Below are 102,796 nucleotides of genomic sequence, written 5' to 3' on the forward strand. Positions count from 1 at the left end.
ATACCTTCTGATGTTCATTCATGTGTATTTCATGCTGTAACTAGCAGGAAGTGATCAATTCACATTTGAACCACTTGAACATCTGATAATCTCTTCCTCTTTACTACTAGTTAAAGCATGAAATAAACATGAACGAACATTAGAGTTATGCTATCTCAACCACGGAAAGACGTCAATACAACATGTTCCACTGACATTAATCTAACTCTCCTGTTTGAGTTGTTTGTCAGACAAAATGGCAGATTCGGCATTATGATTGGTCAAATCGCTTGTCTATCAAACTCTCAGCGAAGGGTGAAATAACACCCTACATTCCAAAAGCCATCACAGTAGGGAAGAAAAGACTATTGCAACTTCCGTTTCATGCCGACTTTAAGTATCTTGGAGACGTTAGCACAGTTGTTTTGGATTTAGTCTGTCTCAGCTTCTCTCTCTCTCTCTATTTATATATATATATATATATATATATATATATATATATATATATATTAGGGGTGTTATGGGACATGTATTCATACCGAACCGTCAAAATACAGGCATCACAGTTCAGATCATGCAGTCAGACAATACAGTCAGTTATAGGCAATCAGTCCAGAAGGGGGCGTATGGTAATGCAATGCTAGCTGTCACAACAGAAAAGAGCAGAAGAAGAGGCGATCTACATGCCAACATAAGACAAGGGCTGCATCCAAAAACTTAGGCAGTTGACTTGCTGCCTCGCTGCCGTATCAGGCAATGACTTTGCAGGCAGCGTTTTTGCACGAAGGCACCTCATGAAACTGATTTTGGACAGGCTTCTTAGGCAGAGTAACGGCAAAATATAGAGAGCTTTGGCGATAACTAAGTGGATATTTCATTACTGCAATATTAATTTCTCACTAGAAATGACATAAAAAGTGGAAAACTTTCTCAGGAGACAGGAACTGAAACTAACATTGAATTCGGACGTGTCTTGATGCTTTCCTACCTTGGAATGCATCCTCCGAAGGCAGCATTTTTCAGTTTTCGGATACAGCCACCTTCAGATGGCACGCAAAGGCTAGAAGAACCACCTGCTTGTTTTAAATCAGCAGTGTGGGAAAGTTTCAGGTTCTAAAGATAGACTGGTCAAACGGCTATAAATCTGAACCAGTTTTTAGTTTTATTTTGCCCAATCTCTATTCAGGAATTGCACACAAACGGCATTGCAATCATTTCCAAAGATGTAATTTGTGTGGAATTTTTATAAAGTCTATAAAGAGGAGAAAATACTGTATCAGGCAGATCAAGCTCACTGTTCGCGATACTCAAAATATAGGAAGACAAATATGCGGGGGTTTATATGAATATATTTCTGAGAGGGACTGACCGTCTTCAGAAATGTTTCGATGGCATTTTCTTTTTTTCTACCCCCATAAAATACATATTGAAGTAGTGTTTATAAGCCAAGTTGCTTTATTTAAAGCAGTAACCAAGAAAAACTCAATATCGCTGCTGTTCCATAAGCACCACCTGCTGTCAGAGAATAAATTACATTTTCATTCAATCCATAAATCTAAAGTCATACTGTTCTGATTTACATTAAAATAATACAAAAAAAATAAAGAAAAAATACTGTTCTTTTTTTTCTTTGTGTGTGTGTGTGTGTGTGTGTGTAAAAACAACTGCTCATGCAAAATGAGTCTGTAGCACTCCTGTCTGTTCAAAATAAATTAAAAAAGTAATTTCTTGTTGTACCGAACCCCGGAACCGAGGTACACATCTAACCATGAATTCTGTGTAACCTTACACCCCTAATACATTTATAAAACACACATATATATGGGTGTGTGTCTGTGTGTGTGTATGTGTGTGTGTGTGTGTGTGTGTGTGTGTGTGTGTGTGTGTGTAAATGTTGGAAATATTTTCAAGATCAGCATAGCAAATCTTCTCTTCCAGCAAGCCTGAGCTCAAGCCTCTTTGAACCATTTGCATACATGGAAACTGTTTCCATGAAGATCTGTTGACTTAGGACTACAAAACTAGAGCTGAACTGCAGTGTAATGAACTTTTTTGTTCTCCGTGGTTCCACAGGCCGAGACCAATTCTGTCAGGTCAGCGTCGGAGCTGTATAAACCCTACTATTTATGGGACAGGCTGTAAAGGGAGTCAAGATTTTTGAACTTCCCCCATCCCATGAAGCTTTGTATCAGGAGGTTTGCGAAAGATAGGCAAAGAGACTAGGTGACGTATGTTCGTATGCATGCATGCTTGTGAGGCAGCCATTCTATGGAACAGAAGAGTCAGCCATTCACAGCAAGCTGTTCATCCACTCATCTTTCATCAATTGATCCTTGCTGAAATGTGATACAACAGGAATGCGGGCCAGTCTGTCCCATCCAATCACAGAAAGGCAAATGTAATGGAGCACCATCAATGATGAGGAAGGTCTCATTCATCAGGTCTCTGCTCATTCATCCCTGAGTCAAACGGACCTTACACAGAGTTACAGAAAGATGGTCCGACCTCCCAAAAAGTGACATCCACTGAGATCATCTGAAAGCACTTACCTGGGCTGCATTTCCCAAAAGCTTCGTAAGCCTAAGAAGTTCGTAAAAACGATCGTATCACTGATCTTAATATAACGGTTGGTTTCCCAAAAGCATCGTAACTTAAGTAGCACTTGAAAATCATCGTAGATCTGAAGTAATCATAAAGCCCTAAGAAGATCGTAAGAAGACAGATTTATGCGGACACCTGCAGGACAATCGGTAAATAATATTATACTTTACATAATAATATATAATAATAATAATTATTATTATATTATTATGTAAAGTATAATATTATACACTATAATATAATATAATATAATTGTTATTATATCTGAGTTGTCTGGAACTCAGCATTAGGTTAACATTTTAATAAACGAGAATTTACTACAATTACGAGCCATTCTATTAGGTGACATTTCAGCACTTGACAAACGGATAGTGACTCTTAAGTAGCACTTAAAGCATGGCTACGTGCGATTGCGTTAAGTGCATTCTTGGGAAACGCACATGAAACAATAACGATCATAAAATGACTCATAGAAAATGCTCTTAAGCTCTAAGATCAATCGTTTTCGAGAAACAAAGCTCTGGATGATTAAGGAAGATTAGTTAATACACATAAATTACCATTCAAAAGTTGGTAAGATTTTTTTGTTTTTGAAAGAAGTCTCTTATTCACCAAAGCTGCAATTATTTGATAATCAAAATCTTTAATTTTTTTGGCACAGGGTTTGGAACATCCCCTTAGTGTAGCGGCCATGACTGTTCTCACTACGAAGTGCCCTTCATAGGCCAATTTATGCCATTTGGAAAACAGCACGAGAGAGCGATCGGGGTCATGCTGCTAGTGATGGGTAGTTTGGATAATTTTACCAACTCGGATCTTTGAATTTCATTCTTCAAAATGAACAAATCTTTTTTCAAGTCATCTCATTCATTTCAGCGGAATATAATTCAAATGTTACAAGCTAATAGCCAAATTGTACAACACATTTACTTACGCGACATTTTAAATAAGAAAAAAAAACTATAATGCAACCAAGGCCAAATTATGAGAAACAGAAACGATTAATTCATTGTTTCAGGTTATGCAGTCGATTCGTTTCCCGGCTCTGAGTCATTCATTCATTTGTCATGTCACATCCCCATAAACTGAAGCTATGCAGTCTGTTCTGTAAACAGAATTAATTAGTTCACCTCTCGAGTCTTTGGGGGTTGGGGCAAGAAGGGATACAGCTATGGCCAGATTGTACTACCATGGCTTACTGGGTATGCGCACATCAATTTTGCTTAATTTTTTTCATGCTGAACAACAATTAATTACTGTATTTGCATTATTGTAAGGGTAGGTTTAGGGCTGCGGTAGGTGTAGATGTTAATAAAGCACAATCTGATAGGTAGCAAATTAAATTTATTGTTATTTAATGGCAAGATTTTGCATCACTTCTGGCCGTAGCTGTATCCCTTCTAGATACAACCACCTTCGAGTTTGAGTCATTCGTACATCCCGTCACAGCCTCATAGGCTATGCAGAATTGATTAGTTCATCTCTTCAGTCTTTGGGTTTGAGTCGTTCATTCTTTTGTTACGTGCCCGCTTCTCAGATCAATATCTTACAACAAACACAAACATTACATATTATTAACTGTATGTTGTTATTATATAGGTATATTTGCTTTATCAAAGTGATTTTTCTTCATTATATGGATAGGGTTAAAGCCTTTACCAACTATTTATTATCACATTCAATATTATCCATCATGACAGAAATTTACAAATGTATAAATTGTAAGAAATAATAAAAAAAGCTACAATTTGAGGCCAGAAATGCATCACATAACTGTAAATGTGTTTGTAAGGAAGGCTGGGAACTGCAGTGGGAATTATTAACTAATTTCTGTATCCAGTACTGCTGTCATGTCACGTGACAAAAGAATGAATGACTCAGACCCAAAAACTCAGGAAGGGAACTAATAATTTCTCTTTCCAGTACAGAATAGACTAGAATAGACCTCTAGACTATAGGGCTGTCACAGGATGAACAAACGACTCGAACCAAAAGACTTGAGAGGTGAACCAATCATTTCTGTTCCTGTAAAGAACCAATAGGATGTTGCACATGCATGGGCAACATGAAATAAACAAATTCCTCTCTGAGACAGCTCGATTGCAGAGCTAACTCATAAAGATTCATTCAAATTGAACGACACATCACTACACGCCACACACACGCACACAGACACTTTCAGGAGCACAGAAATTTTTTGACGATGTTGCATAACTTTTATTAATAAAATAGCTTCACAACTGAATCTCTACGTTTTACGTATTTCTCAGCAATGAGGGGGTAACATTGCTGTTTTTTATGTAATTAAACTCTTTACTGTTAGTAGAAAGATGCACATAATTCATACACCCACAATCTCTCTCTTTCTCATTAATTCATACAAACAAATGCTATAATTCATCCAAATAAATGTAATTTTACTACGCTACTTCTTACAAGCTGTAACTTAATGTCCTTTTTACCCTTCTTGTCAAATACTGTGCTGCAAACAGAAATAAATAGCTGTAACTAATCAGTGTTGGCAAGTTGGCAAGTACAATAGACTACAATACTTATTAAAAATGACAAAACAATTATTGAAAACAGAAGATGTTTATTATTCATTCAGCCAAAGAGGACTGGTTATCAGCAGATGCTAATAATCTCAAAATTGCTTCTAAGTATCAATATGAACTTTCACTTATGGTTTATTTTTGTAACAGCAAACTGCACATAAATAATCAAACAATTGAAGCATCGATTACCAATTTATCAAATTGCAGTTATCATTTTTAATGTAAAAAAAAAAAAATAATGGTTTATTTGGAATGAAAATCAGTTTGAGAATAGTATTTTAGAGTTGTTAGAATAAGTTGCAGATGTTAAATCAGTTTCAACATCTGTCCAGCTGAATCTTATATATAGATATACAAAACAGAAATGCATGTATTTATGTGGGAAAAATACAGAGCCCTGATGCTGAGTACAGACTAACTCCAAAAACCAAAGCATTCCTTACCCTCTTCCACATCTTTACACCCACTGTGTAAAACCCAGCTGTCCGCAGGCAGCAGCAGATCTTCATCTCTTCACAGCAAAGCAGCATCGTTGACTTTGATGGCAAGGAGCTGTCAGCTCACAGGGGGCAGAGCATGTAGGTCTTTTCCTGAAAAGTTTGGCATTCACTTGTGGCTCCGGTTTCAGGCTTCTATTGAGAGAACGACAGGCTGACTAGCAGCTGTTCTGAAGGTCTGTGAGGAAATGAAGGAGGCAAGTCATCAGTTTATGGGGATGAATGGGCATGACTAAGTGATACTAAAACAGAGCATGTCCATTAATTAGGTTTCTAGAATTTCTACTGTGCTTTAGGGGAAGGAACCTCTAATAACGTCTTTTGTACAGATCTCTCTTGCTTAGATGGAAGAAACCTATACTTTTCAAGATTCAAGATTTTTATTTGTCACATACACGATTATATAGAGCATATATAACCAGCAGTGAAATGTGAGCTTTAGCAGTTAAATCAAGGAAATCAAGGCTTCAGGTCACACTGAGTTCTTACAGGAAATCAGATCGAAGATTAAATGACACCTCACATTAGCACTGCTTCAGTAAATAGAGCTGGAGTGAACACAGCATAATTTTGCTGATAGCTGCAAAACACTATTTGAAGTATTGAAAGCTTTTGTTTCTAAAATTGCCCCACAGCTGTTTCAGCCATTTTCCTCACAGTTTTATTCATCACTGGAGGTTATTTCCTGACACTTACATTGCTTTTTGTGTCTTCTTGCTCCTTTCAAACTTTCTTCAAAATTATGCTGTGTTCACTCCAGCTCTATTTACTGAGGCAGTGCTAATGTGAGGTTTCATATAATCTTTGATCTGGTTTCCTGTAAGAACTCAGTGTGACCTGAAGCCTTGATTTCCTTGATTCAGCTGCTAAAGCTTGAACAGGTTTGTCAGGACTGATGCTCCCGAAGTTTATTAACATCACATTATTATGTATTTAACTTGTTTTAGATGTCAAGAAAATCATGTGATTAAGGTTAAGGATACACTGACCCACTAAGCTCCAGCTTACTAATGACAAGAAAAGAAAATTTATTCTTGGGAAACAGCATGTAATTTACCATGAGAGCTTTAAAGAGTGGGTTAAACTTCAATTAAATGTTCAGTGAGTGAGCCTCACCTTGGAATTTTGAAACAGGTCAACACACGTTGCTATTTCATTCAGTTTTATTCACTTGGCTTTATTCACTCAACAAAGAGCCTGGGAAGATTTTTAGGAAGATGACACACTCCAGTATATATTACTGCTTAGTAATATATGTATTACTAAACTAGGCTTGTGCAGTGTAAACTTAATCACTGTGAAAACAAAACAACTCAAACAAAAACTGAGTTGTCCTACTTCTAGGTGTGCTGCTCTCAGCTGTGTGCGAGTACTGGGACTACAACTGCAAAGACTGCTCATTTAAAATATGTGGAGTCATATATGCAGCTGCGGCCTATAAATTAGTGGTGTTAAACTTGGACAGGCATGTCACACAACAGGTGCATTGCTTGAATAAAGCTATGTTTCTTGGAGTAGTACTGAGATATTCTGGATTATACAGCAACTGCTGTATGGGAATCTGCAGATTCAATAATTCCTATACATACTATATATATGATGACAGGTTGATAGAAGGAAGGAAGGAAGGAAGGAAGGACGAACGGATGAACGGACGGACAGATAGAAAGAAAGAAAACATACAGACAGATACAGCAACACATAAATTAGACAGGCAGATAGAAATCAAACATCAAACCAATGTATATGATTATTGGTTGAGGTATTCCATGTATACTTCTGTATGTGGTGGTCAAGCTGTTCTGTGTGGTTTTACAAGCATTGTTGTGTGGTTGCTGACTGGTCCAAGTCAAAAGAGCCTATAAACACACCTTTCCCCTTACAAAAGTTAGGTGGCAGCTTTGTTTAGTCTGCACAATTACAGTGACAAGTCTATCTAGGACCAGACATACAACTTCCTGTCAGTCTCAGTTCAAGTTAATAGTTTTGGGTGAAAGTGTAACACTGCACCATCAACAGTTCAGACACAAGTGTTCAAGGGCATATCCACAACGTTTAAATTGTACGGTAGTAAAGTATGTAAGTCTACAGTATGTAAAATCTACAGTTGTAGGGAGTAAAGTTTACAGTACTTTCTTTAACCTTTTTCTTGAAAAGAAGAAACTCGCATATAATCTATAGCTGCAGATCTATTTGTTTGTAATGACACAGGAAGTGGGCCCGACACTAATAGCAAGAGCTGCGAGGAGAACATGAAGGACAGGATTCAGAAATGCTTTTGACAAACACATCCACATCCTCTCTTTAATGAATATAATGTGGATGTTATGACACAGTGGCTTATGATGTAGCCTGGAGGAATATTATCACAGAATAACCCTGTTGTCTAAGCAAGAATCTCAGAGAGGTGATCCAGGATCCAAAGGCCATGTCCCATCCATCTGCCCACTAACTAATTGTCTCTTCCGTTCATTACAACGCTTCCTGACATTTATGTCTGATGCAAAAGAGACTTCAATTGAGTTTTCATTATGTACACTATATGGCAAAAGTATGTGAACACTGGACAATCAAATACCATATGAGCTTGGTGAGCAATATTAATAAGTAGTTGGTTCTCTCATACACTGTATATGAGAAAATATTAAAGTGTGAAATTCTAAAGACAATGTTTCAAAATCTAATAACTATAAATTAATACATTATTGTATTGTCATTGGTCTTTCCCACGTTCTATTATATGAAATGTATAAACCTTTAAAATATTAGTAATCAAAAATCTTAGTGTTAAAAATAACACTTTAAATAGAGTAAAATGGTTGTATTAAAAAATAGAGATTAATCTAATGATTACTGACCAGTTTTTAAAAAGTGGAATTAAAAAAATATATATAATAATAAAAAATCTGTAAATGCACAAAAATTTTGTGTAAAAAATATTTTATCAATATCTTAAGCTAACACGCTAACTTTGACAGCCCTAAAATACTTTGTTTTCTCAAATTTCTCTGAAACTTTTCCTGGACCCCCAGGGACCCTAATTTGAAACCCCCCTCCTCTAGAATTTCATTGTATGGTGTTGCAGTTAAATTGGTTTTATCTGCAATTAAGGGATGCCCACATACTTTTGACCATGTAGTGTATAACCAGATTAGCATTTAACAGAATGGAAAAAAAGAAAAGAAACAGGGATGGTGAAATATGGTGAGAACATGCATCATCATTTGTCACGAGTCATGACATCTAATGGTAGCGCAAAATGAATTACAATCCATCTCTTTTAATAAATTTGCAATTGGTGGCACAGTGTTTGAAAACTTCCCTCCATCCTTTGGAGCACATGCCAGTGAGGTGACAAGCCAATGTGATACATTGCAGACGTCATCCTCTGTGACTGGCAGTTGAGTTGATCAGTGTTTCAGTGGGAGCAGCAGATAATGTGCCAGGTAATTTCTCACACCACTGCTTCCTGTCAGGATGTGTTGAGGAGACAAGTACTCTAACATAAATGATCAAACTTCTTGATTAAACTCTCCGGCTTTCCTAATTTAATTTTATGCTAATCATAGCAGGTTCTATTGTGAATGTTAGCAGAAGAGAGAGTTATGATGATATGATATTGTATGCTAAATCTATTTGCACTAATTCATAGCTGTACAGTTTGAGCCAAAGTAAATACATGATGCTCCAACTTTTGCCAGAAACTAAATGAGAGGAAAAGAAAATTTAATTTTACAAATGTTCTGTGCTGTAGAACAATGATGATGTCATTAGGAATGTGTGACTGCTGGTACTATGTCAGTAATGTTTCCTATTGATTGCAGTGTTCCAGTGAAACCAAAGAATTCGATGGTGTCAGAATCCCAAGTCTCAGGTAAAGGTTATTTTTATCCTTATTTATCAGTCGATAGGGAGTGGGGAAAAAAAACTCTGAATTTTTTTTTTTTTTTCCTGTGGAACATTTACAGTATACACATTAGCTCACTATGCCACTGTGTACAGTTATTATCTGATACAAAGCTCTATTCATAATGCCATTTTAACTAATAATGCTTCTTCCAGTGAACTTTCTCCAACACTTGCAGCCTTAAATCCTTCTAATTCCTCCTAAATTCATATTCCACATTCCATTACCATGGTTTCTGGGCACTGTACTATAATGTAATGCACATGAAGTTATTTTGAATTGTAATTATATTTCACAGCATTAATGTATTTTTAACCTACGTACAATGGTAATACTATGGTTGTCTTTGAATTACCTTTGTATACCATATAAAACAAATGTACATGACTATGGTAATCATACAGTACCGTAATAATATACCAAAGTACTATAGTATTGCCATCTAATAACATTACTTTACTAGCAGTACTGCCATAGTATTTGTTGTAACAGATAAAACATGAATATACAAAAGAAACTTTAACATGCAACAGAAAACATGACATTAAATATATAGACAGAATATGAGTAAAAAAAAAAAAAGTGTGACGTGACATCTACTCCTTTAACAATACAGGCAGATACACAGTCAGCCATACAGATACATCTCATTTTCAGAGCAGTGAATAGGACACAGAATTCAGAGATGATGACACTACGAGACCACAGATGCTATGCTTCACTGTAGTTTTGGGATGGGCTGGGACTCAGCGCTCTATTTTAAGTTTGTCCTGACCTCAGAACCTAGTTTGAAAGCACTGTGCAAAATAACATCAGACCAAAGTCTTACAGTGCTAACACGTTTGATTTCTGTCAAAATACCTGAATCTGAAAATCTGAAACTGCCCTCACTTTGCTTCACTTTCTCTTTCAGAATTGAACAAACTGATCACTTCCTCCTACTCATTTTTCACAGTCTTCTTGTTAAGGGTGTGTCAGAAACAAAGAGGTCAGTAGGGTCACTGAGAGTTGTCAGGGCGTTTTGATCAAGCCAAACTGACGGAAAACATGGACACAAAAAAGTCTGCTCATCAATGATATGTTTACTTCTATAGTTAATCGTTATTTTTTTAATTAAATATAATGTGAATACAACTGGATAAATGATCAAAGAATTTTAAGCATTTGGATTTCTCGTTTGTGCACGTATTCCCAACCGTCATTTATCCAGCACTTTTCTCCACTGAGCTTTTGTCTAACTGTCCTGTTTAGAGGTGAGTGCAGAGAAAATGCTTCATTCATTTCTCCTGGAGCCTTTGAACGCTCCCACAAGAGCACTAAATATTTACTTGAGGTGCCTCTGTTTGTTTAAAGTTGGGAGACACACCAGAGAAGCTGAAGGGGCCATATGGGGTGAACTTGGGACAAAACACCTCTTTGCTTATGATGACTGCCAGACCACCAGGATGGTCTCGCCTGTCTTCCTTGGAGCACCATCGCCTCTTTGCCTCCTTTTGAGGGCATGGGGGAGTGTAGATTACAGGCCTGCACTAACACATCTCTCTCTTTTCAAGGTATCCATACTGTTACAATATTCTACTGTTACAATTTTAGCTGGTCTTAAGATTGTAAATTCCACAATCATGGTATGGATTTTAAGAATTGAACAATAAATATTGCATGCATCCAAATGATGTTAGTCATACAGCCAGGAAGCTCTTAAAGTGACTAATTGAGATAATACAAACATTTCTGTAGCTCAAAGAGTAGAACATGGCACTTTGATTCCCAGGGAAATGTGTTACCCGAAATCTATACGAAGAATGTAATTTAAGAACCTTGTATAAAAATGGCTGTCAAGTGCAGTAAAAATGAAGTAAAGGAACGTAAAGGAAAGTGCAGTAATTAATCTGTCTAACACTTTTAGAGCCAGATTTCCTAAACAAGGAAAATTACCATAAGAGCACAATTCCTTAAGAACATCAATGGGAGTGGAAGGTTCTGCGGGTAATCTACTGACAATGCGCAAGTAAGAACACAAACGCAGCCAGCTCATTTCCATAACAACCAACACAATCTACCAAAAGCAGCACAAATTGGCAAAATGGGTTAAGACATGCTTTTTTAATGCGTTATATTATGGCACAAATACTATTAAATTGACTGCCACAAACCATTGTAAATCATGTTGCATCATTTATTCAAATGTTCCCTCCCATTAATTTTGCATCTGAAAGAGAAATTCAGAGACAAAAATGAGACAAAACAAGGAAACCCAATACAAACGAGGTACTGTATTTGTTGCATCCAGTGGGGACATAATTACTGATTATAATGACTTATACTGTCTATTTATGCATTGCGTTGAATCGCGCTGCATAAACATAAAACCATGTCTGCATTTGTGATCGGAAAAAAAAACAAGTGCTACTCTACACTGCTCAAAAAAATCGTGTTTTAATAGTTAGTGGCAAATTCTTTAAATATGAAAACATACTTATAGGCTGTGAGTCAGAACAGCCGGCATTGTAGGCTACTCTCCCATGTTCAGGAAATAGTCCTCCGTAAAATGCGTTGCACACACACAAATATTTGGGTTGAACTGTTCTGGAACAGTGTTGTAAATACAACTTAACCACTGATTTCTAGTTGTTTCCTCTTTTGGAAGACCAAACAAAGTATTTTCACTTTCACAACCAAACACACAGCATCTCCACAACATGGCGGCGGTGGCAGCAACAATACTACAGCATGAATCAAAGTTACACCTTCTTTCTTTGTGTGAACATTTGGGTGGCGTTATGCAAATCTTCCCACACAGTGACGTGGATGTGGGGGTGTGTTTAAATGGCGTTTTATAAGGGCGTGGATGAGTCTTAACTTTTAAATAGAATATCTCTTTGGGTTTGGGCCTTTAGTCTTTGCAACTTTAGGGATCTTGTCTATTCACGCTATTCAGCTTGTAACACTGCAAAGAAAAGGGAAAACTTGAAATCGGATCGTATGACCCCTTTAATACATGTTCTTGGTCTTGTAGATCTTAGAGTAGTGGCATATTTAATTTTTGACAGGATTGAAATTAGGCTGTCTTTCCAAAAAATCAGACAAAAACTTCATAAAACAGTTTTTTTAAAATGTCAGTTTTGAAAATTACATGATCTAGGACCTTATTTACAGACTACAAATCTATCCCTCACAGCCTCATTTTCATCCACATGAAATTCAATATGGCATCCACAGTGACTAAAGTCTATTTGACATGATTCATTGGTGCAAAAACAATGTTTTATTAATCACCAGTCACTCTTATTTTACAGCCTTTTTGATCCAGCCTCATGGCTCCACTATGAAATATCCATTGATGAATAAAATCAATTCCCACCCCCTTTATTTTTCTTTGAATAACCTAATTCATGCAGAAATACTGAATAAAGTGGGTTACAAAGTCCTATTTATATTGACTTTAGGTAAAGTTTAACATTTGCTTTGAGGTACTGAAATATATGTATACATATTTTCATTAAGTAGCGTATTACCAAAAGAATATAATAAATATGAATAAATGATGTCAACATACACAGGACCAAGACTAAGATGTTTTCAACAATGATGTTTTCTAAATCAGCATATTAAAATGACCAACAAAGTAATGTATCACATTATAAAAAAAATATAAAACTAAAATAACACTATAAAAAAAACAATTTTGAATTACATTTTAAAATACATTAGAAAAGAAAACAACTATTTTAAGTAGGTGTATGTAATATTTCACATTATTGTTTTTACTGTATTTTTCAACAAATAAATTCAGCCTTGCTGTGTATAAGAGACAATAAAAAATCACCCAAAACTTTTAAATGGTAGTGTACTTAAGGCCAGTATTTATTTTTTGCTTATCTTCCACAGATTAACTTCCAGAGCAAAGCATGTATAGTACACAGTTATGCAGTTCATGTGTCAATGTTTTCTGCCTGCTTTATCTGGTCCTTCAGACCTTAGCAGTTACAGTTGAGATCACCGCAGTGGGACAGTTAATCAGGGACGGGCATATACAGTGTTTCAGCATCAACTGAAAATGCTTCATCCCTCACTGCTCTCCAATAGTGAGCTCATCAAATATTTCACAAACAACAATAATCTGGTGAACAAAAGAACAAGACGCTTTCCTCAACTGTTTCAGTACTGTTACAGTAATGCACATAGTGCTGTTTACATTACCATACCTTTAATGGGAACACTTAATTTACAGCGATATCGTTGACTTGATTGCAAATGATTGCACAGACACTATTTAAACTTAGCTGAGCTGCATGATGACATCACTGAATTCAATGATGAACTGCCTTTAACTGTCATTTTGCATTATTGACACACTGTTCTCCTAATTAATGTTGTTCAGTTTTTTTGACACAATCTGTTTTGTTTAAAGCGCTATATAAATAAAGGTGATTTTAAAGGGATACTCCACCCCAAAATGAAAATGTTGTCATTAATCACTTACTCCCATGTCGTTCCAAACCCATTAAAGCTTTTTTTCATCTTTGGAACACAATTTAAGATATTCTGGATGAAAACCGGGAGGCTTGTGACTGTCCCATTGACTGCCAAGTAAAATACACTGTCAAGGTCCAGAAAAGTATGAAAGACATCATCAGAATAGTCCATCTCTCATCAGTGGTTCAATCTGAATTTTATGAAGTGACGAGAATATTTTTTGTACACGAAGAAAACAAAAATAATGACTGTGTCTCTCTGCATCACCGTAGCGTCATTTTGGAGAATATGAGCTGAACGCAAGCAGCGTACGCCTTCTGAGTCAGCCACGATGCACGGATGTGCTGTTTTCGTTCAAATTAAAGCGTGAATAAACGTAGAAAATGTATCCTTGTGTTCGCGGCTGACACAGAATAGCGTACACTGATTGCGTTCAGTGGATATTCTCCAAAATGGCGCTATGGTAATGCGGAGATAAAATTCAGATTGAACTACTGATGGCAGATGGACTATTCTGATGATGTCTTTCATACTTTTCTGGACCTTGACAGTGCAATTAACTTGGCAGTCTATGGGACAGTCACAAGCCTCCTGGTTTTCATCCAAAATATCTTAAATTGTGTTCCGAAGATGAAGAAATCTTTTACAGGTGTGGAATGACATGGGGGCAAGTAATTAATGACAAAATTTTCATTTTGGGGTGGAGTAACCCTTTAAGTACCAAGGTACAGTGATGCTAACAGATAGTAATACCATGGTATTTTGATACATACCGTGACACTGAATGACTGCATGCCATATTAATATACCAGGTTATTTACAAAGAATAACATGTTACACAACCAAAAAACACAAATCAATATAGTGTAACCATGATATCATATTTAAAACAATGTGGTAATACTATAGTACTTTAGTGTAATATGCACACTTTTCTTAATTATTTCTGTCCGTCATTATTTATTTTTAGTCTTTATTAGTGAGAACTGCATGTGGTACAATGAAATTTCATATTTAGTGTTACATTTAGTGGAAAAATACCCATCTGTATAGGACAATATAAACACATGATAAAAAGGCTACTCTGTAAAGATAATTGCTTTTACAGTGTCTGCCGACATGTTGTTTCATGGATCAGCAGTTAATTCGATTTGTAGAGCCATTATTGAGGAATGCACTGACTCAATGCATTACAGTATTTGGCCTGAAGATCTGAGAATTACTTACTGACAATGACTTCAATGGAACTGACTTTGCTCTCCTCAGAGCAGCTGACATGAAGTTATTTGCTAAACTGTGTGGTCAAGGCTCCATCTGTATTTTGTGCAAATGAACAGAACAATTGATGTTGACGAGCCAAAAGACAAAAGACAAGACAAAAATTCAGATATGAAAGCCATACAGTTCCTGGTCCCTCTCTTTTTTTTCTGTCCTCCCACTCACCTCCTGTTCGCTCGTACCCATAACACAAAAGCACACGGCTCGATTTCTTTATTGTTCCTCTCACTTTCATCCTTGTGCATAATCTCTCTCACACACTGTCATGCTGAGAAGCTCCAAATGTTTATGTCCCATCAGTCTTTTTCTCTTCTGACCCTGCCGAGCCCCCGCAGAGTGACTTCTGACCTCCCACCTGTTACTTCCTGTCACTGAATTTGAAGAATGGGCTTTGGAAGGATCAAATTAATTAATTAAATACTTATTTCTTGCTTTTAACAATAGATGCTATTTACACTATTTTAGTTACACTAAGTACAAATAGCTATAGATTCTACACTATGTTAAAATTTTACTACTTATTGCAAATAGTGGCAATTATCTGCACCTCAGTATTGTAGTACATTGTAAAAAAGTATACAGTATGAACTTATTGAGTGTAAATTGTCATTTTAATTCAAATTATTAAATGGATATATATATATATATATATATTGTTATATATATATATATATATATAGATATATATATATATATATATATTGTTGATGAAAAAGAATACAAAAAAAAAAAATTATATTAGTTATATAATTATTTATTATTTATCAAGAACTAGATAAGAAGGGTTTAAACAAAAATCTTGAAACCCAAAGCCAAGACATCTGTGAGACCATGTTCAGTCTCCAAAACTTTCCACTGAGCCATCAGAAACAGAACGACCAGCCTCTTAGATATTCATTGATACTATACAGTCTATAAAAGCAAAACTATGCCAGCACTTGACCTGAGAAAAAATGATTTTTCATTGAATTTTAAAAGATTTAAATTAAATTTTTACACTGTTTTCTTTAAATCTTTTTTTTCTTCAGTGAAACATTTTTCACTCAAATATTGAAAGTTTTACTAGGTTTACTAATTTTTTTTTTTTTTTTTTTTTTTTTTTTAGTAAATTTTGACAAAATATGTCACAGAATTGTTTTGTTATCTTCGTAATATAAGAAAGCTTTCCAGGGAAAGCGCTGTTTTTTTTTGCTGGTGTTGTGAGTTCCATAGGACATCTGATAGTCAAAACAAAATACTGCTTGGATTTACCAACATACAGAAGAGCTTACATTTCATTGAAAAATTCACATCAACACTGATTAATAAATCATCAGATTATCTGTAGCTTGACGGTGACCTGGTATTGTATAACATCCAGTCGATGTATTGCCGCTATTCATATTCTATAGGCAGCACAGGCCGAACACTCAATCTGTTTACACTGAGAGCACAGATGTGGCAGTCATGTAAGGATTCAGTCTGCTCTCCGTGAGCTCAACACCAGCAGCTTCTCTGACTTATTCAGGGGGACAGAGAGAGAGAGTTTCTGTAAAAAGAATTTACCAGATTCCTCCCTCAATGGAGTGGAGATAAGACAGACAGCTCTTCTATACAGAGACAAAGAGATTGAGAGTCTAAGTAAGACATAGACAGAAGGAGAAAGACAACAATATGATTCAGCTGAGACCGTCACTTCCTCCATATGGTGGCCGTTCTCCTCAGTGGGACTAATGAATGGGGTAATAAATCCCTCTGTGGAACGGAGAGGAGAGGCAAGCGCTGAAAGAAGCCCTCAGACAGGCACATCAGAATGTGTTTCTCCTCTTCAGATGTTGGGCCTCAGGGAGAAAGAAAGCACTAAACTCAATATGGCCCTGAGAGATTAGAGCCTAATCACATTGAAGTTTCAGTAAAGCACAGGTATTGAACTTACTGTACATTTAAGAAGAACTGGAGCTTTGGAGATACATGAATGTCTTTTTGGGGATTACCACATCAATGTCCAAAATCAAACACGATTAATCTAATAAGGCTTTGCGTCCTCTGTTAGATGTTAAAATGTATTATTTAATCTTTTGTTTTAAACCCTATGAAAGTATTCATGAGGTGAAACAATATTCAAAGACCTACAGCTTCTCAAAAGGTGACAGAAAGACACATGTAAAGACATCAGGGTACATTTTCACTAACATAGCAGTGCTGAAGATGGTTGATTTATGTAATAATCAATCAAATAATCAAAATAGTGTTGGTGCTCAGTTCGAACGATCTGTAGACGTCTCAGAACCAACTCATAAGAGCCAATCAACAATATATCGCTCCCCTTATGAAAAAGACGTTTATTCATGTGTGCTATTAGTATACTTCTTTTAAACTAAAAATAGGAAAGTATGCTTTTAGTTAACTTTTTATGTACTTCTCAGAAATGGGCTTTATGTACTCCTCAGAAATATACTTAAAATGACATTTAAGTATACTTGACTTATACTTACAAAAAGTCTAAATATATTTGAGCTATACTTGTGCTCCTAGAATCCGTTTTTTCATTATTATATGGTAGAGGGCGCTAGTACACATCTTCTGTACAGAATTTCCAAAAAAAAAAAAAATAAGTGAAGAAGAAAAAGAAAGAACAGGTACTAACACGTGTAATCAAACACGATCATCTGATATGAAATAGCATCAAAACGTTATGGAATAAAATGTCGACCGATGAAGAGGTAATAATTACAGTCAAGCTTTGGGGTGTTGATCGACTCCATCTACATTTTGATTATCATTCTGAATCCAATTCGTAGTCTTTTTTTCAGCTTTTTGTTCAAAATGTTATTACTTTTTTTTTTTTTATGAAACTTACCCACATTAAAGTGTTTCAAAAAATAATGCATGAACCTAGAATAAAAATGTTTTTGTTTACAAGCAGATACCCTGTTCTTTCTTTGGATGTTTTGTATGTTCAGATATTCATATAACAAAATATATACAAATTAAAACGTAAATAGGGACATAGTAGTTTACTTAAAGTATGATGTAAAGTTCATTATGAGTATACTTGCAGTATAAATCTACTGAACTAGTAGTTTAATGAGACTATACTTCAAAGTGTACAAAGATTTAATTAGTAAACTATCAGTATACCTATAAGTTCACTTTTAGTATAATTGCAGTACAAACTACAAACATAGAGTTAAGTATAGTTGTGTTACTCAAAGTTTGAACTACTTAAGTTATACTTAAAAATAAGTATACTTCAAAACAAAGATTTAATTAGTAAACTTTTATACCTATAAGTTCACTTCAAGAAAGTGGGCCAATTTAGTCCCAAGGAGTATTGAAACAGTACACTTACAAGTATACTACTACAACACTGATATTTGTATACTTGCTCATACAGTATACTTAAAAATATACTTGAACTTTACTTAAGTATACTGTATACAGTATACAGTTTTGAGTATACTTAAGTATACTTTAGTAAACTCAAAACTGACTTTAATATAACATTCAGACATTTAAACATATTACAAGTAAAATTGATAGCAAATCACAGGATTTGTTTATTGAATTCTATTTTTGCTAAAACCAGCAAACTAAAACAGAAACTATTATAAAATGTTTTTGGTATTTGAAATAAGACTGGATTCAAATAAAATATAAATTAAAATTAGATGAGAAAATGAAAAAACTTAAAAATGATACCTTGACATAAGACATACTGCCTAAATAAGTACTAAAATAACTAAAACTAAAACTGAAAAATATAGCTGCAAGCAGCAATTAAGGGGCCAAGCACAACAGAAGTAAAATGAAGAGCTAAGTAGCTGTCTTTAATTACTCAGTAAAGACCAGGTTCTCCAACCTTGCTCCTGGAGAGCTACCTTCCTGCAGACTTAAGTTACAACCCTGTTTTAACAAACCTGTCTGTTATTAAGTAGCCCTGAACACCTTGATTAGCTGGTTCGGATGTGTTTGATTAGGGTTGAAGCTGAACTTTGCAGTATGGTAGCTCTCCAGGAGCAGGGTTAGAAACCCCTGTACTAAAAACTCTAAATGCCCAACGCCTTACTAAATGCCCAATCCCCAAAAAGGCAGACATAGGAAAATTGGGGTTCGTTTGATTCAGTATGCCGCTCCAAATCTAACAAGATCAATCAAATGACTTTTGGCCCAACTGTTCAGAAGTTATAAGCAGAAATTACATTTTTATTTACTTTTGACCAGTAGGTGCTGCTGTGCTGAAACTACTCATATGCCCTCATGCTTAGTACAACATTTAATAAGTTTGGTCAAAATCTGCTAAAGCATTGCAAAGATATATCCTCATGTCCATTTTCGCATGAATTTCGTCAAATGCGTTAACGCACTTTACATGAACAGTTTGGTTTATCGGAAATATCTTGATAACTTTTTGCCAGCACTGTCTGAAAATGTTCTGAACCAATTTTGGTGATAATCAGACAAACTAGGACAAGTTCATAACAGAACAGCAGAAATTATTGCTAATTTGGCCTATTGGTGGTGCTACAGAGTTTGCTTGGCCCCTAATAAATTAAAGCTAAATATAGCATAAAAAAAACTATTCCTATACTATAAAAGGACAAAAGCCAAAATATTAATAATAATAAATAAATAAAGAAATAAATAAAATATTGAATTAAAAAAGAAAACTAAAAATATAAGCTTAGCTTAAAGGTGCAGTGTGTAAATTTTAGCGGCATCTAGTGGTGAGGTTGCGAATTGCAACCAACGGCTCAGTCCCCCGCTCCCCCCTCCCTTTAGAGAAGCTACGGTGGCCAACACAGATAAAGATGTCGTTGTTAAAGACAGCAGAGAGCAATGAGATAACTTTACAATGGTAAATCAAGGAATTCAATAAATTGATGGTATTGCGAATGTTAATGTACTTGTTCATCATTGTTTCAGTGTTTTATTCGCAAGAACAACAAAGTGACGAAATGCGCTCTGTAGAGCAGTTTGACCGTTAGGGCTACTGTAGAAACATGGTGGCGACTTCCATGTAAGGGGACCCGTGGTGTATGTAGATAGAAATAGCTCAATCTAGGGTAATAAAAACATAACGGTTCATTGAGTAAGGTCTTTATACACCTCTGAAAACATAGTTATGTATATTATATTGCTTTCTGTATATAGATCATTGTAAATATTACACACTGCACCTTTAAAATGGAAAAAAATACTACTTTCAACACAGTAACAAAAACAATAACAAAAGTGATTACTTGTTAAGTCATGAACTGCTCTTAACCATTCAGTCAGTGATGACCAGTGAGTGTTTTTTACAATACATTAAAACGAATTTGCTCTTAAGAGTTATTGGCTCCCATATATAACTGCATTTGTCCCCTGAACACAACTTCCTTTCAGACAGACAGACAAACAGACTGTCATAGTAGAGGAAAGAAATCAGACCTTTCATTATTCACATTTCTTTGTAATTGTCATTCCTGCTCCAGGTCAAATTTCAGAGTCAACTTTCCCAAACAGCCATTATCAGATAGCAGCCCTAAACAAATATAGAACAAACGTTTTATTGTACTGTTGCTTGATCTTTTTGTCACCTTCAAAAGATGTAGGATGTCATGTCAAGACATATTCCTATACACTATGCACACTGAGACAGCACTTTTAAAAAGGAATTCATGCTATTGTCTGCTTTATTATGGTGGCCAGACAAGTCCTGCCCCCTGTGAGTGTGCATCTGCTCCAGTGTGAAAGATTTCTCCTTCACACCCAAACAAACAAATTAAATTGGTCCACTTAATTAACACAGTGAGTTACATGCTGCCTAGGGCTATTGCTTTAATTTCCTCTGATGTTCAGTAAGTTAAGAAAATTAATAATGGTGATTATTGGAGTCTAACTACATGATCAGTGTTAGGTTAGTACCTTGACACCAATTAGCAGGTTGGTTAACATGGGTTACATTCAATCATGCATTAATCAATATTGTTACGCGACTCTGTGGAATACTTGATTCTGATTGGTCAGTCATTCCGAGGTATGTTATCCCTCGATAACAACTGGCAAAACCTAATAACACAGGCTCATCCAGGTAAATGAAGTCGCACTTTAATCTTGTTAGGAACAGTTTTTCTTGGTGAGAGCTGTGCATTTGACTAGCTAATAAAATATTAAAACTCAATTCAATATTATATGTACAATTATTTTATGTCATCCTGGTATCGCAGACTCGCTCTCTCGTTTCATACAAACGCAGCTGCTGCCATTTTGCAATGATTGTTTTGTTCACTGTAATGGATTATAAGATAACTAACAAACTGGTAAGATTTTAAAACAGTTTTGTCTCAAATCAATTTCTTTTATCGTCTTATTTATTTATGTGGTGAAATGTTGTGTAATAAGTGGTATGACTACCATATGTCTGTCTTTGAACTTGCCACTTGCTAGCAACTGCTTTCTTCACGGAAGCTTTGCATTCAAATATCTCAACTCAAATCCATATTTTGCGTCTAATTATTTTATTATGTGGAAATTAGCTGCATCGCTTTGGGGTCTTGATCACACTGTCGGGGGTTATTCTGTGATAACAACCAGCTTGATGTACATTATCCCTTACATAAAGCTTGCACAGAGCTTTATCCTGGGGTTTTAAAACTTTTTAATATCACAAACCTTTAAATACAATTTTTTCCCCTGAACTTTTCTGTGGACCCTTAGTACCCAGTGAAAACAACTAGTTTAAAGATGATCACCAATAGTAGGTCATTTTTCTGCGTGGTTTCTACTAGTTAGTTGTTTTTTCTTTGCCTAAATTAAAGAAGTCAACAATTTAGTGTCAATAATATTCTAGTCTAAAAATAATTTTATTATCTGTAAGACAAATGTCTGTTCGCCTTGAAAAAAAATACAATACGTACCTTTCCTAAGCAAGCTGCACAATGACTCATGTACAAATTATTATGTTTATTGCTTAGTTTTAGGGTATGTTGCAATACATGAGAAATAGTAATAGTAAACACCACAATCTAAAAGTTTATCAGCTGTGAGAAAAGTACACAAAGCATCTGTTACCGTTTCATGTTACATAACCGTCAAACATTATTATTTAAAATAACACCCACTTGTTTAATATCTGATCTTTCCAAATGGATAAATGTTCAGATATCCTGTTAAACAGCCCCTCCTCTTTAGTGTGCTGTAGGATAGTTGGACAGTTTAGATTTGAGTAACTCTTTAGTTTAATATTGCGTGTACATGTTAGTGTGTAGATCTTTGTCCATCAGTGTCTGTTGTCCTGGCATGCGGTGTGCTGGCAGGGAAACAAACACACTGTTTGTAGTAGCAATGACTCACAAATTAACAGAAGCTGGAAAATGGGCCAGTGAGACCAGCCCATCATCTCTCTATGGCTTTTTCAATCCATCTTTTTTCAACCTCTGCAGCTTCTGACTTTCAACTGGTTTGACTCACGATACTGAACTCTTAAAGACGTAAGCAGTGTGATTGTGTGTGCTGAAGATCTACCTGAAAATAACAGGCTATTCATCGCCAATTAATTCAAACTATTCAGCATCTAACCAATATATTTCTGCATCTTCCTTTCTTTCATTACACCTTTTTTCTCAAACTGTTCTTTGTAGTCATCAGAGGCTTATCTGTTTTAACCTTCATTATCATTGCAAATTACATCACTATGACACACCCCTGCTATGGGAACCGATCACCCAATGAGAATTGACCTTAGGCTAAATTCTGTTAACATGAAGGTAAGTGAGAGGAGAAGAGATTAGGAGAGGAGTCTGAACTTGATTTTTTTGTGTGTCAGAGGGTGTGGGAAAGGGCGGGTGTCTGCCTGTGGAAATGTTATACAGTATCACAATTTTAAAGAACAAATTTAAAGAGAAAGAAAGCATCTATAATTCAGTCCACATTCAGAGGGTGTTTTTAAAATGTGGTTTATGAGAATTTTTTTTTTTAAATAAATGTAAAAATTATAAAGGCCATACCACAAACATAAGCAATACATATTTATTTCTGTGGCTGTTAACAATTTACAGAATTCATATTGTTCGCATAGGCTGCAAAAGTAGTTCCCTTTCAGTCAGTCAATTGAACATTGCATCAAAGTTCCAACACTTAGGGGTCACACTTGGGAGCCCAGGCACCTCTGACATCATTGAGAAAAGGCCAATGAAATTTGCAAGCAGATGCAGTGTCTCTCTATGAAAGGCAGCACTTCATTCACTTCTTGTAATCCTTGTCATTGGATTTCTCATTTGGGGCTTGAGAAGAGGATGAGTTTTCAATTGCAGCATTGGAGGGTGGGCTGGAGCCATCAGAAGCAGATGATTCAGCTGAACATGCACCTCCGGGTGCTACATTCCCATCTGAGGCTGACGCTGAGAATGGTGACCGTGCTTATCCGGCAGCTGAGAGCAACTGGCTAGAGTGGACTCCCCCACCCTGCCCTGAGTGCTCTCGACTGGAAGATTGGTTCCAGCCACACTCCACCCCAGTTAAACAGAGGTCCCCCAGGTGAAGAAAGCGATTGCGGTGCATCTTTGCTTGCAAGATGCTGGCACCTGGCGGGCCAACTGAGACACCCGTCCAGGGCATGTAAGTTTACTTTGTCCCTTGTGGTGAAAGCTTACGCTGCCTCTGGACAGGCTTACATCCACCCTGCATGCCAGATCTGTCAAGCCAAGGTGTTGTAAGATCTGCACGAGAGTGGTCCTAACCCAGCGCAGCCTCTGGGGAGGCAATGTCTTCATTAGTACTCTAGGAGCGCCACCTGTGGCTCAACCTGACAGGGATGCAGGATGCAGAGAAAATTCACTTTCTCAACACCCCCATTTCCTAGGTTTGTCTTTTTGGTGACACTGTTGAAGCTTTTTTTTCTGCAATTCTCGAAAGTTAAAAAGCAGACAGAGGCCATTTAACACACTCTGCCTCAGTGTTGGTTGGGTTCTACCCCTGGAACCCTGAAGCAGCAACCTCCACCTGCTCGTCGCCGGGGACAACAGTAAAGCCTGAACAATGGCAAACTGTTCACAGGAAGGTGGCACTGCTAGCTCGTCATCAGGCTACTAAGAACCCTTGGAGGGCTTCAAATCGGACCCGAGACGAGCGACCCAGGGAGGAGGGATTTGCTGACCAGCCTAGCTCCACTTTTAATGGAGGGACGGGAGGTGGATGCTGCATCACTTCGGCTGTCTGCTACTTGGTAGACCACCAAACAGTCAACAAAAGAGCAAAAGGTTCCCACTATTCCCTTTAGGGATCAAGTGGTGATCCTGCAAGCTATCCCTTCTGACAAGGGAGACCCAGACCTGTCTATGTTGTGCCCAATGCAAGCTTTGCACATCTATTTGGAGCACAGACAGAGTTTTAGATTGTCTGATCAGCTCTTTGTCTGCTTTGGAGGACAGTAGAAAGTGAAGGCTTTCTCCAAACAGGGAATCTCCCACTGGATTGTGGATGCGAATCTCACGACTTATCAGTCCAGAGGCTTACCATGCCCCTTGGGAATGAAGGCGCACTCAACCAGGGGTGTTTCTGCTTTGTCAGCTTTGGCAAATGGTGCCTCACTAGCAGACATTTGTATTTGTTAGGGTTAGGGTTAGCATGCAGGTCACATGCAGGTCTTATCAGCATCTGCGCTACCATGGACTCGTAACACAGTTCAGGCAGTTGTGGCGCTTAGTGTAGGGACCCCTAGTGTCTGAACTTTGACACAACATGACTGAAAGGGAATGTCTTGGTTACTTATGGTAACCCTTGTTCGCTGATGGAATGAATTGAGACATTGTGTCCTTAATGGCACAACTTTGAACTGCCACTGAGTTGGTTGAGACACTTTCTCAACTTCTCAATACAAAATGCTGGCCTATTTATAACTGGAGACCTTGGGCCATGGCCAGCTATGAAAATTTAGCTCACCAATTTCATTGGCCTTTTCTCAAAGATGTCAGACTTGCCTGGGCTTCCAAATCTGACCCTAAGTGTTGGAACTTTGACACAACATATCTGTTCCCTCCATCAGGAAACAAGGGTTGCCTTACGTAACTGAGACGTTTTTCGACGCTGAGCCTTATTTTGTCATACATAGCATGTAAAAATCAAAATAACACTGAAAATTCACTATAAGCCCAAACCGATCTCATGAGAAAGCAATATGTTATAAATTTATATTATTTGATTCATACAAAAACATGATTTTTAGAAAAAAGTAAGCATGAAGGTCCACCCATAGATCTAGCCAGCCAAAATTTTTAACTGAGTGGAGCTTGGTGATAAAGGGTGGATCTCAGTGTCTACTCTCAAACTAAAGCACATCATTTTGTGATTCATGAGATAAAAATAGGAAAGTTAATTTCAGCAGCATTATCAGGTTTTGGCTGAAAGACAAACAGGCCAGAAATATGAGCTGAAAATATATGCCTAAACTGAAACTAAAAATGGGACTTTACTTGAAAATGTGATCTGTTAAGCATCATACATAACAGATAGTCTTGCATATCACTGAAAAGTTCTCAACTAGCAGAATACAATAAGCTTAATTGTTTCAGGAGACCAGAAAATACCAAATACATGTAAACAGTATACACATGCAGCTTTGGGCCACATTTTGGTTTGTTGCTTCTAACAAACATTAGTAAACCATAGTACATTATTTAGATCAGATGTTCTCAACTGAGATGAGCTCAAACATAACATGACACATAGATCTAAAGAAATTGTCATAAAATGGCATTGTATGCTGCTTTGCTAAAGCTATAGGACAGGGGTGTCAAAGTCAATTCCTAGAGGGCCGGAGCCTTGCAGAGTTTTGTTCCTAACCCTGCTCCGACACACATACCATGTAGTTTTGAAATAAGCCTAAAGGACTTGATTAGTTGGATCAGGTCTGTTTAATTATGGTTGAATCTAAACTCTGCAGGGCTCTGGCAGTATTTCCAATCTCATTTGAAAATGTTGGGAAGTTCAACCAATCTTAAGTATGAATCTTAAGTATGGTGTGTTGGTATAGTGGGTAGGGGTGATTAGTAAAGACCAATCGGGGAATGCTTTACAGTGGGTGCATACTTAGATTGGATTGATCTGACAGATTTACAGCTCTTGCATTTACCATTCTCTATAGAATAGGGCACAACTGGATGATCAAAACTCACCCACCAGGATCTTATAACTTATTCTTTATATCAGTAGTTCCCAACCCTGGTCCTGGAGAACCCCCAACACCGCAAAATTTTAGACGTCTCCCTAACCAAACACACCTGATTAAACTTATCAGCTCATTAGTAAAGACTCCAAGACCATGTCAAATGTGTGACAGATAAGAGAGACATCAAAAACATGCAGTCAAAACCAGCCATCAATCTGAGTGGACCAGTGCCACCTTGGCCTTTATGTAGCCTTGCCACTGATACTGAAGGAAATACATTATTTTCAGTATAGAGCCACAGTTGTGTTCCGCAGCTGTCAGTGTGAAAGCACAACAGGAGTCTGCTGTTGCAGTTACACTGCCGCTACGCTTACACACTGTTACACACACTCCCTTAGCTGAAACTAATCCCACAGTGCTCACGGTCAGGGCATCCCAGGTCAGGTACTCTACAACCTGCAACATCAGATGCCTGCTTATTCCTCAAACACCAGTTGCTGTTTTTAATATTGAGAGTAACTAGTATAGTGCCCATATATTTAAAATTAACTTTTGTTTAAAATAATTCAAATGCAATCACAAATGAACTTATTTGTCCAATCACTAGGTTGGGTATTTCCTGACCTGATTTCGTATATGTGAATATAACTGTGGAAAATATACTCTGGTACTGACCTCAATGTCCTGACCTAAATGCATCATTCATTCATTCATTCATTCATTCATTGTGTTTTAATTCAATGGGCTGAAGGCACATATAGCTCTTAGAAATTTCCATATTGCCTGGAATTGTTGCATGTGTGGTGTGTTTGAGTCAGTTTGAGCTGCTTACATGCTATCATAAGCGCTAGTCTATACTAAGTCTTTCGCAGCTTACTGTATATTCAACAGTCATCTCTTACACTAAGTTACCTATTACATAAACAAATACCCTTTCATTTAAGGCCGAGACAGACATAAATAGTCTCTACTGTAGAGTACTGACACATCACAGAACACATAGTAGAGAGTACATAACCATAATTCAGTCTATAATTCTGAAAACAAGCTGGTTTTTGGAGTAAAGCTACTAACACAGAGTCTGACATCACAGACTGTTTCCTCAACAGCTGTTTGAGAAGACAAGCATGTGCTTTCGCGCATGTACGTGTCTGCATGTTTGCCTTGGGGAGGTCTGCTTAAATATAAGGTGCCTTATGCTCCCAGACTGTAAATGATCAGGCTTACAGCGGGAGTCCTGAACTTTGGTGGTCCGAACATGTCTCTTTAAGTGTGAAAATCTGGATGGCTTAGTTTTCCAGTGCTGTTTTTTTATGCCTAGAATGCACTCTGTGATCGCCAGCTCTCACACAGCTAACATGGCCAAGAAAAAGCAGAAAGCCTCTTGGCAGGCTGACAGCACAGGGTCAGCAGGTCCAGGCAAAACACAGATGCCGCCACCATCGTCACTGCCGTCTGATGGAAAGAGTGAGAAAAGGGAAATAGAAATCGAGAAAAAGAAAGAGAGAGCATGTTTGCAACTTGATATATGTAAAATGAATTTGCTGGTGACATAAAATTATGCAATTAATGCAAATTAAGTTTCACAAAGAAACTTGCGACTATATTTTTCCAATCATACATTTTCTTGAGACTCAAGCTTTATACTGCTTCTGTGATTAACTTAAGTAACGAATACAGCTATAAAGTTGAAAAGTTCAGTTTATTTCTGAGTCACAGTTCAAACTGTTCATTTCAACAATTCTTTTGCACCATCACTCAAAAATGATCATGTATAGCATTTTTCATATATTAAAATGTCTTATTTAAATATATTTATTATTACTATACAGAATATTATTATTTTGTTGAAAATGTATTTAAATAACTTTTTTTATTTTATTAGAAACCAGCATGTAAATATGCTAGAAAATCTATCATTTTAAATATATATGTTAATTTTACATTAAGCATCTGGAATCTACTTGAGTAAAAGAGTTTGAGTTGTTTGATGACTTTTAAGCCATTTCAGAGTAAATACACAAATATTAAGAACAGCATACACACACACACACACACACACACACACACACACACACACACACATATTATATATATATATATATATATATATATATATATATATATGTGTGTGTATGTATGTATTAAGCAACACTGAAACCTTGAGTAACTGCTGCTGAAAATTCAGCTTTGCATTTGAAAATGTATTAAAATAGAAAACTTTTTTTTTACTTTTTTAAATAAATGTAACATTTTAAATTCTAATATAAACTTTTGAATGTAAATAAGTTTCAAACTTTGGTGAGCATGTAAAAAAAACACAACCACAAACTTTTGAATGTAAATAATGTATATCTATATTGTTTTACTATATTGCTCAGCCTAACATGGAAACATGGAAGCAACAGAAAGAAGACAGAAGAAGAGATCAGAATGTGAATGAATGACTACAAACAGCAGAGAGAGTGTGTGGTAATATGGTTATAGGCAGAGTGAAGAGTGATGTCAGCAGGAAGTGATGTCGTTGTTTACAGGGGCCAGAGTTGGGGTGGGGGGGCGTTAAAGAGGGAGACGGCGAGGACAAAGACAGACAGTCCTGTAGTGTGCTCAGATCTCGCCGCAGTGGCGACCTCCATTCCAAACTGGGGGAGGGATTACATAACACATGGAAAACCATCCAAAGGACGAAAACAGGCTGGCCTCTGTGTTGCCAAAGGAGCTTGTTCCACCCTCTCTCACAGCCTATAACACAGCTGATGGATCCAATTTATGTAAACTGCAGTTCAACAGAGTTCTTAGAGACCACTCTCAGAAGTTACATACCAAAAGTTATACACAGAACAATGTTTAATAGGCTTTGTTCCCTGAAACTGGTGTACTAATAAAGATCAACATAAAGTTCAATGTGAGCAGTTACCCATGCAAAATGAGCCAACACAATGAGACTCAAAAGAGCCCACCATCATGTATAAGAGTCTAATCCTTAAATTTGTCAAATCCATCAGGATCCGGTGTTTTACATGAGGGCAAAAAAAGACAGAGACCCCCAAAAAGGTTTTGCTTGTGTTCAAGTTGATCGGTGTAAGTTTGCTGTGATGACCAGCAAAAAGCTGCTTGGTTTGAAAGTGACTTCTGTGTGAACACTCCTTCATGCATCAATACACTATTGACAATGGACCTTTTTTGCCCGTCAAATTTTGCTCATGTGAACACACCTTATATATACCCAATATATATGTTTTATTTATTCATTCTTCGCTTAGGGGTAAAAATAGGTATGAAATACCTGAGCAACGGTATACTGTTTGTGAACATCTGCTTGGAGCATTACTTAGATGAATATGAAAATGTGTACAACATGCTTTCTCCTCAATAACACAATAAATGCAACAACAAAAATGACAGCAGTGTAGATGTTTTCTGGTCACTTAGCTGGTCATAGCAATGTGGATGTTCGCACCAGCTCTGCAGTTCCAGTCACGTCATGTTTAGTTATATAGCGCTTTATACAATAAATTACTTTAAAGCAAGAAGCTGTACAGTATTAAACATGATAAAACATTGTCACTGTTAAACTAGAATTACAAATTCAGTTTCTGCTATCAAGCAGCTCTTCAGTGTGTTCATGCTTCTATTCAAGTCTGACGATGTCAAAGAAAACGAATTCTCAGAGCACAGCTACAAATTCATCATGGACCAATGATAATTTGAAGATGATTATGAGCCAGAGTGAACTTTTCCATTTAGTTTTCTTTGGAAAGCTGTTTGGAACTCCTGAAATTGTAACAGTCAGTCTGAACAAATAGAATAGTAATGGCACACCTTTCCTCAAGAAGCTACAGGATTCGCGCCATCATTAATGTCCATATAGCCCAAAGCATTTTTTAGTTAGGTTTGTTTAAAGTTTGAAAAAAAAAAATAATAGTGCAAGTACTACTCTTCACTACATAAACAAAGAGAGTTTAAACAAGACAGGAAGATATTCAAGTGACGCACCAATACACTCTAAATGTGCCAAGTAAAGCAGGTCACTTGATAAACAGTGTCTGCCAAGAGGACAAAGTGTAATATCCACTACTTAGAAGGTCTATTAGTGATTACTGGTTTCATTTGTGGGTTGCGATAATTATATAATAATTATATTATAATTATATTAATTATAATATTAGATAATTATATAATAGCTTACTATTTCAGTCCTATACCCTAACCCTAACTGCATCATATACCTTTGTCTAAGACCAACCCTGAAGCCGAGACAGACCTTGACTGTGTGTTAGTGTGTGGTCTACCTCCCTCAGTCAGACTTGTGCTGTCACTGCCAAGGAGCACCATGTGAACCTGGAGAAGGATGGGCCAGGCCAGGGGAACCAATTTATTTTTCTGCTTACATTCAACTGCTTACTTTTACTGTAATAGAATGCTTATGAAAGAGCCTTAAATGTATTAGACATGGTTTTGCTCTTGCAGTCAACTTGCACGTACACACCAGTTGTTTAATATTGCATACATTGAATATTGCATATTAAAATGTGTTGTACATACCAATCTGAGCCGACCTGTGCACCACACCTTAGCAGTGTTAGGCAACTTTGTCTCTGCATACATTTGTCAGGTGACAATACAAATTAAAAATTAAAAAGCTAGCCTGTTCAGTTTCATGCTATATGTTCTGCAGAAATAGTATGCCCTGGGCTGGAGACAAAACATGCTTTGTTAATACCTTATAAGAAATCTGGAATCTATTTACCATTGCAGAATGCTTTCAACCATTTCCTGCAATATTTGTTAGGAAGATTTTTTTTAAGAAATAAAAATGTTAATCAGCCTATTGAGATGCTATTGGAATAATATTTTAAGAAAGGGTGGTCCTATTATATAAAACAATTAAGGTGTATTGGAGCAATGTGGCTGCACACAATCTCTTTGTGAAATACAGACAAAAGGAACCCAGTCTGAGCAAACTCATTGCAGCTGTTTTCTTAAGAACAATGGGTGCATGCATGAATTAAGGCAGTTAAAAGATACAAAAGTACTTTTAACAATCTATAATATAGACCAGATGATATGTAATGAATTATAAATTTAACTCATCAAATAGATGATTAGCAGACATAAGATAACATAAAATGCAAACTAATAAGAGAAACTAAAATTAAAATACTGCTACAAGAAAAACTTATTTTATATTTGGCAGGTGGGAATATAAAATTGTTCTTTGTTTCTATTCAAGCAGATTGACATACATTAGATTAATTACAAGATGCATTCCTAGTTACATATTGTGAATAGGCATTATAAAACCATTAACGTCAGCATAAATTTAATATATCTAATACCATGCACATATGCCCTATTGTTAAAGCATCAATTTTATGCTTCAGTAATAAGATGAACACATGTGTTCTTCTAAAATAAAATCAAAATTATAACGCAAGATAAGGGAAAATAATGTAACACCTACCCCTTTACTCCAGATGTGAATAATTTGTTACTGATATTCCATTTCAGGTTTGTAGTATTTCTTTGGGCACTTCGTCTCGAGCCCTTTTCCATGTGCTCAGAGCACGCGCTCCGCGGCACGCGCTGCGTACAGTCACATACAGTTCATGACGTCATATTGCCCTAATACAGCAGCGTCGGGAAAAATCACAGCTTTGTTTAGTCTGCATGGAAATAGATTCGTGCAAAAGCCAATCAATGCATTTAATCGCGCTCAGCACCGAGCATTTTGAGTAGAGATAAAGCATGCAAAATGTTTAAATGCAAGAATTGTCGTTTGAATTGGCAAAAAAAATCATAATCACTTATCTGTCTATCTATTAAGTTATGCACATATGCATGCCCTATTTTACCATGCACATACTATTTTCAAAGCATCAGTTACAACGCAGGGTAATGTAAAATAATACCAGAATCCGATTTCTGTTCGTGATTTAGGCTAAAGTTTACAAAATGTTAAATACAATAACTGACAATCTAACTTTCGATCTAAAGTCGATCTATTTTTTATTTATTTGTGTATATATATATATATATATATATATATATATATATATATATATATATATATATAGTAATTTATTACATGTGTCGATTAACCAATCGAATTAATCATAAATTAAATTTGGCTGTGAAAATACCCACAAAAGATAATTTAAAGGTATTATTGTGCTAAATGAGAAAGTATCAAGTAGGCATTCAAGATTACACATAAATGTTTAGCCTACAAGATGATACTTACATCTCTGTTCATGCAATGATGTGTGACATTGAATCAAGTGATGTGTGGGGACCCATACTTGGAATTTGTGCTCTGCATTTAACTCATCAAAGTGCGCACACACAGCAGTGAGTAGTGAACACACACACACATTATGAACACACCCAAAGCAGTGGGCAGACCTGCTCAAGGGTCTCAACTCAGTAGTGGTATAGAGGGTGAAAGAAAGTGCTGCTCATTCACTCCACCGATTTCTAACAATTTCTGCTGGACCTGAGACTCGAACCCACAACCTTTGGGTTACAAGTCCGACACTCTAACCATTGTTAGAGTTGTGTGTGCCTCTGTATGGTGCTGTGAAACCAGACATGTCTGCGTTTGGCTTTCCGGCGTTTTGTGGGACTTTCCCCAACAGGTACAATGCAGCGATCATATTTATCCTCACCATGGTTATACTCCCGGGATGTTTTTTGATTCACTCGCGCGAATAAAAACATAGAGCAAGTGATGCTAAAAACATCCCACAAGTAATCTACAGCGAAGGACACTATGGGCATATTCGCCTCACGTTTGGTGTGAACACACCATAAGAGTCGTTCATTCATTCGATTCGTTCAAACGGCTGATTCATTCAGGAATTAAGTAAATGGCTCTCTCAAATGAATGTGACATTGAATCATTGGTTCAGAAGATTTGTTCAAAACGCAAATTCATTCAGAAACTACTGCTGCGTTCCAATGTGCCTACTTTTACTACGCCCTTAAAGTATGTATTTTTTTTGGTGAAGAAAAAGTACACACTTTTGAGTGTATGTTAGGCAAGCTTGCAAGCTTTGGGACATACTATAACGTCATACAGTTTCGTCTTTAACGGACGTTCTGTCGCATAGTTACAGCAACCTGTCACTGTAAACTGGCCTGTCAATCATCTTGTCAGTTAACATCATCCACATTTAATTTCACATACCATATCGGAGAGAAAAGAAGTAGCACGTTGATCTGCGAGCCATGGGTCTTCACGCAGAGAACTCTGCTAATATTTTCTGCATAATGATGCATTTAAAAGTTAACGAACAAACAGATGTTCATAAAAGTTAATTGCTGTTGCAGATGAAATATAACACAGATAACATTAAATAAATATTTTTTACCAGGTTAAATGTTGATTATTAGTAACTCAAACCCCTTTATCTAAATCTCTCTGCTTAACGTCGGTCGCGCGCATCCACCATGTTATGCTTTTTATTCACATTTCTTTTTTTCGAATCATTTGACAAAGCGCAATGGACTGTGGGTAATATTAGCCATTAGAGTGTGCACGGATCCACTCTTCAAAAATCGACCTGAAATAGTAGACCATCCGGGGTCTTTTGGCATACTTTTTTCAACATACTATGCTTTGGGACACACTAATGGACCCTTTTCACAAGACTATGACGCGTTTAACGGTCATCAGCAACATAAATCCCCTGAAGTTTTTCATATTTGTATTATTTTTATAAATTGTATGTACATTTATAACACTATTCTTTGTATTATATTACCTTTGCATCAAATGACAAAAAAACTAGTTTACGCTAATGCGCGGGTGTTTCTAATGCATGCAGCGTCTATGGGAGGGACGATAAATTTGACATTGTTCTCTCTTCTGACTGCTTTTATCAGTCTCTCTCAGTTTTTTCCCTTTTATTGAAAGTCAGGAAAACACTATTGTGGCGTTTTTCTATTGCTTTTTGAGCAAATGGGAATGCAAAAAAATATATTTGTGGTACTCTCCCATTCACCTCTTCAAGTTAACCCAACTATGACGACTTCCTCTGCTGAGAAACAAGAAAATGTGAAAAAAGGTCCATTCACATACTATTTAGTATATATAGTATGAACACTGGGATGCAAGGTAAACACCGCCCACCGTGCTGCTCGTAGATTCAAAACAGGCTTTATAGCTAATATTTTCGTTGACAAAATTGAGCAAAAACAGACAATACTATGTTAACAATATAACACAATATTAACATCTTATTTACTAAACTGTTGTAAAAAATCACATTTAAACTCTTGATATTCAGGACAAATACAGCAGACAGACACGTTGCTCTCGCTGCTCATGTGATATCGCTTATGATACATACATACATATATATATATATATATATATATATATATATATATATATATATATACCTGATGCTGCACTGATTTCTGAGTGATTTGCAGCTAGGTAAACACAACAGATGCTCTATGAGCAACATGAGCCCTGCATCTAGACTAGATTGAGAACTGTGAGTCATCGCTTGTAAAATCTTTGGTGAATCACCTTAAAGTGGATTCTCTTGCTGTCAAAATCCCCTTTGTTGGGTTTTCCAGCAGCGGTCCTCACAGTAACTTTAATAAGCCACTGTTGGTTATTATTTCAATGCCAAATATGAAGGAGTTCAACTTTCATCTAGATGGGCGGGGATGCAGTTGAGCCTTTTTGTCTTTTGTAAGCTTTTCTATACTGATATCATGAGAGAAAGTGAAAAAACAAACAGGTGAAAACTTAAACTGAAATTAACTGGGAAAATCCCTGAAATAAGTACCAGTTTGTCACTGAAAAAGTAACAGTATCATGCTTGCTGGACTAACAAGCAAATATCAGATTTCTCTGAATATTCCCCAAAATTCTTTCTAAAGTGTCTAATCTATATGTGTGAGGAGCTCAGTGCAAAGAAACCAAAAGAGACCAGAGTCAAGGTCAGAAAGAATTTCATTGATGATTAAGTGAAAACATGAAGAAAACCATATGAAACAGAATATGGTTTATGAGAACATGTAGCTGATACAGATCCAAAAATACCTTTCTTAGGAAATATTAATTCATTATATACAAAAACATACAAAAAAATTTTTACTTCAGGGTTGTGCAGCCCTATTTTTTCTAATTTTATTAATAAAAATAAATGACTTAAATACAAATTATTTTAACCACCTTAAATTTTAAACTGTGGCAGTTTCAAACATGAAAAAAACTGGCAGTATTCAAAAGGGAAAAAAAAATGCATTGGACATGCAACATCAACTATATACAGCATCAGTCTTTAACTTGCATAAAAAAGCAGGGGGAGGGGGTTTCTTAAAAAGTTTTTCACTTTGACTCTTGTGTCACAGATCCATTAATGTGAACTTCGCAGCAGCTGCAGCCTGTGTTTAAACTGTTCGCTCTTTCGCCTCAGCTGTTCTTTGATGGACAGCAGCCTTTGCTCATCCAACTGCATGCTGTGGATGCACTCTGTCGCCTTTTTTAGGATAACCACTTTAGCGGCTTTCTCATTATTTGCAACATCAGGGATCTCATCCCGTAATGCGAAAAAGCTGAGTTTGAGTTCATTTCTGCGTTGGCGCTCCAGCACATTGTGAGTCCTGCGTTTGTCATTGTCCTCAGAATCCGATGTCCGGGGACTCGTCATTGTTTCACATGCCTGCTGCTGTTGTTGCTGCTTGCCTCCAGTCGTAGCCTCTTGACAGCCGGTTGGTCATGCCGTGTGGAGGGGTGGGCAGCGTAGTTGTGCTGGTGGGTGGAGACGTGACAGCGCTTCAACACGAGGGGACTGGGGTACCTTGAATCTGACACTGCCGTCTCGTTCTTTTTCTGTCGCTTTTCCACAGTCACCACATCAATTTCTTCCTCTTCCTCTTCCTCCTCCTCCTCTTCTTCCTCCTCCTCTTCTTCTTCTGCAATTGAATTAAAACCAGAAAAATAATTAACTTAGAACATCAGGTCATTTAAAACCTCATACAACAGCGCAGTGGGAATTTAATGGAATTTGACAATTGGCTTTCAACAAAGGGTGGGGTGGGGGGGGGGTCTCTGCATTCCAGTCCCCGCCTACTTTCCTTATCGGCTGATATTTGAACACTGCAGTTTTTCCTACAGATCTGACTTGGGTCTAGCAGAGGGGAGGTGGAGGGATCTTATACAACTACCACTTGCACCAATCATTGCATCAAGTGTATGAGGATAAAGTCCCGTGACTGGCACACCCCCTCACCGATGACAAGTAAAGGTCACTTAAATAAAGCAAGAACTTGCACATGTAGTAACCAGATAAATCAAGATTATGCGTGTCATAAATAACAAGATAATGCATAACATACCAGAATCACTGCCACTGCTGCTGGAGCTGTTAGGTGGAGTGTCCAGGACAGGCATGGGTTCGGATGGAGCAACCTTGCTAGATTTGCAGACTCCGGGAGGGGATACGGGAAGACCACAGAAGGGTCGATGCATTCTGATGCAGAGGTGCTCACATCCTGCAAATAACTTGCATTGAGTCGATTTGAGCTGCTGTCAGACATCAGTTCCTTCCTAGCAGCGTGCAGGGACGCTAATCTCTCAGAAACCACTTTCTCCAACTTGGCAGCAGCGGAAAAGCCGCTCCACATGCAGTCCTGGATGATGATGGACTTGATGAAGGACTGGGAATAGTCCGCGTCGCAAATGAAGCTCTGATTGACCACGTCGTCTCCCAGAAACTCGCTGACCATCTCCAGCTGCTCGGCAGTGGAGAGCGACTGTCTCCGGCTCGGAGAGAGGGGCGGTGTGGGCAGCAGCTCGAATTTTTTCCAAATGTCCTCGCTGGGAGCTGGAGGTTGAGTCTGTCCTTGCTGATGGTGATAGAAATCTTCATCGTCGTTGTCGAAGTAGAAGTAGGGCTGGATGGAGTCGTAGTCGTAATCGTAGTTTTTATATGCCAAACTCGCACTCACCGGCATTGTGACACTTGTGAAAAAATACACATCGGAATTATTATCGTGCATATGCAACGTCTAACTAAACATCACAACGCTTTACCTAAAATGCACATATTTAGACTATGCATAACATGCATGGGGTGGATAAAATAGCTAAATAAAGGAACTAAGTTATATGACAGTATGTGTAAAAACGGAGCGATTAAACCTCAAAGCGGGGTTGCTATCAAAACATTAAAAAACAGCCCTGCTTCTATAGTATTCTTTGAACGTGCAACATGCAAACTCCCATTTAACAACAAAGATATTTGCATTCATATTAAGGCTAAAAGATGCATGCAGCATCAAATGTCGGATCCTTACCGTGTATTTAACAAATGCAGTTTCAGAATGATTTTGTTCGAGACGCAATGCAATGAAAAGAGAGCAAAAAATAAGGAACAAAACGTAAGATCCAATAGTTTACTCCGGTCTTTTGCAGCATAAGTGGAATCAGAGTCCTGGCCAAATAGAAAGTGATGGAAACCGTAATCGACGCTACGCACTCGAGCACCCCTCAGGTGCTGGACAGACTGATAGCCTGGGTGTCAGTGGCAGGATGAATAAGTTCTGTAGCTCCCGCGAGCTGAAGCAGCGCCCACTGACTTTATGACTGCGCCACTAACGTTTCCCGCCAAACGAAAACACCGTTGTTTGCGTATTAAATGTCACCGCCAGGCTCACACATAAGAACTAAAAACACAACGACGTCTTTGAAACTATAATTAGTCTTTAGTGACTTAGAGGACATGTTACATCTATTTTTGAATTCGATAAATGTGGAACTATTTTCTCGCGGAAGCATAAGCTGGTGGGCGGGGATTTGACGTCATTGTGACGGCTTACTTTTTTGAAAAAAGGATGAATTTTCATTTTAGTAAACACCGATACAACAAAATCAGACCGTTCCTGTTTATTTCTGTCTTATTCTGTTTAAATAGGACAAAGATAATCAAATTAGGTTAAAAGAAATCACCCTTTTGTTGTTTTAAATAGAAATAACATTGTGTAAAGCACTGAGCACTCTCTTAATGTGAAATTAGATATCTTCTTATACCCGTTTGTTTGTTTGTTTGTTTGTTTGTTTTTATTTCATTTATTTGTTTATTTTTTATCTTATATTTTGTGTGCTGACTAGAAAGTGTTTCTAGAATTTGTATGACTGTGACAAAGCATATAAAAAAAAAACTAGTGACAGCATTGATTATAGAAACCATGTTCATAGAAATCAATAAGTTTATAAGAAAAAAAGACATGTAGGCTATGGAGTATGTTGTTGCAACAAAACAATCAAGAAATGTAACCATCATCAACTACCACCTCAGCATGTCACAAAATGCAAGTTATCCAGAGCAGTGTCTCTCAACCAGGGGCCCGGGATCCACTAGGGGGCCTCCGCAAACATCCAAGGATGTTGCACAATGAATTAAATTATTAGGTTATATCATAAGAATATAAAACAATCCATTACTGTCATAGAAAATGTGTGTCCTTTTAGACAAAAAGTTAAAAACCAATGCACTAGATACAGCACGAGTGAAATTTGTTTTAAATAAATGAAGTAACTGAAATAAAATTAAGTCAGTAATAGGAAATAACTTCTGGGTTTATGCCTAATAATTATAAAGGTAAATAATGCAAAGGATAAAATAAAATGCAAGACTTTGGTGATTTCTAGGTTATACATTCAGACTGATTTATGAAAAATTTAAATAAATGATAGGATTTATAAAACCATGATCATGATATTTATTTTACAAGCCATGATCATTTAGGGAAAAAATACAGATGTTTTTCACTTCTAACATCAGCGAAACTAATTTAATATTAAAAAGTTTTAGTTTGGTATTGTGATCTGTGAATAGAATTACCAGGAGGCTATAATCGGGCTACTGAAGGTGCTTCGGATTTTAAAGACCCCACAACAGGACGCTTGGTATAATACGTTGGTATGTGGCGCCCTCTGCTGTCAAGTACTATTATGAACACGGTGCTCAATTTAATAATTAAATAAATAAATAGTCTCCTTTGTTTATATAGCGCTTTATTCAATGCAGATCGTGTCAACGCAGCTTTACAGTGTTAAACAGGAAAATAATGTTTCAATGTTGCAAACAAAATTAAATTTTTGCTGTAAAGGAGCTCTAAAAAGAGGATAATAGTAAACGGTCAGTTTTTCAATTAAAGTCAGTGCATTTTTGAGTCAGTTCAGTTTAATAACTGTGTCAAGTTCATCAATTATGGACTGATTTCAATTCATCTATAAAGCAGCTGTGTAGAAAACAGTGATGTCGTCATCCAGCTAATTTTAGTTTTCATTTAATGGTCTCTGTGCAGTCAAGTCAATAATATTACCAAATGTTAAGTAATATTAAGTCCCCAAATAAGCAAGCCAAAAGGCACCCAAACTCCATCAGTGACAGAAATTGAGAGAAAAAAACCTTGGCAGAAACAAGGGCCAGGTCTTGTCTGGTTCCTGTGGTCTTTGCTGAGGATTTGTGCCAATGACCATCTAGTTGATAAATATATACAATCTATAAATACTCTTTTGTTGTTGTTGTTTTTTTCTGAAATATTGTTAATATTCATTGCTTAAAATTTGAAGGAATATTAGCTGTAGGTATAGCTACCACTGATCCAATAACATGTTTGACAATATAACCAAGGCATTTTTAACAAAAACCTTTATTTTGTGAAAACACAGTGATCAAAATTAGAGAACAGTAACCACTGTAGCACGAAAGATGATTACAACTAAAACTTTAGAGGGTTATAGCTGTCAGAAATGATTAGGAAATGTAGAGGCCCTCGCTTTGAACGACTTCAGCACATCTGCAGCCACTGGACATCACTAGTTTCTTACATTGTGCTGGTGTGATCTAGGTCCACTTTTCTTCCAGTCTCTTCCATAGTTCGGTAACTCTAATGAGTTTCTTAGCCATAACTTTGTCACCAAAGAATTTTCCAGAGATTTTCAGTTGGGTTTAGATCAGGACTCTGAGCTGGCCATTTCATTATTTCAATATTCTTGACTTCAAGGAACTGCTTTATCCGTTTTGCAGTGTGACCTAAGTACCCTGTATAAGAGGCCCAACTCCTGCTGCAGAAACATCCCCCAACAAAGACCCTTTCTCCTCCATATTTCATGGGCTTCAGTCTTTCCCCAGTTTTGATGCCGAACAAAATGTTTCCTATCAGATCCAAATAAATGAATCTTGCTCTCCTCACTAAAGTGAACTGTGGATCAGTCCTCCTCTCTCCACACAACATGCTCCTCAGCAAATGTGAACCTAGCCTTTTGATTATTTCTGCTAATGAGTGCTGGGTCACTGCAGAACGCGCTTTCAGTCCGACTTCTCTTAAACGTGCTGAGACATATCCATACCCTGTTCATTGCTGATCCAGCTGCAGTGTTGAACCTGCATTATTCTGTCCTCTTGTGCACTTGTCTAACATGAACAATCAGCCCTTTGGGGCGACTTGAATTAGTGTCATTGTAAAGCTGCAATATATGAAATCACAGATTTGGAACGACCAACTTCTCTTGCAATGACTGACAAAGTCATACCTTTGGCCTTCATCTGGACCACCTCCTGTTGCACGCTTTAATCACCTTAAAGCAGCCCGCCTCCGTTGGTAAAAAAAAAAAAAAAAAAAATAGCCAATCAGTATCGAGTGTTGACTTTCAGTGCTGAGGAGTGTTGAGAAAAGAAACCTCGCAGAGGAGGCTAACCTCCCTTCTGGTATACCAACCAATCATCATAGGCACATAAATTACATGCTATTAATTTATACACTGCGGGGATAATGTACCAAGTACTTATGATAAGTTTACCAAGCTGTCATTCAAACGGTATATATACAAATTAAAAATAAAGGGAGAACATGCCTAAGCTGGATATAGGCTACAGCAGTCGGCTTAATTAAATAGCACAACAGGCAGCTCTCTTTTAACACAGACTTTTAAGAAAGGATGGATGTTTGCTTCAAGTGACAGACCAGGTAAGTGAAGTTATATTATCTTGCTTTATCTGTGTTGTGTTGTTTTGTTTACGTGTTCTGACTAAAAACAACCAAAAAGCCATTTTGAAGTGGTTAAGCAAATACTAATAATAATAATAATCGGCAGGGACCCCCCAGACCAATACAATTGGTCAAACAAAAAGTGTGCCTCCTCTATTTTAAAACCCACGAGCCGCTACTGTTAAAGAGATGTGCGAATTCCAGTGGTGGGCCATCATGGCCAGCAAGGCCTTCTCTCCTGACCTTCTCTCCTTCTCTCTAATTGGAATTATTACTAGTAAAAAATGTATTTAGAGAGCTCTCTAATTGGCATTGTTACTAGTACAAATTTTACTGTAGAGCTCTCTTATTGAATAGTTACTAGTAAAAATGTACGAGTAACGCTTGGAATATTTTAAGCTAAAAGCAGCTTGACATACCAATTGAGTCCTATGCACAATGTGTCTTTGCTGCAGCCTGGAATTTAACTGCTGGTTCGACTGGCCAGAGGAGAACTGGCCCCCCTACTGAGCCTGGTTTCTCCCAAAGTTTTTTTCATTTCATTCTGTCACCGATGGAGTTCAGGTTCCTTGCTGCTGTCACCTCTTGGCTTGCTTAGTCGGGGACACTTCATTTCCAGCGATATCGTTGACTTGATTGCACAGATACTTCACATGCTACCCTTGGGGGATATCAACAGCTTTCACTGTTATGCTGATGATACTCAGCTCTATATTTCTTTGCGGCATGACAAAACATACCAATTCGCAAAACTAACAGAATGCATAGTTGATATAAAAAACTGGATGACTAGTAATTTTCTACTGCTAAATTCTAAAAAAAAAAAAAAAAAAAAAAAAAGATGTGTTAATTATCAGACCAAAAACCTCTGTGTGTAATAATCTAGAACACTGTCTAACACTTGATGGCTGTGCTGTTCATTCTTCATCATCAGTTAGCAACCTAGATGTGCTATTTGATAGCAACCTTTCCTTTGAAAGTCGCGTTTCTAGCATTTGTAAAACCGCATCTTTCCATCTTAAAAATACATCTAAATCACGACCTATGCTCTCAGTGTCAAATGCAGAAGCGTTAATTCATTTGTTCATGACCTCAAATTTAGATTATTGTAATTATTTTATTGGGTGGTTGTTCTGCGCACTTGATAAACAAACTCCAGCTAGTCCAAAATGCAGCAGCTAGAGTTCTTACTAGAATCAGGAAGTATGACCATATCAGCCCGGTTCTGTCAACTCTGATCTCAAAACTCTGGCCATTTGATACTACCTAGAATATCAAAATCAACTGCAGGCGGCAAAAACTTTTTACCATTTAGTGTCCAACCTGGAACAAACTACCTAGCATTGTTTGGGAGGCACACACACTCTGTCAGTTTAAATCTAGATTAAAGACGCATTTCTTTAACCTGGCATACACATAACACACGATCACTTTTCTATAATTCAGATCCAATAAAGGATTGTTAGGCTGCATTAATTAGGTCAGCCAGATCCAGGAACACTTCCCATAACATCCGGTGTACTTATTTCATTGTAAGAAGAATGGCATCTACGCTAATATCAGTCTGTTTTATGTTTATTCTGAGGTCACCATAGCCACCCAGATCCAGTCCGTATCCAGATCAGATGGTCACTGCAGTCACCTGGATTTAGTATCATCCAGTCCAGATGGTGGATCAGCACCTAGAGATGACCTCTACAGCCCTGAATCTCAGCGGAGACCATGTCAACTAGACAAACCCTAGAAACAGATCCCCTGTGAAGACCTCATCATCCATTGACACAAGACCACGAGAACCAGATGAGTCCTCTGCTCAATCTGATGTGCGTTGCAGCCTGGAATTAAACCACACCATGCTTCATCTGGCCAGAGGAGAACTGGCCCCCAGACTGAGCCTGGTTTCTAACAAGATTTTTTGACACATAAATAAAAGTGACTTGACTTGACACATCAGTTACACACCTGATCCAACATTTTTAGTAATATCAATGGTTTCTTAATGAGGCATACTCTTATTTAAGATACATTGGCTTAATTAACATACTTGCAAATGCTCCTGTAACAAGGGCACTATATACTGCATTAATTCACTTCTATGATCTAGTCTTTCTCAGTGCAAATATTTAGGCTACTGACAACCTTACTTCTAGAACATCTAGGCTGTGTTTGTTTACACTGAAGATGGCAGGTTGATTTATAGTTGTCTAGTTGCCCCGGTCTGTCTCTCCACATACTGTAACTTCCAGCAGATGGAAGCAGAGATTAAAAAAATATATACACGTGACTTTCCATTGTAACTTAATATATCATTTCCGTTGACATTTTATTCTAACAGCATGTTAAGACAAAGACAAACTGATGTTCCATAAGAAACAATGAATCAATCCTCATCATTATTGTTTCCACCCCAGTAGACTGACGCGAACAGCTGGAGAAGGAAGAAGAGCTTGATGTTGTGAAGCCCCACGTGTTCTGTGTTCTGCACGAGAATAAATAGCACACACGGGCGAACAGACACAGCCGAAAGGACTTCAGCCTGTTAGACACCAAAATGCTGAATTTCAGCGGTTTCCTGCATCAGCACCTCGTGACAGTGAGATTTAATTCGCGGGCGACTGACATGATCATATAGTGCGAAATGTCTGGATGACCTTCTCATCAGGAGCGCTGGGAATGACAAGGTCTCCAGTTTTTTCTCCGTTTTACTTCAGGCCGCTGGAAGCCGCAAACCATAAAGCGACTCTTCGGTACAAAGCGACACGGACGAATGCCTTAAACATTATTGTCATCATTTGGTATGATGGACTGTCTATCACGCAGTGCGTACTGGCCTCTTATTCGCTTTCTGCTGCCGCTAGCCATTACTAATATAGCCATCGACTTCGGAGAACAGGTGAGATATGATGTCTTTGAACCTGAACACTGCTATTTTGACATGCAACGCTTTTTACGGCACGAACACCAGTGTAAATAAACAATTCGGGCTTGTTTGGGTGCATGAATGTCAGGTTGAGTCCAGGGTTAGTACTGATCATAAATCTTAGGGTGGCGTGGCGTAGTGGTGAGCTAGTAGGCTCATCTAAAGGTTTTAGGTTCGAATCTTACTAGGTTTGATCCGTGACGTGCCCTTGTTCTCCTGAGCAAGGACACCTTACAATGAAAGTAGATTTTCAAAGTTGAACTGTGTTGGTGGTTTTGTTGTTTTTGTATTATTTCGTTAATTGGTTTGTCTTTGATAATTTAGCTGAAAAACTTACAATCTAGAATTTTGCAAATCTAGAATTCCCCTGAATGCAACTGGTTTCAAGTCTATTGGTCTTTTCCCTGACACTAATAGTGGAAATGGTCAACAGTTAGGCAGGGTTTTTTTTTTTTTGGTGCAATAGTCAGTGAAAGCCAAAATCATTAACCCATTGAGGGATGGATTTAAAATCACACTGAAAATCAAAGTAAAAAGTTACAGACTGATCCAACTTTCTTGAATTTAATCATGGCAACTCATAATGTAAGTCTGTAGTGTTTATGTGCCCATGTGTCTGTATGCACTCCTGAGGATGGCTGGGCATGCTCCTGATGAGATAGTGGATTGTTTCCTGCAGGATCTCCTGCCAGACATGGATCAGGGCAGCACTAAGCTCCTGGACAGTCTGTCATGCTAATTAGCAGATTTGGATGCTCCAATATGTAACATCCCAGAGGTTCTCAATTGCATTCAGGTCTGGGGAATGTGAGGGTCAGTCAGTGCCTTCGTCATTCAGGAGCTGCCTACACACTCTTGCCACATGAGGCCACATAAGATCTGACAGTGGCTCTGAGGATTTCATTCTGGCAGTTTGGTCAAAAACATGCACACAAGTAGCCAGCTGGAGGTCATTTCAGAGATTTCAAATTAATAGATTAAAGTCTTAATATTTAGCCATGTTACATTGCGTGTATAAAGTTAATTAATGTGAAAAAAGTCTGTGCCAACTAACCTTGCATTCTTGGATTCAACGTGAAAAACAGCAATAATAAAATGTTAAAGTTATAAAGTCTGAAGTATGTACATTGTTGGCTTTTCTGAGGTGAATGTTTTGTTACGAAATGTTTTGTAATTGTTTTTCCAAAACATTGATTGATTGATTATATGAGACTTGATTACATTCATTTTATTAAATTGTTCTGATTATTGTCAACATGCCTGATATTCACTAATGTTTATTTAGTGCTATAACTAGTAGAAAAGAGGAAAAGGTGATTGATTCACTGCTTGAACTGAGGTGAATAAAATGATCTCATGCCACATTAAAGAGCGTAAAAACACATTAAGTGTTTGTAGTCTGTGATAAAATTTTACAGAATTTAAAGGCTGAGACAAATGGATTTGAAAAATGTTAAATATTATTTCCAGGCATTTATTCCATCAATAATACAGCTTGTGAATAGTCACGTAAGATAATATTCCTCAGAAAAGACAACAATAAGCTAACTTAAGTCAGGAAGGATAAGGAGAGAGTAATTCTCTGTGACCACCACCTGCAAAACCATTTCCTTTTAATTGTCTTGCTTTTGCCTCTCTAGTGCACCTGTTGTCACTTGCACTAAAGAAGATAAAACTGATTCATAATCACTTCTGCTTCCTATCCCTTTTTAACTGTCTGGTGTTATACTGTGATAAGATGTTCTCTTACTTTTTTTTGAGCCGTCTTTTATACGTGTTCACACACACAGCAATGAAACGTGCCCTTTCTCTTTCTCATGCCTGATTCAGGCACTAAACAGGGGGATCGCTTCTGTGAAAGAGGACAGGGTTGAGATGTTGGCCAGCTATGGTCTGGCATACTCGCTTATGAAGTTCTTCACTGGACCCATGAGCGACTTCAAAAATGTGGGACTCGTGTTTGTCAACAGTAAGAAGGAGAGAACCAAGGCGGTCCTCTGTATGGTTGTGGCTGGGGTCATTGCCATCATCCTCCACATCCTAATAGGTGTGTCTGTCTTGTGAATACAGTTTCTAGATTACTAGATTTCTTCAATGGAAAGCCTTTATTAAAAACTGTCACATTTCCCCAGCTTACACAGATCTGGGCTATTACATCATAAATAAGCTCCACCATGTGGATGATTCAGTAGGAAACAAGACGAGAAAGGCATTCCTGTACCTCGCTGTATTTCCATTATTAGATGCAATGGTGAGTATGAACTTCATATTATAACTTTAATATAAGATTCAAGATCATCTTTTGGATTAGAATTCGGATAGTTTTTGCTGCATACTTTGCTTACAGACAATTGTTTAGTATTGTAGCATGTGCTATGCAAAGAAAATTAATTTGTTTGATTTGTGTAAAATGCAGTAAATCTTGCCACCAGAAGTGTAAACAAGAAATGTAAAAATGGCAGCTAATTTTACTTTTTTAATTATAAAATGCAAACGGATGGTCACATTAAGTGCATTGCATTATGGTATAAAGAATTTTAAGAACTATATTCTGTATACTGCAATTGTTGGCAATTTTATTATAGTATAGTTTTCATGTGGTATTCCATGCATGCAGATAATTCATCTACTGTACACAGTATGCATACTGCAGAAATAGTCAAAATAGAATGGTGCACACTTTTTTTCATTTGAACTAATTTGATTTTGCTCCAAAGGCATGGATTCATGCTGGAATCCTCCTGAAGCACAAGTACAGCCTGCTAGTGGGATCTGCCTCCATCTCTGATGTTATTGCACAGGTTGTAAATTCTATAAACTTTTGTATGCTAAGTTCCTGTCATCAACCCTTGTGCCGCAATTGAACAAAAAAAAAAAAAAAAAAAAAATAGGGGGTTGTACTGAATTTTTTAATTGTCAAATTTTGGTCTGATATTCAAATGTTAAACGTTTATTAAGTCTCCTATCAGAAAAGAGGCAGAGAAAAAGCAGGAAGCAGGAGATAAAGTGATAAGAGTTTATTAAATAATCTTAGTTGTGTATTTCCTGATGTTTAATTGTCCTTCTGATTAGCACAAACAAGCAAAGGAAAATTACTGCTCCCAAACATTGTCATTGTCTTTGACCTTGAATGGACAGTTTGCCTTATTTCTAAAAAATAGACTTATTTCTTTATTTATAGCCCACAAAGATATCATTAAAATAAATAATAATATCAAAACAATGGCAAATGGTACATACACTACTGTTCAAAAGTTTGAGGTCGGTATGATTCTTTGGAAATGTTTTTGAAAGAGGTATGTAATGATTACTAGGGCTGCATAAATAATAAAATTGAATCGTGATTACAGTTACGGATGCCACAATGACATAATCATTCAAAGCAGCAATTAATAGTTCAAAGTCAACTTATGTTATTCTACGTGCTTAAGATGTTTTTTTTTTCTTTCTACAGGTTAGCCTAAAGGTTTTTCCATTGTTTAAATTTTAGTTTTAGTATAACATTATAATACCTTGCAAATTTTTACTTTTTAATTAATTTATTTATTTAAAGAAGAAACCAATCCAGTTAATGTATAGCTGACATTTGAGACTTAAAGGTGGGGTAAGTGATTTCTAGTAGCCAGTGTTGATATTTCAAATCACCAAAACAAACACGCCCCTACCCCAAAAGGGTCTCACCCCTATTTTGATAGCTCCGCCCCACACATACGTACGCAACCCAAGCAAGGATTATGGCGGAATCTGCTGTATTATTATCTCCTGTTTTAAACATATTATCTTACTTTTCGGACACACTTTGGGAGCTGATGCTTGAAACAGACGCTCCAGGAGGAGGTTTAGACGCTCCAGAATTATAGGGTGTGGAAATGAATGTGTCTTTATCATAACTGAAGGGAAGGACAATACGAGTGCTGATGAACAAACGAGTGAACATGACACACAAGCATATTAAAGCAAAAGCCAGCATATATACGTTCTGTGAAACAAAGCACAACCAATGTTACTCATCTATCGAGAAGAAACAAAACAACCTCGGAGTCCAATCACAAGCCTTCCCGGTCCTTGAGTTCTCTCCAGCACTGGAAAGCTGATCCGAAATTTACACGGGTCCTACTTCTTGCCTTATAGTAAGCTTTCTTTTGTTCCGCAGACATTTTTTTATCTGCCATCTCTATCTTTCTGTCGTCGCTCGGCTAGGCTAATGACCGTCCTGTGCACTGAGCGCTCTCTCCTCCACATCATGAGTAGACACGCCCCTCACTGCTGATTGGCTACAAGTTTGTTTTGGTACTCGACCGACTCATTTTTTTAAAAAAAAAAAAGCGCTTTTGAAAAAATGCCTACCCTACTTTTAGTACTATAGAAAAGCAATAAAAGTTTTTTTAATTAGAGTGTTTTTAGCTTGTATATTTTCATATAAAAATATATGACATGCAGTTGCTTCCAACAATGGTATAAACATCATTCAATGTAAATTGTGGTAATCGTAATTAATAATTGCAATTACAATTTCAAGAGAAAAATCGCCAATTATAATTTTTGTTTCAGAGTAGGTTTAAATTTGACAAAACCAAACAATATCCCACTTGGTTTGGATCAGGTTCAGCAGGCTCACAGCGCTCGATATAAACATCCTCTGTCAACTCAGGGTTTGATCCAGAGTTTCTGGTTAACTCTGGAGCACGTGCACCTGAAAGTGTGACACGTGCAGCAAACAGCCAATCACACAGAAAATGGAAAGCGTCAGTTTGATTCATTTTTGTGAGAGTTGGCACAATACACTTCTCTGCTGAAGATTAAGAGATGTTGTTTTTTAAAAAACATAATGGATTTAAATGCATTTACAGTGCAGAAATAAACACTGCTGCTGCAGCAAAAGTTTGATAAGGCAACAGAAATAAAATATCTGACTATGCAAATGAATCAACTGAATTTAAGAATTTACAGTTGATATAGAGAAGAATCACCCCCTTTAAAATAATCACATTTTGTTGCTTTGCAGCCTGAAATGAAGACGGATGGTTTTTGTTTTAACATCCAAATGAAAGATATAACACCCAACATGTCAGAAAGAACAAAAAACAAAAAAAACAATCACTTAGGCTGCATTCAAAAACTTGCCTCGCTGCCGTATTTGCGCACAAAGTCACCTCATGAAACTGATTTTGGACAGGCTTCTGAGGCAGCGTAACGATTTAATGATCTACAGAAAAATATAGAAAGCTTTGGTGATAACTAAATGAATAATTACTATAATACTGATTTCTCACTACTGACCTCCAAACGCAACTTTCACACGCCATCTTTTTTTTAGCTCAACCGTCACGGAATGGAACACACATGATTGTGGGATATCAAAGGCAGCGAAGGATACATCTATGCTGCCTTCAAAATTAGATCAGAAGAAGGTACCTCCGGAGACAGGAAGTGAAGCAGAATTTGGATTCGGACGTGCCATGATGCCTTCCATTTTAGAGCTTGCGGACCCCGAAAACTGAAAGGACTGCGCATGTGCAATAATGCAGAAATATCATTATAGCGTATGACGCACAGAACGAGCGGTTCTTCCTTTTAAATGAAGTGTCTTATAAATGCTTGTCATGTCATTATAAAACTCTCCTTTCACTCTGCAAATGTGAAGTGGAGTAGGACAGCCTCCCACCAGTTCTTGTTTTGGATTCTCATCCTCAGGCAGGCCATTTTGGGGGTGGGGAGGGGCTTTTTTACTGCATGATAAATATGAGCAGTGCAGCACAGCAGTTTATATGTATAATTATCCATAAATGGATAAATATTAATTCTGCTGTTTAAAACAAATAAAGAAACTGTGTAGGAGAGTGGTTATTATGTGCAAACAGTGAGAAACTCTATATTTGTACAGTGTGCGCATGTAAAAAAAAAAATCAATTCCGATTTGAAGCTTGTGACATATAAACACACACATCAACCCGATCACTTTATTTAGCGTTCATGTAAACACTACATTCAGATTTATCAATCAGAATGATTTCAGTCCAATTGAACCAAAAATTGTGCATGTAAATGTAGCTACTGTCAAAAGATCTCAAAGGCTTTATCAATGCCTAGAAGCACAGTGAAGTCTATTATTAAGAAGTGGAAGGAATTTGGTACAACACAGACCCCTCCCTGGATCAGGACGTCACTCCAAACTGGATGAAAGAGCCAGGAGGAAACTGGTCAGAGAGGCGACCAAGAGGCCAACAGCAACTCTGAAGCAGTTGCAGGAATTTATGATAAAGAGTGGTCATTGTGTGCATGTGATGACAGTATCACAAATTCTCCACAAATCTGGCTTGTATGGGAGGGTTGCACTAAAAAAGCCATTCCTCAAAAAAAGCCACATGCAGTCAAGACTGAGCTTTGCCAACACAAACCTTGAAGATTCTGAGGCAGAAGAGACTAAAACGGAATTATTTGACCTCTACACCAAACAATATATATGGCGGAAATCCAATACAGCTCACCATCCAAATAACATCATTCCTACAGTTTAAGCGGACTCGTGTATGGTTCGTGAGTGCGCACCCGAGTTCGGAAGACAGCGTTCACATCATCCAAACGAACTGAACCTGCTCAAAACCAACCCACCTTTTTGAGCCTGAAAGCTCAGAGTTTGCTCAAACTAAATGCAAACTTACCTATTAAAAAAAAAAAAAAAACTGGCTTCGTGCAACAGTCCTATAGTCTGAATTTATTTGATATAGTAAAACATTAAAACTGTTTAAAATATTAATACATTTTAAAAATAATAATACACTTTAAATAACAAAAAATAATAAAATTATCAAAAAAAAAAATAATCTTCCAAAATAATTATAATATGCTGATTTGGTGCTCAAGAAACATTACTGTTATTCATTTTCTGCATTCTTGCTGAACAAAAGTATTAATTAAAAAAAAATAAAAAATGTCCTGACCAAGCTTTTGAATGGTAGTATAAATAAGTAAAAATTCAAATATGAAATTAGTTTTTAAAAATTAGTAATTGTAAAAGAAATAGTCATACGACAGCACAATAAGCACAACAAAAAAACAAAACAAAAAACAACAAAAAAGATATGACATTTAAACATTTTAATGTAATGTAGCATAGCTTAAAGATAAAGATTATCATTATTTAAAATATTATTTAACTAACATGATTTAATTAAACTAATATTAAATAGTTTAACATATATACAATTTCTGGCACAATATGTATATGCAAATCTTGGAGTTTTTTTTTTTTTTGCTACCTGCCAAAGGGCTATTTTGAGCACTCAGTTTGCATTGCAAATTTGCATAGCTTGTAGCAGCAACAGGGTATCTCTATTTTTAAATATTGGATGCATAAATATTTTTGCAGGTTTGTCATGCATTAAAACATGTACTTAAACTTGCCAAATATTTAATTGATTTTTTACTCTTCTGTTCGCCTACAGATAATATTTGTGGCGATTCTTCTCCAGAGTAACCTGGCATGTTTAGAGCCTCTTCTTATTCCCATTCTGTCTCTGTATATGGGAGCTCTGGTGCGGTTCACTATTGTGGGACTGGGTTACTACTGTAATGTCCATGACAACATTCCTGAATCAAGCAGCCTCGAACAGGGGGTATGTTTATCAAAAAGATTTTTGCAGACAGATCAGAAAGTTGCTTCCTATATTCAGAGTACTTTTGGTCACTTCCAGGGCGATGTCACCGTAAGGAAGATGCTTAGTTTCTGGTGGCCGCTTGCCCTCATTTTGGCCACTCAGCGCATCAGCAGGCCCATTGTCAATCTGTTTGTCTCTCGGGACCTCAAAGGCAGCGCTGCATCAACTGAAGTGAGTACTGATGAATAAAAGTATGCACACCAACACACAGCAGCCAGTTCTAACCAAATTGTGTGTGTTTGCTAGGCAGTAGCAGTACTCACAGCAACATATCCGGTTGGTCATATGCCCTACGGGTGGTTAACAGAACTGCGTGCTGTCTATCCAGCTTTCGATAAGGTAGGTGAAGGTTTTGACTAGCAACTGCATAGCAGCTCCCTGGCAACCATCATGAATGTCACAGCATGTTTTTTACAGACAAAAAAAATAAATAAAAGCTTATTTAAAATGTAGGACCTATTCAAATTCTTTCTCTTTCATGGTTGGCTACTTTCTCTCCCTCATCTCTGGGTGCTGAGCACAGGAAAGTCTATCCGGTAGTGAGCTGTGTCTTTCCAAAGTTTGTCCATCGCATTTCACTCACTCCAATGATTGCTAGCTGCAATCTCTTAATTTCACTGGCTAGTTGTGCGGTTTTTCCCAGTTGGTACAGGGTCTGCACATTCCAAGTCCCAATCCAATTTTGGTGTTTGGGGGTCAGCAACATCCGCTTTACTAGCTTCATTCTTTGCTCCCCTTAGTCGTGAATGGAGTTATTTCTTCCCTCCGAGGATTTTACCTGAGGGCTATCCTTGTGGTCGGCTGATCGTTGAGTTTCCGTAAACATTTCCATAACCAAGGAAGCTGCAGCAGGACTGCTGGAGTGGGAACATGTTAAAGAAAAAACACATCACAGACATAATTGAATGTACTTCAAACAAACCATAACACAATCCAAGCGTATGCGCCCACAGATGATGCCGAAGACAAAGAAGCCTTCTACCATCAACTCCAAGCAATTCTGCAAAAGATAAAAAAAAGAGACATCAAAATTGTCATTGGAGACTTCAATGCCAAAGTTGGTACCGAAAATACAGGAAAAGAAGACGTTATAGGGAAAGAAGGCACGGGAACTTCAAATGAAAATGGAGAACGTTTGATAGAGATGTGCCAGGCAAATGGATTGTCAATAGGAGGAACCTGATTCCCGCATAAAGAGTGCCAAAAAGTTACCTGGATTTTCCCAAACGGATTGACCGAAAACCAGATCAACCACTTCCTTGTGAGCAAGAGGTGGAGATCCTCACTTCAGGATGTATGGGCCAGGAGAAGCGCAGATATAGGACCACCACCTCGTAGTTGGAGTGATGAAGCTAAAACTAGCTAGAGCTCCAAGGAGGAAGTACGGGAGAGAAAAATTATATGTGAAAAAGTTGCAAAACCCGGAGACAAGACTGAGGTTCCAAATAAAAACCTGACATGGGCGGAAGCCAAGAGAACGGCCCCCAACAGGGTCAGATGGAGGACGGTCATTGATGCCCTATCTCTTGCTAGAGGCGAAGAAGACTGACTAACTATTCAACTTCTTAATGTACAGTGGGTACGGAAAGTATTCAGACCCCCTTAAATTTTTCACTCTTTGTTATATTGCAGCCATTTGCTAAAATCATTTAAGTAAATTTTTTTCCTCATTAATGTACAAACAGCAACCCATATTGACAGAAAAACACAGACTCAGTAACATTTTTGCACATTTATTAAAAAAGAAAAACTGAAATATCACATGGTCCTAAGTATTCAGACACTTTGCTCAGTATTTAGTAGAAGCTCCCTTTTGATCTAATACAGCCATGAGTCTTTTTGGGAAAGATGCAACAAGTTTTTCACACCTGGATTTGAAAAGTGAAAAAAAACTGAAAGTCGTGACATTTGCCAAGTATGGTAACCCATACTCGGAATTGGTGCTCTGCACTTAACCCATCCAAATGCACACACACAGCAGTGAGAAGTGAACACACCGTGAACACACACCCGGAGCAGTGGGCAGCTATATATCCAGCGCCCGGGGAGCAACTGGGGGTGCCTTGCTCAAGGGCACTTCAGCCATGGGTATTGAGGGAGGAAGAGAGCCTCTGTCATTTGGGGATCCTCTGCCATTCCTCCATGCAGATCCTCTCCAGTTCTGTCAGGTTGGGTGGTAAACGTTGGTGGACAGCCATTTTCAGGTCTCTCCAGAGTTGGGTTTAAGTCAGGGTTCTGGCTGGGCCATTCAAGAACAGTCACGGAGTTGTTGTGAAGCCACTCCTTCATTATTTTAGCTGTGTGCTTAGGGTCATTGTCTTGTTGGAAGGTGAACCATCGGCCCAGTCTGAGGTCCTGAGCACTCTGGAGAAGGTTTTCGTCCAGGATATCCCTGTACTTGGCCGCATTCATCTTTCCCTCGATAGCAACCAGTCGTCCTGTCCCTGCAGCTGAAAAACACCCTCACAGCATGATGCTGCCACCACCATGCTTCACTGTTGGGACTGTATTGGACAGGTGATGAGCAGTGCCTGGTTTTCTCCACACGTACCGCTTAGAATTAAGGCCAAAAAGTTCTATCTTGGTCTCATCAGACCAGAGAATCTTATAGGAGAGGCTTCCGTCGGGCCACTCTGCCATAAAGCCCCGACTGGTGGAGGGCTGCAGTGATGGTTGACTTTCTACAACTTTCTCCCATCTCCCGACTGCATCTCTGGAGCTCAGCCACAGTGAACTTTTGGTTTCTTCTTTACCTCTCTCACCAAGGCTCTTCTCCACTGATAGCTCAGTTTGGCCGGACGGCCAGCTCTAGGAAGGGTTCTGGTCATCCCAAATGTCTTCCATTTAAGGATTATGGAGGCCACTGTGCTCTTAGGAACCTTAAGTTGCAGCAGAAATTTTTTTGTAACCTTGGCCAGATCTGTGCCTTGCCACAATTCTGTCTCTGAGCTCTTCAGGCAGTTCCTTTGACCTCATGATTCTCATTTGCTCTGACATGCAATGAGCTGTAAGGTCTTACATAGACAGGTATGTGGCTTTCCTAGTCAAGTCCAATCAGTATAATCAAACACAGCTGGACTCAAATGAAGGTGGAAATGGACAGCACCTGAGTTAAATATATGAGTGTCACAGCAAAGGGTCTGAATACTTAGGACCATGTGATATTTAAGTTTTTCTTTTTTAATAAATCTGCAAAAATGTCAACAATTCTGTGTTTTTCTGTCAATATGGGTGCTGTGGTGTACATTAATGAGGAAAAAAAAATGGAACTTAAATGATTTTAGCAAATGGCTGCGATATAACAAAGAGTGAAAAATTTAAGGGGGTCTGAATACTTTCCGTACCCACTGTATATTATTGTCTTTTGTTGTTTGGTAAGAGATTTATGTAAGACTTTAGTAACTTTTATTAGTTTGGTTCGTCCTGAGGCTTTGGAATGTTTTTTAGTCAACACCCTATGACTAGTTTTCACAATAAAATGCCTCGTCCTGCAGATAATTATGTACCATTCAAAGACCTACAGCTGTCAGACTGACATGTGCCTGATTAAACGTTTAGGTTTTGCCCCTTTCGGATTAGAGACCAGTATCATCTTTCTGTTGTTTAAGAGGCATTCGGTTTGAATTTTATGATTGTGTTGGTGAGATTGAGTGAAAGATTTAGGTTGGGGAGAACTTGTTTTGTATCTTCTAAATGATGTTTTTGCCGTCGCTAGCACTCAATGTTCTCCTAGTAGACAAGAAAGATAACAACATGGTTTTCATTTTTGATGCACATTGTTCTGTCGTGGGTGTGATAACATCTTTCTTGTTTTTCGATGGTTTGATGGATGGTGCCAAATTAGTATGTTTTAAATATGCATTGAATGTATTACATTGTCTTATTTTTTAATTAAATCATATCAAAAATAGTTTTTTCCACACAAGCATAACCTGTATCATTTGGAAGATAAACAATAGTATCTGTACTTCTTTTTTTTTACAGAATAACCCTACTAATAAGTTAGCCAGTGGTCTGACAGTCACCAAATCACATATCAAGAGGTTCACGCTTTGCTGTTTTCTCCTCTCCTTAACGGTAAGATCTATTAATCATTGAATTAGTCATTACAATATATACACACACACACACGCACGCACACACACACACACACACACACACACACACACACACACACAAATATATACATACATACATACATATATATATATGTGTATGTATTATATACATAAATTGATTAAAAATTAAAGTGAGGACATTTATAATGTTAAAAAATCCCGAAACAAAAATCATAAATGCTGTTATTTTGAACATTCTATTCATCAAAGTATCCTGAAAAAAAAATGTTTATGGATTTCACAAATATGTTAAGCAGTACAACAGTTTCAACAGTTATTAATAAGGAATAAGTTACACTTTAATAAATAATTTTAAATTGTAATATCATTATTATTACTGTTATCGCTGTATTTTGGATTGAGTAAATGCAGCCTTGGTGTACATAAGACAATTGTTTCAAAAAAACGGAAATAAAGAGTCTTACCCAAAACTTTTAGATGGTAGTGTAGGGCTTTTTTTAAACCTCAAGATAAATCATATTAATGCTGTTTAGCTTTAGGTATTTATATCTACCCTCTTAGATTTAATAATTTACACTATCTTTTATCATTTAATAATTTACCAGTATCTTTTATCCAAAAAGTGTCAGAAATTCTGCATATATATATATGTGTGTGTGTGTGTGTGTTCACAATTTTTTGAGTATATAATACAAATACAAATATAAATCCTTAAACATAATCAAATAAATTTACCCAGAGGATATTTTCATAATGTTTTTAGTTTCAATTGGTATGTCAAGTCTGAGTCTGTTCAGATCAGCCACTCAAGTTCCAACATAAAACATGGATCCTCTCCTGCACATGAAAACGGTGTGCATTTTTCACATGCCATAAAACCAGTAAACACTGTTTTCAGTTCTCACGTTGGTCGTAAACCCATTTTTCTTCTGTTTACTTGTCCTGCTCTGACCTCAAGACCTTCAGACAAAAAACAACAGATTAAAATGAGTCACAATTTATATACTGCAAGTCCAGCTGTTTGTGTCTCAAAACACCACCAGGGTTGTTGGAAAATAGATGTCAGGCATATAGTAAAGGTTTTATTTTATCACGGACAAAAATGATGTAAAATCAAAATTATAATATGCAATAAGATTAAACAATTTCTCAGAAAAAAGAAACTAACAAGCTTGGTTGGACGGGTTGCAGTTTTTACCATTTGTTTTTGATTTCTGTCACATGATTTGTATGTGGGTTGTGTAATTATGGATTAGAGGAATGAAAAAAAAATAATAATTAAGGAAAACATGTTGGTAGATCTTACACACCCACTTTTGTGAATGGAGATGTTAAAACCTGTGCCACCAGTGAAGATGTCTCAAAACAGCCTGAAGGTCTTTGGCAGCTTTCCTGCTTCTTGTTTCATAATGACAGTGATGACTTGATGATGACATAAACAACAGATCAAATAATCTTGCAGAGAATATTTTTAACAAACCATGCAACAATCAAAGTGATTGCATAAAAGTTTTTATTTTATTTTATTTTGAAGTGGGAGAGAAATACAAAAATGTTGCTGCTTCAATTGCACAGGTCTACAGGAATTCCTAGATTATCTTACATTTACATTTACATTTAGTCATTTAGCAGAAGCTTTTATCCAAAGCGACTTACAAATGAGGACAATAAAAGCAGTCAAAACTAACAAAAGAGCAACAATAATTTCAAAAGTCACGGTTAGCCTAACACAGTAGCAAGGTACACACACACACACACACACACACACACACACACACACACACACACACACACACATATATATAATATATATATATATATATATATAACCCACACACACACACACTACACTATATAAAACAAACACACACACACACACACACACACAAAGAAAAACAAGTAGATAGAACAGAAAAAAATAGAAAGCTAGTTTTTTTAAAGAAAAAATAAAGTAGAATTAAAATAGAATAGAAAGTACTAGAGTTAGAGGGTCAAATAAAGATGGAACAGATGTGTTTTTGGTCAGTTGTTGAACATGGCTGAGGACTCAGCTGCTCGGATTGAGTTGGGTAGGTCATTCCACCAGGAGGGAACAGTTAATGAAAAAGTCTGTGAAAGTGATTTTGTGCCTATGGCACAATAATATGCCGTTCAGTTGCAGAACGCAAACAACAATAAAGTAATGAATTTAGGTAAATGCGTGCAGAGTGAAACTATATAACACTATAACCACCAGTGGTGGTTTTGCAGGCAAACATTAATGCCTTGAATTTAATGTGTGCAGCTACTGGTAGCCAGTGCAAATTGATGAACTGAGGTGTGACATGCGTTCTTTTTGGCTCATTAAAGATTAATCTTGCAGCGGCAATTTGGATTAATTGTAGAGGTTTGATAGAAGTGGCTGGAAGACCTGCCAAGAGAGCATTGCAATAGTCCACCCTGGATAGAATAAGAGCTTGAACAAGGAGTTGTGTTGCATGTTCTGAAAGAAAGGGCCTGATCTTCCTAATGTTGTTTAAAGCAAATCTGCAGGACCGGGCAGTTTTAGCAATGTGGTCTGAGAAATTCAGCTTATCATCAATCACAACTCCAAGGTTTCTAGCTGTTTTATTCTAGCTGAGTTATCTTACAAGAAACTAAAAGGATGGTGAAATTTTGATAAAGTGATGGGTTTGTTGAAACCGCAAGCAGTTCCGTCTTAGCCAGGTTGAGTTGAATGTGATGGTCCATCATCTGACAAGAAAGGTCTGTTAGACATGCTGAGATGCGAGCAGCTATCGTCGGATCATCAGGATGGAATGAGAAGTAGAGTTGAGTGTCATCAGCATAGCAGTGATATGAAAAGCTGTTTCTGAATGACAGAACCTAGTGATGCCATGTAAACAGAGAAGAGAAGTGGTCCAAGAACTGAGCCTTGAGGCACCCCAGTAGCTAAATGTTGCGACTTGGACACCACACCTCTCCAAGATACCTTAAAGGACCTATCTGAGAGGTAAGACTCAAACGACCAGCGTGCGGTTCCTGAGATGTCATTTTCCAATAGGGTTGACAGGAAAATCTGGTGATTAATCTTTAATCTTAAAGATAAAACCTCTTTGATATTAAAAATACTGCAAACTCATAATGTTTGCCGTTTGTCTTTATAGCCCAGGTTGAGCATGCATTGATGTGCTGGTCCTTGTCACATTGCACATCCATCGTCAGTCCATTCATTACTATTGGTTTGGATTTTAGTATAAAAGGCAGAGGAAAAAATAAAAGTACTAAAGTGTTCATGGGTAGACCTGTGGTGAGGAGTGAGCAGTGAAGGCCAAATCCAAGTGCACATTATATGACTCAAGCCCATGGCCTTTAACTTGTTCAGATGTGGAGGATCTTTCACTGTAAACAGGCATGTCAGGCCTTTATCAGACTCTATTGTGCCAGAAAAGAGGAATGTCCGTAGGCAGGGCGTCAAGCCTGAGACAATTACATAATCTGGTCTTGCTGGAATGTGAAGTGTCTCATAACAAAGACACAGTCAAAACTGACTGGCACATTCAAGATTAAGGATAACGAAGGAGTGAAACTAAATGTACACTAGATATACTAGATATGCATATGATGGTGCACATTATTATTTTTTTTTTTTAGTGGCACTACAGTAGGTTCACTTTGTTAATATTAGATATGCATTGCCATTCAAAAGTTTGAAATCAGTGTTTTATTTATTTATTTGTTTATTTATTTTTAGTTTTATTCAACAAGGATGCATTAAACTGATCAGAAATGACAGAATTGACAGTACTGTTACTTAAGCTCCAAATAAGCATTATATATATAGTTAATCACGATTAAGTTTTTGTTTACATTATATATGTGTGTGTAACTGTGTATATTTATTATGTATATATAAATACACACACATACAGCATATATTTTGAAAATATTTACATGTATATATTTATATTCATATAATTTATATATAAATATATATTTAATATATAAACATATTTTTCTTAAATACATACATGCATGTATTTATATATACATTATATATATATATATATATATATATATATATACTATATATATATATGATATATATATATACACACACATAATAAATAATAATTAAGTAATTAGTGCACACCACATGTTCTATAATATATACATAAACACATATATATATATATATATGATGTCACATTTTGACACAAAACTGCTAAATTAAGTAATTAGTGCACATGCCTGTGTCTGTTTTCCAGATGTGTTTCATTGTATTCTGGACCCCTCATGTTTCCGAACGCATCCTGGTAGATGTCATTGGTGTGGATATGGCTTTTGCACAGCTCTGCATCATTCCACTGAGAGTCTTTTCCTTCTTCCCTGTGCCTGGTACCATAAAGTATTTTCTTTTATATGACTTTATATGATTTACAGTGCATTATATTTATGTGACCTTGTGTCTGTTTTGCTATCAGTTACAGTTCGAGCTCATCTGACGGGCTGGTTAATGACGTTGAAGAGAACTTGTGTGCTGGTACCTAGTTCAGTTCTGCGCATCGCTGTGCTCATCACCAGCCTTCTAGTGCTGCCTTACATGGGGTTAGTAGTATACAGGAGGAATATACAAATATGCTAAATGCATCTCTTTTAAATATCTTCTGAATGTGCTTCTCTTCTCAGTATGTGATCTGTGAAGTAATTAGCTCTCATGCTGCCTCTGAATTTTTTAGTGAGTCTAAAAATAAACAATGTCAAATCCCTGTCTGCATTTCGTGAATTAATTATGATTCCGCTCCTCAGCTAATGCAGACTTTGAATATAAGCTGAGATTGTTCTTTTATGGGTTTTTTTTTTATCATAGCAACACTGGGCTACAACTGTACAGCATTAAAATCAGTTGGTATTATTTTAAAACCAGTTTTACCATGTTGAGGGTTTTGTCTTTGTGCAGAGTGCATGGTGCCACACTGGGAGTGGGGTCTTTATTAGCAGGATTCATGGGGGAGTCCACCATGGTCGCAGTGGCTGCCTGTTACGTATACCGAAAACAGGTGAGGAACCATCGGACTGCAAAAGTCAACGGTTGTGCAGAAATATTACAGCTAGTGTCCAGTGCACCTTATTATTCAGTGTGAAAGTAAGCTATTTTCTGTGAATGTGCAAAACTTCAGATTCATTAGGCTCTATAGATAGATAACTATAAGAATAAGTGTAGTGAACATAATGTTGTTTGCTGTTTACATGTTTATGATAATAACAAATCAGTTTGCAACATCAAGCAGCATAATGGACTGTTGTACAGTTAAAATATCTGGACGCAGATGATGCCGGACACCTTACACAATCAAGTTAAAAATTCCAACTAGTGTTGTGTGAATTTAGCTACAGTATTATCTTAATTCTAGAACAATTATTAAAATGGGAAACACTTTAGATTACACACATTCGCTATTGACTAAGAGTTTTCCCTCGGTAGACTCCTAATTTGCTGCTAATTGATAGGAAGTAAGGTAGTTGTTGTAATAATTGTGTTTAAGGTTAAGGGATCTAGAATATGGTCATGCAGAATAAGTAGTAATAACCAGCCAATATACTAGAAATATGCATGCTTATAAGCAACTAGTTAATAGTGAATAGTGATCCCTAATCTAAAGTGTTACCAAAACATGCCTTTTGACTTTTAAATGCTTCGTATCTATTCTGCAATATTTATCAGTCTTGCGGTCTGTTTTCAGAAGAAAACCCCAGAAGCAGAAATGGTTGTGGAGGACAACTCTTCCCCGATGAATGAAGTCACCTCCAGGACAGAGTTTGATGTCATTGAAGAGGCTGAGAATGAGCAGATGGAAACAGAAGATGAATGAATCTAGGCATGGGAAGAAAAACAAGGGTGGAAGATACATGTTTTCCTTTCTTGGATTTTTGACGACAAGAGCCTAACTAGTACTAGTACTTTATCATTTCATAAATTTTTTTTTTTTTTTTTTTACATTTCTACAGTCTCTCCATTACCCCAGTGGGACTGTCAGATTGATTGATGCTTGTTTGGGGTAGGATAAGCAGATTTGCATGTCTACATAAAATGCACTCCTGCACTTTTTTGCACTGAGGCATATTTACACAGATGTCTTCCAAAGTTCCTGTTCTGCAGCCTGTAAACATTTTTGCCAAAAATAGACCCTTACAGTCAGAAAATAAATAAATAAATAAAATAAAATAATAAATCCTAGGAGAAAGAATGCATCAAGAATGGGCTTGAAAGATGTTTTAATAACTGTACTGTTATCTGAATTTTTACCCTGGGAAATACCGTGTTTCCTCTTGCCTTGAGACGCACAATGAATAGTTACACTTTGAGTGTATTATAACTTGTTCAAGAGGAATTTATTTTACTGACTTGGGGCACTGAATAGATTTGATTGTAAATGTCAGTTGATTTATTTTTGTATTCACTGCAAAAATTCAGGTTTTGTATACTTTGCGAATGTCATTATGGAGACATTTAGATCTGAAGATAACTTCTATATAAAAAGGGTATTTATTTGATCTTTTGTGAAAGCATGAACAGATCATTTCTGATCAGATCTGACGTGATCCAGTATTTTGTACTGGGACCACATTATAGAATTTTTTTTTTTTTTTTCTCCAGATCTTAGAAATTTATGGTATGCTTCACTTTCAATATCTGTTTTGCAAATTACTAAATGGAATGTAGTTTTGGCAGTTTTTAGGTCCTGTTTATTTTAGGTGCTCATGTTACTCGGTGCTTGTTGTCTAACTGAATGTCAGCACAAGCACATAAAACCCCAAGCACATATGAATACATCATTGCTATTAAACAAATGTTGTGCTAAGCTGTTCTTTTAAGTATTTCTTGTTTTTGTGCATATTAAAGTGAGAGGCTGAATTGAGTCATAGAATATTTTATTCATATTTCCTCAAAAGATTTTGTCTTCCAGTTCTTGAAAAAAGGTATTATACATAACCAATACTGTATAGCATTGTATGTTTTGGCAATAATGTTACTCAGTGTTAATCTGTCAGTCATAAAAAAAAAAAAAAAAACTTATGGACAGAAAAAACAAAACAAAACAAAACACCAGAATAAAAACTCCAAGTACTTTCGCTTCACTCCACAATGAGCTAAATATTAAGCCATCTTGAACTCTTCTTGGCATCTATATCACCAGTATGTTACTCTGACTTCATGAGTCTAAGTCAGGGGTGCCCAAACTCAGTCCTGGAGGGACGGTGTCCTGCAGAGTTTAGCTCCCACCCTAATCAAACACTCCTGAACCAGCTAATCAAGCTAGGCATGCTAGAAACTTCCCAGAAGGTGTGTTGAGGCAAGTTGGATCTAAATTCTGCAGGACACTGGCCCTCCAGGACTGAGTTTGGGCAAACCCTGGTCTAAGTGCTCTAATTTTAAAACTGATAATATTGTATGTAGACCCTCATTTAAATATTATGGCCAAAAGACAGAAAGAAAGAAATCTAAACCAGTACCTTTCCATTTAATGTTTAGAAAACCGACCAGACATATCTGACGTATCCATATTTGTAAAAAAAAAAAAAAAAAAAAAAAAAAAAAAAAATGCTTCAATCAGTGCCCATGGCTATTTTCTAGATGTTTTAGATATTTTTGAAACAACATAAATTTGATGTAACGAATGAACTTACAGTGAGTAGACCACTACCTCATTTTCCCATACTATGTCCACAATACATTCTTTTGAATTAAAAATTCTCTAAAATTATTGTTGTAAACCCTTTAGTATTTTTTTTTTAACATTGACAATGTAAATCAACACCATTTCCAACAGTGCATAATACAAAAAAATAAGGATTAATGTAAAAAGGCAGTAAGGGTTTTTTTCTTTCTTTCTTTTTTTTCCCCCCCTTTCTGAACCAGTGTTAATCACAGCATCTCCTGACTGTCTGATGTTAGCTCTGTGATTCATTCAGGGGAAAAACCTGAGCACTTCTGCTTGCAATTTGATCTTGGTAGATTGCTGTAAATTCCCTTCATCTTTATTCACAGGATGACCAACAGATCATTATCAAAAAACACAAACATCATGCCACTTTGTAGATCAGATTTGTCCTCTGAGGTCTCTGTTAGGTCATCGTAATATCTTCTCTGTGCTGGTGTTGAATGCTCCTCCTAACGGGGACGTTGTAATGGCGATCGTCCTCTGTGACGATCCACACGCAGGGCCACTCCTGCTTGTGGTCGTCTGGGTAATGTGTCACAAATTCCTCTGTGTCAGTCATATATAGACGGAAGGCTTGAATGGTGTGCTTTAAGGCATAGCCCAATAGAAACATCTCTACCTAAAACAAACAAAGCAAATTTTGCCAGTATATATTAAAGCAGGAGTCTTCAAATTGAAGAATAGAGAAACAGAGTTTAAGTTTGTCAGTGTCATCATACTTGCCTGTTCTACCCCTCCACTGAAGCCGATCTGGCTCAGGTGATTGGCCAGAAGGGTTTGGGGGTTTTTCTGATGTGTCGCGGGCAAAAAAAGAAGCCAACAGAACACAGGCACTTCTTGATCTACCATCATGTTTTGATGAAGCTCAACAGCTTTGGCCAGCATTAGAAACTTTAGTGCTTCCAGAAGACCATACTCCTCTTCCCCACCCTGAAACACAGACTCACACAAATCGTGCTTCTCCTCTGGGGCTCTCACAGGCCACTGCTGCCTGCCACTGAATAAAAGGCAAATAAAATATACAAATGCATGAAAACGCAGAAATTATCATGATATTTTCTCTAATTAAACTACAAAGATACCTGAATTTTTACTTGGTAGAGGATAATGTACATAATTGTTGTAACTGACCAATCACTTCCAGCTGTGTAATACTGTAGTGTATATGTACTGTAATAATACACTACTGTTTATTTTCATTTATTTACTGTTAAATTAATATTTTTTATTATTGTCTGTCCGATGCAACCAAGTGATGTCTGAAATCTACATATAATACTAAATAATGAATCAACAAAATTTTGACTTGACTTTAAATAAACAATAGGGATTGTATCAATCACAAAATCCATTTCATGAACGAAATATTCATTTTGTGAAAGTAAAGTTTAATAAAATCAAAAAAAACACAAAAACATAAATAAATTATTAAGTACAAAATGTCCAAAAAACCGATTCTTGGCCAAAATGCATTTGTGATAAAGACAGACCCCTTTTCTATGAAATCAGGCACCCTAAAAAATATATAAACAAAATTTTTTAGAATTTGCCGGATGTTAACTCACAATGGGACCCATATAAAGTACATTCAAAAACAGCATTTTTTTTTTAAATAAATTATTTTTAATACAATAAATTAAAATTAATTTCCAATAAAGTTTAATACATTCAAAAACAGCATTTTTTTTTTAAATAAATTATTTTTATTACAATTATTTTAAATGTCTTTCCTGTCACTTTTGATTAATTTAATAGATGACGATTAATTTCTTTAAAAAAAACAAGTGAAAAAATAAAAATAAAAACTATTTTATGTCTGAATAATATATATGGAATGCACAGCAGAAAAAAAGAGAGATTCACCTTCTTCTTAAGGAGATCCAAATAACATTTCAGTCTCTCCACAGAACTTTCCTTCTCATTTCCTGACTTGCATTCTGATGGGAAACACCCATGTAGCAATCAAATGCTCCTGAGCTTCAATCTTCTCTGGTAACTGTGAGAATAACCAGCAGCTGTTAATCTGAGCTAGAAAGACAACACATACATTAGCTCCGTTTACACACATCCAAACAATCTGTTTCTAATAAGACTGATGGCTATACTACATCAAAAATATAGTACCTGTGTCATGATGTGTATGTTTACATCCCTTTTATGTCATACAAATGTGGTTATTTATGTCTTGTGAACTGCTCAAGTCCATGAAACTGAATATTTACTAAACATTTGTTTAAAAAAAAAAAGTCTTCTCATATATGGCTTTAGCTTTTTTTTTTTTTTTTTTTTGCAGTGTCAAGGGAAAAGCTTTAATTATGCTCACGGTTTGCTCTGGTGACATTATATGGTGACCTTCTCTGTTTCTGCATGCAACGACTGGGCAATATGCATGTAATGAAGTTTGGTATGAAATACAAGTAATGTACGTTGCTATGTTTTACAGTTCATATAATCAGAACTTTAATAATGTGAAATCACACTGGATTCATTCTGACTGATGAAATTTGCATGTTAACATACCTACTGTCAGCTTATAAACCTTAGTCTGGGTAGAAGCCATATGTTATCTGATGCAAATGAACAATCAGTACTCTTTCTCCATGTTACTAGCTGTTTATTTGTCAACTAAAATCTACAGAATGATAGCTCCAGCTTTTGACAGCTCCAGGGTTTTAAAGTTACTTTAAAGTCGACTTACATATGGTGCCTACCCTGACTGAAGTTATTACGAGTACAGAGGTCTCCTCACCAATAGAAAGCCTTCATCCTGCAGCCAGGTGGGCCATATTTGTGCTGTTTGCCAGCACCTGATCCAGTGTGGCTCGTAGGGCACAGTATGTTTATCGCCTCTGACTGACTCTCCTCAGACCGCTAAAGCTACTGGACATCTCGCTGTAGCCCTTAAAGAAACACACTGAAGCAAGTCAGAATTCTTAAACCAATCACAGTCACGTCAATCAAAATTCCAATAGCATACTTTAAATACATTTCGGGCGAAAAAAAAATTACAAAGTTAGTTAGGTCACCTTTCTGATGAGAGAGCTTTTGGCCGTTGTTTCCCCCTCCATTCTCTCTCACTGTAGGCCAGTATGTCCACAGCTGGTGCTAAGCTACATCGGGTCTCTACACCAGGAACTAGACAAGAAGAAAAATAAATCATGACAAATACCCATCGAGATGGATGTAGAAAACCTTTGGACCTTTCACATTTTCACAATGATTTGATTGTCTGTAATACAACTCCTTAAAGGGATAATTTACCCAAGAATGAAATGTGACACCCGCCATATATTGCAAGTGTTCTGAGGGTATTTTGCAACTGTTTCTGTCGCCGATTGAGTTTGGGTTCCTTGCAATTTGTAGCCTTTTGGTTTGAAAATTGACTGTTTACTCTTATTAGAGCTGCTTTACAGCAGAATAGCTTGTTTGCAATCACGTGATTCTGATGACGCGTGCAATTCAGATGGAGGGCAGGAAGTGAAAAGCAGAATAGATGAAATGGTAGAAAGAAAACGGTTTAGACACTATTACAAGAGAAAGGTATAAACAGAAAATCACAACATATGTTGGACGAGATGTTATGAAGAGGAGCGATTTTTTTCAACTTAAACTGAAATACTGCACTTGCCAATCGAGGCGGTGGATATAGGCTAAGCAACTAACCTTGATAGCAAACAAGTATTTTGAAAGTGAGTCCCGCATTTATATGAAGTATGCGGGATATATGTCACTCCTCGAAACTTTGCTGCATGTACAGGTATGTGGTCGTTGGTCTGGTTATAATTACTAAAAGTCACACACACTTCTCAAAATCACAATATTTCAATATATTCTAACTGACTCTAGTCGCAATCTTACTATGTTCCGATATAATTAATGAAGCTCTATAAGCTGCACATGTAATATCTTATTTACATCATGTCTATGTGTGAAGTTTAGCATTGAGTGAATTCTAACGGTCTCATGTTGAATGCCTGAGAGTTGACAGCCCTGTATCTATTTATATATTTCTTTATTTATATCTTATATTAACCATTTGCACACACTAGCATTATCCTACTCGGCTCCTCCCAACCGCAGATGCAGGTTTAAAAGCCACTTTCTCCTGCATTTTTCAGTCATTTTCTATTGAATTTAAAAAAATAATTTACCGTTTAAAACTGTAAAGCTGCTTTAGCACCATCCATATTGTATAAAGCACTATATGAATAAAAGTTCTTTGACTTGAAAATTAAACGTTAAGGTGAAAATCAAACCACAAGTAATTGCAATCCAAGACTGGTATGAACTGAAAAAAATAAACATCCATTCTAGAAAAAAAACAAAAAGTCATAATAAAAAAAAACCAAAAAATCTTAAAGGAAAGAAAGATTCCCATTTGCGGTTGGACCCCTGAAGCCATTATTTAAATGAAGGTGAAAATCTTGCATATATATAATATATATATATATATATATACATATATATATATATATCTGTAAAGTACAGATAAGAGCATATGGACCAGAAACTCCCATTGTCAGATAAGTCTGAATTACAGTTGACATGGGAACACAATGTGCTTTTTGTGGGCGAGTTAGAGTGAACTGCAGTGCTAATAAGAGTTATATGGACAAGCCCATTTTTAAAAAATTCTGCTTTTTTTTTTTGCTTTTTTTTTTGTGGTCCAAAAAAATAAAGAAGGTTATATGGCATTTTAGAATAACACCAGGGTGATTAAATGATGACTTCATTTTCATTTTTTAGGTATACGAACCCTTCAACTGCAATTAGATGCGTATTAGATGGTATTGATACCATGATATAAAACAAAAAAAATCATTAATACTTATGAGCTCCAGCAGTGGTTTGGGTGGCTTGTTATTGCTGGCTCCAATATTTCAATCTCCTCAGCTCCCAGATATAGGTCTGCGCTCCTATGGGATTAAGAGGAAACTATCATGATATGATGTTAGTATGACGTAGTAGTCATGAGGGAGTCTAGCTGGAAGAGCTAAAAACTGTTATATTAAAGTACAACATCCCAGATGATAATGATTCATCATCCAGGGCAAGTCTAACTGGATATAAAGAGGCTCTGTGAGCTGATCATTCTTCAGCTCTTTTATGTCAGTTGTTCACATATTGTTTGTGAAAATCACACTATTATAAATTGGATAGTTCCATTATTGTAAACATAATTCTTGGTTGAAGGAGTTGCAAGACTAAGCATAATCTTGTCTTGTAATTAATTTTTGTCTAATTATCAACAGATTTGGTGTCCAAATGCCTTGACCACCTGCTTTCCAATCTAAAGGTATTGCTGGAAAACAGAATAAAAAAAGAGACACATACTCATCCAATGCTCGTGCGCTTCCTCCACACTCTCTTCTGTATCTTTCTGTATCAGCTTCACTTCTACTGTGCCACTGCTGAAAAGGATCTCTGATTTTGGGGTGGCAGAAGTGTCTTCTTTTCCTTCGTCTTTCTGTGCAACACTAGCTTCCTTTTCCGGTTTCTCCTTTTCATCTTGTCTCTTTGTTGTTTGCAGGTCCAGTTTCTGCATCATTTTACAACTTCCTCCACTAATGTCGCCTCGCTCAACACTGGAACCTCACCTATGGCCTCAGTGTCTTCTACAGCAACTGAATCACTGTAAATGAGAAATAGTGCTTATATGATTACAGATTACAGCATTGCTCTGTGATTACAAAATGAACACCAGCCTTAGAAACCTTTACTGAATGAGTGTAGAGGCATCATCAACCTAGAAATCATCGATGACGTTGATGGTTTCATGCTTAATGATGAAACTATGAGGATAAAAAGCTGAAATTCCCCCAGTCGTTATAAAAATATTATGGCGTAATGTGGATCTGTGAAAATATCTTGCAAACTCTCCAGTTGATTGACACATCCTGTAGCAAACTTAGCCGATCTCTATCGTTAGTTTGAGCTGATGCTTCTGCATGAGCTCTAAATGAATAAATAAATCTGAAAATAAAGGTACATATTAGGAATAAATAAATAAATTAAATAAATAATTTAAACATAAATAAATACATAAAATAATCAATTAAATAAATATAAAAATAAATGACACAATAAGTAAATACATTTCAAAAGAATAAAAATAAATGTAAAAATAAATACATAAAATAATATATTAAATAAAGGAAACAAGTAATAAAAATAACTCAGGGTCAAATTTTATTACAAATGAACTATATTTGTTTTTTATGAAGTCATTTATTTATTTATTTATTTTCCTGTTATTTTATTTATTTATCTACATATTTTTTTATTTCTGCAGGTTTTGTCCTCCATAAAATAAAATATTGGCAGGGCAAATGAAAATTTTAACCACTGGCAAGAAAAAAATCCCTTAGCGTTGAGCCCTGTAAACTGTGCCAAAGTCACTATAATCTACAATCATAAAAAATGTTCCCAAAATAAAGTTGAAAGGAATGCTGTTCAGATAACAAATTGTCTTGAGGAATTGCTTGAATAGATTTGGAATTGCTTGACCTGATACACCATGTGTCCTAATCACACATTAAAACATATATATATACACACACACACACACATTATTACCCACAGGAAGTAGACAAAGCCATGAAAACAATTAATATATGGTGTTTAAATTAACAGTGGCTCATTTAAAACAATTACGGCAAATAATGTTTGACATTGTTGCTACATTGTATTTTACTGGAGTCTGTACTTATTGACAGTTGTTTGCCTTAGCGCCACACATAAACTTCCCTTTTTGAAATTTAACTATTTTCTATTTTGGCAAATTTGATAACACTCTTAGTGTGTTCACAACAGCAAACTATAGCCACTGAACACTGTTATGAACTCTGTGATTAACACAGAGGTTTTGCACCATCTAATGGTAATAATAAATGAAAACAGCAGAACAGTACTAACCTTGGTTCAGTGAGTCTAGTTTTCTCAGTGGGGCTTGAGGACACTGAGGCACATGTGGAGTCCAGGCCATTCTGAACGGGTTCTGTAACGTCTCGCGCTCTGCTCTGCAAACTTTTCACTCTTCTCTAGAGCTTTCACAGAATCCATGACTTCAGGTTTGTCCATATCAATAGTGCTATAAAAGAATAGAGAAATGAAACTAGGGTTTAGTCAACTAACACTAAAACCATAAAAAAAAAACAACAAAAAAAAACATTTTTGTTACTTTAAAATAAATACATAACTAAAATACAATAAATATAAAAAAACCCCCTAAACTTATTTTAATTCACTTAGTTGTCAAAGTAACATCTATCATTTTCATTTAGATTATTAATAAAAACTAAATTAAAATATCCAAATAAAAAATAATTACAAATATAAAACTACAAACTATAATAGTAATTCGATTATAGTAAAAATAAAACAGTTTAAAAGACAGTAAAAAGTAAGACATTAACATATGCCATATAAATATATTTTGACCCGACTCGACTGCATTTATTTTTCGAACCCGACTTCACTGGACCCGAACATTAACAGCAACATGTGCACGGCCTGCAGCCCCGCAGTCAGTAAAGAAAAATCCTGGTGTCTTGCTGACTGATTTGCTGCTTCTCCATTAATTTTATTATTTAAAATTTATTTAATTTATTATTACTTTCCATTATTGCCTCTCTGAAGCCACCTTTCCACTATCTCCGACAAATGATCGACCGGAAGTCATTCATTTCCAGTGGAGAGTAGCTCAAAGCTCAAATTGGATATGATCGGAACTCCACGCAGCTCCCGCACTACTTTCCATTGGAAATGAAATGACTTCTGGTCTGTCACTTGTGTTTCGTCTGAGATAGTGGAAAGGTAGGTAGTTTAGAATCTTTGAACTTCTTGCGGCGTAGACTTAGACCGTATGCGGGTACCGCCCGGATTTGATGTATTCTTACTTGGGTGAGCGCGAATTTCTTATTTTTTTCCACTTTAAGCGCGATTTCTGGTGCAGAATTATCTAGAGCAAAATTTTTTTTTTCCAAATTCTTGTAATTAGCCAGACATATAAACCGGGGGGGGGGGGCGGCGGCATTTGTTTTGTGTGGATATATTCATACATTTATTATAATCAGTAAAATCATTAATTTTACCATGGTGAATAAGCCGAGGGACCAGTTTAAAAGTTCCGGCAAAGGGATTGTGCACACAAAAAAGAAAAGCCTTGCCCTCATGAACACACCATAATGAAGCGAGTGGCTTTTCATGATGGATCTCATATCTATAAGATGGATTTCTGTGTGCGAGGTTACAAACGAATGTTAATTTTTCTACGTGCATTTCTCAAGAATTGCACTTGACACCAACGTGCAAGAAGTACATTAAAGGGATCGAGTCTTATGGGGTCCATTTGGGGAAAAAATAAAAAAACATTTATTTTAAATTACCCGAGACACGAGGCAACTAATACCAAACTATAGTAAAGACCTCTATGAGGTACTACAGTGTCACATGATCTAAAATTTCTACTGGTTGCCAAATTTCTACTAGCTTATTGTGTCTATCTGTATATAGCCCACCCCTAATATGGACACTCAATTCCAGATCTATAGGAAATAAATTATGTGGAATTTTCCAATTTTTATTTATATTTTAATTCAATTTGCATTTTAATTAATTTATTTACTCATTAATTACCTGTCAATTTGTGTAGAGGGTTTAGATGATGACAGTTGCTCTTGACTCTCAGTTTCCAAGGCTTCTTCATTCGCTTCCTGGACTATCTTCTTCTTTTGAGGCAGCTCTTCACCTCCATGACATCAGCATTCATTTCATTCTCAACTTTCAAGACTCCCAGAGTCCTCCACTAGACACATTGTCTATGGCAGGAGGGAGTCCATTGGTAATATCCACACCTGGAGATGAAGATTCCTGTGAATGTTCCTGAGTTTGAGAAACTTCAGATGTCCACTTGCTTCTGTTCTGCCATCTCAGAATGAGTATCCTCCCTGAACGTTTGTCCTTTTACTTCATCTGTTTGCTCAATGATGGGTTTCCTCAGCAATCACTCCTGCTACGCTTTTCTCAATAACATCCGACTCATTAGACTGACCTAAAATGCATGGGTCAGATTCTGTGCTGCTGTTGTCCATCAGTGAATATCCCCAGTGTCATTAAGACCAGCCACTTCAATGTGTCACTTCATTGGTTGTCATTCAGATTTAGTTCCTCAGTTTTTGATAATTTCCTTCTCATCTACAACCATCTTCACAAGTGTTTCTGGCTCTGGTTGGGAGGAGTTCTTCTCAGATTCTACCTGAGCAAGTGCAGTTGCCTCTTGAACAGGTGCTTTCTTAACAGGTGTTTCCATAGCAGGTGCGACTGGTTGAGTCTGAACTTGTTGCGGTAGCACCTGCATCATCTGTCAGAGCAGCTGTGATGTCTACCTCTTCAACTGACCTGTGCTGAGCCTCTATCTCCCCTTTCACATGAGGCAACATTCTCCGCAAGTGCTTCATCTGGAGATGCTTCTGAGACTTTATCTGCAATGTTTGGATTTCTTCAGTGATTCAGAGTCTGTTTTTGGTGGTTTATAGCTAAGTTTATAGTTTCTGTTGGAGCAGTTTCAGGAGAAATATTGTGATTCATTTCGGCAGCAGGAGGGACTTCAGTGATGCAACAGTGATATTGTAGGGTAAGAGCTCAATGGTTCAAGAATTTGAGCCTTTGCATTTGGCTGTTGGGTTATAACTGATTCACCCAGCTGTGGTTTTGTTTCATCTTCATGCCTGTTGAGAGATTTAAAATGCATTCATAAGTAAAATGTGGATGTTATGGAAAGAACATGAAAAACAGGATTTACTAGTTTGATGTACAGCACTCAAGCATTCTCAATGCAATGTTCTCTTTAGCCCATTTATGTAAAATAAGGTGAAAAATAAGTTGCAAATGTAAATAATTCAGAATTTATTGGTACCGTCATCAGTATTGTGAGGACATAACCACATGTTCAGTTCCGCATAACAACATGTCTTTTGCGTTTTGCATATAAATAAAATTACCTATTCACGGAATTAAACAACTTGGCCCATCCAATCATGAAACAACAGTCCAAACTGCACCAAGTATGGTAAGCTTAGCCAATTAAAAACAAAAAGTCAATGTCTTAAAGCTACAGTACAAAAGCACCCTGCTTAATTCAAGGTGTCAAAGTGACATTGTAAGAGGGCTGCAGTCAAATGTGTGATCCGGGATGTTTTTAAAAATAAGCCATCCACTTGTTCCTGAAGCTGAGGTCTTTCTGAAGGACTGTACAAACATGTTGTTTAAATCGGATGCATCAACAAGAAACATTTTTTCCTCTTCCATTTGTCTGTTGTTAGCTGACTCAAGCCCGTGGAGTACTCCAGAAATGGATGGGCATCGATGTATACTGTATCAAAGTGTACACAGTGTCAGTGATTATAGGTTCTATTTGCTTTTGAAAGTAACGTGCTGCTTGTGTCCAGTGTATACAGCTGACATTACAAATTCCACAACATCCCAAACGAGCCATTTTGGGAGCTTGGTTAAATAAGTGGGGGGGGGGGGGGGGTGGGTGTGTGTGTTGTTTGTTTTTTTTAGCTGGAGAGGATGTTTTACGCTATGAAAATCATAACAGAAATGAATTAAAATTCCCAAAATTTAAATTCCGAATCTATTGGGACTTTCACTGTCACTCATAAGAGATAGCTGCAATTAGCAAACAACTAATGATCCAAAGATACAATCAATTTCAGATGGATAAAATCAGGTCCCACACTTCATTTAGTCTCGCCCAAGAAGTCGTTTCATTCAGAGATAAGTCACAGTAGTTCTGTTTCCATGCCACGTTAGTTAAAAAGTCAATCATTACCTGTGCTCTTCATCTGAAGTTGGACTAGTGCAGACATCCGTTCCTGCCTTAGTTGATGTCTTTGATTCAGAGCTGTGCAGTAAACCGGTAGTCTCATCCTCTGTATGGTGACAAGGTTTTTTCGTTCCACAACAATCCCAAACGTTCCCCATGTTGGCACAGGCTGCAGTGATAGCTTTCAATAAAATCCACTTCTCTGGGTTTAAGTTCAGACCAAAGGATGTGCAGTTATCTAAAGCAAGAAGCCGCTTCCACTTCCAGAGAGCTAGCCATATACAAATATTATTTCTCCAGACAAGATTCCTACATGCCCCGTACCAATACATTGAGCAGTGTCTGTAAATAATGTCTATCTGTAATAACGTGTATCTACAGGAGCCTGACCATAAACTGCACTTCTGAGGTATCTGGTCATCTGCTCAAAACCTGCAGATTGAAAACAAACACAAAGTCCCAACATGAGTACTGAACATGCCATTTCTAATCATCTAAAGACACAAGTTGCAGGAAAAATCAAAAAATTGTGGTAAAACTCTAAAAGCTTCTTACATTTAGGGGAAATCTTGTATTAACAAATTGTCAATTTTACAGTATTAACAATAAACTGTCGTAAAAAGATAGAGACTATGTTTTGGCCTATGTCTCGGAAACAGGTGTTGGTGAAAAAATCTTTTAAACCCCGTGAACAAATCGCATTGTTGCTCCAAATTCCATGCATTGATTCCTTTTTCATTAACAGAATTCTATTAATTTTGACATGCTTACCCGTTTTATGAGCCAACTATTATGAATGTTTCATTAGCTTAGCCTATAGCAATAGCAAATAGCATTCATAGCATATACCTCTTTAAAATCCCTATTGGAATTTTTTTCCCAAAACCAAGGGCAACTGAAAAAGTTGGCAGGCACTGTCGTACTCTGTAAAACTTGTTTCCGTTGACTCTGTGCCCTAATTGAGTGGTAAGCCATTTGTAGTGTTTTCCAAAAACATAGTGGACATTCTCGAGGCACCCTCTCAGTGAATTTGCTGACTCACACTCATTTCCAAAACATTAGTAATCCTCTTGCTGGATCTGTCTGTTGCTTTTGACAGTTAACCACCAGGCCCTTCAGGGTGTCTTTGGAGGGGTGAGATGTCTAAGCCGCAACATTCTAACTACTGGGATGCCTCAAGGCTCAGTACTTGGACCACTTTTCTTCTTCATCTACATGTCATCACTACAATCTGTAATACAGAAACATTTATTTTCGTATCACTGCTATGGTGATGACAGAACTTTTCATTCCAGCCCAGGTGATCCAAGAGTAGCTGCTCGCTCCTCAGCCTGCTGACAGGACATTTCTTGCTGGATGAAGTGCCATAACCCTCAACTCAAATTTAGCATTAAGCATATCCGCCAAACCCCACACTTTACCACAACTTCTTCACAACTAGACGCATCAACAATAACCCCTTCCAGGACAACCCGGAACTGTGTTAGTTGTAACTGGTGATCATTTAACTCCTTGTCCAAGCGTCTTGTTCTATCGAGGCTGGACTATTGTAACTCTGTTTTGGTCAGGACTTCCAGCCATGCACTTTAAAACCTCTGGAACTGACTCCATAATGCAGCAGCAAGAGTGGCCTTCAATGAGCCGAAGAGAAGCGCATATTCCACACCCTCTATTTTGCATTGGTTGCCAATAAGCATTCAACCGGCGTATTCAAGCGCACTGATGTTGCCCAACAGAAACAACCACGGGCTCTGCACCCCCTAAACACTAAACACGTAAACATGTGCTTCGATACCTGAACCTTTACAGTATGTGCCTTTCCACCTGTGAAAACCGCGCTGGGACCCACATAAAAGTGACCCTCTCAGCCCATGGCCCCACTAGATCCATGAAGGGCCCTATGTTCTGGGACCCACATTGTGAAAAAACACATGGGACCCATATAAATTGCCATCGTTCAGACCATGCCACATGGAAACCCACGCTCTGCCCAGGATAACACATATGGGGCCCACATATCAGGTTGGCTGGGTAAACCTTAGTCTTTAGACACAGTGCTTTTTAATAGTAGAGCCCTTCTGTGTTAGTCAAAACCTGGACTATGTAACAGCACTTACATATTGTTGTCCTTTACTTTTTTAAATTGCTTTTATAGTATCCGCATTTGTAAAGTGGCTTGAGAATAAAAGTGGCTGCTAAATAATTACATGGTAAAATGTCTAATGTAAATGAGTCAGTGGAATTAATTAAAATCCCTAGTAAGGTACATTTTGTTAGGGAGTTTCCATTCTTGGTTGGAATTTTTGAAATACAGAAAAAATAACCCAAGAGCTTAAAAAAAACTTAAGTTATTAGCTAAAATACGTATCACAAAAATACTTCACAATGTACGTAATTCACAACATGCTACTTTCTTAAATAACTTCAGTAGGTATATATCTTTTTATAACAGTAACTGTCATCCTTGCACAAAATAAGAGTCACTCCATGAGCCAGAATGACACACAAACATGCAACACAAAACTGACTTTCAATTTTACGGAGATTAAACAATAGAGGTGCTAGTTTTCCGTGCTGTACAGTAGATTAATCTTAGTGCATTGGCGAGTTTAGCGTTTGTACATACGCGTGTGACTGAAGTTGTTTTGCGGCGCAAGGCACAAGTGTACACAGCAACTCAGAATGATGAGCATATGTTTACCAAGATACTACTGCTCCACTGTCTGTCCTACATGTAACTATATCCAATAAAGCATTGTTATTTCCCTAAAAACAAAGGTCTAAAATATTACCTTGACTTAGATTCCCAAGTCCGGCAATATTTAATACGAGACCAGCAGGCTAAGAGCAGAAGATCGTACGAACTGTCAACACCAACACCGCGTTAGAAGTATGAATCGATACTTCAGATCGCCAAACTTGATATGGCATGAATTTTTGAAATGAACTCAAACATCACAATTCCTACCTAAATGTGAAGAGTTCTCCACTTGCTTTTCGCCAAGACAGACGACCACTTTTGCGTCCAGGAAGATCGACGTGTATTAATGGCCGTCTGTTCAGTTGTCACTTTACGTCTATGACTACACTCCCCACAGGAAAACCTGTGAACGTCAAGGTTCTCTACTGATAATATCTTTTCTTGTCAAGTTAATAGGAACCAAACCACAGAGGGGGCGGAAAAGTCAAGCCAGTTCGTCCTTCATAGCACTGAAGAGGGCAGTGCATGGTATCAGATTAAAAGAATGTAGTGAAATCTGATTTCTCAGAGGTCTCCCATATCCATTAGCCGCACATCCACCACAGTCCACAAACTATCTTGACCTGCATTAACGCAGTCTGTGTAAACACTAGCTAAGTTATGATAGCTGCTTTATTCCACCCTTGTGAAAAAGTTCACATTTGCATACTCCTAAAAAGAATGCTTAGTACAGAATTAACATACTTAAAAAATAAATAAATATCAGTGTGGGACACAACACGTAATGTTTTGGACACTTAAAATACACTTAATTGTTTTTGGACATTTTATGCAATTTAAATACAAAACCGTATTATCGTTTTAAATGTCAAATGCAAGTACTGAATCACAACAAAAAGATTTTTTTAAAACAATATTTAAAATGTACTTAACCTTTTTAAAATTTTTACATTTTTAAAAGTGTGCTCAAGTACACTTATGCTGTCTTTTATTTCATTAATATTATTTGCAAGTATATTCTTTAAATATACTTTTAAGATTTGAAGTACACTACAAGTGCAAAATCAATACAAGTATGCACACTTTTCATCAGGGCCAGCCCACTTGCTCTGATGACAGTTCTCAAAGTTTACTGGTGTGGTAGTTTACTCATGATTTTAACAGAGATAAGAGATATAAACTCTATTACAACACATTAAACACATTAGAAACGGTGTGCCTACTTAGTGACATAAACACGGCTCCAAATCATGCCAAGCTAAAGCTACTTTTATATATAGCTAAAAGCTCTGTTATGTTTACATTAATAAATTGTATTTATCCAAATGGCTAAAATTAAATTCAGATAAATAGTTTAGTTACATAAACGGATTACATAAATAAAACTTTTATTCGGTGATAAATGGTAAACTCACTCAATTAGGTTACAGCTCATTATACACCCAGTGGTCACTATACAAAAGTTAATGCATTTCATTACAAAACATATGTTAAATGTGTGAAAAAAAAGGTTTGATTAATCAAAAAACAGGTGCATTTGGCGATTCAATAAGTGGGATAGGTTACACTTTAAATCACATATTATATAAAAGGGTATTAATATGTACAGTGTTGTTGTACTAGTCCAGCAAAAGTGCAGTTCAATAGAATCACAGCAATGATATAAAAAAAAATAAAAAAATCCCCTTCAACAGGCTATTTGCTTTCTTTTCTTTCTTGGAATTTGCTTGTTTCCTGCCCACACAGGATGTTATTCAGACACTCTGCTGCAGTGGATCCTCTTCAAGTGTGTGTGAGCTGCTGAATGTGAAGTTTTAGTTCTTCAGGAAGCCCCAGTTCTGTTATCAAAGTCCAAGCAGCACTTCAGCAGCTGTTTCAGACTCTCTGCTGTACAGAAAGAACCCTGGCAAAGAGTTCTTGGTGAATCTTCACTCACACCTCTGACATTTCCACAGCAGTCATTATTCGCTCCATCTCTCCCACAACAGTCCCCATTGTCTGAGCACCTAGATTCTCCCCCTTGGTTCCTGTTCTCGACATTTAGGTTCTCCATGTCATCCACCATCTCAGTCACACTAGGTGGAGGCCTCTGCTGGGCTTTCCTCATGGCCTCCACCAGCTCATCCTCATGTGTCTCCAAACTCTGAAGCAGATTGGTAACTGATGCTAAAGCTGGGCTTCCAGGCAGCTGGCTGAAACCTGACACCAGACATCGAACGGCAACTGCGGAAGGAGAGAAGACAATATGACGATGGTCAAAAAGAAGATAGGACACAAAAGCTTTAGGATTGTGAGCAGGTACAGTGGCCCAAAAAGAGACATTTTTAGATTTCATTTAAACTGCACGGTCCTTTTTAATATGAGTGAATGTATCATGTGTAAACTTTTTCTGGAGCTCACACAGGTATCCTAGCAGAGTAAACACAGGTGTAAAGCAGTGCTTTTTTAATATATATTTTAATAGTTGTTATAACTATTATAGTTTTTATTAATATTTTGAATTCTCTATTATTTTTATTTTTCAGTTTTCATTTTAGTTAAATGCTTTAGTTATTTTAATATAATTTAATTATTAATTAATATAATTTAAATATTAATATAGTTTTATTTAATTTCAGTTTTAATTCAATTAACAAAAATTATTTTTATTAGCATTAAGTCAACTAAAACTAAAATATTATTTCTAAACTAAACAACTGTTTATTATTATGTATAGGCTATTATAGTATTTATTACATTTGCATTAGCTTTCATTAATACATTTTCAAGTTTCTCAAGGTTTCAGTAGTTTTGTTTTTGTGCTTATGTCAGTTGTACTTGTTTTGTTTTTAAATATTTCTATTTAGCTTCAATACAGTACATACAGTTAATCCTAACAACACTGCTTGACAAGCAATAAGAATTAAAAATGATTGTCTTATTTGTGCCATTTTTGTGTTTAAAACAAATGCCACTTCTTTTGATGTTTTGTTGTCTAATGCCATAAAAGCCATTCTTTTTATTACCAGAACGTTCAGAGACTGTTAGTTTATGTTGTAAAAATAACCTACACAGAACAATCCTAGAAAGCTAGGAATTGGTTTCCAAACAGTACCAAATAGAAACCATATATTACATACAAACCATCAGTGGAACATTCTGTGTTTACTAGTACTGTAGTTTAATTATATTATCATATTATAGTATGCATGGAGCAATCACGTGATTGTCCATAAACTCTGTACATATATAAGGCATAATTATGAAGACTGTGCGTGTTATACCCACAAAATACCTATATAAATGTGGTTAAGTGTGTATCTATATACAATTTGTTCTTATTGTTGGCCGTATTTTGCAAGGGTTTCTAATAGTGGTCAAACCGTTATATCACCAAGGCCGATATTGGCCGATTTGACATTTTTTTCAATTATCGGCATTGGCCGATATGTTTTTCTTTTTGGCCGATGCGTTCGAGGCAGGACTTTTATTTTGACTGGAGAGAGGCAGCGTCTGAGCACACAGTGCTCACATTCGCCCTCTTTTTTGCTGTCGTCGTTAACAGTTCTGTCTAATACGAATAGAAGTCTGTCTAATAATCCAATAGAACTGTTAAACAAAGAAATTAAAATGTATACAAAAAGTATTATAATGATTGCTTTTATATTATTAGTAGTAGAAAAGCAAACATTATAATACTTTCTCGTTTGCCGTCAGCATCCAGCAAATACGTATTTACATCATTTAAACAAATCTCTGAATGGCTGATTAAAATTAATTTCACAAACCTTGCCAACTTAGTCGAATCCAGTAGTGAGATCTTGTGAAGCGTGCATGTGACCTGCATGATAAACATAAAACTTCGTGACTTTCAGTCCGTGCAAACTGAATGCTTTAAACATTAAATTTGTGATTTCAAATTATGCTGCGCTTTATGCATTTGCCCACTGTCATATCCATGTCATTTTCACTGTGTGCTGTGTAAAATTAGTGTTAGCTTGGTTTTATTTGAAACAAATATAATGCAATGCACATAAACTTCCCAGAGTGCACTGTTGGTTACAGTTACAGCTTTAATTATATTTTTATTAAATAATTATTTATTTGTGGAAAATACTTTGTCCTCTAAATTATAAGTGTTTATTTTACAAATATATATATTTGTAATCTATTTTCAAATGATTTCGAATTTCTTAAATATTAATTAAAAGAATTAGAATTATATCGGCCACCCTGCTTTCCAAGATATCGGCATCGGCGGTCAAAAAAAACCCACATATCGGTGGACCACTAGTTTCTACTAAAAAGGCCATAAAATTATGACATATAAGACAAAATGCACCTGCTTACCTCATGATTCCTTTAAGCTGACCGATGATCGTCATTCTAGTGGCTCCTTCTGTGTATCCCATGTTGAAACCAGCCCTGTAGTGACGCTTCTTTCCCTGCATCATCACTGCCATCTCTGAAAACCATCCTGACAGAAAACCACATGGCAGTCGTTTTCTAGACTGCGCTGCTTTCACTAACTATATACCCATGATTGTGTCTTTTGCACCGGTGTTTTTTTTTTACAAACTCTTACAGTGCATGAACAATTGAACAATCTAAAGCTCATTTTAGATTGGAAAAAAAAAAAAAAAAAAAAAAAAATGTTTTGATATATATATATATATATATATATATATTATATATATATATATATATATATATATTTCCGCTGAAGCATGTATATGCATGTGAATGAAAGGTTTCAGCATTAATTAATGACTGTTCAGGTACCTTTGCGCGTTTTTTTCCATGTTGTATTTCCATTCTTTGTTTCTGCAGACTAAATATCATCCACATCCTCGTCGAACACATTCTCACTAGACGCCACTGATTTCACCCACGACATGATGTTTCCAAGCTATAATCTCACCGAGTGTGAATTCAACGTGGAAAAACGTATCTGATGAGTAAAAGACGCTCGTTTCGGCCTTTGACAGGATACATAAAACCACATTCACATCCACGTGCTCATGTGACTGACGTCATCAGAATGCATATGAAGCGCTTTTCCTTCATCTGGTTGCTTCTGGGCGTATTTACACATCATATCCCCACCTGCTGGTCTACATGTAACCTAAACTTGATATATATAACAATGTCCTATAATTACATTAAGTAAAGCATATTTAACATTTCATTACCTTAAAAAATTGGGAATTTGTTTTGACTAAATTATGCATACTAGCCAGTGAAGACGAGCCTGTACCTACGTACGTAAGGTACCTATTTTGAAAGAAAATGTTTCAAATTTAATTTAAAATAATGTAGTTCATTATTATTATTATTATTATTATTATTATTATTATTATTATTATTATTATTACTTCTTTACCTACAGTAGCTAGAACATTCTATGTGTCTTTCTTCCAGTTTTGGTGTATTTTTTTGGCACAATAAAAAAACACCTTTCCAGAGTTTCAACTGAATTTTATTAAACTGAATCAACTGAATTTTGCAAGCTGAAAATAGTAAAATAACAAAAGTCGAAACAAACAAGCGAAATATTAATGATAAAATGAAACGCTAATTTGATTTGATATTAATAATATAAAATATGAATAGTGCACATTCATAGTACAAGTATGTGTACTATAGAGTAAATCACCGCTAGATGCCGCTAGATTCACATTAAACTGTTACTTATTAAAACAATCTAATTTAAATATATAATTAATAATGAAAAGATATTTATTAATGTGATGTAATTGCACTTTTGCAGGGATATTGATACACAATAGGTCCGATAAAGGAATTATATATGGAATCTTATTGATTTTTAAACGGCTCAAGACCCCGCTTACTGTCAATAAAGGCTACTGTCAGGCAATAATATCTAGAGTAAACACTTAAATGGAAATTAAAGGAGCTGACAGTGATCGTTTCCCCCCGGTATTCTTGAACAATAAGACAAAGTGAAAGATGGAACAATTTTTAGATTACTGAAAGCCTTATAAGAGCACTGCATTAATTAGAATTCCAACATCACTTAAGAAACATGACTTTATTTCTCAAAAAGTGCTATGTTTAATGAAGAGTCTAATTAATTTTACTAGTCTAATTCAAAGTATTATGTTACATATGCTAAATAGAGCAGTATTGTAATGTGAAGAGGATGAATCCACTTCAACAGAACAGTGACCCTTTATAATTATGCTAATTAAAACACCTCATTTATCTTCACTGTTATTTCGGAAAAGGAATAATTTTTAGGTATGCAACTTTTAAAATGAGCTCTACGTGAGTCATTTGTCATCCTCAAAGGTGCTTTGCACGATGGTGAGTAGTGCTTGATCCTGGTAATAAATTTATTTCTTATAATGGGCCCAATTTTTACCAAGCTTGTGTGATGTTCAAACGGTGAAGTGGCGCAGCAGGTGAGAGATTTATGAGAAGAGAATCATCCTCTATTTGCCCAATGGGTAGAAATGTATCCATTGAATGTTCTTTTCCTCACCGTTACTACTTTGTTCAGTGCTGATATCAGTGTGGAAAATCCAAATTCATCACAGGTTCTGGAAACCTCAGGAATCCATGGTGAAATTTAATTGAAAAAACCAACATACAGTGATTTTAACTGCTTAGACTCAATAGAAAAGTTAAACAGCTAAGCAAGTTTCAGCTTACAGTAGACTTTCACAACTGAAAACGTACTGACATTTCAGCAAACATCTAAGGTGAAATAATTATGAAATTAGCATATTTCAGATTTATTTGAATGCATCCATCTATATTTACAGTAAACATACAAAACATACAGTTAAACAGTTATATAATGTACAAGAACAATAACTTCTAAATGAATAAATAAATATTTATTCAATATTGCTAACAGAAGACTTTTAGAACCCGTAAGCATCTAAGGTGAAATAATTATGAACATGCATTTAAGTACGTAATTATGAATGTAAAACATAGATAGATAGATAGATAGATAGATAGATAGATAGATAGATAGACGGACGGACGGACGGATGGATAGATAGATAGAATTTTTTAATTATTAAATTTAAAATAATATATATTTTTAAAGTTTTAAAAGAAATATATGTCTTTAAGTGTTAGTTACGGCACTTTCTCTCTCTCTCTCTCTCTGTTTAACTGATATATAAATAACTGGTTTAAAAAACATATAAATATAAATTAAAATAAAGAAATAAAATAAATATAACAAAATAAATATAACAGTTTTTTCTATTGGCTTATTTCATTTTAACTCTCACTTTATTACTATGCTTTTAAAGCATGTTATCTTAGCGAAATAGTGTTTGATTTTTCATTTCTTGTACTCAGGTGCTGGGAGATATGCTACAAGTGATGACAAACACATTACTCTCATCAATATTGCATTTTCTCTTTCTTTCAATCCGCACCACAGAGACAAAGAAAAGAGGTCCCTGCTTTATTTTAAGATGGGCTATTCTTCATCTTGTGATTTGTGGGAACACACAGGAGAGACGCAGCCAGTGCACAAATGCATTTCACCTTGCACAGAGTGCATTTGCAGGAGCCGGACAACAATGGCCCAGAGAATACTCCGGAGGGATGCGGCGAAGGCCTGAAAATGGATTCCGAGGGGCCTGCGGATCCGAGGCTTTTTGCCTCCACACCTTCATCCAGAGCCGCGCTTTCCCCCTCACGCGCTCTCCCTTCCTCTCTCGCTCTCCAGGAGAGCAAAACAAGCAGCCGGGGCAATCACCTGACACATTTCCATCCAATTTCCACTGCCGAATGTGTTCATTCTCGGCCCTAATGGCATGTCATTTCAGCAGAGCCTTTGGTCAAGAATTAATCCTGGAATCAAAACAGATTTTCCGGGGAGCAATCTTCCATCAAGTATTGATTTTTTTACACTCACAGAGCCTGTACTCCCTAATTTAACCTGACAGCACACTGCACAATGGACTAGAGAGCACCTTGGCGACTCGCAGAGGGAACTCTCTTGCGTTTTCTCTTTCTCTCTTGCTCCCACTTTTCACCCTCACACTCCCCCCATCCCCTCCACCCACCTTCTTTAGAGCATCTTTTCAAAAAGTCAGGGAGAAAAGGAGAATTTTGAGGAGAGAGGTTTAAAAACAAAGGACTTTGTGATAGTCACGTAGAAGGATAATGGGAGATACAGTCACTGTTTTACCTCTAATTATGCTTTCAAGCGCATCACGTCCAAGGCGTGTAGGACAGAGAAGGGCTCTAGGAAAAGGAAAAGAGGGAAATTAAAAGAAAGAAGAAAAGGGGGAAAGAGACAGGAGTGTTTTCCAGGGGCTATCAGGTATCATTATGGGCCTGTTGACATACAGGACTCTCTGTGCAATGCACCTCTAAGATTTTTTCCTCCTCCTGCCCCCATTTTCTTTCCCTGAGTGAGTGAAAAGGGTTTCATCAGGGCCTGGAGAGGAGGAGAGGGGGGACAGGAGAGTCTGAATGTTCAGGGTGCAGCTGACCACTAATGAGTGGACCCTACTGAAAAGGCTTCCAAAAGCCCCTCAACCTGTTTCCTGGCAGAGGGTTTCCAGCTCTTATTGTCTCTCGTAGAACAGAAAAAAGACGAGTTGCCATTGAGTCTTTTAAGTCAAGCCTCTGTCTTAAACAATTAAAAAATGTATATTTTGTAAATTTTGAAAACAAAGAGATGCATGGGAAATTTACTTAAAGTAGTATTCAAATAAAATGAAAAAGGACTTTCTAATTATATTATCTTATTGAGCTTATTGTGAACAATACATCCATGCCTCTGTTTCTTATATATATATATAAAACAGGGTGCGATTTGCCGGGGGATGGGATGGGCAAATATGCGATCCGATTGGAGCTCTTCGAAACAGTGAATCATTTTGCGACGCAATGGTTTAACTGATATTCGAGTTTCAAAAAGCTCTGTTGTGTTCTTTGCTTGCTTTCTCTATATAATTTGTTATGGGTGTGTACTGTAAATTTTTGTTACATTTTGATTATATATAGGCTATATATATATATATATATATATATATATATATATATATATATATATATATATATATGGTGTATGTGTGTGTGTGTGTGTGTGTGTGTGTTGTGTGAGTGATTCCTATATCCCAGGATATGCAGGGGGTAATCTAAAAAGATTTAGATTTAGCTTTGTTAAACCTATAAAACACTAAATAAAGGGACAGTAGGACTGTTAAAAGGTGAAAATAATTGTTGCAGATTTATTTAGTTTGTAAGTTAGTATTTACTACATTTCTATTTTGTTTAATTGTATTAATGTACTTTTAATTTGATTTATTTATTTGAAGCTCTTTCTGATTGGTTTGTTTGTTTGTAGTGAACAATCATTTTTAGCGAAATCCAGCAACTGACACTAACTGATGGGCCTGTGAGGGAACATGAAACGGTAATAGATTATTCATTAGGGCACGTTTCTGTGATTTATTTATTTATTTTAGCAGCCATATATAATATAATATAATATAATATAATATAATTAATATAATATAATATAATATAATATAATATAATATAATATAATATAATATAATATAATATAGTGTACATTTATGCACTATTCTCCATTGCATCCCAGAGCCCGTGCAGGTTTGTTGTTAGTCTCACCTCAGAGTTCTCCTAAACGCTAAAACGCCACTTTAACTGCTAAAGATAAATGGAGCGGAGGGCAATTGGATCTGTTGTCCCAGTCACATCTCCATCCGCATCAGAGATAGGGGATTATTTACCCTGCTGATAATGGAGAGGAGAGATGGACAGAGGGAGAGGATTGGGATGGGAGCCCATCCACTGACACCTCAGACAGGTTGTGAGCATCGGTAATTGCCCCTCCGGAGGCAACAAGGTGTGCACAAACAGCAGAGATGCCTGAGTGGCTATATATTTGTGTATGCGCCTCAGAGTGTGTGATGGAGATGCGTTTGAGGGATATGGCGACAGTTCATTTTCCTAGAACATCGTCCCGCCACACGTCCACTGCTGAGGAGATAAGCCAAGAGAGCACCTCAGCGCTGATGGAAAAACAAAAAGAACAATTTAAAAGCATCGGCATCGTGCAAACACGCGCATATTCACCCACAGCTGAATATTCTCTCTCACTTTCCTTTTCAGAGTGTCTTGACTGATATTGAACAGTAATCCATTTGAGCTGCTGACATTTCATAATGTTTTCTCCTCTCTTGTCTTCCTTCTCTCTTTCTCTCTCAGGGCAATTTCTGACACTTGGAAGTTGAGCAGAAACGTGTTCCATTGAAGCAAGCAGAAATATGAGAGAATTCTGCTTTTGAAAAGCAGCGTGAAGTCTAGCGTGAGGATAATTATTGCTTTCACTGGCCTAAACAAATCGATCGAGATATGCTGCATTATAGAGACTTCTGTTTTTAAGAGAAGTTGGTCCACAACCAGGATGCACCTCTATTTTTCATAACAGATGAGAAAACATTAAGAAAGCAGAATGAAATTGGTGCATTCATCTACCTCATCTTGTTGCTGAAGTTCTTAGAAATCAACTAGAAAAAATACAGCTCGCAGTCACAGCTTTGTTTCATAAAATGTTTGGCAAAAACACTACAGAAGTTGTTTGTAGGTATAGGCTATCTGTATTGCATTAGACAGGATTTACGTTCATTTAACTAAGGTTTGTTTAGATGACAGTTATTGTGATGTAAACAAATAAATGGATTTGAAGATCTGAATTAACAATTCAATTTAATATCTTATGTTATTATGTGACTAGAACAGAACTAGAGACATAGAAACATGACGTGTACTTTCACATGTTCCTGGGACAAAGTTTAGTGGTTATTATACAAAACGATTTGACCACAGAATACTGCATTGGACCAATCAGAGACCAGTATTCTATGAAGACTTTCATGTACATTGTTAATAGTGCAGTGAAGTACAAGCACACCACCTGCACAAAGGCCAAACCAAGCAACTTCCAAGTGTCCAACAAGGAAAATGTGTGCCAAGATTCAACAAAATTCATCAGTGTGTATTAAAATTCAACAAACTTGAACATAAAGTTAAATCTGGAAGGGGGAATTTTGAAAGTGAACATTTAATTCCTATTGAGATGACAGCATGTCACCAGTGGATTTTTTAAAAAAAATTTTTATTGGAAGGTAAATGACTGCACCAACCTGATAACATAAGAAAATGTAACTATTTTACAAGTTGGTATTTTCATATTAATTTTTTTATTTGATTCATACAAAAAAGTAAATAAGCATGAAGTTTCACCCCTGACCCTTCCACTAAACCAAACCTCAGTGGGCTGTAAGTAGATTGAACAAACTGATATGATTTTGCCACAGATTTACCAAATTGTAAAATAGTTACTGATTTATGATTTGTTGAAACATGGCTTTCCATGTAGTTTTGATCAAAAAGCAATGCTTTGGTCAGGATGAATCACTGTGGTGAAACAACAGCAAAATCCCAAAAGCCTGATATTCTATGAGTGTTTCAAAATCTAACCTACATCCAGAAATAAATTGAAGGCATATCGGATTATGAAATTGTGAAATAATATAAATGTTATTACATTTACTAAAAATATTTAAGACACTTTTTTTCTTGCTTACACTCTAAAAACTGCTGGGTTGAAAACAACCCAACTGGGTTATTTTGGCAACCCAGGGCTGGGTCAAAAAGGGACAAACCCAGCGCTGGATTATTTTAACCCAACAAGTTGGGTTATTATGTTTAACCCAGCATGCTGGGTTGCTTTTTTATGGTTTTTGAAATTACTACATTGCTAGGCTAAAATGAACCCAAATCGAGCTAGGCATTAAACCTACAAATCTTGTTAATTTTAAAATCACGTTTACACACAAATAATAGCTATCAAAAGGTAAATATTTATTAAAAACAAGAGAAAACAGTCAAAAAGTAACATGCATGTAAGAAGAAATGCAGAAAAGTATGGCATTAACAGCTACAGAGTTTATAAATAAAGCATTGAACATTTGTTGAATATAACTTTTAAGATCAAATTTGACTTTTTTGGTAAATTTTATATATTGTATAAAAATTATACAAAAACACTATTATACAAATGTACAATTAGTTAAGTTCTTTACAAACTATTCTGGCATACAGTACACAAATGAACCACAACATTAACACTGATATTATAACATTTAACAGATGCATGTGTGTGTGAAAGAATGTGAGCATGTGTATGAATGACACTGTAAACTCCACTTCTACTAAACAACACAGAACAAGCATCCTCCTTTAAAACCACTGCTGCATCAGTTTAGGGGAAAGGACATTCTCTTCTTTGACCAGCATTCATCCCATTTACTGCCTGTTCTTCATCAGTGGCCTAAAAAGAGAAAAACATTTGAAAAAAGAAAACCTTTAATTAAACTATCCATTGTCAGATAGAGGTGTATTCACATCAGTTAGTATAGGTAAATAGTCTGTTTTATAATTTCAACACTTTGTGTGGTTGTTTAATGTCTCCTTCTACCACAGCGATCTAGAATGTTATAATGGCAGCACTAGTGTGAGGGCATGTAATATTGTTTGAATAAATATTGCTTTCAGAAAGCTACTTTACTGAAACATTAAAACATTAAAACATTCACATACCTCACAAATTTTCATGTATGTGGAGGGCTGCTCTTCAAAGGGTTAGTTCACCAAAAAATGAAAATGAATAATTTACTCTCCCCCATGTTGTTCCAGACCCATACAAACTCTGCTAATTTTTGGAACACAAATAAATATGTTTAATATTCTCTTAATTTTTGTCCTCCATTGCTAGTCTGGGAGACCAATATTTTCTTTTGAACAGACATGTTCGCTATCATATAATTTAAGATTTATTCATATATAAATATCAGAATGAATTACTCCTACAATAACTATGTATTTATGAGTCTTGAAAATACTGATTATCTAAATCTAAATCTCAATGGATTAACAAAAAATTATGAGAAAATTAAAAATATACAGGTCCTTCTCAAAAAATTAGCATATTGTGATAAAAGTTCATTATTTTCCATAACGTAATGATAAAAATTAAACTTTCATATATTTTAGATTCATTGCACACCAACTGAAATATTTCAGGTCTTTTATTGTTTTAATACTGATGATTTTGGCATACAGCTCATGAAAACCCAAAATTCCTATCTCAAAAAAATTAGCATATTTCATCCCGACCCAATAAAAGAAAAGTGTTTCTAATACAAAAAAACTCAACCTTCAAATAATTATGTTCAGTTATGCACTCAATACTTGGTCGGGAATCCTTTTGCAGAAATGACTGCTTCAATGCGGCGTGGCATGGAGGCAATCAGCCTCAGGCACTGCTGAGGTGTTATGGAGGCCCAGGATGCTACGATAGCGGCCTTAAACTCATCCAGAGTGTTGGGTCTTGCGTCTCTCAACTTTCTCTTCACACTATCCCACAGATTCTCTATGGGGTTCAGGTCAGGAGAGTTGGCAGGCGAATTGGGCACAGTAAATACCATGGTCAGTAAACCATTTACCAGTGGTTTTTGGCACTGTGAGCAGGTGCCAGGTCGTGCTGATAAAACGAAATCTTCATCTCCATAAAGCTTTTCAGCAGATGGAAGCATGAAGTGCTCCAAATCTCCTGATAGCTAGCTGCATTGACCCTGCCCTTGATAAAACACAGTGGACCAACACCAGCAGCTGACATGGCACCCCAGACCATCACTGACTGTGGGTACTTGACACTGGACTTCAGGCATTTTGGCATTTCCTTCTCCCCAGTCTTCCTCCAGACTCTGGCACCTTGATTTCCGAATGACATGCAAAATTTTGCTTTCATCTGAAAAAAGTACTTTGGACCACTGAGCAACAGTCCAGTGCTGCTTCTCTGTAGCCCAGGTCAGGCACTTCCGCCGCTGTTTCTGGTTCAAAAGCACACGCCTGTGCACGGTGTCTCTGGATGTTTCTACTCCAGACTCAGTCCACTGCTTCCGCAGGTCCCCCAAGGTCTGGAATCGGTCCTTCTCCACAATCTTCCTCAGGGTCCGGTCACCTCTTCTCGTTGTGCAGCGCGTTTTTGCCAAACTTTTTCCTTCCCACAGACTTCCCACTGAGGTGCCTTGATACAGCACTCTGGGAACAGCCTATTTGTTCAAAAATTACTTTCTTACCCTCTCGCTTGAGGGTGTCAATGATGGCCTTCTGGACAGCAGTCAGGTCAGCAGTCTTACCCATGATTGCGGTTTTGAGTAATGAACCAGGCTGTGAGTTTTTAAAAGCCTCAGGAATCTTTTGCAGGTGTTTAGAGTTAATTAGTTGATTCAGATGATTAGGTTAATAGCTCGTTTAGAGAACCTTAGAGAACCTTTTCATGATATGCTAATTTTTTGAGATAGGGTAATTTTGGGTTTTCATGAGCTGTATGCCAAAATCATCAGTATTAAAACAATAAAATACATAACAAACTTCATTATTATTACAAATAACATAAAATATATGAAAGTTTAATTTTTATCATTACATTATGGAAAATAATGAACTTTTATCACAATATGCTAATTTTTTGAGAAGGACCTGTATTCATTTGTGTTGTTAAGACAGACAAAAGTCTTATAGGTTTGGAATGACATGAAGGCAAGTAAATGATTTTTTGTGTGAACTATTCCTTTAAGAAAGGAAGACCAAGAATGATGACTCTCCAAATCGGACAACTCCAAAGTTGGTTTGAGTTCTGCAATGAAAAAAACAGACATCAATGGTTTTCATGAAATATGAGCACGTAATCACACTGTTGTTGCATCAAAATGTGAAGTAAACAGGCAGGAGACAACAGAAAAAAATGATTTTCTAAAAATAACTTACATCAGTCTCAAAAGAATGAAGTTATCTTGTCTCTGGCTTTCATCATCTACAAAAACAAACATTCTTTTAGTCTTAGTAAAAAAAAAATGATAACATAGAATTATGAAGTTTACGACTTGCCTTAAAACCATCTTTCCCTCTCTTCTGAAGAAGCTGAGAAAACCGCCTCCACCTCACAAAAGCAGGCTTCTGTGTAACGTTAGTTAACTCCCGGCGCGGGCACAATGAAGACACAAGCTCAACAAGTCTGAAATATTACATGCAAAACATTACTTTTAACAATTACCACTTCAACAGCCTCAAAATAATTATGCTAGTCTTTATTACATAACGCCGTTTCCTTAAGGAAACTATCGTACATTCAGTTTAACCGCAAAAAATAAGATAACAAATTAACATGAGTGTAACATTTAACCATATCCGTCTATTAACACCTCAAAAAGTGCAGATATTGTAAAATCTTATGTAAATGACATAAGACACTCACGGACATTCTATTAAAAGTACCTCTTCCGTTCATTAAAAGAGGCCGTTAAGTTTATGAGGCGAAAACCGTGTCCGCATATTTCAATATAAGCTCTTTTATTTCCGCCTTTCATGAAACCTCAAAACACTTCTGGACATAAACAATGAATGATAACTTTACATTTTGAATCTTTATTTACCATAATGTCTTTTACTCGCTTCTTCCACGCTGAGAAAATGGCGGCTTCTCGCACTGGAGTCGTCCAATGTTAACGTGACGTGCGTGCTCTCTTTCACGTCCGCATTCCCAACCCAGCGCCGCTGAGTTATGATCAATTTTCAACCCAAAATGGGGTTAAAACAACCCCAGCTGTCTCAACCTAGCATTTGGGTTGAAAAAAAACAACCCAGCGTTTTTTAGAGTGTATGCCAGCAGTGTTGGCAGCTATCAACATCGCTATATCCAATTTCTATGACAATGCTCAGCAAACTGTGATTAAAAGAGAATTTTATGAGACTGCTGGGTTTCCTAATGTGATTGGTGTAATTGACTGTACCCATGTGAGACTGAAGGCTCCGTCCATGAATGACTATGCATTCATCAATTTTTATTCGATAAATATAAATTATTTGTGATGCGAGACTATCCCTCCAAAACATGGTAGGATATGTGCACTCTGTCACAGTTTGAGTTTGTCTGGCTTTATGGATCCTGTCCGGTTTGTGTGCATGGGAGCGGTACATGACTGGTGCTTGGCTCTGACTGATCTGAAGAAAAAAAGTGAACACACCTCTGCATCTGTGTCATTAATATAGGCAGATCTTGCATAAACATATGTGCATCTGTGTCTCCTCCGCCACTTATGGCCGAGATTGAAGACCGGGAACGCGCTCTTCAGTTGGTGTCAAAACAAGGCTGGGGTCTGGCTGGCCTTCTCCAGTCTGCGTGGTGCTGCTCTTTACGACACACTTCTTGGTGGCGAATTTCAAGTCAGACCATTTTTTCTTTAAATAAATGGAATAAAAAAACATTTTTAGCCTACTATTACACTGCAAAAAAAAGAGATCAATAATTAATGACAATAGTAGTTTTTACATTAACTCAAAAATAAGAGATTTTTTTTTCTCAACTTTTCAAATACAACAGTATATATAGGTATATTTACAAACATCAGTAAATTAAATATAGAAAACCTCAGCTGGTGTTTTCGACTCGCGACGCCAACGCTGTTGACCGCAGCAGCAATCTGGCTCCAAACTGCATTTTTCTGACATTAATTCTGCTTTTCAAATGACCAAATAACACAAGTTGGTTTATCTGAACTTCTAAGATCTAAGTTTCTATCTCTTGGTCAGAGAAGTTTCTCTTTTGGGCCGGGTTACGTTTTTTTCATGTAGTAAATTCTAGGGATGAGGCTTCAAAAACATGAATATTTAAGGGTGTGATATTCAAATGACGATTATTTTCAGCTGCCACATTTATCAACATACGATCATTCGTATGATGGGATTGGCTGCACACAAATATTTCATGAATCGCAGGTGAACCTTGTCGTAAGTTGATTTGTGTGCTCGGATCTGCACTCGTTTGTACGTTATATTTGATAAATGAGGCCCAATGAGTCCAATCGAGCTGCATGTTCATCCATCAAATCTTCATTAACTGACAGCAGCTTTTATATTTGGGTGGAGAGCAGAGCATTTGAGTCTCTGAAAAGTAAAGTATAAGTAATAATAAAGTATATTACTTTTAGTATAAGTAAAATAAAGTACTGTATAACTACCATTGCATGTTCATACAGACAGTATTCGAGAAGCTACTGTAAGTTGCTGTGTGAACATGACATTTCGAGTCTCAGAATAGTAAATAAACGCGACTGTTAATCCCAAAAGCTGACGGTGTGAATGTAGCCTATGACATTCTAAAATTCATGCTCATTTTTCAATTTGTTATGCTGATATAGTGTTTGCAATTTAAAAATGTCATTAAAAATGCAGCTGTTGTACTCTATCCGTTGTCTTCCCACTTGCCAAAGAGAAAGAAAAAAAATCCCCTGTAATTGCTTAAAAAATGGAGCTGTTGTACTCTATCCGTTGTCTTCCCACTTGGCAAAGTTTTTGAAAAGCTTCAGCTTGAACGCCGAAGACAGTGGTTGCAAAAATAGCACATCTCTGCACGTTCATTACAGAGCTAATGGAAAATACGATGAAATGGAAGACAAAACAAAAGAATATCAAAATAGCACAGCTTTTAGCCTACAACTGAAAAATACATCTGCTACTTCTAAAACAAAAGAGCAGGATGGGACGAAAGGACAGAACAAACATCTTCAACATCAGTTCTCAGCCTAATGTTAATAATTTATGTTTTGTTTGCTTCTTTATGATTAATATTTATTTATTTACCGCTCTTCAATTTGCCAGCCAGTCATGCTTTCAAAGGCTTCATGGACAAGAGAAGCCGTCACAAACTTCAGAGTTTACTTTCAAAAGACTTTCAGCAGAGAATGTGCTTTCTCTCTTAGAGACGGCTCATTATTGTTATCTGTTGCTGCAAAGAAATGAAATATTGATATGAAATAACCCTGGCATAGATTCTTCTCTATTGACCCTATGGAAATCTAAATGAATGGCTGCTGACCCTGGAAGCCCGTGGGCCGTCGGTTTGCTTTAAGGTGTGAATTCAGCATTGAAATCTGGTTCGGCTATAAGGAGAATAGCATTTCTGTGTGACTCTTCACTTTATATCAGCGATTACATGGAAGGACAGCATACAGAGGACAGAATGAAAGATGAATATTGTGCAGAGGAACAGACAAATCAGTGGGAAATAAAGTGAGTTTAACATGGTTAAAATAGCTGGACAACGTGTCTTTTAAAGTCTGAATGGGATTGTTTTGCAGAATGAATGTTCGCTCTTGTGATTCCACCACTCTATATGTGGCAACAGTTTCTGAGGCATCATTTGAAATATGTGAAATTTAAAGTTTTACCATCACTACACAGCTATTATTCACCATCATCATCATATAGCTTTTAATCTTTTGTCGTTGAAGTTGAAAAACCTGCACTAGAGATGTGCATGACTTTAGTGGCATTGGGGAATAAGATTTCTGCCAATGATCCAATTGGATACTAGCTTAGGCAGGATGAACTTGAATGCTGATCTTTGTTAATGGAAGAACTGAGAGATTGTCCAGTTATTCAACTTATGAAAGTTGACCATTGACTTGAAAAAATCAGCTGACCCGAATCAATTATTCCTCTTAACCCTCATAATATACTCAAAATATAAATTTTTGCATAAAGAATCTGGGTTTTATAAAACAGTCATAAATTAATATTTTTCAACTAAAACCATAGCATATGTAATCAGCAAGTTAATGAGTGAATGTGAAAATTTTTAAAGTTAGTTATCACATTATTACCATGTTATTACTGCATTTACCCTTTTTGATTAATTAAAAGATTATATATATAAATTCTTTGACATTCAAAATTACACATGAGCAACACACACAAAAAAAACTGATGCAAAATTAATATACAGGTGTGTGTATACACACACACACACACACACACACACACACATACACACACACACATACACATATATATATATATATATATATATATATACACACACACAGTATATAAATATATATATATATTTCAATATTGATGAGAAATCTTATTTGAATACACACAATACAATTCAATGTAGCTAATGTCCATAATAAATAAATGATAAGCTTATTAATAAGGCATTTGCATAACTACTGTAACTTGATGTATTGTAGTTTTGTCTGTTGATTACTCAAATTACAGATACATTGTTGGTATTAATACTATTGACAAAGAAAAACATAATTTTGATCAGATCCAAATAGAATGTCAATTGTTGTTGTCTAGTTTTTGTAGTAGTTACAACAAGTTGTAAACACAGCATAATATTAAATATCATTAATAGTATTCACTTGCTTAGTATAATGCAGATGGAAAAGAGACAAACTTGAGATCTTTTATGAAATGTTAAAGGATACCCATAGTAAATATCAACATGCAGTTAAAGCTGCCAGAACCAAAACATTTTTTTTTTCAGAGTTAATAAGCAGAACTGCCCAAAAGTTTTGTTTAGCACAATAAACACTGTCAAATCCAGTAGTGGTGCCTCCTGCAGTTTCCATGCCAAATACACGTGAAGACTTTTTAATTAATTAATTTTTTTTTGTAAGAAGGGTTGAGCTGATCAGAGAAGATATCATCCCTTGTTATCATTGCGGTGTTCCGATGCCAGTTTCGTGTACATTTGAAAAATTTTATTCTGTTTCTCTTTCAGTTCTAACAGAAACAGTTAACCACATGAAATTGTCATCTTCTGTTTTGGATCCGATCTCCCCTCAATTTTTTAAAGCTCTGTTTGAAATAATGGGCCCCGATATTCTTTCAATTGTGAATACTCCTTTAATTAATGGTGTCATCCCATCTTGTTTTAAACAAGCAGTGATCTCAACCCTAATTAAGAAACCAGGCCTAGATTCTACTGATCTTAACAACTTTTGTCCTATTTCTAAGTTACCATTTTTATCTAAAGTTTTAGAGAAGATAGTTCTCTCCCAAATAACACCCTATTTATTAGAGAATGATGTCTTCGATCAATTCCAATCTGGTTTTATATGGAATTATATTTGCTTAAATAAAATGAATCGTAACTTTATAAAACGTAACTTTTTCAGAAACTATCAAAAATATGCCATTACAAAAGAAGAAAAACAAAATGAAAATGAAAAAAAAAAAAAAAAAACCTCAGTCACACAAATTTAACAGGCACTCCAAATATGCTTCATTTTTTGTTGATGTTTTTCAAAAATTCGTTTTCGCTAATCGTGTATTCTAAATGCATTGCCACAGATTTCGCTTACGCTTTGCAGTTTTTCGTTTGGTGTTTTGACACAAACCTCTCGTGGGGGCGGCCTTAGCAGTGATCTACTCTGATTGGATAGTGAGCTTTTGATGGACAGGTGCTCTCTGACCTGGAAGAACAGACGTCACTCAGTGGCGCGCATATAGGAAAGCTCTCGCGGTGAAAACACAATCAGGATTTATGCAGAAAAGGCACATTACTAATAATTTACGGTTAGTTCTAGATGTGTTAGATTACTCATATTTAATAGACAGTGATGGTTTCATTTTCTTTTTAGATTATTACAAAGCTTTCGACACATTGGAACATGAATTTTTATTTTCAGGCTCTACGAAAAATTGGCTTTGGAAATGCTTTTTGCAGGATGGTCCAAATGCTTTACATAAAATGAAACAGCTCTATCAAATTAAGTAATGGTACTTCACCTAATTATTTTTAAAACGAGGAGTTCGGCAAGGATGTCCAGTTTCCCCTTACCTGTTTCTAATTGCAACACATTTCCTTAGCACACATATAAACAATAGTCAATTAAACGGTATCACAATTGGTAACACTAAAATAAAAATGAGTCAATTAGTGCATGATACAGGTTTATTCTTGAATGATTCATCACAAATTAAATTGTCTTTGGGTATTCATTTCTTTAGTTCTATTTTATTCTTTATTGTTTTTTTTTTGTTTTATATTATTTTATTTATTTATATAATTTTAATTATTTTTATACCTTCATAAATAAAAGAAATAAAAAAAAAAAAAAGAAAAAAGCCTCTCGCGGTGATTTGTATGCAATACATCGTGCTTTGTATTACTAAATATGTAAATAATATTTGACCTTCGATCGTCTCAGTCTGTAAAGATGAGCTCTTGTCCTTCAAGGCAGCTTAAAGTAAGCTTGTGTTACTGGATGACAATAATAACCCGCAACTAACTGCTGCACACTGTAAAATGAATAAAACTTGTATCGATGTTATTGGTTACTTCAGTAACACAAGCTTACTTCAAGCTGCCTTGAAGGACAAGCGGAGGAGGAAGATGATGCCACTCCATGTCTCTCCTGAGAGCTCATCTTTACAGACTGAGACGATTGAAGGTCAAATATTATTTACATATTTAGTAATACAAAGCACGACGTATTGCATACAAATCACCGCGAGAGCTTTCCAATATGCGCGCCACTGAGTGACGTCTGTACTTCCAGGTCAGAGAGCACCTGTCCACCAAAAGCTCACTATCCAATCAGAGTAGATCATTGTTAAGCCCGCCCCCACGAGAGGTTTGTGTCAAAACACCAAATGAAAAACTGCGAAGCGTAAGCGAAATCTGTGGCAATGCATTCAGAATCCACAATTAGCGAAAACGAATCTTTGAAAAACATCAACAAAGAATGAAGCATATTTGAAGAACCTGTTAAATTTGTGCGACTGAGTTCATCTTTTTTCATTTTCATTGTGTTTTCTTCTTTTGTAATTGCATATATTTGATAGTTTCTGAAAAAGTTACGTCCAGTTTTATAAAGTTACGTTCATTTTTTTTTTAAGCAAATATAATTCCATAGTTTTATGGCTAATCACAGTACAGAGACTGTTTTGGTGAAAGTTGTAAATGATTTGCTGATGCCAGCTGATTCTGGGATGGTGGTTGTCTTAATTATGTTGGATCTCAGTGTCGCATTCGACACCATGGATCATTCGATTATTATAGAACAGCAGGAGTGTGAGGTTGGCTTTCGCAGGACAGCTTTAAAATGGTTTCATTCATATCTTCAGGATAGAACATTCTCTGTTAATTTAGCTAATACCTCATCTTCTGTGGCATCTTTCCATTTAAAATATGGTGTTCCTCAAGGATCTATTTTGGGTCCGATATTGTTTTCATTGTATATGTGCCCCCTGGGATCCATCTGTCACCATTTCAAAATATCATATCATATGTATGCAGATGATACACAGTTGTATCTATCATTAAAAGCTGAGAATGAGCAGTCCTTGAATAAATTGTTGGATTGTTTAAATGAGGTCATAATTTGGCTTTCAAATAATTTCCTTCAGCTTAATGAACGGAAGTCAGAGATAGTAATATTTGGCCCACCAAACGTGAAAGATATGATAGCCTTCACTATCGCTGCACTAGGAATCTGGGTATAATAATAAATTCATCCCTCAGTTTTTAACAACTGAGACTGATCTCTACGTTAAAGCCCTTTCTTACTTTTAAAGATTTGGAGATTGTTATTCATGCTTTTATTACTTCAAGACTAGATTATTGTAATTCCCTTTAGTTTACAAACTGAATAACTTAAGTAATTTGTGGATTAGTGCGTACTGGAGATGTGAACCATTTCAAATGATTCAGTTCGATTTGGTGAACTGGTTCGATCGGTTCCGGATAAATAGAATGATTCGTTCACAATTCGGATATCACCGGACAAAACAAAACCGGTAAAAACCATTACAAATGAGGCATTTGTTGCATTCAGTGGGGACATAATTACTGATTATAATGACTTATACTGTGTTTTTACGTGTTGCATTGCATATCGCGCTGAGTAAACAAAACCATGTCTGTATTTGTGATCGGAGAAACAACAAGCCAACTCTACACTGCTCAAAACTCGCGTTTGAATCATCATTGGCAAATTATTTAAATATAAAAAACATAACATTACTTACAGGCTGTGAGTCAGAAGCGCCAGACTGTTCTTGCAAAGTTGGAACTTCCCAGCTTTATAAAAAACAGCCTTTGTGCCACAGACCTAGGCTACTGGTTCAGGAAACAGTCCTTATCCTCCATAAAATGCGCAGCACACATCTGAATATTTGGGTTGAACTGTTCTTGAACACTGTTGTATATACAACTTAACTACTGATTTCTGTCCTCTTTTGGAAGGCCAAACAAAGTAGTTTTGCTTTTACAACGAAACACAGCGTCTCCACAACATGGCACCGGCAACAGCGAGAAAAAAGTTACGCCTTCTTTCTTTGCATGAACATTTGGGCGGTGTTATGCAAATCTTCCCACATCGTGATGTAGACATGTGGGGGCATGTTAGAACAAGCTGTTTTAGGTAGGCGTGGTTGACTCTTAACTTTTATAAAGAATATCTCTTTGAATTTGCGACTTTAGTCTTTGTAACTTTACAGATCTTCTTTATGCACCAACGGCTTGTAACACTCCAAAGAGAAAGGAAAAATTGAAATCGCATCATATGACCCCTTTAAGATCAGCAGATCAACTGTTTTTTTTTTTTTTTAAATGTGAATTAAGTCATGCTTGTTTCTTCCCATTCTGTGTAAATCATTCTTTAGAAAAATAAAAATAAAAAAAATCCAGCCATTGTGCTTCATGTCAAACAATTGTTTATTATTAATTATTATGGTCCAAATTAATGTGACAGACTCGAAGCTGTTAAGAAATACACAAAATGCAGCTTAACTGACTGAACAGATATTGCTCTATATAATACATACAGTTTTCAGTCTATAAAATTTAAAGCATCCTTAGCAGGTTAAACAGCTTTGGTTTCAAGGTCTTGAGAGTACTAACATTTCAAACTCGAATGTGTGTGTGTGTGTGTGTGTGTGTGTGTGTGTGTGTGTGTGTGTGTGTGTGTGTGTGTGTGTGTGTGTTCATGTGTGTATGTTTACCATTGTGTGTTCTTCAATAAATCTGGAAAGGTTTTCCATCATCTTTCAAAAACAACTGAGTTGAACCCCATTTATATGAGGCAATTCCTGGCAATTAAACTCAAAAATGTATCTTACATAGCGAAAGGAGATAAACAAACAAACAATGCAGAAACTAAACAATAAAATAGAAGAAAGTCATGTAACAATGTCTGTTCTAAAGACGTGACCCTGGAAAGCACATCGTAAAGAAAAGCATGTGAGAATCAATCTATGATGGTCATAAAACTACTTACAAACATATACACAAGTCATTTATGTTTTGTCGTGAACCTTTGCACAAAGGTACCATGTTATGACATTGCTCACTACTTAGCAGGACAGTGCTGAGGTAATTTTAATGATATACTCCATTTAATCAATTTTCTTCAATCAGTTACATATTTCAAGATTGTCAGTGACATTTAGCCATTTCTCTGTACAATGTGCATATAACTATTGAGCTTTGGTCCAGCATTGAAAAGATGAGCAATGGCAGAACTTAGATTCTTGTCTCTTGGTTTTAATTTTTGGTTAGAGCTTTATTTCATAAGCCTTGTATACCTTAAGACATCCTGTCTCTGCAACCACACACAAATACCATGCTTCTGAATTCATAAAAATGAATGAGCTGGGGGAATGTCATCTTATACAATATGAGTTAAAGTAATTAGACAGGTCTTTGAATGTGAGTCAAGACATTGGTTACATAGCTGTCAGAAGCCAGACAATTTTTCTGTATTTATAATCATAGCAAATGTCTACTGTGATGAACTACATTTGCATAAATGCCCCAAAAGATTTTCTTTGTTCTTGCCATTTCTGTTCATTGCCGATAAGACAGATGCAGACTGAATTAAATATCAAATTCATGATGCAAAACAGTAAAATCATAGGATTGTTTCATAGGAAGGAATATCAACAGGACGGTCACTGCTATCAGACACAAGTCGTTTTTAGCTAATTTTGCCTGTTGATAAGTATTTAAATGCAACACAGCTAATTCCAAAACATTAATGTTGCAGAAAAAGACTTAATTTATTTGTAAACTGAGACTTTTTACTGTCTTAGTTGTCTTTTAGAATAAAGTGAATATTCATGTCCACAGCAAAATACTTTTAACATGAACATTATCATTGAACTGTAGGCTGTTTTAACATCAGCATTAAATCTGTCAGCTTGCTTTCTAGATATCAGTCGACCACTACTTTTAATTTCATTTGGAATGCTTGTTATACAGAATAAGAATTATACAAAAAAGGAAAAGAAAAAAAAGAGACTAGAAAACAACTACTGTACTGATTACTGTAAATCTAACTGTAAGATGGACTGAAGGTTTGTACGATGGTGCAGTATTTGGACAATGGATTCTTTTTATATATAAATTAAGGTGTATATCCAGTCAAATGCTTTGCTTCCATCAAATATGTCCAAAATGAGCATTTTCCAGTAATTTCTATCTGAGAAATTTTGACTGACAGAAGTACAAAAAAATAAAAAAATAAAAAAAAAAAAAAAAAAACCCTAAGCACCAAAAAATGGAACACAGACAAAAGATAACTTGCATAACTAA

The 102,796-nt window shown here is 36.5% G+C and overlaps 2 protein-coding genes, 1 long non-coding RNA gene and 1 pseudogene across 4 annotated transcripts; 1 reads left to right on the top strand and 3 right to left on the bottom strand.

Moving 5' to 3' along the window:
- Positions 1 to 5,153: 5,153 nt before the first annotated feature.
- On the bottom strand, positions 5,154 to 32,107 carry LOC122135332. Its single transcript, XR_006153447.1, has 2 exons — positions 31,886 to 32,107; positions 5,154 to 5,810 (listed from the first exon to the last, which is right to left on the bottom strand). It is a non-coding gene; the product is annotated as an uncharacterized LOC122135332 (long non-coding RNA).
- Positions 32,108 to 35,374: 3,267 nt separating this feature from the next.
- On the bottom strand, positions 35,375 to 38,177 carry LOC109074831 (transcriptional regulator Myc-1). Its single transcript, XM_042714165.1, is given in 5 exon segments — positions 35,375 to 36,091; positions 36,094 to 36,357; positions 36,781 to 36,867; positions 36,870 to 37,405; positions 37,741 to 38,177. Coding segments are annotated over 4 exon segments (1,173 nt in total). The 5' UTR covers positions 37,399 to 37,405; positions 37,741 to 38,177; the 3' UTR covers positions 35,375 to 35,798.
- A 4,906-nt stretch (positions 38,178 to 43,083) lies between these two features.
- LOC109074833 (progressive ankylosis protein homolog B-like) lies at positions 43,084 to 62,867 on the top strand. 2 transcript variants are annotated; one of them, XM_042714166.1, is made up of 12 exons: positions 43,084 to 44,332; positions 46,190 to 46,406; positions 46,492 to 46,610; positions 47,077 to 47,160; positions 51,805 to 51,975; positions 52,054 to 52,188; positions 52,264 to 52,356; positions 56,002 to 56,094; positions 60,344 to 60,473; positions 60,560 to 60,683; positions 61,036 to 61,135; positions 61,823 to 62,867. In XM_042714166.1, exons 1-12 carry the CDS (start codon positions 44,237 to 44,239, stop codon positions 61,946 to 61,948), a joined length of 1,488 nt encoding a protein of 495 aa, XP_042570100.1. In that variant the 5' UTR covers positions 43,084 to 44,236; the 3' UTR covers positions 61,949 to 62,867. The 2 variants fall into 2 exon arrangements, with proteins under 2 accessions (XP_042570100.1, XP_018946397.2); XM_019090852.2 differs by having other exon boundaries at positions 43,088 to 44,332; positions 61,820 to 62,867.
- Positions 62,868 to 62,991: 124 nt separating this feature from the next.
- Positions 62,992 to 67,147, bottom strand: LOC122135333 (annotated as a pseudogene).
- Between the last annotated feature and the right edge of the window lie 35,649 nt (positions 67,148 to 102,796).

Source organism: Cyprinus carpio, chromosome A24, assembly GCF_018340385.1.
Source record: "Cyprinus carpio isolate SPL01 chromosome A24, ASM1834038v1, whole genome shotgun sequence".
Taxonomy (NCBI): Eukaryota; Metazoa; Chordata; class Actinopteri; order Cypriniformes; family Cyprinidae; genus Cyprinus; species Cyprinus carpio.

Excerpts from the sequence above, each read along its gene's own strand:
- LOC109074833 (XM_019090852.2), top strand. The coding sequence starts at position 44,237 with ATGATGGACTGTCTATCACGCAGTGCGTACTGGCCTCTTATTCGCTTT. Across the intron at positions 46,611-47,076 it reads TTCCATTATTAGATGCAATG|GCATGGATTCATGCTGGAAT; the intron begins GTGAGTATGAAC and ends TTTGCTCCAAAG. Across the intron at positions 51,976-52,053 it reads CAAGCAGCCTCGAACAGGGG|GGCGATGTCACCGTAAGGAA; the intron begins GTATGTTTATCA and ends GGTCACTTCCAG.